Here is a 135,851-nt window from a genome sequence, read left to right as displayed (position 1 = left end):
CCTGGGTTCAAACCATTTACTGAATATTACGATATGTGACTCCGACTTGCGTCAAACAACTCTAAGATCACCGCGAGATCTCACTTAGTAATGTTGTTAAATATGTCGGATTCCCTGCAAAATATTTTGAGAGAAGCAGCGGATCGTCTGATTCAGAAGGCCGAACATTTGGGAAGAGTAGCTTCGATATCATTGACGAATTCTGCGGCTGGGATGACCCCAGGTTTGCCTGCAACAAGCTCTGTTGTCACTGCGAGTGGCAATAAAGAGCCTTTCCCAAGGGTTTTAGGGAACGCGGGAACAAGAGCATTTATTTTTAGGGAACAGGGGATATTGTCAAATTATTTTCAGAGAACAAGGGAACTCCTGATTAGATTGCTGGGATCAAGGGAATACTAAAATCTACTTTCAATTATATATTTTTTTAAACTTTCCCAACCCCTACTAATAGAGGCCCTGTTAGAGGTTTTAGGGTGAGGGGATAACTGGCAAAATAATTATTTTTACAATAACTGTCTAATTTCTCGCGCACTGATTTGCTAATTTTTATCATCAGTAAGAGTACAGACGGATAAAATTTTAATTAACGCAAACTTTCAAGTCAACTTTCAGCTGTCAAACTGTCAACTTTTTAACCAATGAGATTTTATGGACTTTTTTAAGTAGCCAGTCAAAAAGCGAGAAAAGCTATTGACAATGTTAGCGTCATTTTGAACAAAATTCACTTATCTTTGTTTACGGCAAGCTTACGGCGTCTTTTCCCCCCATTTATTCCCGGCATTTGACCATTTTGGGGTCTTGTTATTGTAAACAACAAATTGACGTCAGTTTTTTATGCCTCTGTCCTCTTATTGATGATAAATTGCGTCATAACATTGTCAAAGTTTACTGCGGAACCACCCCACTGCGGCTCGTGGTTCCACAGCCACTTTGACAATGTTATGACACAATTTATCATCAATAAGAGGACAGACGCATAAAAAATTGACGGGATAAGGGATAACTGAGATAGTTTTAGGGATAACAAAAAATAGCTTTGATTTCTCAATTGTCACACGTTTGGTCATTTTTACCGAGTATTTGCATCACCGGCGACCGGTAACGAACAGTAACGGGTCACTAATTTATCAGTTCAAATTCAAGCGAGATGGGTCAGATGTCCAAGATTTGCTCCCAGGCTCAGCATCAGTCAATATCAATAATCAATCAATCAATCAATGAATCAATATATTTAACGTGGTCGGTACGCTTAGCTAAAAAGCTAGTTTACAGGTACGCCACGAAAAAATAAAGAGAAAAAGAAATTATAAGAGCCTCTTGAAGGTATATAAATTTAAATAAATTAAGATTAAGAACTAGCTAATATTAAAATGTAAGAATTAACAATGTATTCACAAGTAAAATATATAAGAAAATATGAACATTAAAAGCAGTAAAATTGATTAAGGATAGATCCACTTCGCACTCAGAGTCCCGTGAGATCTAATGTTTTTAAGTTGTTTTTAAAAGTAGTGTACGTTTGTATCTTTCGAGATTCGTCCGGTATAGCGTTCCACAATTTCGATGCAGCGTATCTCCATGATCTTAAGCCGAAAGTTGTTGATTGTACTATTGGAAGGTCCAGTATTGTGGTGCCCCTAAGGTTATAAGTGGAGCACCTTACTGTTATAAGATCACGTAAACTTGCTAGTCCTGCATCGCTGGCCAGTATCTTGAAAACAGTGGACAATATTTTTGCTAATCGCTGTTCACGAAGACTTGAGAGACCGATACGCTTACAAAGTTCCTCATAAGGCGAGGACTTATCTCAAAAAACAAAACGGAGCGCTCGTTTGTTCACCATGTCTAAGTTGTCAGCTGACTTCTTATTACAGAAGTGCCACGTTTCGGAGCAGTAATTAAAGTGTGGTAGAATAAAAGCTTTGTAAAGATCCCTTCTAGTCTCAAAAGGCAACAGTTCCTGCATCCTTTTTAATACAACGATCTGTTGACTGACTTTTCTACATATTTTAGCGATGCGCTTTTCAAAATTTAATTTCTCATCAATTGTCACGCCAAGAAGTTCCATTGTGTTGGATATGGGAAGTTGTGACTCTTCAAACTTGAAAACTCACGCCTGGATCATCAGTTCCTTCATTTTTTGATCTGCATATTTTTCCAAACACAGCTTCTCAAAACGTCTGCGTATAGCTTTTCTTCTCATGCTAACTACTTTGTTGCGCACTAGACGGTAGCTCTCCCAGTCACTTTGGTTTCGTGATCTACTAGATTTTTTCTTTAGCCGATTTCGTTCCGCCATCTCTCTCCGAATTTCAGGAGTGATAAACTTCGATTCTACTGAAGATCGTCGTTTGAAAGATCGCATTGGTGCGTGGTCGTCTAACACCTGATTGTATAACTTCTCCCAGCACCAGTAGACATCGTCCATATGATCAAAGACGTATGCAGCATGAAAAGGAATTCGACTCAAGTTTTTCTGAAAATCATCTCGGTTAAAGGTCTTAAATGTCCGTTTCCTGGTGACTACAGCGTTAGCATGTAACATTTTAGTTTTGAGAACCGTGTAAACTAGCAGATGATCACTGATTCCTGTTTCGATAACGCCAGACGTTCTCATAAACATGGGCACATTTGAAAGGATGACGTCCAGGCAAGAAGCTCTAGTTGTTGATATTCTTGTCTGTTCTTGAATTAATGTGTCGAGGTCATAAATGTCGCATATATCCAAAAGGTATTTACCCTGATTGGCATGACCACTAAGGATTCTGCTGGAACGTTGCCTGTGAACTGTTACGAAACCAAGGCGGGCGATCCAAAGCCGGTTGATCATTTTGCGAGACTTGCACAGACAGAGCAAGAGATTTCGTCTGACCAATCCAGCGCGCCAGAGGTCTTTTTTTTTTACCTCATAAATTTTAATTTCTGAAGGTACCATTGTTTGTGTAAGGAAGGGTAGCCAGGTTCCAATGCAGCCATCACCTTTCTATCTGGCCAGACTCAACGAGACCATGTATGCTGTTGAGAACCCCGCAGTGAAGGCTACTTATTATGCACAAGATCCTCTTTTACCCTTTCAATTTGTCGAAACAACTACAACTGGTCAACTCAACACAACCAGTGAACTCTGTTGCAAACTATAAGAAAGATGACGATACAATTGTTCTTGACGATAATGGTTACTTCTGACTCCTAGTGGAGTCCCTTGACAGTGGTGACACTAGGACTACGGAGGAAGAAGGAGCAAAGAACGATGAGATTCAACTAGAGGATGACACTCCGCAAGTTCAACTAGAAGAGAAAGGCGATCAGCTAGAAACAAAAATTCCGACTTCGTCGGGAATGGTCACCGACATTCAGTACAAACGCGAAAGCCTGTTACCACACTATTATCAATGACAGCGAGTGCAGAGAATTAAGTGAACTTATCTGATCTCTTGGCAAGTGTACATGTGTGTAGTTTGTTTTTGGTATTCAAATGCAAGGTAAATTATGGCAGTTCGTATAGTGTGATCGTCCGGGTGAGTGTAGTTCTGAAAAGAACTGTTGTTGGTGACTGACGTTTCGACAACCTGAGCGGAAGTGATCTTCAGAGTCAAGTGAATAGTGTTTGTCAGTCGATGACTTATAACATCATCGACTGACAAACACTATTCACTTGACTCTGAAGATGACTTCCGCTCAGGTTGTCGAAACGTCAGTCACCAACAACAGTTCTTTTCAGAACTACACTCACCCGGACGATCACACTATACGAACTACTGATACCACAGGGTTCAAACCATTTACTATGTAAATTATGGCACTTACAAATAATAGCGAGAGATACTCGATAATAGCGAGAGATATTGATAATAGCGAGAGATACTCAACAGACGGAGCTACTAATTAACAACAGTAAAATTGATATCACCGATGCATTTAAGCTGTTGGGCGTGATAATTGACAAGGATCTTAACTTTACGGAACATATATCGCAGGTTTGCTTGAAGACTAGAAAAATGATTGGCGTCCTACGAAGGCTGAAAAATCTCATCCCTATACATGCAAAATTACCGATCTGTAAGACTGCAATCTTACCTCATCTAACATACTGTAGCTTGGTGTGGCATTTCTGCAGCGAGAGCGACACTAGGAAACTGGAGAGGATCAATGAGAGAGGACTCCGTACAGTATTCTGCGATCGGGTCTCCTCCTATAGTGACCTTCTAATACGCTCGGGGATGACAAGCTTGTACAACAAACGATTGCAAGAGATCGCAATTTTCATGTTTAAAGTGAAACATAGATTACTGCCTAGCAAGGTACTAGAGCTTTTTCCTAGATCACCCTCAAGCTACAGCTTAAGGAACTCAGATTTTTACGTACCGAGAGTAAGAACTGTTAAGTACAGGAAACATTCCATTCGCTTCCTTGGGCCATTGATGTGGTCGAAGTTAGACAATAGGGACAAGAAAGAAACGTCTTTGCAGCGATTTAAGGCGAACATCAGGGGAAGGGACCTCAGTGGACTTGTCGGAGGCGACACATGCAAAGGGTGTCACCTTTGCAACTCTTGAGCCGTTAACACTAGTTATAAGTATTATAAATATAGGTCCGATATTCCGTATTCTAAAGTACTATCTTAACTGTAGGAATTAGATGTAAATACAAAGAGTGTGTGAAAATGTAGTATAATTTAATGTAAATAGACAGGAATCGTTTTTATACTTATATTTTAATGTGTCCCCGATTAGTAAGCTTAAGGCTAGCTAGAAGACTAGACACTCAAATAAAGTTATTATTATTATTATTATTATTATTATTATTATTATTATTATTATAAACCAAACGAGAATCATTTTTTGACTCAGTCTCGCTTGAAAACCGCTGAAAAAAAATTGTTAATCACTCTCCAAGTGCGGCGGGCTGAATCACAGAGAAGACTGGGCCCCGAAAATAAACTGTAAACTTATGACTGTGCTTACAATGTGACTCTCACGTCGACGACGAGGAGGTAAACTTTGTGTTCTGCGAGTTGATTGTCCTCCAAAGTAATTCCGCCGAACCAAGCGTTTTCTAAGTGTCTACCAGGATTGTCTGGTACTCTTCCAGGATTGTGAGGTATGTAAGTAATTAGTTACAGAGGGGAGAATATTTTAAGGTAACGTCAGGTCAAACTGTAGAGTTTTCGTATAATTATGCAGTACAGTCGAAGCTCTCGTAAGCGGGAGATAATCTAATCGGCGCGTGTCGCGGGTCGCGGGTAAATTGTTGCGGGTCCAGAATAACAGTAACAACTGATAACAATAGCTATAAAAACATTTAAAAATATATATATTTCGTATTTTCAATATCTTGAAAATAAGCGGATGACAAATTTTAAAATTTTAGTTTATGTGCGCCCTTTTCCGCGCGGTGGGTTTTTGAGTGGGGAAGTCTTCTGAAGTCCTCTGAAATGGCTGGAAATGAATCTAAAATTAACAAACGTAATAATAATTTTGATAATAATTTTAATTGCTCCTTGCTTCTGATATCTATGTATTCGTCATATCATAAAAAAGAAACCAGCACGAATATCTGAGACTAAATCGCGAAAGACATAATTTGAATCTCGTGAAAAGGGGCGCAAAAGCCCTCCCAACCCTTTCCCCCGCGCGGTGGCTGCCTTTTACCCTGTACTGGACATACGTCAGTCTGTCACTCTGCGACAGATGCCACTGATACGTTTCAGTGTTGAAGAGTTCAATTTTTAGAACTCTGCTCTAATATATCAGCTTCTCGAGAACATGATACGCTTGGAAGCCCCAATCCCTATGATCGTCACAATGCTAGTGTCAGTCAAACGACAAAGTCTGCCAGAAAACGAGAAGGACGATACCGACCTACTCGTAGTAAAACCTTTATCGATAGGCTACAAACAGCAAAACGAGAGAAGAAAGAGCTCAAGATAAAATCAATGGACTTCTCCACAGCCCACAAAAAAGCCTACATCGTAGGCTCTCAGTAGTTAGGGACGAGCGAAAACGAACGAGAGAAAAAACGAGGGAGGACGAGGCCTCCCTTGTTTTTCTCTCGCCCTTTTTTTTTCGCTCGTCCCCTACTACCAAGAGCCTGGAAAAGGCTAACATCGTAGAAAACTGAGAAAAAATTCTAATCATAAAGTAGAAATAGGAAAAAGTCCCTCTCGTGGTTGTGCAGGTTTCGTGAATAATTCTGGAAAAGAATTATGTAAACATATAGTAAAATTATGGACATTACTTAACATATGTCGACTGCCGGAGAACAGTAATCTGTTGCATTAGCTGTTTTTAACTGATAACGAGGCCTTGCAGTTGTTGGAAATTCCTACTCAGTTATTCCACAAACCCCGATGTATAAAAAGGGCACCAACAAAACTAGAAAAGAAATAATACAGGAACGTCTTTCAAATGACCCTCGGAGTAAAAACCAACAAGTCTGGACTCTAGAAAAAGAAAAAGAAAAGTGGACCAGCACCAAGATGCCGGGCTTGTAGAAGATTACAAAATAAAAATGAATTAGCCGTCAACGTTAAAGGGCTCTATGTCCTTTATGAACAGAATTTCGTAACAGAAACAATCTTTTATTTTTGTCCCAAACAACAATGCATAAACAGTATTCCGCATTGGACTAATTTAAAACCACCGGATAGAATCAGAGCGGACAGATCAATTAGTGACGTCACAATAGCAGCTTTGAAAGATAATGGTTTGCCTTTGCAATACTGTAAACTGATTACAAATTTTAGGGATTGATGCGTTTGAACTTCGTGGGTTCGTTGTTTGTCTAGCTGAAGGGATGTGTTTGAATTTTGAGAGTTTGTCTGTTTTGCTCCCTACTTCTTGCAAATAATAGTAAGCCAAAATTTTAAAATTTGTAATCTGCTAATTTTAAAGCTATTGTTATTGCTATTGTTTTTGGAAAACTAGGAAACGATAAAAGTTCAATTTTTCGGACCCGCGACACGCGCCGATTAGATTATCTCTGTAAGCGGACACCCTCGCGACGCGAAAACAGTGTCCGTAACTGGAGCTGGCCGCTTACGAGAATGGTTCTCGAAAGCGGCCATTAGAGGTGTAGAGGATAGATGGCCGCTTACGGGAGCTTGCCCAGCTTACAATAAATACAGTACCGTATTGGAAATACCAAAAAAAATACCGCCGTATTACATGACATTTTTGTTTTATTGCGCCCTGTACTGTACAACCCTACGAAAAAATGACGATAACTGAACAGTATTACAGTGTATACTTCAGTACTAGGACTTTCCCTTGATGATTTTTAAAAACGACAAATTATAATTGCCACCAACGTTAACATATTCAACATTAACAGCCTCAAAGAAAAGTAGAAATACAGTTTCGAATGCTAACGACCTGTGTGTCTTTCGGTCAGTCTGGTTAGTTACGATAGGCAACTGCGGATGGAAGACTGCTTCAAAGATTTAGGTCGCAAGTCCGTAAAGGCATCTTTTACGCGAGTGATGGCTTGCGACAGTTTTCGTTTCCCTTCAAGTCAGAGAAAACCAACAACTTCTTTGGGATAAATACTCGGACAAATTCCTTTGATGTCGGTGCTTGCTAGCAAGTTTTTAAAGCGGGGAACAAACAAAGGAAAGACTGCTGTAAGGGGAAAGCGAGTAAACAGAGGAGCCGGATACTGCTTACAAATTCCTTGCCAGTGTATTTTTTATGGGGACACTCACATGTTTCTGCCTTGGCTAAAATCGAAACTTGAGTGCCTTGGCTACAGTAGGGACTTTAAGCGGCGGGAACGCGGATGGCAACGGGGACCCCGAAACCTGTGAGAAGACTGGGGGAGAGAACACCATTGTGGCGGGAATTCTTAAGCAATCAAGCAGCGCTGTCACAACGCGCGGTTTCTGCACTGTCAAGTTTATTGACGTTATTGATATTCGTCCCTTGTTTATCAGGATGACTTCATTGACAGAAGTTCGAGATCAACTCTTGATAAGCCACGATGAAGGTGTGCTAAACGATGACGAACGTCTACTCTTGTATGATTTAAACCAGTCAAATAATCTCGACCTCCCTTACGATTCATATCCTGATTTTAATTTCGATGATTTCGAAGACGACGAGTGCCTGTCCGAATTTCGCTCCCACAAACGCGATTTGCCCCTTCTCGCTGACGTATTGGAGATCCACGAAACGGTGGAGTGCTATCAAAGAAGCATCTGTAGTGGATTGGAGGCTCTTTATATTTTGCTCAAGAGAAAGAGCTATCCTTGCAGATACTCCGACATGGTAGCTCGATTTGCCAAGCCTGTACCAATGTTATGCACGATAAACAACTACATGATCCACTACATCTACCAGTCACACAGTCACCGAATTTTGGAGTGGAATGATAGCATACTCGACCCCTACTTACTGCAAAGATATAGCCGTGCCATAACAGCCAAAGGATCTCCCTTGGACAACTGTTTTGGTGTTATTGATGGAACAGTGAGACCAATAAGTATGCCTGGTGAAAATCAAAGAATCGTATATAATGGCCACAAAAGGGTTCATGGGATAACATTTCAGTCCGTGGCACTTCCAAACGGCCTTATTGCGACCATGTATGGACCAGTAGGTAAGGGAAATTACCTACTAAATGAAAGTTTGGTAAAATTCCCAATCCTAATATTTGTTTTCTTTGTTTTATTTTATCTAGAGGGCAAGCGACATGATGCTGGCATGCTAGCAGACTCGAATCTTCTTCAAGACATGCAACGTTATGCTTTTACACCCGCGCCTGTGCATCATCGGCTGTGTGTTTTTGAGTGTGTGTAAAACGAGGAACCCACCCGGAATCTACTGGAACCTGCCGGAACCACCAGGAACGACCCCGAACTAGCCGGAAACCCCCGGAACCTACCTGAAACCCACCCGGAAGCCCCGGAACCTTGACAAAAAACCGAAAAAAATAAAAATAATACAAATCACATAAAAACAGTACAAATAATACAAATCAAATAAAAATAATAAAGATCAAATAAAATAATAAAAATAAGTAGTTTTCACCTCAAAAATACGGGAACAGGACGGCACTTGACTAACGGAGTGTTTGCCATACCAAAGGTCAAAATACAAAGTATTTTTTAGGACTCGAAACCCCGTGCGTTGTGCAAGTCAGCGAGAGAACTTCCACATTTTTTTATTAATAAGACCATGAGTGAGGCGAAAGAGACTATCATCATAGAAGATGAATCTGAAGGTGACGATACTGAAGAACTATATCGGTCGGTTTTCATCAAAACCGAGGAAACGTGTCCTATTGCCAGGTAACATTTCCTTCGTACAAACAGAAATATGAATGTTTCCTGAGTTACGTAAGCTTAAAAGCTGATCGCTTTCCTAAAAATCTTCTCACAAGTTTACACGGTTTCGTTTCATTTCAAAAGTGTTGTAAAGACTGAATGAAACGATCATGACGAGCTAATTGAAATCATTTCCTCGCCTGAAACAAGTCCAGAAAAGAAGAGGTAAGCGCAGGTTCATTAACTTTTCGTGGAGGCGCAGCGAATTGCATTTAAAAAACAACCAGAACTAAACGAAGTCACTCAGCGATTGTTTTTTTTCCAAGGAAGTTCGTTTTCATTAAATGATGATAAAACTGCCTTATGTTTACATATCAGACGAGGCCGGTTGAACTGGGTCAGGGTGTGTGTCTGTGTATTATAAAACTAATTGCGATTTCTAGACGGCTGGTTGGGGAAAAAATAATTCCCCCAAACCTAACACCATTTTTGTATCTTTGTCACAAGGACTGAATCAATAACCTATGAATTATGAAGCTCAGGATAAAATCAATGGACTTCTCCACAGCCCATCAAAGAGCCTACATCGTAGTAGCCTGTTCCACGCTCTCGAGAGTTGGGGACGAGCGAACACGAGCGAACACGAGCGAACACGAGCGAACACGAGCGAACACGAGCGAACACGAGCGAGAGAAAAAACGAGGGAGGCCTAGGCCTGCCAAGAGCCTGGAACAGGCTAACATCGTAGAAACCTACGAAAAAAATTCTAATCATTAAGTAGAAATAGGAAAAAGTTTTAATACTTCAATACTTCGTTTAGTTCTGGTTGTTTTTTTTTAATACAATTTGTTACGCCTCCGTGAAAAGTTAATGAACCCGCCCTTACTTCTTCTTTTCCGTACCTGTTTTCTGATTAGCTCGTCACTCCTTTAGTCAGGTGTCGTCCTGTTCCCGTCTTTTTCAGGTGAAAACTACTAATTTTTATTATTTCTAGCGTTTTATTCTTATTTTTGTTTGACTTTTGTTATTTTGTATTATTTATTATTTTTATTTTGGTTTTTTATTTTTATTTTATTTTTATTATTTTGGTTGCTTGCCAATTTCCGGGGGGTTCCGGATGGTTCTGGCAGGTTCCGCGTTTTGTTTATGGAGACCCGGCTTATCCAATCAGGGTACACCTTCAGGCCCCTATTAGACGCATGGTACTCACTCCACAAATGGTAAATTTCAATAAGGTCATGAGCTCTATTAAATAGAGTCTCTGTGGAATGGTTATTTGGAGATATAGTTGAATAGTTTAAGTTTGTCCATTTCAAAAAAAACCTCAAGATCGGCTTGTCTAGTGTAGGAAAGATGCTTATTGTCTGTGCTCTACTAAGAAATGCATTAAATGCTTATATGGCAATACAACCACCGATTTTTTTGAACTGGATCCTCCCACATTAGAGGAGTAATAAAGTGTATTACCGTTTGTCTCACGATGTAGTCACTTGAGATGTAGATTGCGACGTTTCGACTGCTTACTGCTAGTCTTCTTCAGGCGATAAGGTCGACTGATTGCACGGTATCATTTATATCACAAAGGTCGGCTCTGATTAGTGCATTTCGATCCTCCTATTGTTCCATTGTTCCGGCGCGTAGCTGCTCCCCCAATGGTCCGCTGTTGTACCGTTCTGCTGTTGTTGTGTTTTTTGATCGTGGGCATCCATGCTCCAGGAATTTCAATTCCAACTGTTGATGTTATTAAGGTGAAGTCTTATGTGAATAGCTTCCTTGACCCTACGTGTGTACCAGTGAGGATCTCGATCAATAAACTTGACCTCATTCCAGATAGGATAGTGGCCGGTACACACGCAGGGTCAAGGAAGCTATTCACATAAGACTTCACCCTAATAACATCAACAGGGATAATGGAATTGAAATTCCTGAAGCATGGATAACACGATGAAAAAACACAACAAGAGCAGAACGGTACAACAGCGGACCACTGAGGGAACAGCTTCTCGCCGGAACAATGGAACATTAGAAGGATCGAAATGCACCAATCACAGCCGACCTTTGTGATATAAATGATACCGTGCAGTCAGTCGACCTTATCGCCTGAAGAAGACTAGCAGTAAGTAGTCGAAACGTCGCGATCTACATCTCAAGTGACTACATCGTGAGACAAACGATAATACACTTTATTATTGCATCTACCACAATGAATAACAAACTTTTCCTCGACATTAAAGTACTTTGCTTCGTCAACCGATAAGAACATTATATTATGTGTAAGAGAAATACAGAGAAAATGTGCAAGAGCATTTTTGAACCCAAGAAACCCTTTGCTCTTAACCATCACTGTTATACCAAGTACCCCTCCGCCTAGTAGAGGTGTTTGTGGCCCCTTTATCCAGCACCCATGGCCAGCCCCAATGTAATTACCCCTTTCAGGTAGCTATGGTCATGCAAGGAAACAGATTAGTTAGTCATCTCAGTTTATGCAATAAATCTGACTTAAACAAAATACAATGTATTATGAAGTAGTGTGCATTTTCCTTCAAAGAGACTATTTCCTATCTTTAAAAATGAAGTACCCTAGAGAACATGGCTAAATCTAGAGACTTACAGCAGGCACGTGCCATGGTCATTACCAACAATTATTTTTAACATCAATATCTGTAATAACTACGTCAAAGGAAGAAGAACAAACTTTGGTTGTTTTCTATGCAAAACTAAATGTTTAGCATACCAATATGAACCCAACAGTAAAGTTTCTATGTCCCAGTCATTTGAGCCACACCCCCTCCATTGGGGAATACCAAGTGCAAAGCAGGGGTTTTCACCTCATTTTCACTGGATTTAAGGTCATTCCACTGAAATAGAACCCCCTGCACTGAGATTTTTGTGAAACTTTGCCTATTGATTGTTTATATTATAGGAACTTAAATTTTGAAATACAAATGAGGGGTCCCCATGTTCGTTTAGGAACAACAGCACATTGTTTATACCCATATAAATCCTTATAATAGCACCACGATTGTAGTCACGATTGCTTGCTAAATTCACGTTTCCGACGATTGCTTTTTGTTCTACACTGAGAATTGGTCCATATTTATTTCACCCAGAGAAATTTATTACTCAATTCAAAACAAAAAAAAAACTGATAGGTCACCATACTCGTTTGCGAGAAAATGACGATTTACCTCTATGGTGAGATCCAGCTGTAAAGAAAAAGCCGCCATTTTTTAATGCGCGCGCGCTAATCACGCGTGAAATTATGCGCAGTATACATTCTTAAAAAGCTCAAAGAGCAAAGATTATGAAAAAAATATTTGTGTACCCTATAACTGTATTGTAACCTGACGCCGGCTGATTAAATCTGCCACCTGCTGGGGAATGCCAGGGCGTACTTGAGAAAAGATAACTCCTACTAGAACTGATCAAATGGAATAATTTTTACATTTTACAAAAGAAGACAAACAGCTTGCTGGGATAAGCATAGAGATTTTTGAAAAGTTAAAAGCACGTGAAATGATGACCAGTTGAATCTCAAACAGAAAAACTAGCATACGTTTCAATACATAACTTTCACAGAATCCACTGGATAGAAACGTTTTAGCTCAATTGAATAAATCCTTCTCAATATATCTTTTCTAGAAGGCGAAAATAACTCGTTTTGAGAAAACGAGCTTTAAACTTACAGTAACAGTACTTGTCAAAATAAAACTTCAATACCTTAAGATTCGAGTTCCGTAAAAAACAAAACTTCGAATTTCTTTCAGAATTTTAGGTTAAGTCCCGCCTTAAGTTCCTCGGTATTCAGGAAATGCACTGCTGAGCAGGAGTTTGGTGGGGATTTCACTCGTGGAGAAAAAAATAAGTAACCTTGAACCTTGACTTCAGTGCTATAAAAAAATCCTGTGAAAACTTCAGTTGTTAAAAATTATAATCTATTTAATGAATTGTGCTTGATGTTTAGAGGGTGGGGGAGTTCACTCTGAATTTTGTCCCTGCAAGACAGGGCTTTCACTGCATTTCACTGACAAAAGTGAATGCGCCAGGTATCTCCCAACGGGGGGCAGGAGTTCAAATGACTGGTGCATTTTTCTGGAGCTTCAGTGTACTTCTTCTCGGCAAACTCCTGCAGTACTGCTATGAGAGCCTGACTTTGCTGCTGTTGTTGTTCCATTGCCTGATTTTAGGTTGAAAAGGACTAGGTACAAGTCTACAAATTATGGAATTAGCAGCTATTGATCCACATAGTCATAAAGTGCACACCAAGCTATACAAAATCCCCAAGTTTGGTGCAAATAGACCCAATAGTAAGCAAGATATAACCATTTGAAAATGTCAAAATTTACAAACAAATGTATGGCCATCCGGACGCTGTGTCCGGATGACCAAATATTTCTGTGTAATTTTGTCATTTTTAAATGGCTGTAACTCAGTCAAAACTAGCCTGATTAACACTAAACTTAAGGATTTTGGGAATATCGGTCTGCTCTGCCTGACTATGTGGATCAATAGTTGCTAATCCCATAATTAACAGACTGGTACCTAGGCCTTTTCAGCTTGAAACCAGGCAATCATAGCCATTTGCATCTGGCTTAATTGTTGTAGCTGCTGATTTTGCTACTGTGGTAGGTTAGCAAACATATCTTGCTGACACTCTTGTTGTTGGATCAGTTGCTGTGTCATTTGCTCTTAACGCTTTGCTTGGGTACACTGCTCCTTTTTTCTTATTTGTAATTCTTCCTGTCTGATTTGGAATTCCTTTGCAGATTTCTCCTTAAGACAAGCTATGGTCTCTGTTCCAGACCTGGCTCTTTTTTCTTTTCTTTTTTTTTCAGGCTCTCCACTACCATTATCACTAACTGCCACTCTTTTTTTGTATCTCCTACTTTCTCCAACGCCTTAGCTCGCATATCTTCCGCCTGCTTTTTCTCTTTCTCTAAGCTGGCTTTTCTTTCCTCAGAGATAACTTGCTGATCCCTCTCAGCAGCCTCAGCCTTCTCACATATTTCATCCATGCCTAACTCAAACTCTGAGGGCTCATCAGGGGTTATGCCACTGGTCTTGTTTTCTTTGGCAACCTTTTGTGTTTCTTCATTAGGACCAGGTTTACTCGGTCCCTTACAGATGTCACAGTAACTGAAAATCGAGGAGCTGAAACTGAATTTAGGCTCATGGCGATTTCTTCCCACAATTTAGCTCTCTCCCTACTTCCCTTCGACTGGCTATAGGGATCAAGAGCCAACACTCCTCTTATTAAGAGAAGATCGTGATCTTTCGTCCAGTACATATGAGTGGTCCTTGAAAATAGCATAAGATAGATTTCAGTTAATTCACAGTGTAACAACAAAAGGGTCACCTTCCAAGGCTTACTTAAATGAAGCAACTTCCAAACACTCTCGACAATACAGGGGTACCCTTCAGAGTTAAAAGATGTGAGCCCAATGAGTTCGTTTAATTCCCAAATCAAAAAAGCCACAAAACCCTACAGTTTCCGAGCTTAACGTGGCTTAATTAAATTAATTAAATAAGGAAATGCTCTGTCTCAGCTGTTTGAAATTCCCTTTTGTATAAATAGAACCAAACTGACTAAACAAACCAGAACACCTCATAAAAAGTGGATGGTCCCTTAGTTCTCACTCTGATATGTAATTTAGAAAATACATTTTGTATGTGTTTTAACAGTCATTTTTTTTCCTGTTATTTTGCATTATACAGATGACAAGGGCAGGACACTACCCTATACATTCATCCAATACTTGTTCAAGGGTGAAAAACACGAACTACATCTAATTCGTCCACACGGAAACTCAAAGAAGAAAGTATCTTACAGGCGTGTACTATCAAGCACACAAGACAAGCTAGAAAAGTCAGCATTTATCAAAAGTAGAACCGCTAGAAAATCTCTGAACAAGGTATATCATTGTGACCAATGCCAGATCTGTTGGACAACTCCCTCAAGGGCCTGGTGACTTATACAATGCTCGTCATTCTGCCAAGAAATTGGTCACTGAAATCTGTGCGGATGGCGTTGCAAAGGAAATTAACAATGACTGCGTTAGCTTGGACAATGTTTGGACACTTTGAGAGCAGGCCAAGCAGGAAGAAGAAACATCAAGCAACGCCGTGTTCATTCGTAAATGCACGATTCACCTGGACTTGGTTGTTGTTTTGGCTAACGACAGACAATTACAACAAGCTAAGTAGGCCGGTTTTGCACAAACCCCAATGAGTTCTGTGTCTTTGGCGTCAATCCGACTTTCAATATGTTCCACAAGAACATCAGTCTCACTATGACCACCTACCAAAACCTGAGGTTAGTCAACAAAACCACCTGTAAGCTTCCAGTCTTCATCAGTCCACTCTTGATGCACCAGCACAAAGACTGGAAAACGTATTCGAAGTTTTCCTGCACATTAACTACTGAAAAGCCCAAACTGGAAGGCATATTGGCTTGTGGTACCGATGGGAAATGAGCATTGATGGCTGGCTTCAAAAGATATCTTCAATTTGCAGTCTTCTTAAGGTGTTTCCTTCACTTTAAAGACAACATCAAACAAGAACTTGCCAATTGGGACTTGGAGGAACACATCAGACACTGGTTTATACAGGAGATATTTGGCAAGCACGAAGGAACGGTTAAATATTACGGACTGGTCGATTGCGATAGTGAAGAGTACATGTAATTCAAGACAAAACTAGATGACTTGAAAGAGAAATGGGACGAAAGGGAGAGAACCTGTGGTTTAACAGGCAGCTCAAAGATGTCATTCTATGATTGCTTTCAAAAAGGTACGAAGTTCAATTGAATCCCACGAAAACGTCACTACCCAAATACCAAAAAATATGCCAGATTTTTGGGTAGACATGCATCTTGTCCTAGTTGTTTTCAGCAATACATCGTATTGTAAGTTGGAGTTACCGTATTTAAGACCTCCGCCTTGACACTTGGCTACAATTATGGACAAACGCAGTTGAGATAAACGAATATAACACACTTTTCATGAATAAATTGGCATACAAGTACGTAAAGAAAATGAAATCCCTTCTTTCCCTGCTAAGTGTAGTTTATTGGAGTTTGCAATTCACCCAATTTTGTTTTGAAATGGGGTCCCTTAGGGGAAGGTTAAAAAATTAGATATGGTACTCTAAATAAGTGGTACTGTGGTTAAATGCCTCAACAATTTTGTAAACGATTGTAGTTTTATTCTCGGTCATCCCGAGTTCAACTCTTCACACTTTACAAAGATAAGGGCTCAAAAGAGCACAGTGCAAAGCTCCAGATGTTGCAGAGTGGCCTTTATCTCATTAAACACAGAATGTTCAGATCAGCTTACATGAGATGAGTTCAGACGAACCACCTAGTTTGTCACCTGACCGTAGACATTTGTAACCCAGTTATAAGGCGGTCCTTTACAAGTAATAATTCATCGCTAAGATATGTTTCAAACCAACAAGCTCTGTTGAATTGAAAAGTTCTCCACATAATTAGTTAAAACCAAAGCCATGCTTAGCAAGTTTCATGACAGAGAAAATATTTGATAAATTTACTGTGAGAGTAAACTTTTAGCTTTTGTGTTTGTAAATATTTCATTATATCTTCTTCTATTTTTAAGCATAATTGTCAGCCCAAATGACAACACCCAGTAGTTAGTTACTACAGTTACAACAAAAACACCCCCCAAAAATAACCAATCCCTTAATCAAATTATCCATTTTTCCTCAGGCTGATGAAATGAAGGAATCCATGTTAAAGGCTGTTAGAGTTGATGCCGGACTGGGAATCCCCCATTAGACTACATTAACAACGACCCAAAGGCAGCAAATTTTATGATTAAACATGGCCTCCTTTCTCAACTCAACAACTCAACAAAACTCAACAACAAAACGAAGACTGTGCTGTTTTTGGCAAAGGTCCCTACTAAATTTGAGACGGGTTTGGTCATCTCATTGTAGATGACATCATGTTTGGTCAGCTGACCCACACACAACATTTGAGACAATTGTCCTCATTCCTGGCAGCAGAAGTGGACTATAGAAACGATCCCCTCCGAGATCTAGGAGAAACAGTGGTGGCAACAACTCTGTTATTGCTGGCCTTCACTGCAGAAGAAAGCGGTATAACTAATATACCCACTGCCATCCTCAAAGTGATGTTTGGCAAAGCCACCAATTTGATAGCTGCCCCAGGAAATATCATCCAGAAACCTGGTGTGAATGATGGATAATTTCTGGTTGCTGGAGTGTACAACAAGATACACATTGTGACTCCAGGCACAGGTGTTTCTTTGACCTGCAACCGTTCTCGTGTAAACCACTCCTCCGGGCTGTGTGAACACATCCTTGCTGTAGCCCAAGTCAACAACAAGTTGGAAGAATTAGTAGCCTGGTGCAAGCGTTCAAAAAGGGGTCCAAAGGCGGTAGATATGGCCCTGAGTGGCGGTCCAAAGAATGAGGGGAAAAAGCCTAGTAACCGGAAGAGATCTAATGGAAGATCTTAGCCTGTCCTCGAGACCATCAATTTGCTGCAAGATTCCTGTTCACAGTTCGCTAAACAGAGGAAAGAAGATCCTTCTTTACCTCCAGACCAGAGCCCCACAATGGCAGTTCTCTCAAGGCAGATACCTTATGCCCATGATAGGAGCCCAACAGCAAGTCATGTTAGTCAGAACCTGGTATCCAGCTTTAACCAAATTCTCGTGCAGTCGTCTGCTGATCCCAACAGTTTTAACGAGTTTTTCAACCCAGCTATTGGTTTGTCAAACAGTGGATTTCTGCTGAAACAAAGTCACAATGTGGAAGCCATATCTTATTTTCAGCAGAGGGACATCTTGCCAAACCAGATAGGAGTTCTGAACTGTAAAATCGTGATGCCACAGCAACAATCCTATGGGGGTTGGGAAGCTGGAATGCCCAATACAGGATCGACCAACTCTTTTCTGCTTAAGTGGCTAGTTGGTACCAACATTTCCAGATGCTATGGTTGCGGTGGTGCCATTCCAAACCCTCACCAGGATGTGCCAGACGATTCAGTCATAGTCTACAGGGACTTTAGACGTTATCGTGACCGACAAACTGGCCATCTCCAATGCACAGGTGCACCACAAAATGTGCGGTCTCATCTAGTAGTGCTCGTGTCCGGGCAAGATACCCCTTTTATGGGAAGTTTGCTCATTGTGCCAATGGAATTTACAGTATGCTTTTGTGTGGAACACATTAGTAAGCTTCTGTCCAAATTTGGGTGGACCCCTAGTGCTGCTAATTCTTAACTAAAATGGGAAATGCTTTCATGCCAGTCTAGCTTATCAATGATATGTTCTTTGTCGTTGTTGTTGTAAAGGTGTCTACTTTGCACCCTTAATTTTTTAATTTCTTCGAAATTCAAAAAGATCAAAGTGATAAGGAATGAATAATTGTTAGATACTTAAAAAATATATGCTTTGAGAGCATCACATTATCTGAAATCGAAGCTACAGATGACTATTACTGTTATTGTTTACGCCATATTTAGAGTTCATTAGTTGCCTTTGTTTGTAAAAACATTAATATCATATGTGAAGGTGAATTAATCAACATGACACAAGTGTGGGACAAAGAAAAATTCTGAGTCCCCAACAGGAATCAAACCCATGACCTCCCGAACACCGGGTGGGCGCTCTATCCACTGAGCTACGAGAACTCATGGAGAGCAAGGTCATTTAACTGAGTTCATATATGATAGGTGTCCTGCATACTGCTAGGATCAATGCTATTGAATTCATCGTGAGTAGTGATAAGGTAATAAAGATGGTGAATTTTAAGCTCGGTAATGAAATGTGAAGGTGAATTAATCAACATGACACGAGCATGGGACAAAGAAAAATTCTGAGTCCCCGACAGGAATCGAACCCATGACCTCCTGAACACCGGGCAGGTGCTCTATCCACTGAGCTACGAGAACTCATGGAGAGCAAGGTCATTTAACTGAGTTCATATATGATAGGTGTCCTGCATACTGCTAGGATCAACGCTATCGAATTCATCGTGAGTAGTGATAAGTTAACAAAGACAGTGAATTTTAAGCTCGGCAATGAAATGTGAATGACCATGACCTTCCGAACACCGGGTGGGCACTCTATCCACTGAGCTACGAGAACTCATAAAATTCACCATCTTTATTAACTTATCACTACTCACAATGAATTCGATAGCGTTGATCCTAGCAGTATGCAGGACACCTATCATATCTGAACTCAGTTAAATGACCTTGCTCTCCATGAGTTCTTGTAGCTCAGTGGATAGAGCACCTGCCCGGTGTTCGGGAGGTCATGGGTTCAATTCCTGTCGAGGACTCAGGATTTTTCTTTGTCCCACGCTCGTGTCATGTTGATTAATTCACCTTCACATTTCATTACCAAGCTTAAAATTCACCATCTTTATTAACTTATCATTAATATCTTACTATATCTGAAGGGAGACAGTTTACCTGATGTTTTCTTTTTTGCAGACACATTACTTGTTTTTTTTTATTTGCCACTCATCTATTACAACAGTGTGATATATAATAAATAACATTTTAGAGTAGCAGGAGATCCCAGCAAGCTCATACAAGCTTTTCTAAGGAGATCCCCCAATTATATAACATAACTCAACAATAACATTTCATAATATTTGGTGGCCATATAAATCTGTGTCCACAAAACAGCAATAATAAAGATAATGATTTAAATTTATCTAATAATCAATATTTTGATTAAGCACGGAAGTTTTCAATTTCTTTCTAAACATCTGCAAAGACCTTATATTCTTTAAAACATCTGGGAAAGTATTCCAAATCATAGGACCTTTATATTTTATAGAGAATCTTCCATAATTTGTTCTTTTGAATTTCATATGAAATTTTCCAGAAGACCTGGTATAATGTTGATGAATAGTATTATTCAGCGAGAAATAGTTTGAGAAAGCACTAGGCAAGCTTCCCTTGGTGTATGAATACATGAATCAGCCTATTTGGTAAGAGTTTAACTCATATATGTTTAACAATTGGAGCAAAATCTAAATGATCATACGCATGATTGTGATCAATTGCAGAGAAAATGTTATTTGAATAATTTGATTGGCTTGTTTATTTGTTATTATCTTAACAAATGAAGACATTTTCAAGTTATTGACCTGATTCCACATTTTAAAGATTCCTCGTTTTAAAGATTCCCTGTCTTAAAGATTTGCGCTTTTAAAGATTCCCCTTTTAAAGATTCATGCTTTTAAAGATCTCCCCTTTTAAAGATTCCCCTTCTTAAAGATTTTTCACTTTTAAAGATTCCCCCTTTTAAAGACTCCCCATTTTAAAGATTCCCGGTTTTAAAGATTCCTGTTGTTAGAGATTCCCCGTTTTAAAGATTCCCACTTCTACAGATTCCCTGTTCTAAAGATTCCCGCTTTTAAAGAGTCCCGCTTTTAAAGATTCCCCGTTTTAAAGATTCCCACTTTTACAGATTCCCCGTTCTAAACACTCCTACTTTTAAAGATTCCCTGTTTTAAAGATTCCCCATTTTAAAGATTCCCGCTTTTAAAGATTCCCCCTTTTGAAGATTTCCCGTTTTAAAGATTCCCCTTTTTAAAGATTCCCGCTTTTAAAGATTCCTCATTTTAAAGATTCCCACTTTCAAAGATTCCCCGTTCTAAAGATTCCCGCTTTTAAAGATTCCCCATTTTAAAGATTCCCACTTTTAAAGATTACCCATTTTAAAGATTCCTGTTTTTAAAGATCCCCCATTTTAAAGATTCCCGCTTTAGAAGATTCCCTGTTTTAAAGATTCCCGTTTTTAAATATTCCCTGTTTTAAAGATTCCTGCTTTTAAAGATTCCCGCTTTTAACAATTCCCCATTTTAAAGATTTCCCGTTTTAAAGATTCCCGCTTTTAAAGATTCCCGCTTTTAAAGATTCCCGCTTTTAAAGATTCCCGCTTTTAAAGATTCCCGCTTTTAAAGATTCCCCGTTTTAAAGATTCTCCATTTAAGATTCCCACTTTTAAAGATTCCCCATTTAAAAGATTCCTCATTTTAAAGATTCTTCATTTTAAAGATTCTTCCTTTTAAAGATTCCCTGCTTTAAAGATACCCCTTTTTAAAGATTCCCGCTTTTAAAGATTCCCTATTTTAAAGATTCCCCCTTTTAAAGAGTCCCCATTTTAAAGATTCCTGCTTTTAAAGATTCCCAATTTTAAAGATTCCCGAACCCATTCCTCAATTTCCCATTACCCGTTTTAAAAATAGCCCTTACATATCGGTGTCTTTGCATCTGTTCGTCACCCAATCTGCTTTGGACAATCTCAACAAGCTTTTGTCATGCATTGGGTACTCCCACGGTTTTATTACCTACAACATGAACGATGTTGTGAACAAAACACAACAAACCTAAGGACCCTATCACTACTGTCCCTAAAAAAGAAATTTTCATAGTTTTACCTTATCTAGGGATTTAAAGTAAAATTGTCACACAACAGCTCAAATCATGTATCTACTGGTTCTATGGTTGTTTCAGTCTTAAAATTATATTCCGAAACACTAGTCGAATTAAGTCTTTTTTCCCCTACAAGGACAGACTCAGCCATTCCCTGTGTACAAGGCTGGTTGTTGGGATTGTAATGCCAATAACAAGAATAATACTAATTTAACTGGTTGAAAAGTAAATGTATGCACCATGCAAGCTTGTCCCTTGTGGTCAGGACTACGAAGTAAATGCTGTAATGAGATTTTATTTACTAGAATCAGTCATGACTATTTATAATTTCAACAGTAAGAGACGTCAGATTTTACGCATTTGTCTTTGTGTAGAGAACTAAAGTAGAAGTTCCTCCTCCTCTGACAAAGAAGATATAATTTCAGACATTACAGTCGCAAAGCTCCCAGGTACATGTACTTATAATATTTTAGTCTGTCAGGGGTGAACTCGAAAAGGTGCAGGGGGTAGCAAACTCGAAATAGAAAGTTTACATTGAGTTTAGAAGGGTGTGAACTCAGTAGGTGCAAACTTGATTGGGTGCTAAAAAGGGCATAATTCTTGCTCTCTGCTGTTCTCTTCCACATTCTGCATCGGTTTAACACTACCTTAAAACTGTAAAATCAATTCTTTGATCATTTGTTGAGATAACAATAGAATGAATTTTCTTTTGTAAACTTCTGTTTTTGGGAGCAGCCTTTTGGCTAAAAAAGTTCTCCCTTTCAAACTGGTTATTAAATGCAATTTTTATACTATTTTCAGCCAGAAATATGTTACTGCCTAAAAGAGCAGTATTATCTGTGTGCAATTTCCCTCCAGGAAAAGATCTGTGGCATTCCTGTAGCTCCCCTGTTCGGGTTACCTCAAGACTCCCCACCTCCTTCCTGAGAGTCTGTAGAGACAGATGCTCACTCGCTTACTTGTATGGTGATGTCATGACAAAAATTTCTTGGCTTGATGGTTTTCAAACCGAAACCATTTACCCATGGTGCTCTGCTGATACACTTTACACATGGAGCTGCACTATAACATTGTATGTCACTGGTGCAGGCTTGTTCCTTGTTGTCATGTAGATCTATGAGAAAAAAAGATTTTTTTAAGTGTTTTGCAGCTTACCAGAGTGAAAGTCCTTTTCTTGTGATGGAGATGTTACAAGCAATCTACCAGGTACACTGTACTTGCAGAAAACTTGTGAGAAAGTAGATGGGGGGAGTGTCATATTTTTTTTAGCCCCTCAAAAAGTTGGTTCATGAAAAACTAGGCAGTGAAGAAAAGGGAGGGTCACAAGTTTCTGCACACATAATTATAACAGGCATTTTTTTTAATATTACAATATGGCACGAATGGCAAACCCATATAGAAATTCATCATGCTGCACTTGCAAAATAGTTGAATTTCTTGTTCTTTTTACAGCTGGCACGTGTTAATTTGCTTGTAAATAACTTGCTTCAGTCTCTAATGCTTGATGTCTTGTATTGCTTGTAGGCTTGCTGCTGTTTGCTAGCATTATTCTTCTCAGTTTTGCTAAAATTTTAAAAGCAATCAGCATTCATGGGCCTGGTAAAATTTCCATTTGATAGATCACCATAGGAGAACTCCAGAAACAAAGAATCAAAATCAAAATAACTGTAATTTAAATGGGTGAAGATTAAATGTATACACTGGACTGTTTTTTTGTAGGCTTGAGTAACCAGAAGTATGACAGTGATGAGGTAAATTAAGGCATTTTATTGTAATCAAAGAAAATTTTAAATATAGGAAAAAGTAAAGAAAGCACAGTATTTCTTTTTCAACAGAACACACAGTATTGTAGTTGAAAATGAAATACCATTTAAAATGGTTTTAACCTACTAGCTTTGTCCTCAATGTCCTTTGTCTCCAGGCCTTAATTATTCATAACAATAAATCATGTGCCTATCCCCTCTACCCTGGAGCATTTGTAAGGTTGATAATTCTTACTGTGGGACATTTATTACCTTCAATCTTGCTGGGATTTGTTACTGTACGAGTTTTTACTCCTTTTTCTATGGAATATTACTGTATTATTTGTGTACCACGGATGTAAAAGAAGAACAAATGAAGTGTACATATACTCCCTCCAAACTCTCACGAGTCTTGTGGCTTTGTTTCCCTCTTGGCAAATCCTAGTTCCAGAGTTTTCACATATCTAAAAAAATAGGGAAAGGAGGGAAAAATCCATATGTTATTGATGCCTGAGCCCAACTCTTAAGAAAATACTGACTGAAGCAAAGGGTATCATTGTCTTTTTCAGAATCTCAGTGGAAGTCCACACTGTTCCATTCAGTAATTTGCTTATTTGCACATTCTTGTGATTTTTACTTTTGCTTAAGATAATATAATGACTTGACCGCAGGATTGGGAATTTGTGCATTTTCTTTAATTTTGGCCTGTCAAAAGGGGGCTCTTGTATAAATCAGGTGGTCCTTTCCGGGGACATTTGCTCTTTTCCAAATGACAAATTGACAACTGTCTGGGGATATGACATCTTGTCAGAAGTGTGGTATTGACCTGATTTAGTGCTGTAGAATTTAGGGATTAAATAAATGATGTATGGTTACTGGTGAATATTTTACTATGAAGTAATTTAATGAATAAATAATATAAACAATAAAGTTGAAACAATAAACAAATTGAACTAATGTCAAAGGTCTGCACACTGTTCTTAATCAAAAAGCAAAAAGTATGGGGAATGTCCCCACAATCTAAACAGTCCCCACAGTGCTTATGTGTGTTCATATTTTTGTCCCTGTAAGTGTTCAATCACAATAGATGTTTAATTTACTATCTTTTGTTAACGTGGCATTGTTGTACAGTAGGAAACTTTAATTGGTATTCTACAGTATTTAAAAATCACATTTTAGCGGCCGTTTCTTTAAGAAATTCCAAGATTGGATTCTCAAATCAGAAAGAATCCGAAAATGGATTTTGCATTTCTTTACTAAACAGATAAATCCAAGATTTCTCAGATCCTGGTGCATCAAAGGAACCAAAGAATCCACTCCGGGCAAGGATTCTTCCATCCCTTTAATACACCATAATCCGAGAGATCTTGGATTGATCTGCTTAGTAATGAAATGCAAAATCCGTTTTCTGATTCTTGCAGATTCAAGAATCCAATCTTGGATTTTCTAAATGAAACACACCCTTAGTGGCCTTAGTGTGATCATGTGAAAAACAACTCCTTGTATAGGCTACTATGCCTGGTGAAAAGATACCTCTGGTTTTGATTTAGGACTACATTTGAGAGAGGATGAGGAAGGTGAATATGAAGATGGTGGAATTCAGATAACCTTCTGTAAGCTAATAATGACGTTTGTTGTTTTCAACAGAGGTAGGCTGTTCAAAATCCTCTATTTCCTTACCTGTCAATCAATCAATCAACAACTTTATTAGCCTGTCTAAGGTAAAATAGGGGAGGGTGAAACCCTCTACTAATTGGGGACACCTAAAAGGTTAGATTAAGAAACTATTTACAGCATTAAGATCTATTTCCAACTTCGTCTAGCAGTTATAACAAAAGATTAATACTTCTCCCAGCTTAAGATTTTACCCATGCTAGAAGAATCGTAACTATTAGAAACTTAGTATTTGACTTATTCAGAAACATCAATTTAATACATAGTACATTTTGTGTGTATTTGCAGCTAACAAGCAGTAACATGTCAAAAGAAAAAAGTTGTTTTCCAGTTCCTCTTCCTCTGACCAAGATAAAAGTACAACGAGACTATTAGGTACACATAATAGTTTATAAATATCCTGTGTTAAGCCAGATGTTGAACAACTCAACTAATTGGTGTATTTCGACTAAGCATTAATGCAAGCCTGTCCCTTGTGGTCAGGTCTATGAAAGTAATGCTGTAATAAAAGTCTATTTACAAGTATCAGTCAGGACTGTTTAAAATTTAAACAGTAAGAAACATCAGTTTTTATGGATTTGAGAGATATTACTATTGTCATTATTGTTATCATTATCGTTATCCCTATTGTTGTCATTATCATTAGAATTATTGTTGCAGTATAATTGCTCAGGGGTAATCCATAACAGTCACAAAAAATTCCCCCTCTCAATTCTTTGTGAAGTAAAATGCAACCCAGTGCAATCCAGGCTTCTCACTAGTATCCACATTGGCAATTAACAAGGCTGGGAAGAATGAAACACTTGTGGGTAGTTTATCCAAAGGGTACACTCCTTGAAACACAGCACATGTATTTTTATCTTTCTTGAAAATAATCGCCAGCTGACTGGTATTCATTCTAGTTTGTGTAGTCGTACAGAATGTTTTGACTCGCATCAATATTGATCTCGTTTTGAAACTCGGCATAAGTGATGAGGTTAACTGGTTGGTGAGTGCTTCTCCAAAACGAAGTTAGGTATGAAGGCTTCCTTGTTTTGTAAGTTCAAAAATTTCATGATTATCCAAGCAGTGGTCTGGGGATAAGTCAAAACCGAACACTGTGTAACCAGAACCATAATCACTTCTATTTATTTGATTGCCCGCATCCTAGGAAAACTTCTCTGTTCCAGAAAAAAGGCTTTGAAATCCGGCTAAGAAATTTTGACTGCCAGTCTCAATAAATTTGAGAAACAAGGGTTTCCGATTTATTTGAGAAAGTGGTGTATCTTAGAGAAAGTGGTGTATAGTCAACTGGTGTCCTATCTTGAAAGTAATAACCTCCTTCCTGATAATCAATTTGGTTTTCGTTCTAAACGCTCTACTGAACTGGCTGTTACATACTTCACAGACATAGTAAGGAAAGAAGCTGATGATGGCAAGGTATCAGGAGCAGTTTTTATTGATCTGTCTAAAGCTTTTGATACCATTAGTCATTCAGGCCTGCTAAACAAACTGCCCTTTTATGGGATTTGTGACAATGAGCTGAAGTGGTTCACAGATTACCTGTTTTTACGAAAGCAGACTGTGCAATACAACGGTGTTCTTTCAGAACCTAATCCCGTTTTTACTGGGGTTCCACAAGGAAGCATTCTTGGGCCGCTGCTATTCAATATATATTTTGCTGATGTTCACAAACCTCTTCAATCATCCAGAATCATCATGTATGCCGACGACACGGTAATCTTTACTTCTTCAAGCAATTTTGATGTTATCAAAAGGAATCTAAATGATGACATCAACAATCTGGCAACTTGGTTTTGCAAGAATGAACTGATCATAAATCTCAAAAAAGGGAAGTCAGAGGCGATGATCTTCGGAGCTGCACAAAGGTTGAGTTGTCTCCAAGGTAAACAGCTCAATCTGACAGTAAATGGATTACCTATAAACAGCACAACAACCTACAAGTACTTGGGTGTCCATTTAGATCCTACATTGAGTTTTGAAACCCATTTCAACAAAATCTACAAGAAAGCGACCGGGAGAGTCACTCTACCGCAGAAAATTCGTTCTTCCATCACTTGTGCAGCTGCAGAAAGCATTTACAGGGCTATGATTATGCCTGTTTTTACCTATTGTAGTCTAATCACACTAAGCTATTCAAATACGCGCAGGCAACTAATTCGCAACCTCGAACATCGTGGACTAAGCTGCATTTCCTCAGGACTGCAAAACAAGACTGACATTCATATTCCATCAGTTGACAGTTATTTGAAAAGAAAAGTCTGTCTGTATGTTTTTGATTGTCTAATTGGAAATGTATGTATGCCTTTTAAGAACTATTTTACAAGGGTAAGTCACAATGTCAACACAAGAAATAGATTTTCCTTGATCGAACTGCTGAAAATGTACTTGGAGTTTGGCCATCGGAGTTTTTCGTTTTTAAGGGCTTCAATTTTTAACAGTTTACCAGCGGACATAAGAACTCTGAACTCTAGGCTCTTATTTAGGCAAAAGGCCAACAAACATTTTTACTTGTAATTTTTAATCGTGAGTTTTTATATGTTTTCCAATGTATGTAGTTTTGCCTTTTTAACTTTTTACCTTTTTTAAATTTTTAAATTTTTAAATCTTACAGGACCCCTTTGGTAACAGTATTTTATAGTACTGATGGGTTAATCCTGTCTAAAGATTCGTTTATTATTATTACTATTATTATTATTATTATTATTATTATTATTATTATTTGTTCCCCATCCATGTAAACACCCACTTGGGTTAGATTGTAATGGTTAAAGTTATATGGGCTGGAGGAATATGTACCATTAAAAGCCTCTGTATCCACCAGAACTAATACCAAGCGCTTTGGAATGTGAACCAGGAAAAGGTTGCCCGGTGTAAAGCTACTGAATCTGGTTGGGATGGAGAGAACTTTGCAATCCACTCGACGGATAGGGTACGTGGTAGTAGTTTGCTTTTAGAGCAGCTGCGTGCCCCAGAGTAATAGAGGAAGCCACTTTGACTTTTCGAACGTATAGAATTGCTTCTGTGATAGCCACCTTAAAATTTGCTCCAGGGACTGATGGGACTAAGCAGAAAGAGCTTTTAGCTCTGTTGAGCTTGAGTCTTAGATTAACTCTAGTCAAAATTAAACAGTCTTGGAAGAAAATATCACTGTGGACGGGACCCATAATGTCCACCGTGTTTTGTGAATGCATATCAAGCATTTAAACCCTTATTAGCATCATCACGTTCAGTCACAGGATCCACGAAATCCATCTTTCCAGGGTTATCTTTGTGAAACATAGCCATAGACAGTTGACTTGATTTAGCGTCTTCCCCGTAGTTAACAACGTTTCAATCATGGCATGATATGGGTAAGTATTGGTCGGTGGGGAGATTAGTTGCTCATTCAAAGAAACATCCACTTGTGAAAGCAGGGAATGGAAAAATAAGTTCATGGGCCCTACTTTTGTCACATCTAAAGCGGTGCCTTTTGCTTCAGTGATCTTGACTTTAACAAACAGCTGGGTTTTTGCCAAATCTAAATATTCTTCTCCAGATCCAGATATGTTAAACTTAGTCGGGCCACTATCAGTGATATTACTAAGGGGGTGATACTCAATCCCTTGACCCTTGGTGATAGATGTTTGTGCAGCAATTGTAAAGAGATTGTAATTTTTACTTTAAGAAAGAAAAGTTCTCTTCGGGTTTCTTCTGCTGTGGAGATGTTTTTATGTTTTTTTGCCTGGAGGCAAATTGTTTTTCCTTGGTTGCGCTTTCCTTTTTGTAGCTTTCTGATCAGTGCCTCACTGCGATGAATTTTGGAAAGACATGTCACCGAGGGCTAGTTTTACAAGTTCTGTTGTTGCTGTTTTAAGGTTTTCTCCTGCCAACATATCTTGTGCAACACTGGCACCGGTCTGTAAAGCTTTTTTTCCCAGTGCTTTGGAACCTTGTTTCAGGTGTGGTGTCGTTCAACAGAAAAAACCCTTGATAAGGAACCTAATCCGTATCCTCATTGTGAGCGAGCACCGTGGAAAGCAGGTAGACTTCCTCCCATTTGCTTCACTTGATTGAGGTAGGACTGTTCATACGATTTATGATTTGGAGTGTGAATTTTCCTCATTTCACCAGTGGACATCTACTGAATCAAGCTATGCTCGCTCAAGGGAGACTATGAGATGGAAGCAGACGTTACTTAAGTGGAGAAGCCTAACCTCATGATGTTAAAGAACCCCCATTACAAAAACCTTTTAGCGAAATATCCCAAAATGAAGGGCGTGACCATGGATGACACAGATGATAAAGCCCACCTACCAGTTCACCTTATCCTTAATGACAGTAAATGCCCCAGAATAAGCACCACCTGGCCTCATTGTGTGGGAAGAGAATGGGATCCAGTTGCAAGTTACACTAAGTTTGGTTGGACCATCACTTCCCGGGCCATGAACTAGACACGACCAACATGCTTCTCACACAAATCTCTATAGTGGACTACAAAACACTGAGTAAACTGGACATTCTTGGTTTAGCAGATACCCCTACAGGCGATCAGAGTGTAGTGTATGAAGAGTTCAAGGAGCAGCTGCTTAGGAGGGAAGAAGGATGGTATAAAACCGGTCTACCATGGAAGGGAAATCATCCCCCTTGCCAAACAATAAGGAAGCCTGGGCAGATTGGCTAGTCTGGTACAGAAATTAGAGAAGATGACGTCCAGTGGTGACTACAATCCCATAATTAAAGAACAGTTGGCTGATGGAATAGTGGAGCCCACCCCAAACACCGTTGAAGGTTGGGAATTCTATATTCTTCAGAGAGTGGTGTGTGAAACTGCTGTCAAAGGACCAAGTTGAGGCTAGTGTACAACGCCTCCACAAGGGCCGGGACGATGCACCATCTCTAAATGAATGTCTGAACAATGGTCCACTGTTACAAAACCAGCTATGGAGTGTGTTGGTTTGAGGGCAGTTCAATCCAGTTGCCATTACTGGTGATATCAAGAAAGCCTTTCTACAGGTCAGAATCCCACCAGAAGAAAGAGACGCTCTCAGGTTCCACTGGCTGAAAAATGTGGAGTCTAATTTTGCACTGACCTTTTCCATTAGTGGGAAATTCGGGAAAGAACTGAAAGCTACAACCATTAAGATGGAATGTCCACAAAGACCGAGCCATATCGAAAATGTGGCACATGATGAAAAATCAAAATTTTTCATATTCCTCCCAGGGATAGCCTATGGTAAGCTTAGAAATGTGGAGGGTTTATTTTCTTTAAATAGTTTTTAAACCTGCCAAAATATCACAAATTCATCATGGCCGCATTTCTGGTCAAAAACATGCAAAATTTAGTGACTCATATCTTATCATAAATTTTGTCCTATTCAATTGTCATCACAATAACACTCCAGCTTAAACCTGGAAACCTCTTGTTGAGGAGTTAACAAGTCTTTTGAGGCCAATTATACTTCTGTGGGTTAATTTTCAAGGTCACAGTGAGCCACTTAAACACTAAAATTTGCTTCCTCAAAATTCTTTATTATGCACACTTTTTCAATCAGCAAATTTGCTACCTGTAAGACACTGAAACGTTAAGAATTCTGACATCTTGAAAGAGGAAATTTCAATGTAAAACCTGGTATAAACATTATTTTTGGGCTTTTCTTAAGTGCTGAGTACTAACGCTCTTATAATCGTGATAATCACAACACTATTTGCTAGAAACGAAAACAATAGGCAAGTCCTTGTGATCAGATAATCAAGAAGAACGTGATAATGTCTTCTTCTCACCTTCGGTTAGATATTACATTCAAATATTACGTGCTGGTGTACTCAGAATCCTACACAATAACCATTGTGATGCGTGAAGTTCAGCAAAGTACATCATCTTCTTGTTCTTAAACAGCAATCCAGAAAAGTAGTGAAGCCTTCCAGCATCAGTCTCTTGCTTGCTCAAGCGAAATGCTTATGTTCTGTCCTCCTCGCTCATGCTGCACGCTGAAAAGTAAATATGGTGTCTGATTTCAACTAATTTGCTGTCACACTATGGTCACTTGATAGGATTTTGCATGGCTAAAAACTACAGCGAAAGATTTAATAAGACGTTCAAAGCAAACAATTTTTATTTTAAAGATATGAGAACATACCTCGGCGACCCTTCATGGGAAAAGCGATGAGGAAAATTTTAAAAGAATCCAAAGTGACCAATAAAATATCGCAGCGACAGAAACCACGTAAAAACTGCACAGATTGAATAGTTGTCTAACAAAGATATTGCACAATTCAATCATAGGCGATGCAAATAGGTCAAACAATAGAAAACATTTTCTGATAAGTGCCTATACAGCCACAATAATGTTAAATTTTATTCCATCTGCAACACAACGTGCACAGAAGTTTCCCCATCAATGATTTTAACAAGAGAAACAAAAAGGGTTCCCATTTGTTTAAACAAGTCCACTTTCCACTAATATATAGATTTAGCCAAGCCTAAAAGCAGAGCTCCTGATTGCAATAATTGACGATAAAGGAAAGAGAGAATTATTTTTTCTTGGATCAGAAACTCAAAATATGATCATTTGTGAGCATGTAATTGTTCAGCGTGTGGTTTTGCTATTTTTTCCAGTTAACTTTTAACAAACTACGCCCAACAATCCTAACCAAGATTGGAGAAATTACGTATGCAATATATCAGGGACTTTCCAAGAGATGATTGTATAAGGAATATGTCAAAAGAAAAGTCAACAACGTGTCAGGGGTTAATTTGCACCAAAATTTTGCCTTTGCGAGTACTCCTTCTTTCTCCACCAGAGAATAAAACGTGACTTGAGCCTGTGATCCTATCGGTAAACCAGTAACTGGTCAGTGGTCAACTTTTAAAACGCACACAACCTCAATGAGCTCTAAACCTGAGCCCGCAATATAGTCATGTGATACTGGTCAGTGGATAGCTTGTTGTGACAGCTGTCAATAAACAATAGCGTGGACGCCCAAAATAAAAAATGTAGCTATGGTAATGGTGCTACTCTTAGTTTTCAAGGTATTAGTGTACAGACGGACATACGTATGTACGGACAGTCACATGACAACCAAAATTTTTCAGATCAATGGGTTACCAAATTTTCTACGGTATGGGGCTGTGCTCGCGTGCCTTTGGTGCGGAGGGGCTCTGCTACAGTCGTGCGTTTTGCAATGCATATCACACTTTTTGCTACAAATTGTTTCTTTACATTTCCAGTAATTGTTTTACATTATTTTGTGGTCTTACATTTCAGTGCCAGAGTTCTGCAAAAAAACCTTTCATGTAATGATTTCAAACAGAAAAAAAGACTAATGTGAATGATGTAATCCATATGCTACAACTACTCACCATGGATACATTTCTCTCAGTACATAACCTAATTCTTGAAACGTAGCAGTGTAAAGCAAGCTATCGAGTACGTGCTTTGTGTCTCGTGCCACGCAAGAAGTGATAAGACTGATAAAATTGTCATGTGTTGAGTGTACAAAGAACCAACAAGTATTTCTCTTTTTACGTCGTTTCATTGTTAAAAAATATATCTACAAGATGGAGACATTTCATGGTGTGAATTTAATCTTTCAGCTTTTAAGACTATTTTTTCCCTATAATGAGATGAATTCCACAGTGGAATGGTTTGTTTTCATATGGTACTTATGTAGCTCATAATGCCGGTTTTGCAGCATTTTTCAAAATTTCTCCATTGATGGATCAAGATTAGCTTTTGGTTAAAAAGTAAAGTTAAGTCTGAATTCCAACCTAGTGGCTCATCAGGTCAGAGCTTATCCCGATTTCTGTAGCATGAAGCGACTCAGGGTATTTCTACTCCCCTCTGGATGGGATGCCAGTCCATCGCAGGGTTACCCCCAGCATAAAGTTTGCCGGTACCCATTTATCTACCTGGGTGGAGGGAGACACTCTGAGAGTAAAGTGTCCTGCCCAAGAACACAAAACAATGTCACTGGCCTGGGCTCAGACCCGGACTGCTCGATCTGGCATGTGGCCATTTGCTTCCCCTCGATGGTACAATAATTGAATCAAACAATCACCCAAAACATTAATGAGCAAGAGGTGGCCATTTTCGTGACGCAAATGATTACTTTTGAAAAAGAATAACCCATTTGAAACACCCTTAATTTTAGATTAATGGGTTTGTAATTCAAAAAAAATGCTGTAACTCTTTTTTTAATCGAATGCTAATCGGCAAGTCAAGTTTTAAGTTTTCGGTAAGTGTAAAAAATGGTGGAAGAAGATTCATGACCACCTCAAATTTTTTGGAAAGTTTAAGGTGGCTGTGAATCCACTCTGAAAATCTTTATCAACTCTGGCAGTGAGATCACTTCCATCGTGAAACTTTTTTTTCTCAAGACCTGAAGTACTGGTCAAGCAGAGTTGCTAGTAGATGTAAGGACTGGCGATGGCCTGCATTCACGTTGGTCGAGATCACTATTTACAGGCAAGTCTGCAGAAATTTTTATTTCTTTGGCCTCTCATTGGCAGGCCACACAATTTGATCGCACGTCATTTGTTACAGGACTGCAGCTAGCTTGCAGTAGCAAGTAAACATGAAGTTCTTTTCCCCTTTTAACGCATCTCTGTATGCAAGTGTAACTTTCAATTACTTGAGACAACTTTCGCCTAAAATGGCCTAGGTGTTGCACTTCTGTAGCTCGTTACTATTTTCTGATAGTAATAAACTTGCCGAGAATTTCATTAGTTATAAATGTTTTGATTCTATAACAAAATAGGTACATATCATGACAGTATAAGATACATCATTCAGCATGGATCTCTCACATAACATAGTTAGATACAAGGCGTCACACAACTCCAAAACCCCCTCCCCAGAGGTGAGGGAAATCTATACCCAATTTTAAGACCTCTAAATTAGTAAGCGGCTCTAATATGACTGCTCCAAACCAGAAAAAAGCCCCATCTGTGTAAACATTCAAGAAAGGCTACAAATTTGCCAATGTTAATGCAGATTAATTGGTTCCTTGTAAACAAAATACTCAAGGCCAAGCTGGAGTGAAAACCACACCCTATTTCATACCAATGTGCTCAAAATCTACACCTTTTTCAGACATAAACAGCTCAAAAACCATACCCATTTGGGCCGCACATACCTCTGATAGCCCATACAGGTAATCCCAACCCCTCCCCCTCCGAGCCCAAAACATAAAATCGTAGTTTCTCTGCCAGGGAAATTTTTGCGCGATATTTTACGGATCACGTTTGGATCCTTTTAGCTTTAAAATAAAAACTGTTTGCTTTGAATGTCTCATGAAATCTTTCTATTCATTATTCTTTTATTCATTTTTGGTAACGTGTGACAAAATCATATGGAGTGACCATTGCGTGACAGAAAACATCGGATGCCATATTTAGCATGCAGCATGAGCGAGGAGAACAGCACACAACTATTTCGCTTTAGCAAGCAAGGGACTGACACTGGAAGGCTTTGCTACTTTTACAAATTGCTGTTTAAGAACAAGAGATGGGAATGTGGTGGATTATCTCAGAGTCACTGACTGGATGTCCATAAGAAGATGATGTATGTTGCTGAACTCCATGCATTGCAATGGTCATTGTATGGGATTCTGAATACACCGGTATGTTATATCTTACAATTTTTATACCAGGTTTTACACCAACATTTCTTCTTTCAAGATGTCTGAATGTAGGTGTGTTGGTGTTTTAACGGGTAGTGAATTTGCCGATTAAAAAGGTGTGCATAATTGAAAATTTTGAGAAATTTTGAAAAATTTTGGTGATTTTAAGTGGCTCATCATGACCTTGAAAATTAACCAACAGAAGTATAATTGGCCTCAAAAGATTTTTTAATCCCTCAACAATACCTTTTCAGGCTTATCATTTTACAATATTGAAAATTGTCTTCAGATGAATTGAAACTTCAAAATACACACATACATACACACAAATACGTACATATTTTATTGAAGCTCCTGGAAATAAGACTTTTCAGCAAGAATAATTAATTGCCAAGGAAAAAATGATAACAATGAGTTATGATGCATTATTACTCTAAGGAAATTTACTGGTAATTTGAATTGATTAGAAATCATAACTATTGTTTTTTCTTTAAATTGTATCAACAGAAAGGCGAGCTGTACCAATCTCTGAAAGTTTTTTGAATGAACTGGGATTGTGAACTATGCAGCAAAGAGCACCATGCCATTCTCAAAAGTATGCGTTCAAGATTAAAGTTCTTACAATGGGTATGAATTGTGTGTACTGGTGGCTAAGTTGTAAGATAACTGAAGGAGGAAAAAAATTAGAACCATGTGACAAATGGATGCACAAGTACGACAGCATGGTGTGTTACAATATTGCTTGTTCTTAAAACAATAAAAACAACAGCTGGAACAACATTGATAGCAGGCTCACTTTAGCAATTGTGTCTCTAGGACTGAACGTTTTTACCAATTATGTTATCAGTTACTTGAATTATGATTTGCGACTGAAACGAAATCAAATGCATTTATAAAGTAAAGAAAGTGGAAAGCAGGTTTTTGTTTCTAGCGTCGTTTAGCTGATTATAGATTGATACCTATCTAGCAAAATGTTTTAAATACTGCAAACAATCTCTCTGATGCCCCACTCTCTGGTAAGTGGCCTCTAGATATTTCCTGCTGTATTTAACTTGCTGGCAAATACTGGAGTGTTTTGTTTCAACATATGACACAGGGAACCCATACAACCATCTTAATATCGTAAACGTTTATTGAGTAATATCTATGTTAAAGCTCAAAATAAACGTAAACCTACCTCAGTTGTTGTGTATTGTCATTTCTGCGGCTCAAAATGGTGAATTTGAGCGATTTGGTGGGTTTTGCGCTGACTGAACACAAAACCCACCAAAAAATACAAGATGAAATTAAATGTGAATATTCTATTTGATATGCACTATATCAAGCCTATTGGTGTTATGGTGGAATGCACAGTGAGAAGGTTGAGTGGATGGTGATAAATATACATGTACACTGATATACCTGACCATTTACTTAATATATTCTGTGGCAGATATATGGGGAGTTCGGGGGGTTCAATCGAACCCCCTAAATCAAAACAGCTAATGTCAAAAACTTGTAAAAATATTAAATAAATACAGTCAATCTTAAATGTAAAAAGTTCATAACCAGGTTAAACCTCTGCTTCTCAATAAAAGAAGTCTAATGACATCATCAAAGTGTACAACGTCATAGCAGAGACAGAAAAAGAGGCAAATGAGAAACAATGCTGACACCATGTTTAAGGCATGGTATGCAAATGCAGTAGCCCTTGCCTCAGACCTTGGCACCGACCCAAGCGTCCCAAGAATGGCCTCGAGACAGTGACGTAGAGAGAACACCCCTCATACCCAAACTTCACCTAAAATTCCTCAAATGTAATTGATCCGATGCCCAGAGTTCATATCGAGGCAAAAAATCTCAGTCACGGCCATGACCTGTCACACCTTACTAAATTCAGGGGTCACAGAATGTTTGTGACCTGACTTCACTACAAATCCTCCAAGGCAAACGAACATTAATCTGAACAATCGGGTAGCTTGAGAAACAAGGGAAAATTTTGCTCAATTTAGCCAGTTACAGTTAATAATGGCAACACTTTTGTCGCACCCCCACCTCAAACCCAACCCCTCACCCCGTCAATCCCATTTTTGTCCTCACTGTGTAAATAGATTCGGTTATGTGAGTTGTGAAAACTTCGACACAGTTGAGGAGAGTAATTGTCACAAGAATGAATTTTCCAAAAGCTCCCTGAACTTTGCACAATTGTTATATAAAGGGCTGAAATGTGCTCAGAAGTCATTTATCAATTTATGAAATACAAAGACGATGGATTCCGTTCCAAGTTTGAGTAATGACGAGACAGACGTTTCTATAGTATCAAACGTGAACAACCTAATGTACAGATTTGATGTTTAAGACTGACAGAAATATTTCTCTGATGGGGTTCCCATGGCAAGCTCAGTAGAAAGAGGGTGTAAAAAGACTAATCCTAAACACAAGAAGACTCACATTTCCAAACAGAAGAAAACTTTTACGGAAAGAAAAAACAGAGCTCAAGGAGACATTGCAAAAATGTGTTTGCTTTGTTTGTGCGAGCAAGACTGCCTGATGAAACACGGTCAGCCACCTGAAACCCCTTTCATGATACAGCAGCTGACAAAAAGATTATTTCAAAAAGACTACAACAAGCAAAACTACATACCTGCAAGGCAAATAGAGTTTAAGTTTGCCCCAGTGGTGTGAGGAGGATTACCTACAAGATACCATGTTTCAGAAAAGTTTGTCGAGGCGCTTTTCAAAAATGTTATGGAATTTCCAAGGACAAAATCAGTTATTCTCAAGAAAATGGACGTTGATGGTGTCCCCATTCAGCCTGATATGAGAGGAAGGCATGAGCACAGAACGACCAAACTTTTACCAGAGGTGCGAAATATGGTAATTGACTATATTTGTTCTTAAAAGGCCAGTGAATCACACTACAGACGAGTGAAAACCAGCAAAAAGTACTTTGATTGTAATGTATCTATGAAGAGGATGTGACAAGATTTTTGTAAAATAATCCTCATTTTAAAGCCAACTGCTCAAAGATAAGGAACAAAGGCCCTGTAATAAGCTTTTCAACTTTTAGGAACATATTTCAGTAAAACTTACGACACACTTTAAGCTTTCGTAAAGCTAGGATTCAAAGTTGTCAATACTGTGACAGAACTCAAAATGTTATCACCCAGATCAGTTTCGAGATTAAGGGAGGGAATTTAAGGCGGGCCGGAGAAATGGAGCGATTAAAGGCAGAACTTGAACTTCATCTTAAAGAAAGTGAAGTCAGATTTTCCTCCTTGAAATATAACATGCTTGTCCTTTCAAGGAAAGATTGATTTTCTGTCCTGAGTTGACTGAGTTACCTCATAATTACTCTGTTACATTTATTGCTGAATTGTAATAAACTCAGTTCAATATACTTGTGTGGTTTACGCTCAGTTTTATCATGTAAGGTTACTGGAGAAGACGACTGAAAATGCATGTCCAGTGAATATACCAACCCGACCTTTACATAACTCTTGTTTGGTTATGATCAGTTGTTGACATGAAGTGTAAACCTGTAGCGCGATTACCGATTAGACCCGATCATGAGTGATTTGGAAACTTCCCTTAATTGCTGATACAGGGGTTTTCAATTGAGTGTTGTAACAACAAAACCAAACCAATCACTTACCAATCAGACTGACACAGCCAATCTCAAACCGTCGTAAAACCAAAACCAAAGCAATTGCTTGATTGCTTTTTGACACTCAATTGAAAACCGCTGTAAACATTGAAGCCATTACCATGAAAATGTAGTTCCTTTCAACATGATATAAAGGCCATAGCTAGACTTTTTTGCTAACTTTTAGCACCCTACCTCCACCCAAGCTAGAGAATCTGCAAATTATGCTCCGCAACGTTATTTCCCAGTTTTCCGTTAAAGGTTTTACTTTGTTTGAAAGTTAATGTAGCCTATAATTGAGTTACAGCCTAAATCCTATTTGAGAATAACACTATAAATCACTAGTAGTTGTGGATTTATACACTAATGCTCAAGACGAAGTTTTCCTGTGGTTTCCCGTCATAGAACATATGTCCAAGATAACAAAGATTTACCTGGGTGTGGCACAACATTTTACGGTCTGCTAGCACAGCCAACAATAATTTTCTATTCCTTTATTTTCTGTTTACAGTTTGTCAGATTGTAAGCACCGGTGATGCCTGTCCATTTATGTCTATATCATAGTGATAGCAACAGAAGCTAATGGATTTTCCTTCCAAAAAATCCCCCCAACTCTACCCACCCTATGCTCATGCAAATTCTCATCAAAGTAGCATCTCTCTATTTTCACTCAACTTAATTTCCGAAAACTGCTAGTAGGGCAATAGTCAAATGTATATTTCTGGATGTGGTTCTAAAAAGTGCACTCAACACAAAATCACTACCTATATGTTCAACCTGGTTGCAAAACTGAAAAAAAGGTGGACCTGGTAACAGCTTTATCTTGAAGGAAAGTTCCAGGTATTTTTAAATATAGTGTGGGAACTATCTAAGCGGTCTGATAGAATATCAGATAGGCACACATTTAACCAGTGAAGCTCAACATTTTCATGCTGTATGTCTTTGCACGGTCACTGAAATCATAAGTTTCAAGTTCTTTTAGGATCGGGGATTCCATCACCATTTCACTCGGCCTACGAAAAAATGCCAGTTTGTAAATGTTAGGTGCATTATGCTTGGTCACAAGCAAGCAACAAAGAGTCCTTTGCTGCACAAATTCATAAACCAATGTGTGGAACAAGCAAGAAACAATTTTGTTAGTAGTAGGAACGTTTTTAATGACTACAAGCATGCTGTGGAATTGTGGACAGGAGATAACCAGGCGAAAATTCTGACGAAGGAAAAATCCTTTCAGTGAGTAAGTTTGTGTTTAGTTTCCGTATATGTTCTAAAGTAGTGAATATTGAATTTTTTTCTGTGATTTGAAAAAACACAGGAACAAAGTATTCAAAGTTACATTGGTCGCGGCTGCATTTCAGAGAAAACTGGATTAGTTTTTCATAACATTAGGTTATATTAAGAAATTTTTCACTCTTAATTTTCGAAATTTTGGAGAATTTGTTAAAATTTTATTTGTGAAAAGCCCACTTTTGTCTTTACCACGTGAAAGTTTCGTGACCTAAAGTCAGAGGGGTTAGATAACGTAGCTTCGAAGTCCGGTACAAATGACACAGTCCGTGCTTATTGTCTGGCAATATCTGCAATGTTCTGTAATTTTTGTTTTTCATTGTACATGTTTTCAAAGAATGAAGGGCAACTTGGGCAACAAATTAAGGGAATTAATTAATGATGAACACAAGTGCAGTTAAATCTAATTTAAGCGTGACCCAGGCCATGAAAATAATGGCACATTGAACTTAAGGTTTGCTTTTTCACTATTAAAGAGGGAGGACTCGGGCTATATACACCAAACTATTCTTTATTGACAATTGCGCGGGAAGGCCATACTAGTATGCACATATTACTATTGGAGTTGGACAATCTGCCTGTACCAATGTTCAAGAAAGTGACATTGTTGATAAACACCAGCTGTTATCGAATGCATTTAATTGAAACCTGCTTTTAAGGCAACGTTGCTCATTAACTAATTATACTCAACAGCAATTCAAGAAAGTAATTCTTCATAAACTGGATTGGAGTGTAGACTGGCAAGTTCAGAGGGGGCAGTGAGAATTTCAAGGAATCAAGATTAAAAGGCCCAGCCGAGCTCCTAGATTCAAAGTGGATGGACCAGGAACTGCACATGCCATCCAGAATTTCATTGAAAATCCTCCCAGTCATCCTTCCATTGAGGTGATCCAACTAAATTAAAATGGAAGAGTGTTCAGTACATGTTAAGAGGAATAAATCACTGGGATACAAAAACATTACTGCGAATGTAGATCGGTGAATGTTCACTTATTATGATCACTTGATTTTCACTTGCCAGTAAACATCATGACTGATGAGACAGTGTTAAAGCTCTGTGGCCAAAATGGCTTGAGTGAATTGGAAGAAACCCCCATGACCCCGGTAATGTACAACCAGTCAGAAGTCAAACCCTTGGGCAAGAAGCGATTCAAAGTCGTCAACCCCAAGAACAATAAGAAATACAGCATTGAGTTTCATCTTGTTCATGGTGATTGTAAATCCATTTTGGGCTTGAGGGCCAGTGAACACCTTCAGCTGCTAACAGTCAACAGCCAGAATATCCTTTCTGTGGAGTCAAGCGGTGCGGAGGAGAAAAGTCCCAAGGTGGAAGACTACATTTCGCAGTACACCGATGTGTTCACTGGAGAAGGCAAACTAGAAGGGCTACTCCACCTGGAGATAGACAAGAATGTCCAGCCAGTCCAGTTACCTCCACGGAAAGTCCCCATTGCCCTCAGAGAGCCTCTAAAACAAGAACTGGACAGATTGTCAAATATTGGAGTGATTCGGAAGGTCGATACACCTACGAACTGGATTTCAACACTTGTGGTCACAACAAAGAAAAATGGCAAAGTTAGACTGTGTATTGACCCAAAACCATTGAATGAAGCTTTACAAAGAAATCATTACCCCTTACCTACAATAGATGATGTGCTGCCTCTGTTATCAAAGGCCTGTGTGTTCACGGTATTGGATGCAAAAAATGGGTTCTGGCACATACAGCTGGACGAGCCAAGTAGCTTTGCTACTACTTTTGGAACACCCTGGGGATGCTTTCGGTGGCTTCGCTTGCCGTTTGGTGTATCCCCAGCTCCAGAGGAGTTTCAGAGGAGAATTGATATTGCACTTGAAGGCCTACCAGGGCAGAAGGCTATAGCAGATGACATCCTGGTGTTTGGAGCAGGAGACACTGATGAGGAAGCACTCAAAGATCATGACCGAAACCTGCGAGAAGTGTTCACCATTGTCGGCAGAAGGGCATCAAGCTCAACTCAGAGAAGATACAGTTCAGACAGAAGCAAGTCAGCTACATGGGTCACATCATATCGTCGGAGGGTCTCCGGGCTGATCCGAACAAGCTGAAAGCCATCAATGAAATGCCGCCTCCTATGGACAAGGAAGGTGTCCAAAGAGTACTAGGCATGATAAATTACGTGCAGAAGTTTGCTCCCAACCAAGGAGATTTGGCCAAACCACTGAGAGCTTGTCAAGAAGGACGATGAGTTTGTCTGGGACAAAGAGGTTCATGGCCAGTGTCTAGATCAAGTGAAGCAGGTTCTAACCCTGGCACCTGTGCTCAAGTTCTTTGACCCCCAAAAGAAGACTGTACTCCAGTGCGACGCCTCTATGTGTGGTCTTGGAGCATGCTTGGTGCAGGATGGAAAAGGAACTATTAGCAATTGTCTTTGGAGTTGAGCGATTTGAGGGCTATGTCTATGGTAGAAAGACCTTTATTGACACTGATCACAAAGCCCTGGAGTCTATTATGAAGAAAAGTCTACTGAGTGCACCAAAGTGATTGCAGAGAATGCTGTTGTGTCTACAGAAATTTGATTTAGAGGTTTCCTACAGAAAGGGTACAGAGATGCACATGGCTGATCCATTAAGCCGAGCTTACCTTCCCCTGGTTACAAAAGACACAGTTGACACCCAGGAAGTATGGAATGTTGCTGACACAAGATCACCAACAGAAGTTGAGGCTGAGTATATAGACATGGCAGAGTCTGTGCCCATTTGGAAACTAACCTTGCAGGAAATCAAAAGTGCCACTGAAGTTGATGCAGAGCTCCAGGCATTAACTCCTATTATCACACAAGGCTGGCCAGAGAGAAGGGCTGACATACCCTCTCAGTTGCAGGTCTATTTTCCCTTCAGAGAAGAGTTGTCAATACAAGATGGTGTTGTGTTCAATGCTGAGCACATTATAGTACCATCTAGCCTCAGGCAATGCATGATGGATAAAGTACATGCCAGTCACCTGGGCATTCAGGGGTGCCTCAGGAGAGCCAAAGAAGCCTTCTACTGGCCAGGCATCTACAAGCAAATCACAGAATTCATCTCAAGGTGCAGCATTTGCAACAGCTACAAACCAGAGCAGCAGAAAGAACCTCTGAAATGTCACGAAATACCTACAAGACCATGGCAGAGCATCTCAGCAGACCTGTTTGAGCTCAATGGCACCCAGTACTTGATTACAACTGACCGTTATTCTAATTTCTTCGAGTTGGATATACTGACGTCTACGACAGCCAGAGCGGTCATTAACAAGCTGAAACCTCATCTGGCAAGATATGGTCTCCCAGACCGACTCACCACAGACAACGGCCCACAGTTCGACGGTGCTGAGTTTCAGAAGTTTGCAGCCAAGTACCAGTTTGAACATGTTAAAACGTCTCCACGGTATCCTCAATCCAATGGGAAGGCTGAGAATAGTGTCAAAACAGCAAAAAATATCTTGAAAAAAGCTGATGTCAGCCATGATCCACACTTGTCTCTACTGGACTTCTGGAATACACCATCAGAAGGAATGGACAGCACCCCTGCACAGCGTCTCTTCTCGCATAGAACCCGTACCGCACTACCCATGGCTAGCCACCTGCTTCAGCCAAAAGTCATTCCCGATGTACACCTGAGCTTGCAACAGAGACAAAACAAGCAAGCGCTCTCCTTCAACAGAGGTGCTAAAGAGTTGCAACTGTTAAAAGATGGCGATGTGGTGCGGGTCTGACCATTACCAGGTCATTCAAAGTGGTTTAAAGCACAAGTGAGTAGTCAGGAAGCTCCACATTCCTATCAAGTCCGCACAGAGGATGGTAGGCTCTACTGCCGAAACCGTTCACATCTATACAGTTCCTGAGAACTTTCGAGCGATGCCAGACGGAGACATAGGAGAATTGAAGGTCAATGCTCAAACTCTACTCCCCACCAGGAAACCTACAGAGGAGACACTCCAGGTGCCCCCTGAACCTTCTGCGTTGCAGTTACCAGATGTCTCGCAGCCAGATTTACAGCCAGCTTCGCCAAGTTTTCCCACTCCTGTCTCTACTAGAAGAGGCAGGATTGTTAGGAGACCCATTTACCTCAGGGATTTCACCACCTAGGAATCCAGTGTACAGGCTTTTCGAACAGTTCTGAACAGTGAACAGTGTTAGATTTGTTTTGTTTAATCACTTGTCCTTTCGTCCATTACCTACCTTACCATCCCTTCATTTCTTTGTTTTGCTCGTTCAAGAACGGAGATGTAATGATGTTATGATGTCATAGGCCCTTCGGGCTTGTGCAGTAGAATGAGATGTATCCCGGATGTAGTTGTTGTATTACGGCTAGTAATGGCGGGCTTTTATGAGCTTCATTAAAACTGTTGTGTTAGCATCGTTTAGTCTCGTTTAGACTACGTTACACCACCTGGCCTAAAATTGTCACCAATACACTATTGCATCTGGCACGTTACAAATGTCTCAGTAAAGCAAACATAGAAAACAGAGATCAATAATATAAATATATTGCCTTACTTATTTGGAATAGATTTTTGCGAACAAACTTATGGTTAACTTAGCTAAGAATATTTCACAGTTTAGGAACCTGGAGTCTAGATCTCCATAGACCATGATCGCAATGACTAAAAATGTGTTGCCATTTAAACATGACAAATTGATGTTCCAAGAAACTCAGTATGGTTCTGAGAGACAAAACAAAAACAACTAACGATTCTCCTTGACAAAAATGTCCCCAATTGATTAGCATGGTGGCTCTTGACAAATGATCACTGTAGCTATTATGGTAAACAAAGGGTCTCTCAGTTGTCACAGACTGCTTATTTATTGGTTGGGATTACCGAAACTGGTCAATAATTTGTTGGGTCATTTCGCTTTCCAGAATTTTCATACAGTGGAGTACCGGAGCTGATTTCCACTATTTGGGAAAAAGTTATCAACTCAACTCTACTCAACTCAATTTTGTTAAGTCAGCAGTTTGGGTCGGCAGAATTATTTTTATTTGGAGTTATAAAGAAATCCTGTGAGGGTTCACAACGTGTGTCTTTCTGCCAATGGTATACTTCATAATTTCACATGTCATCAAAGAAGGGTAATTAAGTAACTGTCATCGATTTACTCTGGCTGATTCATTAGTGTCTAGCCGAATGAAGTCAGTCGTGTATCCTATCAAGGATTGTGACAACAATGGAACTAAAATTGATAAATGTTTTAATTATCCTCAAAATCACAATCAGGGAAATAAATTAATCACATATTTATATTTCAAAGTGTCTCTCCTTGCTTCTTTTATGATGACTAGGGGTGAATTTTCTTTCAGTGTACTACATGACTTATATCAGTACCAAAATGTTCTTACTTTTTCAACACTGTGTGTTACTGACGCTAATGTTATTTTATCCTCAATAGATGGTGTCACTAGCACAATGAATAGTTTTGTTGTTTGCACAGTAAATACCCATCTGATGTGTTTTAAGTTTCAGTTTGTAATATGAATCTTGCGCACTGACTTTAGGTGTTTTGAGTGACTTGACAAAATCCATCTGTAAGGTTAACATCTTTGGAAATATCTCTGCTTGTGCACACGTCAGAACAGATCGGTTTCAGACATTCCTTGCACCCAGGAGTGGAAATAAGAAAACTTCAGATCTGTTCAGAAGTACAACTAAACCCTAAGTGTTTTGAGAAAAAAAGTTTGATTTCCGTTTAAGAATACGTAACTGTAAATACAAGCTTCTACCTGAAAAAGTAAATAAACTGGCATCTTTTCATTACAAAGGCTTGCTAAAGTGAAGCCACGTTGTGATTACAGTGCGTGTAACCGGCCAGCTAGAAAACTCTAAACGTAAACTGAGAACAGTGAGATGGTAGCTTCTCCTGACGGAATGTAACGGTCTGTTTGACGTAAGGACATAAACACTATCGACTCCTCTCCATTCTCAACGCTCTTAGAGATTCAGTCTTTGACAGCGAATTACAATAATAATTATTATTATTTTCGCTGGAAAAATTTAGCTTGAATACTCACTTTGAGACAAATGAACCAAAACTGTTACAAAGCGTACAAAATTTACGGATGGAAACTAACCAATCAATAAATTGCAAAGTTCCTGATGGGTTAGAAATACTTTGCACTTTGTTGTATTTTCAAATTTGTTAAGAACTGTGTTCATGTTTTTCAATGTTATTGGTTTATTTGAGGATAAAAAAGCGCTATCCTTAATTCTTAAGTATTAACTCTTCGCTTTTTCAAGTGCTCTGGTTCGAGTAGTCACACTGTAAATATATTTTTGTTTTGTTCATTGTTTGCTCAACACTTGGCCCAACTTTTTTGTAAAAACATTTTTTTTTCTCTCACAAATGAGCAGGTTGCAAGTTCCATTGCCCAAATGCGAGCGATATAATTAAATCAAGATTGTTCGACTATCAAATAAATGAGGGATAAATTGATCTGCTACCATCCAGTCAGAAGCGAGTATTTACAGTAGCAGTATTATTAGCCAAAAAAATCTTTATAAAATCGAGTACAGATACGAGCAAGCTAGCGGAGATTGTGATGCATACGCACAAGATCAGTTAAACAACTTGCAGAAGCAGCAAAGCTATGGCTTTTGCAGCCAAACACTGAAATTAACTAAAAGGGGGCATAATGCATGTGCACAAGATCAGTTAAACAATTCACAGAAGCAGCGAAGCTATGGCTTCTGCAGCCAAACACTGAAATTAACTAAAAGGGGGCATATGTACATTTTGTCTGCCGTTGAATGGAAACATTAAATTTCATTTATCATGTCCATGGCTTATCCAAAACCTACTAAAAGGCATGACAGCACTGACAGGTGCTATCATGCTATCAGGTGGTCTGCCTAGTATGGGAACTTTGTCTCTTTTGCTGACCATCCTTATGGCTATTTTATTCTTTTTCTTTGAAAGGTTTTGCTGTGATAGTCACTGAACTAATTGAGTACATTTATTGCCTTTGAGGTCAGTTTACAATTGTAACCGATACTATCTTTCCCTTAGTGAACACCATTATTGGGGGAGGTGGGGGGGAGGGAGGCGGTGTTTCATGTTTCTTTGTTTGCCAAACGTTTTCATTCTACAAATGACAACTACTTCTACTGCACAGGATGATAATTTGTATTCTATTCAAGCAACCGTCGAGGAAGTGTTAAAAGCACTGAAAAACATTGATCCATCAAAGGCGTGTGGCCCTGATCGAATACCGGGCAGAGTATTATGGGACTGTTCATCTCAAATTGCACCTTCTCTGACACGCTTAATTAATATTCTTTAAGTGTTGGCTGTGTCCCACAGGATTGGAAACGTGAAAATATCGTTCCTGTCTTTAAAAGAGGTGACAACGAAGACGTATGTAGCTATAGAGCAATTTCACTGCTAAGCCTTACATCCAAGATTGCTGAGCGTGTTGTTTTTGATCGTTTCTCTGACTTTATTGCTGACAAAATCTATCCCATGCAGCATGGTTTCATCAAAGGATGCTCTACGGTCACTCAGCTCCTGGATACGGTACATCTTATGGTCAGAACAATCGACCATGGTGAACAAACTGATGTCGCTTTCTTGGGTTTTTCAAAAGTATTCAGTATCTCATGCAAACCTGATCAGAAAACTGGACCACTCTGGAATTAAGGGACCTTTGTTACATTGGTTCATAAGTTATCTTGGCAATAGGCTGCAGCGTGTGGTAATAGATGGCGAGAGTTCGGATTGGTTAACTGTTACCTCAGGAGTCCCACAGTGTTCTCTCCTTGGACCTGCTTTATTTGTGTCATATATTAATGATATACCAAGTGTGTTATCCCGCTCAAGTACATTGGCTTTATTTGCTGATGATGCTAAGTGCTTCTGTGCTATAAGATCTCACACTGACTGTGCCTTGCTACAAGACAACATTGACAAGGTTGACTGGAGTGAAAACTGGAAGATGGCCTCCAATATTGACAAATGTTCTCTCTGCACAGTAACAAGGAAGTGCAACCCCGTAATTTGTAACTACAAAATGGGAGGGACGATTCTTAACAGGGTGGGAGCCCAGCGTGATCTTGGGGTTCTTGTCAGGTACAGCCAGCTTCAGTGATCACATCCACATCCAGGTGAATAAGGCTAACAAAATGCTAGGTTTCATCCGTCACACTATCAGCAGGAGAAAAAATTTTATTACCAACTCATAGGTCCATTTATGTGTCTCTCATACGTTCTCATCTCAAGTACACCTCTGAAACCTGGAGCCCAAAATCAGTTACTATGACAAAAAATATAGAAGGGGTACAACGACATGCGATTCGGCTTATGTTACCTGATTTTAGCTATAATGAGCACCTAAAACATCTCAACCTGCTGCCACTGGTTTACCGCAGAAAGGTCAAGGACCTCTCAACCTTTTATAAAGTGAAGAACAGCCATTTTAACTCTTCATTTAATTCATATTTTTAATTTTGTTCTGATGTGAGACTAAGATCACACTCTAGTAATAAACTGAAAATTAATAGAGTAAGGACGGAACTTTTTCAGGGAACTTTTTTTTAACAGGATTCCATATTCATGGAACAATTTACCCGATGAATTGAAGACTGCCAACTCTAGTGTTTCTTTTATGAGATTATGTACTATTTTTTATAAAGATAAGGTTTTTGACCCTGAGCACCCCTATACCACCTGGGCTAATATCAGCAGTTAGTTAGTAAGGATGTTACTTAGCTAGTTAGTTAGTTAGATTGTTATTTAGCTAGTTGGTTGTGTAGTTGGTAGATAGTTAAAAAATTGCTTGTTAAATGATTAAGCTTTTATATATTCGTACATTTTATTTTCATAATGGGTTGACTAGCACATATGGTTAATCAATTCCCTTCTAGTCTTCCTCACTGCCATTCTATTGGCTTGATTCTGCTTTGGCAGATGAGTTTTGTTGCAATTTCAACTTCAATTTCTGCCAATTTCTTCGCACGTGTTTCAGGCAAAAGTTCCCATGAGAAATATGTTGTTATCAAAAGAGTTTCATTGCGTGTTTTACACTATGTTTTGGCAAGAATAACTATTTCCTTTTTGGTAACCCACAACGCGGTTCAGGAGATCGATTAACCTTTGAACACTGGAAAACAGGTGACCAAAATGATCAAAGGAGCCTGGGGCAGCATCTGACCCATGGGGTTAACTTGCCAAGGTTGTGCATCTAGAAACATTGCTGAGAATATGTGTTGATCAGTTTTAGTAATTCATAAGAATATTGGTTGATTAGGGTTAGTAATTTAGCAATGTCAGCTTTCTCAGAGTTAGTACGTGCACGTATGATTTAGGGACTGCGGAAACCGCGATTCCCATGACCATACGTGATCGAGATAATTCTCAATATCTTTTGGCCAAGCCCAAAGCGCCGTTTAGTGCAGGCATTGTTTCTTTATTCTTTGTCTTATTTCGAAAACACCGTATTAGCCAATCACTGTACAGCTTGCTAATGCATAGCTATATGATCGCGAGTTTTAGTTTGTAAAGAGAGAGAGTCCAGAAGAGAAAAGAGTTTGTAGTTGGATGTATCGCAGAGTACGCTAACAGCTCCACCCCAGCATTGAAAAAATCTGTTTGGTAACAGATTTCTGGTGGAGAATCTGGGTAATCCACGGTACAATGCAGCCAAGACGTGAAGAAGAACCAGTGACTATGCCAAGAGAAAACTGTAAGTCATGCTTAAGCTAAGGAAAACCAAGCCTTAGGCCTAGCAAAAAAAACAAAAACAAAAACAACAACAACAACAACAACAAAAAACGAGACAGAATGGAAAAAGGCATGTGGTCTTGTAATGGTAAATAACGTACAATTTTAATTAAGTTTTGACCATCTTAGTATTTTTTTTTCACAGACTGATTTTATTTTGTTTCTTGGATGTTCACGCCTATCCTTGAATTCGATTTTTTTGGATCCGTCCACGTTGTTATCTCTTTTAATGTGGTATCGCTAGTGGAACGTCTTGTTTCTTGGTGGAAGAACAGAATTCCTTTTCTTTGATTCAGGCACACAAGTTAAACTTTTTTCACGCTGCTTACTCATGGCAAGGCAAAATCGGCTTCTACGCCTAGGCCCGCCAGTAATAAAAGTTCTAGTCCGCTTTCGAACGGAAGGAAGAGAAAATTATCTTCAAAATTACCCAGAACCTCGACTAAACAACCCAAAACCGGGAGAAAACCAGCATCAGCAAAACTGGTGCAATCATGTGCGCAAGGCTCAGATACTCTAGCGGATGGGCACAAAAGTGGAGAAGAGCTGCCTATTGTAGTCGAAGCATCTGGCACTTCCAATGAAGGCCAGCAAAATTAACACATAAATATGAACGCAGAAGAACTTATAAAGGTCCTTAAGGACCACACCAAGGATCTATCGACCCATCGGGATAAGCAATTGTCAGCACTCACAAAAGCGGTAGAAACAAACCACCTAATGCCCACTTTTCCAAGTGGAAGTAGTGTGCCTCTGCCAAAATTCTCTGGCAACTGTGACGAAGACGTTGACGAGTTTTTGGCAAACTTTAACAGAATGGCTCGTTTTTATAAATTTAGTGAGGATTGCAACGCGGAGATTTTGCCCCTTTATCTTACAGGGAATGCGAGTATCTGGTATAACACCACACCAGGTCTGTCAGGAAAAAATTTCGACACGCTTACCGAGGCGCTAAGAAAACATTTTCATTCCGACTCCAACATTTGGTTGTTAAGGCAAAAACTTAATGAACAAAAACAGTTAGCAACCGAGTCTGTTAGCGAATTTGCCGCTGGTATCCTACATTTGGGCCAGCGAATTAACTTGCCACGCTCGGAATGTATTAACTATTTTATTCTAGGCTTGAAACCCGAGCTTAAAAGCTTCGTAATTTTACAGTGTCCGACATCTTTCGAAGAAGCTGAAATGCATGCGAAACTTAAGGAATCCGTCCCCGAACCTAAACTGGTTGACCGAGCCGATTAAATTTTGAAAGCACTCGTGCATATGCAGCAAACAGCTACTACGAAGGAAAATTCAAACATTCCTGCATTTGATCGCTACAAAAACACACACTTGAAACCTGCTCCTAAGGAGCACCACCCCGTGACAAGAGATGACATCGCCAGAATTGTACAACAACACATTCGACAGGAAATGCGGCGTAACCCTCGACTTAGCGGTCAAAATACGCGAGGCCGGCGCACATTTGGCGGCTGCCCAATTAGTGATTTTTGCAATAAACCGGGGCACATAATTGCAACTTGTCACCAGCGACAAAATCAGGGTAGGGACCCAAGAATCCCAAATTCAAATGCACCACGTGGGCCACCCCAGAGTTGGGGATGCCCGCAATATTCGACTCACACAGGAGATCAAAATTTAAACTAGCAGCGATCTCTTGCGCACAGGAATGACAAGAGATCGGAAAAGAAAAGAAATTTATGCACTCTTATATGAATTTTGATAACCACGCGCAACCCAATTACCCAAGTTACAATGACGCCTATTGTTTGCATGTAACACATGAGCAGGATGATCAGAACCACAGGAATGTCACTTATCAACCTACAAATTGTGACCTTTTGTTATGCGAACTGCAACAAAGTAGCTCAATTAGAAAAGCAGCTTCCGTACAGGAAGAATGTAGTCGAGTGACTGCTGAATTTCAAGCGTGTGAGGCTACATTCCTGAGTAGAGCAGAAACCACAATGAACTCTGACACAACACCACAAATACGCACCTTTCACGCGCTGCGATCGAAACAAATGTCAGAGAGATTACACAAAGAAGAACAAGGTCAAAATCTTACCGCAGAGATGACTGAAGACCTTGAAAACAAACAACAGGGGTCAATTTGTTATCCGGGTGACGAGTCCAAAACGCAAGGGATTTCTAAACCACGGGATAACAAGATTGTGACATCTAAACCACCCAACTTTGGAGAAGTGAATAAAATAGCTGTTTTGGATAACGTTGATAACCTGTCATGCCCACAGGATGAGTCTATTTCTGAGCCATGCCAAAGTTTATGAGAATCTTTGAGGAGTGAAGAAGTAGTCCAAACCACAAATAAAGAGAACGAAATACAATGTTACAGTTGCAAAGAAAACTTAGTTGTTCAAGTAGAAGAAATTTTTTCAGATGTTCATTTAGAAGACGTTTTTCCCGTCCCGAGTATCAGTATTTCGAAACACGTCATGGAAGATAAACAAAATATTCAACATGGGAGTATTAGCTCAGAAATAAGTACGGCCATAGAGCCAGTTTGTACAAGAAACAAAACAGATGCACAGGAATTTGTTGTATTTAACTTGATAGAACCGGAAATTATTTTCAAAATCGTAGAGTCACAGGATAACAGGATTGCGGTGGTTAATAGTCATTTTGCATTTCAAGAACCCATAGTTTCATATCACTTGTCGAATATAGAAAGTTGCTCAAATTGCCAAAAGGGTCGGAAACAAACTGTACAGCGACCCACAAGTGGCGCAGTTTCAATACACACGGAATGTCTTTGAGCACATCAGTACATCGAAGATTAGGTGCGCGATGATATATTTTCTTGCAGGAATGATGTTTACATTTGTCTATTACGTAACAGAGCCTTTTAAATTAATGTGTTGGTCTATCTTCAAATGTTTCGACGCCTTTATGGTTCAAATGATCAAAGTCTGTCCTCTCTCAACCGATTGTCCTGAGTGAAGCCATAGTCAGAATATAGGCTCGGAAACAAATAGAAAGAGTAAGGCGAAACTGGTAGAGACAGCACAAGAAATAACCATTGTGGAAAGTTTAGCGGATTGTTCCGATGCCAATGGTGATTTGCTATACCAGTCCATAGACCCAGACGCCTGTTCTATTGATTCTTGTGAAATAAATGAACAGCTTATTGCTCTTCTGACACAAGATCCCGTGCCGCTTTCACAAAACACAACAAATATTTCCATTGAAGCAAATATTTACGGCAAAAAGTTTTCCTTTCTTGTAGACACCAGGCCTAGTGTGACCGCTATTAAAGCCGATGTTTGGAGACAACTTCCAGCTCTTTCAAAACATCCTACTGGGACGACAATTCGTTCGATCAAATCTGTCAGCGGAGAAACAATCCCAATATTAGGTCGAGTTGAAGTGCCTTTCCACATCAATCTTAAGAGTTATCCTTTTAACGCTCTAATCATTGATGCCATGGCATATGATGCAATACTGGGTTGCGATTTCCTTGAATTCTATAAGGCTAAAATTGACCTTGAACATCATACTCTCGCATTGGAAACCGAACCATTCCTGTTTGAGAATTTCGTTCCAGATATGCCCGTGGGAAGTTGCAAACCTTTCAGTTGCGTGGTACACGCGGAGTCTTCATTTATAATTCCACCACAGTCTGAGATTTTAGTCCCAGGCACTTTAGGGAGCCCATGTCCAGTAGATTCGTCAGGACTCATAGACACTAGGGTAGAATTAGCAGATTGGTATCACATATTAGGAGCAGCTCAATTAGTGAAGGTCTCAGATAGTCAAACTGTACCAATTTGGCTGTTAAACCCTACAAACCAGCTGGTTCGTATCTACCGTAGGACCCTGCTGGCTCAATTCTCAGTGGCAGACCCAGAAATCGCAACATTTGACTTGGTCCAGTCAGACTTAGAGGCTGAAGCGGGATGAGAAGTGCCGACGCCATCAGACACTGAACCTCGAGTACCACTTGATGTAAATGACACTGACTTGTCCCAAGAAGAACAGGTGTGCGTGCATCAATTATTAGAAAAATACCTAGGTGTTTTTGCATATACCCCAGACCAGTTGGGCAGGTGCACGGTTGTGAAGCACACAATTGATACAGGACAACATCCACCAGTTCGACTCAGGTCATATCATACCTCCCCAGCAAACCGAAAAGAAATCAAGAAACAGGTTAGTGAGATGCTAGAAAATGACATTATATTGCCTTCGGTCCCCCCTTGGAGTTCCCCTGTAGTTTTAGTTAAAAAATCAGATGGTACAATGAGATTTTGTGTAGATTACAGAAAATTGAACCAAATTACCAGAAAGGATTGCCATCCGTTCCCCGCTAATTACAGAGGCCTTCGACTCGATGGGTGGGGCGCGATTTTTCTCGACTCTCGATCTCCGGTCTGGGTACTGGCAGCTGCAAATGGAGGAGAGTTCTAAGGAGAAAACAGCCTTTATTACACACAACGGTCTGTATGAGTTTAACGTGCTTCCTTTTGGACTCTGTAATAGTCCAGCAACATTTCAAAGGACTATGACACATATTTTAAGGGGCCTAGAATGGGATGTTTGCCTTGTGTACATAGATGACCTTATAATTTTCTCCTGGACCTACGACAAACACTTGCGTCACCTTGAGCAGGTCTTCAAATGCCTCAGAGAGGCTAACGTGCGCTTAAAGCCAAGTAAATGTCATTTTGTTCAGCCCGAAGTTGAGTATTTAGGTCATGTAGTATCATCGAAGGGGTTAAAACCAAATCCTGCTAAAATACAAGCTCTTCAAGAATTTCCCGTACCAGCAAATGTTTCAGGAGTGAAAGCTTTTCTGGGATTGTGTAATTATTACTGTCGTTTTATTAAAGGATTTGCACAAATTGCCTCGCCGTTAAACAGGCTCACTAGCAAAAACATGGAATTTGAATGGACACCAGACTGTCGGAAGGCTTTTGAAACGCTGAAGAGCGCTCTAGTTTTGGCCCCAGTCCTCTCGTACCCCAACTTCAAACTGCCATTCCATTTGTATGTTGACGCCAGTCAAACAGGAATTGGTCTCACTTTAGGGCAAATTGTCGATGGAAAAGAGGTCGTTATAGCTTACGCAGGACGAGACTTAAATCATGTGGAACGCAATTACAGCACTACTGAGCGGGAAGCGCTGGCTGTCATTGATGGCATGAAACGATTTCAACCATATTTGTATGGACACAAATTTACTATTCACACAGACCATAGAGCTTTAAAATGGTTAATGTCGATGCAAGACCCCACAGGCCGTTTAGCTAGATGGTCTCTCCTGATTCAGCAGTTTGATTTTGACATAGTATACAGGCCTGGCAAAACTAACGGCAATGCAGATGCTCTGTCAAGGCGACATTACGGTACTTGTAACCTGAATGCCCTTGACGTCCCAGGTCTACAAACACAGCACCTATTCAATTTTCAGCACAACGATCCAGACCTTAGTAAAATTATCAAGTACCTAGAAAGCGACCATTTACCGTCTAACAATGTTAGAGCAAAACGAATTCTATTGTCCGAAGATGTTTATTTCCTAGATGAATATAATCTCTTACACCACTTGGGAGGCATGGTGGCCTCATGGTTGGTGCGCTCGTCTCCGGATTGAGTGGTCCAGGTTCGAGCCCTGGCCGGGGACATTGTGTTGTGTTCTTGGGCAAGACACTACTCTCACAGTGCCTCTCTCCACCCAGGTGTATAAATGGGTACCGGTGAACTTAATGCTGGGGGTAACCCTGCGATGGACTAACATCCCATCCAGGGGGGAGTAGAAATACTTCTAGTTGTTTCATGCTACAGAAACCGGGATAAGCTCTGGCCTGATGGGCCACCTGGCTCGTATGTAGACTTTACCTACCATACCACTTAGACCTCACTGATAAACGAGGGTGCAAAGGTCGCCACACTCAGCTTGTGCTTCCAGCCTTGTTACGCTATGAAATTCTTGTCAATGCGCACAACAATTTGTCGGGAGGACACTTAGGAGTATCTAAAACTTACGAGAAACTTCACGACCGATACTATTGGAAAGGCATGTACAAAGATGTTGAGCATTGGGTGCACTCTTGTCAAGATTGTTCGATGCATAAGAAGCCTAGAAACAAATATTGCGCACCATTATTACCTGTTCCAGTTTCTGCAGCCTTTGAGCGGCTAGCGGTTGATGTGCTCGGTCCTCTACCAACCACTTGGTCCGGTAATCGCTACATTGTCTGTTTTATTGAATATCTCACTAAATGGCCTGACATATTTGCAGTTCCCAACATTGAGGCTGTAACGATTGTGTGATTAATTACAGATGAAATAATACCGCGACATGGCGCCCCTAGGACCTTGCTTTCCAACAGAGGGACAAATTTTCTTTCTACCTTAGTACGTGAAGTTTGCAACTTGTATAGCATCAAGAAATTAAACACAAGCACGTACAATCTGAAATGTGACGGCCCTGTTGAGCGACTGAACTCGTCATTATGTCAAACCTTACCCATGTTTGTAAGAATCAAAATGATTGGGATGTTTTCATTCCGGTGGCTCTGCTCGCATTTCGCACCTCTCTTTCGGAGACCACAGGGGAAAGTCCCTTGTATTTACTTTATGGGAGAGAACCTCTCCTTCCCATGGATGTCAGTCTATTACCAACTACTGACCCAGCTAGCTCTATTGCTGAACATCGCCATAGAATTATCAAACAGATTGAATTGGCTCAACAAATTGTTAAGGCAAACATCATGCAGACACAACAAAAAATGAAGGCTTATTACGACAGATGTGCGGCTGAACTGGATTTTGTAGAAGGCCAAAAGGTCTAGGTATTTACCCCCAAAACAAAGAAAGGTCTTTCTAAGAAATTACTGCACAACTATCACGGTCCATATAGGATTGTAGAGAAGCTTAGCCTAGTACATTACCGCTTGTGTACGTGTGGCAACAACCCAGTTAGTTCAATAGTTCATACCAATTGTATGAAACCTTTCTTTGATCCGAATGAGTGCCCCATTGAACCTCCAATTTCCGATCCCATAGACGAACCCTATCTCGCCGAAGATGATTTGCCAGAGAATAGTTTTGAAAAACCTCCACCGCATGTAACTGAACCGGCGTCAGGCGAAGAAATTGTTCCACGGAGTCCAAACAAGCCTCCCGGCACTGACCCAAACACAGAGTCAGAGGTCTTAATCGACAATCAAACGGTGTTTAATGCCGAGCAAATTCTCAATCAACGAAAGGTAAACGGTGAAACACAATATTTGGTGAAATGGGTAAATTACCCCGTGAACAAAGCTACATGGGAGCCTGCTGGCAACATTTTAGATCCCCGGTTGTTAGAAGATTTTCTTTCTCAGAAATCCAAAACCCCCTAGCAACCTATTTATTTGTGTTTCTTCTTTTCTCTCTTAGAAATTTTGTCTTTCATAATGCAATCACTGCCACAGCCCTCTGTATTGGTGCTTGGTCATTCCTTCGTCTGGCATCTGGATAAATTCATCACTGAATCGTCCCTTTCCTGTGTAACAACGAACTTTCAACTACCACTGTCTCCAAAAGTGCAGTTTTCTGGTATTGGGGGTAGAACAGTCAAGAAACTCCAAAAATTCGACTTGCCTGTTGTTAAACGATTCCAGCCTACCATTATTTTGGAAATTGGTTCTAACGACCTTTGTATTCCAAATTGTAACGTTAATGACCTCGCGACTACTATCTTCCATTTAGTTCAGCGGCTCCATTTTGATTATCATTGAAATGACTTGTTTATGAACCCAAGGGTTGGCGTAGAACAATCAGGAAGCTACCCAGAAGTTTAAGTATTTGCATGTTTGATATCAACTACAAATAACAGACCGAAATTTAGTGTTACTAATAGATCCAAGTATGGTTACGTGATACAGCAAATCTCTACCGTATTTACCCGTGTATAATGCGCACTTTTTTCCAAAATTTATAGTTCGAAATTTGCACTGCGCATTATATGCGGAACCTTTTGTTTGTTGATTACACCGCTCCACTCATTTGCATGAATACACGAAAGAACAATAAACTTGGTTTTAATAGGCTGTGATTAAGACTTTTGTTATAATAAAAACATAACTAACCAATAACAGCTGTTTAAATATGATAGATTAAAACAAATTGTTTTGAAGCATCTTTATTGGAATAATTGTAAACTTACGGGCAATCATGGCAGCAGAAAACACGAAGCGACAAAGTTACACCACAGCAAAGTTGAAAGTTATACAATTTGCAGAGCAGCATGGAAATCGTTCAGCCCAGCGACAGTTTGGAATTGCCGAGAGCAATATCCGCCTTTGGCGAAGAAGCAAGGAAAACCTAGAGAAAATGCCGCGACTTCAACGTGCGAATCGTGGAAGGAAAGCGGCTTGGCCTTGCCTTGAGCAAGATCTGATGGCTTGGATCACAGAAAAGCGAAACAACGGACTGGCGATTTTACCGGCCATGATCAGGCTAAAAGCGATGGAACTTTCTAAACATCCGCAGTATGACATTGCTGCTGGCGAGTTTAAGGCTTCCAACCACTGGTGCCAAAAATTCATGAAGAGGAATGGTTTGTCGTTGCGACAGAAAACCACGTTCGCCCAACGTCTTCCACGGGACTACGAAGAGAAAATCGTGCAGTTTCACCAGTTTGTTATCAGGCAGCGAAGAGCCCACAACTATCCTCTTCATCTTGTGGCAAACATGGATGAGAGTCCAATTCAATTTGACATGCCATCAAATCGAACTGTCAGCACAATCGGCGATAAAACAGTGAAGATTCAAACCACAGGAAATGAAAAGAACCGCCTGACTGTCGTTTTGGCATGCACAGGAGATGGCTCCAAACTGAAACCGCTGGTCATTTTCAAGCGCAAGACCATGCCAAAGATCCAAAACAAACATGGCGTCGTAGTTGCTGTCCAAGAAAAGGGCTGGATGGACAGTGAAATCATGAAAATTTGGATTGAAAAAGTTTGGCGTTGTCGAATTGGAGGTCTAAGTCGGCGAAGAAGTCTACTTGTGTTGGATTCCTTTGAAGCACACAAGACGGAGCAAGTGAAACGTTTGCTGAAATCGGAGAACACGGATTTGGCCATAATTCCTGGCGGGCTCACCTCAGTACTGCAGCCTCTAGATGTCTGTTTAAACAAACCTTTTAAGGACAGAGTCAGGCAAAGGTGGATGGCATGGATGGCTGAGGGAATCCATGAACTGACAGCAACTGGAAGACAAAAGAAACCATCCGAAGAACTCATGTGCCAGTGGATCGGCGAAGCATGGCGTGATATTCCATGAGAAATGGTCGCGAGATCTTTTTTAAAGTGTGGAATCACAAATGCTCTGGATGGTTCCGAGGATGATTGTGTTTTCGACAGTTCTTCAGATGATGAATCTATTTTAGAAGATGAGGTTGTAGACGAGCTCTTCGCATCTGACTCAGAGTCAGAGGATTTTTACGGATTTTGAGGTACTGTTAACAATCTTAAAATTATCGCTCACTTCGAAACTGTTGTAAAAAACTGCTTTGTGATTCAGGAAAGTTTACCGGCAGGTCAACACAAATTACCTGAGTATTGTAAGCTTAAAAGTTCATGTTATTAAACTGTTGCAATGGAATATACTCATTGTAATGTTTGTCTTTTGTTGAACAACGATTTTTTTGTTTTTTCAAAAATTGTCCGGAAAATCAGGGTGCGCATTATACAGGGTAAATACGGTACTTTGTATGTTGGCTTGGTTTTTCTTACTTAACTTATGACACCACTTACAAATGACTCCCGACTACCCAAAATTACATGTGCTTCAAGGATTCCAAGATCTTCGTGGCAACATACACCTGGCATCTGAGGCCAACTTCTCCAACATTTAATACTCAAGTTATCTTCTGCACCTGGCATTGGTGATTGTCCCAAACTTTTGATCTTATACATGGCAATTTGCTTAATGAAATAGGATAGTGGTAGCATGTTTATATCCGTCACTACACTGGATTGTTCCACAAGCAAAACAATTCAGAAGAGAGTCACACTAAACACAACATTGGTGGGCTGCTGACCTGCTTGAAAGACATGATGAAAACGCTCATATTGCGATAAGCAACAAAGTATCTCCATTTGCTACAAGTCTTTATTATTAGAAGTCCTCATGGAGCAGTACTGGCCCCACACATTACACTTGACGCTCCAGCTAGCACGAATCTCCACTGATGTTACACAAGACCTCTTCTGCTACCTATCAACCCTTTGACCGATGCCACGCTCAATGTGCGTGACACAAAACACTGTTTCGCCACACAGTCCTTTTGGGACCTTATCTGTGTGCCTTTTCGATGGAACACTGATTGAACACTCACATAAACATGGAACACTGACATTTGTTGTTACGCGAAGAACTCTTGATGTTATTAGTATTTCTCAATTGTAGCTAACTTGATAGGCTTAAAAATGACTTTAAAGATTTCCGGATTGGTATGCGTAGCTTTCAACGGTTCTTGATATGCTATGATATTATTAGCGTTACGTCAGTCGGCACTTATTAGTTAAAAAAAACACAAAAACAAACAAACACAATCAAACACACAATAACAACAACAATAGCTATCTTAAGAATTATATACTAAGGTTTGCTTTGCTGTTCTGTTTTTGCATAATGGCACAATTTTTTTGTCCTTCACTATTTCTCTTGTCACCGGGAGGTGATTATCTAAAGGGGGGAATAATATGTTAATGAATATTTTATGAAATTCTAGTCTTCATATGAGTAACGCAAACAAGCGTTACAGAAAGCCGAACAAACAACCTTGTCACGTTAATCTTTGCACGTGTTTCGGGCAAAAGTTCCCACGAGAAAAATGTTGTTATCAAGTTTCCTTGCGTGTTTTACGCTATGTTTTGGCAAGAATAACTATTTCCTTTTTGGTAACCCACAACGCGGTTCAGGAGATTGATTAACCTTTGAACACTGGAAAACAGGTGACCAAAATGATCAAAGGAGCCCGGGGTGGCATCTGACCCGCGGGGTTAACTCGCCAAGGTTGTGCCTCTAGAAACATTGCTGAGAATATGTGTTGATCAGCTCTAGTAATTCATAAGAATATTGGTTGATTAGGGTTAGTAATTTAATAATGTCAGCTTTCTCAGAGTTAGTACATGCACATATGATTTAGGGACTGCGGAAACTGCGATTCCCATGACCATACGTGATCAAGATAATTCTCACTATCTTTTGGCCAAGCCCAAAACGCCGTTTACCACAGGCATCGTTGTTTCTTTATTCTTTGTCTTATTTCGGAAACACCGTATTGGCGAATTACTGTACAGCTTGCTAATGCATAGCTATATAATTGTGAGTTTTAGTTTGTAAAGAGAGGGAGTCCAGAAGAGAAAAGAGTTTGTAGTTGGATGTACCGCAGAGTACGCTAACAGCTCCACCCCAGCATTAAAAAAATCTGTTTGCTAACAATTTAGACGATTTTGTTCTTCAGGAAACCGGCCCGTTTCTTCGAAAATCGGATGTCACGAATCGTGCATGTACTTAGTTAGGGGGGAGTAGGGATATTTCAAACAAAATTACCCTTTAGCAGTAGCATTCATTTAGATTCACAATCAAGCCAACTTGTAACTTTCATATGCTTTGTTTTAAGACGATGGCACAAGGCCTTATCTTCCTTTGGCCAAAGCCTTGCACTCGTTGATGTGTGGACGACAGGTAATTGCCAAAGAAGATTGCAACAAAAGATCACGATGGATTTACATCAAAATGCAGCTGAGAAAACTCTTGAAACAGTCGAGGGAGACTGCCCTGAGTTCAATGAACAAGCATAACATCACAACGGAAAGTAATTAGCAGATAAATAACTGGAGTGTCTAGATTGGCTCAGTTGGAAAATCTCACTGTAGTAAGAATTTTATCCCACGGAAAGAAAATTCCTTTTCTATCCATAGTTAAAGCCAATCTCAAACTGTTGTTATTTCACAAATTTGACCATTGTTATTTTGGTTTTAGAGCTATTTTGTGTGAGTGGAGTGTGTACGAATCTGTGATGTCTTAATTCTTCTGGTTAGTTTTCCCTCTTATCCTTTTGACAAATCTTTTTTTCCTCTTTTAATTATGTTTTGGTTAGGGAGAGTGCCAAGCTTTTGTTTGGGAATGCAGAGGATACCCAAGCAAAGGCAACTAGAGGTTCAATGGTAAAGGTAAAGAATGCGATCCCACCGATGCGTCGGCTGACACATCACCGACGCGTTGGTCGACACACCACCGACACATCACCGACGCGTTGGTCGGCACATTGTCGATGCGTCGGCCGACACTACCAATGCGTTGGTCGAAATATTTTCCCTTTTTAACTATTATTGTGTTATTTCTTTCAGTTGGAAGCAAGAACAACTTCATAAGAAAGGACGAAAACGTGATAGCTAAATAGCCGCCATTTTTAAAATGAAACACTAGCACCGAGGTCTTCTCGATGTTTTGTCAAGGGTCGGTTACCAAAGGGAGTTTATTAGCAAGTCGCCCGACATATTGATCTCACCGACATGTTTATTTTTGGTTCATTCGGAAGTTTATACTCTTTATTGATCATTGACTTTTTAATATGTGGTGGCTCCTAAAGGAGCCGTTTTTAATTGCAATTTTACTGCAGTGGAAACTGTTCAGCGATGTCTTCCAGCAACTGCTCAAATGCTCGGTCTTTCCCGAAGTTCCGGAACCAAGTGAACTCATCCAAGTAGCTGGGTATGTATTGATACAGGGTACCACACATCCACTTCAACTTCTTTTTGACCAAAGCCCACACGCCTTCAATGGTATTGGTGTGTGCACCACTGTCGGGGTCAACAAAGTTTTTGGAGTGATTCACTGATAGATGGATGTATCCTAGCTGGTTGAGTGGTATGTACGGAGTGAATTGATCTGAGTAGATGACAGTTCCCGGTCGGATATGTAGTGATGAGATGATGAACAAGTGTCTCTCTTGTTCGGTCGGGAACACGGAAGAGCAGCACTTTCTGCGATCCTCGCTCCACTACTCCAAACACCCACGGACCTTCCGAGACTCTCCCTCTCTTATACTTTCTCTTGGCACCAAACTTCGACTCGTCTATTTCCACGGTCTTCCCTAAGCCTCCAAGCTTAATTCCAGCATTCAGGACTTTGTTGCAACAGATTGTTCTCAGCTCACTCAGTGCACGGATCACAGTAGGCTTTGAAAGGCTGGTAAGTTGAGCGATTTTGCTTCCCGAAATCTGCATAGCCCAGAGGAACATTAGATGCAGCCAGGTACTTAACGGGATATTAGATCCCTCGAAGAACGAGCCCAACCTTATTGAAAGCCACGTTCGACATCACTTATTCATACAACGCCACATGTATCCGTCGTTTACCCGTGTTGTCTCTGTTAGTTGCATATTGGAACTACATCGAGAACACTGCTGACAGCTCGCTAAAAGCTTCTTACTCACAAAGAAATTAAAAACATTCTGGAAACTTCCCAGTATAACAAAAAGATCACGGAACTCCATGTTTCATAAAGTCGTGATCAAATGCTAGATCATAATGAAATTAGGATCAAGTGTAGATTTAGTTAGGATCAAGTTAGGATCGAATTAAACCAATCACCGTTGCGGAAAAACAGCGAATCATGACGCTTCTTATTAAACCAATCAAATACAAGGAAAAACGGTAATTAATGCGGATCAAGTTAGGATCGAATTAAACCAATCACTGTTGCGGAAAAACAGCGAATCACGACGCTTCTTATTAAACCAATGATATGAAAGGAACATGTTATTTAATGTGACAACTCAATTCACTTAACACCATTAGCATCTATTTGCAACTACGCTCTCTATACTCAACTATGTCTCAACGTGTAACTAAGTGTACTGTCTGCGGACAATCTGGTCATACAAGAATCCACTGTTTAGTGATGTGCGGTTCTTGTAGTGACGACAGTCGCAAATGTGACTGTGAGCAGCCACCAGCGAAAAAACAGAAGACCAAGAGGGGAAGGAGGGCAGCAGAAAAGGAGCAGCCGCAGGTAGCCGCAGCCCCAGGGTCTCCAGAAGCTGAGCCTAACTACAGATCCATTTGTCGACAGCTGCAGCAGAAAAATCAACAACTTGGCAAGGCCTACCAAGATCTGAAGGCCCAATTCGACGAGCTCGAAGACAGTTGCCAAGAGAGGGAGGAGCAGGTAGCTCAGGCTCAACAGGACGCTGACAAGATGGCAGACTTGGTCTGGCAGAATGAAGAGCGTATTGCCGCCTACAAAGAGGAGTTGAAAGAAAGAGATGACCGTATTAAGGCCCTGGAGCAGCAGCTACGAACTTTGCAGAACTCCTCAGAGCCATCAACTGGAACTAATTGTGAAGCTGCTGCGAAGGTCAACCGGAACGACCTTGCGGAAATCCATTGACGATACGTGGCAGTGCTCTCAGCCCTGAACGATAAGAAATCTAGCCTGAACAATGCTTACAGACTCGCACGCACAGCACGATTAGAGACTTCCTCGGCATAGCGGAGCTGCGAATTGTCAACGAAGTGACGTACCAAAGCACCTTGGAGAGGCTGGGAGACCCGAAACTTTCAGTGAAAAGGATCGAGCAGGAGTGTTGAAGGCAGCTGGGTGATCTGTTGCCGTTGGTGAAGCGACTTCGCGTAACGAAGAAGCTGTTACCGCTGGCGTTGGAGGATGCCTTCTATTCCTAGAGGGCTCTGTCAACAACAACAAAAAAACGGCTCCTTTAGGAGCCACCAAGTTTGAAAAAGTCAATGACCAACTCAATAAAGTTTAGCTTAATAAATAAAGATAAAGTCTCCACTGATGCGTCGCTCGACAGTCGGCCGACGCGTTGCCCGACAATCAGCTAACGTGTTTGCCGAAGTGAGAACTAGGTTCTAATAACAGTTGTCGTAATGGGAACTGGGTTCTAAGAGCACGAAAAACAAGATGGCGGTCAAAAGTAAACTTCTTATTTTCATATCGTAGTGAAAGTTTTCCATCGAAGGCATTTCAGTTCAGTTTGGAAAAGGTACGTTTAGCCTTGCAATAATTCAAAAAGGCTCAAATGAGTCACCTACACGCCACCGACGCACCACCGACGCAGCTTGAACGTTACAAGGTTAAAAAGTGGCCGACGCGTCGGCCAACTGTCGACTGACAGTCAGCCGACAGTCGACGGACGTGTCGGCCAACACATCAGCCGACGCGTTGGTAGGATCGGATTCTTTACATTTACCGGTTCAATGATAGCCGAAAGCAGAATTATCTCGGCAGATATAAAATAGACTCTATTAGCTCATAACACCTTTCGTTTACATTCCTTCTTACTTAAGAAATTCTCTATTACTTTCTGGAATGAGATGGATAGGACAGGAGAAAGGAATCACTTTCGTCACTTTTTTTACCGATATTCGAAAAGTAACTCGATGATGGTTTTGCCATCTTGAGGTACCAAGCAGTAAAATATAAACAATAAATATAAAAAATGCAAGATCACCACATGTATACAAGTTTTGTTCGACTACAGATATGCCACCTCTTTTTAAAAGGTTTGTGACTAATTAAGTGAACCACTACTTGTATCCAGTAAACACCTCAACTGACCTGGTACGCAGTGAATGAATGGTTGAAAGTCTACATGTCAGGTATACATGTAGAACCTACCATTGTTCTTGGAATTAACAGTGCACAAACTAATTGATTGCTGACAACAGCGAGTTATCAGGGTAGACGTTGCTTGGTGAACAGGCATTGCGAGAAAAGAGCAACACTCTAGCTCTCACACTACTTACTCTGCCCTGCTAAATAGCTTCTTCTGTACCCTAACACAGTAGCAACATGTAGTTAAAGTGCACCTAAACTCATTTTTTTTTTCCGCTAAAACAAATCCACCTGTTATTCAAAGCATTTGGGCAGAAAGATTTTTGAATTTGGTTGAATCCTCGATTTTCTATGCCCTTTCAAAGTTGCTCCTGAAGTGTTACACGACTGCATTTTAGGGAGTCTGGGGCAGCGGTTGCTGATAATGTCTACCCAGGAACCAAACACAATAGCACCTCAGTAAGCTCTCTGTATTTGCTCAAGAAAATGGAAAACGAAACTAATCATTCCAATATATTTTGGACTAAAGCATCCAAGTTTTGTTTCAGAATCATTTATTTTTCATCACTGGAGTCAGAGTTGGGTTTTGATTCAGAAAAAACCGAAATAAACTTTGATCAAGCACATTCAACAACTGTGAACTCACTGCTTAGAGCTTTGAGAACAATTTGTAATATTTCAAGCAACGACCAGGAAGACTTCTTTGCAGACAAGCTGCTTGTATATTAGGAATGGAAAGCTAGATAAGAAGTGGAGGACTAGGCAAACGAAAAGCAGGAGAGAAAACTCAAGAACTGCTTTGGATGGTAATTTTGTCACCTAAACACAAGACTCCTGTAGAATTGTTTAGACTGTGTTTTTGAAGCCGCGGAAAGCAGCGGAAGGAAACATTTCATACAATTACCAATTTCACATTGTCACGTTTTAAGTCGTAGCTCCAAAAAACCAGTGTAAATTTTTTTCATAGTTTCCAGTGAAATTCGTCAGATAAGCAACAAGGATGTATTCCCTAAGCAGCCCGCAAATAATAATGTTACGTTAAGACTTTTGCCACTGTTGCATAGAATGTTTGTCACACTGCTTATTTCCAAACCATAGAAAAACTCTGTGAGTGTAAGGATTTTGTTATCATGTAATTCTAAAGGATTGTTCTTCAACTTTTATCTAAATCGAAAGAGAAATAAGCATTGGTTGGCGGCTTACAGTTGCGACCTATTTACATATCACTATACTTGGTAGTAACACTTCTTGATTGATCACAACCTTACCGGCGATGTTATAAACACTGTGGGATGGAAGATATAGGTACTCTGTAGTATTTCAACAAATTGCTGGTTGGCTTTAGGCAGAAAATTTTGAAAATAGCGTTCAAAAGTCTGTGGAACAAATTCCAGTGAGACTCCTTCAATGGTTCTCAGACTCAGTTCGCTTGTTTCGGTTTCACAAAATTAACCATCATTTACGTCTTTATTGTACCTTTGACCAACCATCACCAGTAAATTGTACAGTATATCTTTTTTTAGATCTGGGATAATGCTGCAACAGCCAATAGCACTTCTCAAAGGCATTTCTGCGCACTTTTCAAATCTGTATTGTACCACCCTGAAGGAAAGGAGAGGATGTGAGATATTCAACCTTCCTGGGTAGATGTCACAACAGCCACTGGACCCATTCTCCTTAAACTTGCTGATGAAACAAAATGGCAGTGTTTTGGGGCTATTTTCAAGATTTCGTCAGGACACAGAAAATCAAGGATTTAACCAAATCCAAAATTTGTTCGCAGAAGTATTTCAAATAACAAGTACATTCGTTTTAGTAAAAAAAAAATTGGGGGGTTAGGTGCACTTTAAAGTTTGGCAGTTTTTTCTTATCTGATAAATTTCAAAATTACTCTACAGATAGATTCTACTGTTGCTGCTCGCATATGGCTCATATTATTGATTAAAAGAAGAGATAAGAACACATTTAACTAATAGCCCTTTTTACAGTTCCCGACGCCATGTTGGAATAGTAACCGTGTAAAGATGATAGCAAGGTTGCCGGTGACCCGCGAAATACAAATACAGTGTATACAGCTGATCAGGGAAGGCTTTCCACATTTAATCACTTCAAAAATGGTTCTAGTTCACAAGGATGTGCAGATTTTAGCACTAGAGGATATCCAGAAGTTAAAAGCAAAGGATTTGAAAGAGATTTTGCATTCAAATTCGGAAACGACGGGCGGTACGAAAGTGGACTTGGTGTTAAAAGTCTACGCAATACTCATGCAAAATGTATTACCACCGGCCGCGAATCAACAGCAAAATGCCAATAATAGTGCTCAGAATGACCAGGATTCTAGAGGTGACTTCGAGTACAATGAAACTTTATGACGAATCTATGCTCTTGGATGGTCCACTGATTTGCGACAGCTTCCTAAACTAAATTTTATACAACTTTACGATTACCTTGTTGTGTCAACTTGCAAGTACTGCCACATTGTGCTGAAGGGAACAAATGAGGGGTTCAAAACCATATCAGGCTAACCCACAAAAATTTCATATTCGATGTTATTGTTGTTTTCAATCTAAATTTGGACCATCTTTTTGGTGGGAAAGTGGTGTAACCCTGAAAGGAAATGGCAGATTCTTTAGTCCCCTCTGAACATTGGACCACAGTGACTTTCGTCAGAGCTCTTTGTGAGACAATGGGCTAAGCCTTATACTGCTGACCATTTCTCGTTTGCTCAGACTTAGGCAGTACCATGTGCTATCAACAAAATGGCGGACAGAAGTGAGCAATCATCGAGCGGCAATTCCCGCAAGAGAAAACGAAATCCTGAAGACTGGAAGAAAAACAAACGGAAAAGTCTTCGTAACAGAGGTAAGGAATATGAAACAGTATCAAAGTCAGGCGAGAAATGTACATTTGCAGCAAAACAACTGGGTAAAGACTGTCGCTGCCCACTGAAATGCTTTGAAAGAGTAACACAAGAACGACATGAAAATGTTTTCGAAGGTTTTTGGGAGCTTGGAGATTGGACTGCACAGAATGCCTTCTTATGTGAAAGTGTAAAAGTCACGTCTGTAAAGCGAAGGTATGCAAAGAAAGGCTAGACTTCTTTGAACTCACGAAGAAATTACTCTCGTCAATATCACATAAACGACAATGGAATGTCTACTTGGGTATGCAAAAAGGCTTTCTTGGCCATTTATGCTATATCTAATGGCAGGCTTTCTCGTGCTGTATCGAAAATGCAAAGTGTGGGATCTCCACAAACAGATCAAAGGGGTAGACATCAGCCTAAAAACAAAACCCCTGAAGAGGATGTGCAGTTTGTGCGAGTTGACATTCAGAGCTTCCCAACTGAGTCAAGTCATTATTGTCGTAAAGATAATCCCAACCGAAGATATCTTTCATCAGATCTCACCATAAAGAAAATGTATGATTTGTACATGGAGAAATGCAAATCAGAATCACGAACCCCAGTGAAGGAAAATGTCTATCGTGAAATATTTAACACAAAATTCAATCTATCATTTGGAAGCCCCAAGAGTGATACCTGTAACAGGTGTGACCCATTACAGACAAGCCTAAAAACTGAAACTGATGAGCAAAAGCATAGGGAACTGACTGTTCAGCTTGCTTTGCACCCGCGTAAAGCTGAATCCGGGTACAACCTGAAATCAGACAAAGAACTTGCAACACAAGACCCAAGTATCTCTTTAATTTCCTTTCATTTGCAACAAGTGTTGCCAATGTGACGTTGTGTACTTGACGTAATCAAAATCACGCAATGTGATATGAGAGGACCTGGGAACGAGGTTGCAACCTCATGCAAATTTTGTAGTTTTCGGTCGATCTATTCAGAGTGTTTGTGATCGGTTATTTCTCCTACAAGACAGCCAAATAAAGGACATTAATGGATTGACTTGTTATTCTTCTGCCTGGGAACATTTGGCGACCGCGCCAGGATCGATGTTCAACCGATGTTTGCGTTTGTTTTGTGTGGAGACCGTGATCGAAGCGAAGGAATTGAGGGAATGCTGATCGCAGAAATGGTGGTAACTTGTGGTTTGCATATCCTTTAGAACATTAAGCTTATGTGGTAACAAGAAGAAAGACGATGGATTCAGAGCTCGAAGAACTGCAACTTCAAGTTGAGGGAGGAATTTGTAAGCTCCCGATCGTGGAAATGGAGTAGTTAGCGGCGCATGTGGGTCTTGAATCAAAGGAATACAAAGGAAAGAGTAAGCTTGCCATGTCGCGGATCGTTTGTGCAAAAGTTGAAGTTGAACTTGGACAAATGGAAAGTAAAGTGGAATATCTTACGGAACTTCAGAATTTTATTGCTGGAACGCCACCACCACTCAAAGAACAAGATCTTTTAGATCTTATAACCGCGCTTTTAAAATTAAAGTGTTTTCTTAGCACTACAGTCGTAATGCAGTGTGAGAGTCCCCTTTTCTGCCTTTTGAAATCTCTGTGCACTTCATGCTTGGAATGTGGTGGTGCCCTTTGTTATTATAAAAGTCTATCGAAAGTCATTTTATTTACGCTAGATGATATAAAACGATGTTTAAAAAGAACTTTGAAGCGTAATTTCTGTAATATTTCTTAAGGACATGCACAATATGGTGACAGCAACAACGGATAGAAATTTAATGCTAAATCGCTACAATACATAGAAGGTAGTATTGTCACTTACATGGATCGCAAACTGTACCTCAGTCAGATCTTTTTTGCTTAATTACTGGGTTCCCAACAAAATATAGATATATGTTGTTTGTTTTTGACGTGACATACGTGTGTCTTGAATAATGAAATCACTTATGTCATTTTTCAATGCATTCTTTCAATTTTCTTACCTTTTGTTCCTTTTATAAAGAACTTTTAGAAATGGCGGATGGGTTTCTTCTGAAGCTTTCATGGAAGCCCACAACGAGGCAGTCCAGATGAATCAGATTACAATGTAATGCTTTCTGTTTTCAAACTGAGGTAATACGGAAAACTGTTGCCTAAAAACAACAGGAAAAAAGAAAAAAAACAATCGTTCATGTTTAATCTCTTCTATTGAATTTGTTTTGTTCCTTTTTCAAGGAAACTTAAAATTTTACTCTCTCAAGTATGTAGGCGCAGTTAATTAGCTTTCTTTTTACTTCCATTTTTTTCACAGATCAGTGCAGGAAATTCATGGAAAGGATCAGTCGCAAAAGAATTTCGGATGCTTTTTATCAACATGAAATTGAGTTAGTATTGCGTGATCGTTATCTTTCTTGGGCTTTCCACGGAAATGAAGATGAGTTTCGCAGAATTGTTTTGATTAAGCTTAACGAGCTGCGCAGTTGGGAAATCTACAGCGGTAATTGATTTGACTTGCATGTGAGGCTGATACCACGATTGACAAAAAGTTATGATGAAGAGACTTTTTTAGCATTGTCCGTTTTTTTCTGATGTCACTGCAGGGCATGAATTTGAGGAACTAAGTGAGGATGAGGTGGCATTTGTCGGAATGAAAACTCGCCAGATTAGAAGAGATGCGATTAGTCAATCATTAGTAGCAAAACAGCAAGGTTGTACAGAGTGGTACAGGATTTATTCGTTGGTTGAAATAATCCTTGTATATTGTTTTCTTTACGTAGTCTCTGTGCTGTTTTCGATTTCAATACCTTTGTTCTTCATCAACCAACAGTAACAAAAGTTTTTGCGATCTGTTTTTATATATAACAACTAGGCACTGCTGCATTTATCAATAATAACAAAGAACTTCTCATATGTAACTCTACAAGCGAGGCAGTTTCTGATGATGTATGCAATAAGGACACTGGAGGCAATCAGAAATGCTTCCAGAAATGGTCACGTGGTTTGCTGTATTTCGTGCACGGCAGTGGGCATATCTAAAGTCGGTCTGCTCTTTACTCATGAGTTTCAGTGTCAGCGAAATACATTGTTAGGCAGGGTTTCTCTCTTTTGTAAGGGAACAAATTCTAATTTGCAACATTATCCCTAGCCTGTTCATATTGATGCCGTAATAATGAAAAATCTGCACAACATCATATCAACGCAAGCATATTTCTTCATAAAATCCCTTTTGCATGTTTTTAGTTTAGTTTCACAGATAGAAAACAACAGCAGTATCAGCTGCAAGCCATGCAAATTATTGTTTACGATGCAAATTGTACCGCATGGATTGTTTTGTTATCGTTTGTGTTTAATTCCTTCCATTGCATTTTTTCAGGGCAGAGTCAGCGGGTCAGGTCTTCCTTCTTGGAACCATTACCTGTACGGAATACTAAAGAACATTCCGGACGAAGAATGGGAGAATTTTATGCTATCTTAAGAGAATATGTGTAATGTATGCAAAATGGTCTGTGTCCAAAAAATACTGCCTCTAGAACTTCCTTCTGACAAAACGTGGTTAAGAATTACTAAGGTGATCGATAGATTACATCTAGATAATCATAAAAACAAGCTTTGTCATGAGATATATTTTTCGGAGCCGCTAAAGGAAAAGTATGCAAACTTGAAGACGCCAGTCGCTGAGCAGGTCTTCATCTGGTCTGCGAGATTTAAAAAATTCTATGCGCCATGTCCCAAGAAAGGGATTTTATTTGTTACTATAGAATGGTGGTGAGAGGGAACAGGTACACTTCTAAAAGTCACCGTGAGTCACGTGATCCTGTGTTGCCGAAGGTTCTGTCACAGTTCATTACTTGATTAATACTCCAGCTCGAGAGTAGAACTTTTGTTAGTTTTACGAAGAAGGATGAAATCATTTTTCGTTGCAAGTTTAACTAGTGTCTTTATACATAATCTATATATCTTGTTGGTTTTGCTTCTTTGTCCTTTAATAAACTGGTTTCATTGAGACGTATGTTTCATTTGTTTTTTTTTCTTTGTCTTTGCGATGTGGTATGCTATGAATGACTCTCCAAAGTCATGTTTGGGTCGTGCATATAGTTGCATCAGTTTGTCCAAAAGCCATTCATCTGTAAAAAGGAAAGCAAAAGTGTTGTCATGAGTACAACTTCATTTCAATGGCTATTAATAAAGAAAATTAATTTTTGCTCGACATGTTGTGAACATCTTCGAGATACAATAAGTTACCCTAGCAGCCGCACGAGCAGCAAAAAACACCCTTAATTTCAGCGCTTATTGCTAAAAAAAACAGCATTGTGAAATGTTTTTGGGAAATTGTAGAAAGCACTAAACGATGCAAGGTTTGGCTATATTATAAAAAAAACTGCACAGAGGTACTGAGTTACATGAATTTTAACTTTTTAATTCCATAAAGCTGTGATTAAGCATGTTTTAGCAGGTAATATTGTGACTATCGCCAACTACGGAAACCTATTGTGTCACGAGAATTACTAGAACGTGTTTACCTATGATTTGGAATCGTTTTGATACGCTGATTTAAGTGAAGGAAAGTGTGTTGAGATTCCTTCAAGGTTAACGCTTTGTATATGGGAATGATAAGTTCACACATCATATTGAGATGGCCAGAAATAAAATGTCTCTTCCGGTTTTAAGTATCATTTCGTGAAGGTTTTTAGTGGGACATGTTTGTGACTATTAATTTTGAGACTGCCAAAAAAAAACACCGTGTGTCCATGGCTTAACTCTTGGATAAGTTAATTGGCTTTTTTTTTGGCCCATGTGTTGCTCAATCAAATAGTTACTAAGAGACAGGTAACAGGAGAACCCCGCAGGCACGTTATACGTTTGACCGTCGTGTTAGGTTTGATGGAATGGGAAGGAGTTTTCTAGTTAAGATATGGTTTGAAGTTTTTGAAACAAAAAGGACATTTTTGTTGTGCTTGGAAAAGTTTGCACGAAACTAACAGCCACCCCAGGTGTTAAGGAATTGAAATAAGTGTTGGAAGGGCAATTTTTTTCCCAAATGCATAGATTGAGGATGACAATGCTATTCAAAGCTGGTTGTACTTTCAAATCAAGGTAAGATTTACGGAAGTTTTGAGCACATCGTGAGTATCTATACACCATTGCATAGAGTATTGCATACGTTTATGTAGTCTGTACAGTGGACATATTTAAAGTTACATTACCATTATAGGATCGGAGAAATTTATTTACTATTCGAATAATAAGGAAAGATGGCCGGTAAGGGGAATGGGGGTTGGGGGGGGGGGGGTTGGGGGATACCGTACAATTGTGGATAGCTGTGTTGCTTCAAGCGTGTGAATTCCTTACCCGATTTAACGGAAAAGGAAATAACAAATTTACACTCATTTGATGGGAAGAGAACATTAAAAAGGAGTGCTTTTGGACTACATGTTCCTGTTATAACAGTAGATTATATGAACACATACATTTTATTTCACGTATTAAAATCTTTCACTCAGGGGTTTCTCTAAAACGAATACCCTAAGACCGCCATAAGTCGAAAAGACAGACCCAGCATTTATGTAAGGCATTTCTAAGATTATTGAAGTTTTGCTTTTTCCTCTAAGGCAAAGGAACATTGGATATGAACACGGTATTTATTTTGTAATCACCATATTGAACTGAGCAACTAAGCTTTTACACTTTGCCGGAAGTGGGGCGATGTAAGCAGTTTTTTTTTGTCCTTGGTATCAGTGGAAATAAAGTCTGCTTTCTATTGTACTATGTTTTTGCTAGAAAACTATTAGATTATGAGTTCAGGATTTCAACTTTGCGATAGTTGACCAGGTTGCAGCTTAAGTTAACTATCCCGCACAGAGATTGAGAGTGAACAATCTAATTGTTTTAGTAGAAATCTGCTAGTCCTTCAAAACTTTATCGAAATCCTCATTACAGACAGTGTGGGAATGCAAAGAAAATTCCCTTATTTTGTTCGCGAGGGCCCACTGCTATGCTACTCAATATCCATCACAGAATAGATATTGGGTTGTATGGTCAATTAGAGAAAAGCAATGGTGATAGTATGCTAGTAGATTTTCCAGTACTTAATATGTTATCATAAAATATATATTTGGATGTTAGGAAGATATTAAGAACTGGAGTCACCCATTGCCCCCATTATATTAAAGAGGATTAAGCCAAGGACTAACACACGAACAAATATTTCAGAATATGTGCCACTTAGATCTAAAAGTCAAGATTACAATATCATTGGTTTTTGGTTTGTGGCTTGCAAATACTACATGTATTCAGCACTCTCTAAAGTATGTTGGGACTTATGTATCTATTTTGATGAAATTGCTTTGTCAATCTATGTGGGTAGGAACACTAAGAATATTGGAAAATAATTAGCAGAACATAATATTGCATTTTACCAATTGTATGTCTTTGCCCTCCTGATTCCACAATATTTTTGTAAAATACAAGGTTACACTGATTTGGCCCTATTAGCAACATTAGTTCTGGTCAAGTACGAGAGACTCATTTACAGCTCAAGCTGGAGGTTTGAGAAGGGACATCAAATTGAAATTAGGAGGATGAAGTTGGGACAGAACTTCATGGAGGGTAAGGGGATATTTAGCTGGTAGTGAATAATCCACATCAAAGATAGAATCAATTAAAGTCAATTCTGGTTATTGAATGAGGTACTCAGCTTTACAGAACATATCTTAATATCTGTAAGGGTAGGTAACTAAAGTTGGGAAAATCATGCTGCTATAGCTTTATAAAACATGGTGTCTTGGAGAGACATTTGAGCATTGTTTACCAAATTTTCATCTTCGTTATTCATCAAGCACAATCTGGTAATGACAATAACAACTTTTGGCTACATGTGATGCATTAAACCTAGTATCAAAATTAAAGGTCATTGTAAGGATGACAATAACTGAATCTTGGATAAAGACAATAACTGCATTCAATGTTTTAAAATTACATGGACATTAAGGTCAAGGATTGAGTCTTTTCTGGTCACTATGCACCTTTCAGTGCGACACGTTATATTGAACATACAAACAAGTCTGTGGTGCTTAAAATTCACCTGTGGCGTCGATTTTTTTTATACAAACCAGTTTGATTTTTAAGTATTGCATTTTTATAACAAAGCACCCCTGCCTTCATAGAGAAATTTTTAGATGGATGGAATTGATCAATAATGGCAATAACTTATACTTTACCAAGTAAAAATAAATTCTTGACCAAGGCAACTTAATATAGCACTGTTTCATCCCAATCTAGAGTAGAAATAAGTATGAACAGGTAAGGTGAAGTATGCATAATAAGCAACTGGCAATGTAGGAAGCAGCTTATTTTGTTGTCATTATCATAAAGTTAATACAATAGAACTATAAGGATAAGTATCGCAGCATGAACGATATCAGAGGATGGAAGGGTCATTGCCAGCATAAACTTTGTGAGGAAGCACTTAACACACAGGGGTTGAGAGGTGCAAAGCGAAAATAGGGTAAAGAGTCTTGCTAAAATACAATAGGCAATGTGCTTAGGTGGTTGAAATGCCTTTTCCTTGACCTTTTATTAGGCTGTGTAGAGTTACCGAAAAACCTGAAGGGAGGGGATGCTGTTCACAGGCCACTTTAACATACTTGCCTAGAACAGTAATTATAAAGAGTCTTTCACCCCTTTACATAGTCAACGTGAGGGGATGGTGTTCACAGGCCACTTTAACATACTTGCCTAGAAAAGTAATTATAAAGAGTCTTTCATCTCTTGACATAGTCAAGGTAATAATAAATATAACTGGGTAATTAACTAAGAAAATCTTTACTTTTCACAAATTTTGCATTTTGTTGAGTTCATTTCAAACGGAAAATGTAACACCTGAAATTAAAATGCATTGGAAATTAGAGACACAGTAAGTTGCAAATTAATGTACAGGTACAAAGGTAGACATTGGGTAATAGAAAAATTGGTTGACAGACAACTTAAGTGCAGAGAATCTCACTTTCTGTATTTTTGTCCATGTTTTTCGTGATAAATGTAATAAATTGGTATTCTTCTTTGTATCCACAGAGAAAGTGTTACACAGATCTCATCAATATAAGGGAGCACACAAATTACCAACCAGCTTAAGAAAGATGAGCAAAATTTCAAGAAACATGCCAATGAAGGTATTTACTTTATTCGTAGTAGTGTTTACTCTAACGGGGAACGAAGACCAAGGTATTGGAGGATGAATTAAAGAGGCTGGCCTAACATTAAGCAACTATGAAATACATTTAGGGGACAGATTACATGTTGTGCTGAAAGCATGACCTACAAGTGAGATTGTAAATTCCCTTTCCATGTAGAAATGTTTCAATCAGAAAGCTTCAAGGGTATTATTACATTCTTCTGTTTCAGTTCTCGACAATTTTGGATTTCAAAACACGCGTTCATACACCAAAGAAAAATATCAGTAACAGGAAAAGAAAAAATGAAGCAGTGACAAAATTTTAGACCTAAACCGTTTGCAATAAAATAGCAACGAAATATTCAGAAACATGCATTAGCTTTGAGAACATCTATGGGGTCAATGAAGTATCCAAAAATGTCCTTCACACCTTGAAAGCTTAGTTGTCTAAAAAAACACTATTGGAAGCAAAAAACTCTTTGTTTGGTCTAAGATAAGCGTTAGAATTACAACAAAACGACATAAAATTTGTCGAGGGAAATTTGGGTTTAAGCAAGGTTTCAGAAATACGGTCATTGTACACAGTATTTAACAGTCAATTAGATTTGCAATTGACTCAAAAAGTCTTAAACGCAATTGCAACAAATAACAACAAAATGAGCACGCAAAAAATTTGTAGTTCGCGCAAAATCCGCGCGGAAGTATTATTCTACTAGAACTGGATACTCTCGGTTTGCTCGCAGAGCAGAAAGCAATAAGACAATGCATAATTGTTCGTGCGCAATAATTATCTTTTCGGAATTCACACTCTCGCAGAAGCAATATTTTAAAAGTCAGGTAGCATATAAATGGTTTTCTAAAGAAGGCAAGCGAGGATAGGTGATTTTGTTTAGAGTAAACAAACGCGTGAGGAACGACAGCTTAAGATACAATATATGTATTCTCAATCTTCTAATAATACAGAAATCGGTATTTCATGGAGCTTACCTTTGTCAGTCAATCTTTGTTCAGTTTGCCACTTTTAAACGGCAGCGTTTGAGGACAATATGTGTACAAGCTCGAGGAATCTGCGGTGAAAGGAATTGAGACAATTCTGAATTGAGGCGGACCGAAAGATGCCATGCCGTTCGATTTATCCGCAAATATAAATAGAACGCCCCATAACGTTTAGACCAGCCAATCGAGCACTTGTAGAATGAATTTTCCATGTATCATAGATGACATTGTAAGCTTATAAACGTGTAGTTTTGCCTTTAGGCAACCTTCAAACCCAGTGTTATGAGTGAAGACAGTGAAGTGTAGACAATAAAGACAGTGAACCACACCCCCTACAGTGAAAAGACAACACCGAGTAGGACTGGCTGCGTAATAACATCAACTGAACAATTGTGACCATAGCAATACAGATTAATGGATTACAACGGAATGCAAACAGCTGGTTTGGAGATGAAGATTGCAGTTGAGACACCCCTTAAAGAGTATTCTAATTAGCACGATGTTGATAAGACAAGTGCGCTGTCGGTGTGGAGTGAACAAATTCCGACTGAAATGTTACGAGTGAAGACGGTGAAGTGTAGACAATAAAGACAGTGAACCACACCCCCTACAGTGAAAAGACAACACCGAGTAGGACTGGCTGCGTAATAACATCAACTGAACAATTGTGACCATAGCAATACAGGTTAATGGATTACAACGGAATGCAAACAGCTGGTTTGGAGATGAAGATTGCAGTTGAGACACCCCTTAAAGAGTATTCTAATTAGCACGAGGGTGATAAGACAAGTGCGCCGTCGGTGTGGAGTGAACAAATTCTGACTGAAATGTTACGAGTGAAGACAGTGAAGTGTAGACAATAAAGACAGTGAACCACACCCCCTACAGTGAAAAGACAACACTGAGTAGGACCGGCTGCGTAATAACATCAACTGAACAATTGTGACCATAGCAATACAGGTTAATGGATTACAATGGAATGCAGACAGCTGCTTTGGAGATGAAGATTGCAGTTGAGACACCCCTTAGAGAGTATTCTAATTAGCACGATGGTGATAAGGCAAGTGCGCCGTCGGTGTGGGGTGAACAAATTCCGACTGAAATTTAAAGATAATTGCAGGCAGGAGCGCAAAGAAGTGATAAGGTCTGCAACTCACGTTAAGTTGCAGAGGATTTCGAAGTGTTTTATTATGTCATAGAAGCTGCTACTGAAAATGGATTCAATCTGGAAGACACTTGAAATAGCAAATGCGTAAAGAGGAGTTCTAGCGCGCTTTCGAGATTACTTGTGTATCGCGCAAAGATCTAGGGTGATAGAATTCACTGATTTGGTGAATTATTGCTTAAAAGATTTCACCGGGCTTCAAAACAAATTGTAATGAAACTTTGTCCAAACAGTTGAGATATGGATTTCTAATGCTGCTTTGTTTAAGTTTGTCACCCTTCCGTGTAGGTTAAGATACACTACTTGAAAAGCGGGGAAACTCCAGGGGTGGGCCTTGAAACTATGTACTTCTGTGTTTCTTTACATATTAATCTAACCATCAGCACTAGTCAGAACACCCGCTCGCCACAGTATCATTTGGTCATTATGTGCAGATAATTATAGCTTAATCCTTTTAATCGGCTGGTGTTAAATAGGGACTTTAGGTGATTTTATTTTTGGGATAATTTGCACAACGAATAGTAGATCTAAACTTCAAGGGATTGTTGTCCAAATCAGAAAGCTTATTAACACTTTCTCGAATTGAATTAGTGGTCCTGTTTTCAACTTATTTTTAAGATGTTCCATTAACTGTCAATTTAATTTTAAAAGAATGAACAACATTTCTCCTGTTAGACATATCTTCAGGCAGTTGACTTTGAAGACAAGTTCTAATGAGGCGTAAACCGAAAAATCTGATATGAAATTGATCCCTGTCAATAACAGCTTGGAAAGATGTAATTGTAAAATAGCTTTGCTGTGTGTAGGGTGTTAACGATGGATGTTGTTATCGAAAGGTGAGTTGTTAGTGTGCAGTTTATAAAATATTGTGCAGTTTTCATTAGGGCGAACAGGACATATATTGCATGATGGAAAATAGCTGAATTGATTGTTATGAGCTAGTACAAGTAGTGTGGAAAGCCTCAGCAATTATTTCAGATCGCGATGAAAGTCGATTGATAATCACACTGTGCGATGCTCACCGGTAAACCGCTTTTAGCCGATTTCAGTTAGATTTCAATGAAATCAAATAAGTAGAGCGGACTTACAAAAAGGGTAACAATGCCGATGATCTAAACAGTGCAATGACAAAGTGTTACGCAAAGGAGCGCTCGATTTGTTGAGATGATAAATAAAGGCTGCACTGAACAGGGATTTCTTCACAGAAAACGTGTTGTAGTTATAAGCGGTATTAATGAGCATTTTGTAATAGAAGTTGTAGGTTTTTTCAGGGATGATCAGTATTGCATGTTTGTAATAATGCACTTAACTTTGAATCGAAGACGCAAATTGTGATATGACATTATGAATGTGCTACATTACCAAATTATGGATCTTTAGGAACATGCTATTTTCAAGAAAGTATGGGGTAAGGGGTGGAATGCAAAAACAAAACTTAAAAGTGTAAATTTCTCAATCTTTGTTCTGTTTTTGTATGTCATTTATCGTTTTCTTTTATAAGTGTAAGAATTGGCAGGAAAAATTCAGGTCACGTGACCCTCGTGACCCCTAGAAAAATAGAAGAACTTTCAGGTATATGGACAGTAAGAGTTTAGGTATATTAGAGCTGTATTGTTAATGCTGTTATTTAAAATGTGGAAGTAGTCCATGGAACTAAACCATTAAACTTCCTATAAGGTTGGATGGATGCTCCGCCCAACTAGTATTGTTTTTTTCAGACTCTGGCGGATGGGGTTGGTAAAAAATGCGGACCCCTTAATCTGGAGTCCGTACTGGACAGCGTTCTGGCCCTCCTTATTTTTTCTTATCGAAAATACGGGCTCTATTTAGTGAGTGGTCAGAATGCGAAGAAACAGTGAATTCACGCAGTGTTGTGAGTGATATTATGGAATAATGAGAAGTTTGCCTATTATTTCATTTATCATTAAACAAAAAGTCTCCAACAGTGTTCACGGATTCATTCATTGATCTGCATGTCTTGTTACTTTAACGAATTGCCACTTCCCTTTGATATACACTTCTGTGCTTTGCGGAGGTCGATAAAAATTTTTCCTTGTAAGCTGAACGAGCGCTTCCCGTTAAGGTTATGGTTGAGGCATCAATTCATTTTTTGCAAGCTTCACTGATATGGTATAGGAGAAGGATATTAGGAAAAAGTGGAAATAAGCTGTGGTAATAAAACTGTATGGAACTGTATTTACAATTCACAATTTTAAGTAGAAGATTATGCACTTGTTTGAGCCGGTCTAGGTTCAAGGACATGCGGACTATAGCTGCCACTAACTTTTTTCCGGTAATCTCGTTAATGGTAATTGATAACTTAGAAGTAAGTTGGTGACTGGTAACTCTATTTGTCAATGTTTTGTTAACTTAAAAGCTAATGTTTAAACAATTGTCAATTGAGTTTAGTTTTCGTACATAGCTATCCGAACAACCCCTCAATACTTCCAATCTTTGCGCTGTCTGCGCTGATCGTACAAAGAAAGAATTTCGTTTATGAGAAGTTTTGGTTTTTTCAGCAGAGAAAGAAAAATGATCTTCAGATAAAAATGTTTGGTTTGTGGGATATTGCTAACTATGCTAAAAGTGTTGCACAGAAATACTAAACGCGATAGAGTGCTGTTACAGTAAAGTCCTAGTAGCGGGTGTCTGGAAAAGGCGAATAGCGAATAGTTTGAAATACCGAACAGCAAACCGAACAGCGAATAGTCTCGAATAGCGAATAGTGCGAATAATTGCAAGCAGTCTCTAATAGTAGTGTATTGTGGCAAACAGTGGCAAATATTGGCATATAGTAACAAATAGGGTACCCAGTATCTCGCTGCTAACCTTGTAGCGACTTAGGATGGGTTTTTTTTCCGCTAAAAAGCACAGATGCTTATAGTCAGTATTTGGTACTTTTGGCGACTGTTCGCCACTATTGGCACTATTTGAGAGTATTGGTACTATTCGGAACTATTCGCTATTCGCTACTATTTGCTTTGCTATTTGGGTTTTCAAGACACCCTTTGAGTAGGCGTTCACAAAAAGGACTCCAGTTAGCAGAATAAAGGGAAAGGGATACTAGGCGATGAGTAACTAAATTATAATTAATAACTAAGTGGAATGGGGAACTAAAGCAAACATTCTTTTTCAGAATGGAGAGTTTGACTTTGAATGATGACCAGGTGGAGGAGTAAGTGGTAATTCTTGTTAACAATGATGAACGTGCCCTGGCAAACTAACCTTGAGAAAAGGCCAAAAAGATGTGATTCTATACAGGGTGAAATAGAACAGAAACATAGAACAGAAAATAAAAAGTGCTTGTATTCCAATTTATTGAGAAACGTTTTCTTAATACTGTTTGAATGAAATGAATAACACTCTAGTAAAAGCAAGGGATTAATGTTTTGTAGAAGTACTAAGTGTAGCACTATATTACAACCAGCAAAGGGCAAGAACAGTACATGCTAGTTATCTACAATTAGGGGATGAGTAGCTAAATAACTTAGTAACTGCACTGAAGAACTAAAACAAAGATTTCTTTTCAGGATGGAATGGGAGGCAACGGATATGCAAGAAGTTAGTAAAAATTGAGTTGCACCATATTTCCCTACAAGAGGCAGTTGTTCCCATTATGTGCTACGAGGAGATGTTGTGAGCTGTTAGAAAAAGGAGCTTGGAAAGAGCGGTTTCTTTAAGATCTTTAGGCAATATATTGTCTTAATTAAACAAATAGTGAAATTTTCCTCCAACTTCGGGCTTTACTTATTTTGGAAGCAAAGGAGGGGGAGTGTTGGTAGTAGTTATTTTTGAATCTTTACATTTTATCTACACTTTGTCCGTGATTGCACCTAGGTCTGCCTATGGGGATGTGTTAGCGATTAAAAAGGCGCTGTATGAAATTGTAGTCGTTGTGTTTGGGACAGTTGATAACCTTGTGAGGAGTGTAAAAGTTTATGGAGATTGACCAATTTGTTTGGGTGTAAATTGTGGGTTTTAAGATGCTAGAGAAAGAAATGTAATGGGCAATATACAGCGCATGGTCTCCATTTCCGTTATGAAAATTATAAATAACTTAAAAATTGTGACAATCTCAGGGCAGGATAGGGAGTAGACTTGGCAGGGAGGAGGGGTAAGAGTTGGGGTGGGGGGGTGGAACGGTGAGATATGTTTCAGTCTGCCTTAACGAACTCTTTAACAGAACAACTCATCCAATCCTTTCCTTAGCTCTTTATCTTGTTTTTATCGACTCAATTCCCGTGCCCCACCAATTGCAATGAGTTCGATGGGTTTGGCGGAACATGAGCCGAGTAAACAAGAAATATCTTAAAGACTAATTTTTGTACTGATGTACTTGTATTTTAATTTTTTTACCGTTTATCCCCAGGACGCCAATGACGGTTTGCGGCCTGCCTTACCCAAGGTAATTGCCTCGTTGAGGGTAATTAAGATTACTTGCGAAAAAGTGGGCGAGTCTTGGCTGTGTCTACTGAGATGATGAAGCAATTCTTTTCTCTCTTTTCACCTCTTTCAATTAATAATTTGCTTCAAAATTTAAGAGTTCTGGACACAGTCCTGTCATTTTGTGTTTATTAAGTAAGTGTACTAACAATCTTGATTGATCTGTATGTTTGCGTTTACAATATTTCTGTAGTCACTTGTATGGGTTAGTGAAATTAGCAATTTTTTTCTGTGTCGTTTGATGGTAAATTTGCGTACTTTAAAAGTAAAGTTGTAGAAGGATGTTTTTATTTGAGTATTTCACTGATATTTTTTGGTTAAATTACCTACAGCTCTTATGGTATCCTGTACCATTTGTCTCGTTGAATTTGGGGAAGGAGAAGAGGTCAATGAACTACCTTGTGGTCATCCATTTCACAACGAGTGCATCAGCACATGGTTGAAAATGGTAAATGCAATAATATTTGCGTAATTAACAGACAGACAGGCAGATTGACAAACAGACAGGCAATTTATTTCAACACGGTATGTCTTCAATAGCAAAGAATTAAATTATAAAGATAATTATTAATCCGAAGAGTTGTTACAGTAAAGTTTTTAATTGTAACATTTCCTGACTGACTGACTGACCGTGAGCCATTAAGTTAGTTTTATTTGTAGCCTTAAACTTTTTTCTTGATAGGAAAATACAGTCTATTTTGTGCATTCTCGTGTAAACAAATGAGGCGAAATACAACCCTTTGGCAGATAATCAACAGACTATTAGAACGTAGTTTGAGTTTCCTTGGCACTGAGCGAGGATTCATGCGAAGAAAGTAGTTTTGATAAGGCACACTGAAGGGGGGAGGCTGAACTTTGTGGCAACTAAAAGTTGATTAAACTCTTTGGACTTTTGTTGTCAATACAGTATATGTTGTCTCGCTGATCTAGCGGGAGCATGTTTTCTTAAAATTCCTGATAGAGGCCTTTTTTTGTGCAATGTAGTGGAAAAAAAGTTGAAGTACTAGACAGGGTAAAATTTCTGATTGCTGCAAATTCAATATCTATAAGGGGGAGAGTTGTATTTAAGATTAAAGATACTTTCTTTTCTTTGTAGCATGCCACTTGTCCAATGTGCTGCGACGAATTGCCGCAATAAAGAAATAGTGAAATTATTGTAAATAATTATTGTAAATAATTATTGTAAATAATGTTAGTATTGCAAGTTTTGTTAGTATAGTTAAATTGTAAGTTATGTTAACATTGTAAGTACTAGGTAATTTTTGTATGTAATGTAATGTAAGTTATTGCATTAATCACAAAAAAAAACTGTACATTTAATTTCAACTGTAGTTTAGGAAGTTAGTTAAAAATGAAAGTATTAGAGGTAAAGTGCTATTTTTTTCAGCCATCACTTTTTTTGACTGTTAGATGGTGTCGCTTTCACTTGTATACGTAGCAGCTGCCTAAGAAGTGAAAAGAAGTTACATTATGGTTTGTTCAAACTCAAATAGTAGAAAAGTGTTTTATACTGAATGAACAAAATGGTATAAATTTTAGTTGCAGATGAGATCTTAAAGATGCCATTTTTTTGGAAAGTCTGTTGAATTCAAAAATCAAATTATTATATTTATTAGCATTTCTTGTTTGCCATCTTCTTTGTTATCATCAGCAGAGATTGTTACTGATCTTTTTTTAAAACTTTACGGTGCCCATTACATTTTTTTGTGTCACCTCCCCACTAGGTAAAACAATTGCATATTTCGCACTTGTTTTGGTTGCACACTATGCCATCTGCAGGTATATGTTTACAGTTGAATTTTAGGATAATTTTCAACAGATAACAGCAAGTCAGCCTAGTGATATGCTACTATTTTGGAATTCCTGGTTTAAGTACAAGTTCATTAAACTTGATTTGCTCAAAGTATGAAAATTTTGCTTTCAATTTAGTCGTGTACTAGGTAGCATAGTTGATTGCTTCACTGTTCACCGTAGCGTATGTGTGGTGCTTAAACCATACCTTGCCTGATGTGCAGAACATGTGCGTACTAACGAAAGTACACATTGTCTTTAAAAGCATCATAGTTATGAAAAAAGATAATTTAATCTAATATACTAGTACATTTACCTTATCCCAGTACAGATGGTGGTTTTTGATCTTTTGATAGAGTTTCTTAATGGCCTATAGATAATAGATAAAATATAGTGCATGTTTACTAGAGAGCTGATATATGCTAAATTAATGTATCAATATTGTTTGATATTGAAAAATATAAAATATATAATGTGCAGTGTTTTTCATTTTGAGTTGATATGTATCTAATACTTGAAGTAAATGGATTGAATTAAACAAATTAATGTTCTTACCTTTTTGCATTCTCCAGATATAATTTTATTCTGTACAGGATCATCGGTTGAAGTCTGTTGTATAACAGTATCAAACTGTTAATTAAAAGTGATGATTATTTGGGTATGGCATGGTATAGAAAAAAGAAAATGATTACATTGAAAGTATTTACTAAAAAGTTTTTTTTAATATTTACCATTTTCCACAAGGGTTCCATGGAATCAAATATGTTTGTGATATTGACTACATGATTTTTTGCCCATGTATAATCGGCTGCTATGATGTTATCTAAAAAATAAATGTTGACATCATTTAGCTGTAAGTGTCAGTAAGCTACTATTAATTGTTGCATCTACTTAGCAGATGGTAAATGGTATATATTGAGAACTTTGCAGTTTTGGAAAATATATAGAAGTTAACATATTTCATTAATGAAGTAAGTTAATTTTGCAGACGTTATTTTCACATCTAGTCCTTTTGATATTTCATCTGTGTTTGTGTGGTGGAGTTGAGAATAGTTAATTTGTCAACTTATGGCAAGTGCACAGTAATGTATTCTATGTCTATTACTGTTCTGACTGTTTGAAATGCCTGAAATGTAGCCAATAATTATTTTTGTCAAATATGACAGTTTAGATGTAGTGCTAATTTTGTTACTTTGATTTTTTTTTTTTTCACAAAATGTACTCATGGAAAATATTAGACTTGAGCTTAAAGCTACTTCATGGTTGTTGAATTATTTCATTGGTAACTATCAATAGTTAGTGTTTTAATGTTTAATTACCTCGTAACACCTTGTGTGAGATGTAATCTAAAACAAATTCAAAGTAAAGTTAATTTTCTTACAGTTCTGAGTTTATAGTACTGCTAGTCACAAGAAACTTTACTATCGATTAGAATTTATCATTTTGCAATTAAAAATTGTTAAAAGTTATAGTCATAGATTTTATACTTACAAGGTTTTGACATGTGCCTTGGAGTGTTACGTTTTTGGTGTCTGTACTGTTTTTCTGAAATAAAGTTAATGTTGATATTAGTAAATTTGTGCACTTTTGTGCTACAGTTCTGATTAGTCATGGTTTATATACTTGCAGGGAATTTTTTAATAAAAGATGATATATTTCTATTCTTTAGTGTTTGGCAAAGCTGAGCTTATGCATTTTGTAAATCTTTCCAGTTTAACATAGTAGTTTGGAGAGCCATTCCTTCATGACTTTTCAATGGCCTTCCCTGGGGTTACAGTGACAATGGGTACTATGTGGAATTGTGCAGTGTGTTGTTCCAGGAATGTCCATATTTGTGCCACAGAAGGGATTTGAAATTCTTGGCGCAAGGAGGTTTCTTGAGGGGTACAGAGTTTAAGAAAATTTATGAAGCATAATTGAAAGTATTACAATGTTGGGCTTGGGTTGTGATGAAACATTTCTTTCATGGGAGGTGTATTGATAATATACAGAACTATATACAGTAATGTTTAGAAGCCAATTTTCAACATGTAAAGTTGAAAAATATCTGTATTATTTGATTTCTGTAGATTTTATTGAAAACAACAGATGTACTTACGCTGGTGTCGTGTTGTCATCTGGGCATCATGATCTAAAACAAGATCAGTAATTTATGCTGCTGTTACTTGTACTTAAAATTGTAGGTTGTGCAATAGTCCGTATTTGTGCCACAGAAGGGATTTGAAATTCTTGGTGCAAGGAGGGTTCTTGAGGGGTACAGAGTTTAAGAAAATTTATGAAGCATAATTGAAAGTATTACAATGTTGGGCTTGGGTTGTGATGAAACATTTCTTTCATGGGAGGTGTATTGATAATATACAGAACTATATACAGTAATGTTTAGAAGCCAATTTTCAACATGTAAAGTTGAAAAATATCTGTATTATTTGATTTCGGTAGATTTTATTGAAAACAACAGATGTACTTACGCTGGTGTCGTGTTGTCATCTGGGCATCATGATCTAAAACAAGATCAGTAATTTATGCTGCTGTTACTTGTACTTAAAATTGTAGGTTGTGCAATAGTCCGTATTTGTGCCACAGAAGGGATTTGAAATTCTTGGTGCAAGGAGGGTTCTTGAGGGGTACAGAGTTTAAGAAAATTTATGAAGCATAATTGAAAGTATTACAATGTTGGGCTTGGGTTGTGATGAAACATTTCTTTCATGGGAGGTGTATTGATAATATACAGAACTATATACAGTAATGTTTAGAAGCCAATTTTCAACATGTAAAGTTGAAAAATATCTGTATTATTTGATTTCGGTAGATTTTATTGAAAACAACAGATGTACTTACGCTGGTGTCGTGTTGTCATCTGGGCATCATGATCTAAAACAAGATCAGTAATTTATGCTGCTGTTACTTGTACTTAAAATTGTAGGTTGTGCAATGTTGAGTTTTAGATATAGTTTAACAAAATGGTCAAAATTAATTACAAAAATTGATACATATTTTAATTGAAGGTTTTGTCTGTTTTGTCATATTAGAAATGATGTTGCAGGTATTCTTGCACTTTAATATATTAGGTATTGATTTTCTCTTGTGGTTCTGAGTTGCAAATTAGTCTCACTTTACATTTATGGAGGTGAAAATGGGTATTATTGTGAACTATGATGAATCCTTTGTATTACTTGTGAAATGTGAAATCGCTATATTTTTCTTTTAGAATTGTTATTTGTATATTAGCTATTAATTGTTATTTTCTAAAATGCATTGTTTTGTTTTGCACGAAGCTTGAAGTGCCAATATTATTTTTTTTGTGAATTGTTTATGTGTCCTTTTTTGTAAAATTTGATCTATAGCTTGCTCCCTGAAAAGGCCTACTGTGGAACCTTAAGTCGGCATAACTTAAGGCGTCTTTGGGCGATTTAAGGCACCTTTAGGCTCTCAGGCAAAATTGGCAAGAAAAGCATTGCGACTTTAGGCAACTTAAGGTAATTTTAGGCAACTTAAGGCGAGTTAAGGCAACTTACTTGAGGAGACCTTATTTCACTTGGGTGATATAAATTTAAACTTAGCAACAGTCTTTCCATATATCTTTTCCAATAACCCAGTATTGTACCAATACTGGTATATAATTAAGTCACCACAGTCTCAAATATCCAAGGTCGGGTTGTTCAAAGCCTAATTAAACTAACCCAGGATTAGAGAGAATTTTTATTACTTTCAGTTTTGTAACTTTTTGTTCTAGTTTTCTGTTTATGTAGTTTGTCTTTTAGTTTTGAGTTGATTCATTTTAAAACTACACAACTATAAAGAGTGAAAGATATTTCTGCACACACAAAAAATATTATCTGAGTTAGCGCTACCCAGCTTTTGAACAACCCGGGCCAGATTTCAAACCATTAAAAAATAAATACTATTAAAGAAAGAATTACCACAACACTGGTTAGCTCAGTTGGTAGAGCTTCGGACTACCGTGCGAGAGTTCTCAGGTTCGAGTCCCAGACCGGACCAACACTCAGGGTTTTAAAATAACTGAGGAAAATATGCTGTGTTTGCAATGACATCTGCAAATGGTTAGATATTCTAGTCTTCTCGGATAAGGACGATAAACCGTAGCCCCGTCTCCTGCATCTTCACTGTTATGGTCAGCAGGGGACATTAAAGAACCCACACACTCATCGTAAAGAGCAGGTCACGAAGTTCCCGGTGTTTGTGGTGTGGTCTTTGCCCATTGTGCTGCTGAAATGCTCGGAGACATTAGCTGTTAAAGCTACTCTACAATGCGAGGGTAAATAAAGTATACATACTACTACTTATTTGATATTTCTTGCATCTCCAGTGTAAATTTTAGTCCTTTTTGGGGACCCAATCGATTTGATGCTCTCTTGCCTCACTGAGTCAAAATATTCCAATACCATAGTGAGTACCGCATGCTAAGTTGTTTCGTAAGGACACTTCTTGTCAAATTTCACTAACTACTTGTGAAGTTCCAGAAAACTTTGATGACCCTGGCAGTTTACACCGTGAATCAAATCTTTTTAGAAGGTTTTGTTGATCAGACCAGCAGGAAATACATCTTCCAAGTTTCACTAGTTTCCATGTGACAAATTACAAATGCTCAGAACTTTGAACATTTTCACAATTAAACACTAGAAATTGTTACATCGATACTAGGCACAGTGGTTTCCGCCATTTTGATTTTCCCAGTAACCCTTGTGCCGATAACTGGTTTCCATACTCCAAAGAGACGAGACATCTGTGCCACGAAAATATGAATTTTCTTGCTAAGTGTTCGGGTGATTTCAAATCACCTGATAATAAATTTCTGTATTCAAATTTTGGAGAGTATTAGTTTGGCGATTTGTTTTCTTTCTGGTTTTTTGTTAGTCGCGTGAGAACGAGTAGCTCACATGAGGTCGTGTAGACTTTAGTCACGGGGCCAAACTAAGGCACGTGTTCCAAACAGTAGTCTGGCGGCCATGTTTACTGAGAGTTGATCGCAAGGGTTATGTTAGATTTCGATAGTAACAGTAGTAACAGTAAGCGTAGTCCATGTAAAGTGTATAAGATAATGTGAATAGCTGGCTTTATCAAATGTACGAAAAGGATAGATAAACTTTACTTTGCAAGTTGGTTCTTCAATTACAAAATTCACAAGTTCACAGTTGGTTTGAGTTGGTCGAATGTGGAATCAAATGCAAATAATGATTTTTGCTGGAGAAATGGGCCACTTTTGTCACTTTTTTACACTGGGTAAGTAAAGTATTTAAAGTGTAGACTCAGTTTGGTTCAATTGAATTTGGATGACAATATTTTTACTGCTCAGTGTAAAAGTGACTAGAAAGAATTAAGCCTTAACCCAGAAATATCTTTCTATTTTTTGCTTTTCTCGTTAATGATTTGGAACACCTCTCACTGTTGTTGTTTATTAATTATAGACTGTAAGTCTTTGGAAGATTGGATTCAATAATATTGTGCAAAAATTAATAAGCTTAAATGAAATTATTGCAGTATAGTTATTTGTTGTATCTTTCCATATTTAATATATTTTGTGATGATAACACAGAGTGTCATCTTGTTTATTAATTCTTTCACAACGAAATACACGAAAAAAAAATAAAACTTAATAGAAATAAAAAGGCATCTGTGAAATAGTATAGATGAGATTGTCATTCCTATTTAATTATTGTCCACATGTAGAAATTATTCCTGCTAACATTAGGGGCTAGAGAGGTGCAGGACTATAATAATATTAGATTTTTTATGTATAAGGCAACTACGACTATGAGGCATAATACAGTAATTGTTGGGTTCTTGTCCTCTTAAAGGACCCTAGTCAGCCCTTGCTATTTTTGAGGCCATCAATATTATTGATGTTACAGGTGAAGTCTTGTTGCTTTACTGTAAGTTGTGTCCCTGATAGTATGTCCCTTTATCTTTAGTAGTTTCACAGTGATTTTCTTTACTTTAACATGCTATGAATAAAACATAAAAGCCAACCTCTTGAGGCAAACCTATTGAAGTTACCTCTGGTGCACCCTGCACCCTGCCTCCCCTGTTCTGTAACCATCACGCATTTTTACATCTGGGTGAGGAGAGACACTATAAGAGTGCAAACACAATGCCGTATTTCCTTTCAAGGAGTTGTTTATGCACTTGTTCAAATGTGTCGCCTACATATTCTGTTTCTCCATTGCATCTTCACCTGTCTCCATTTCTATCTAAAAATTTTGCTATGTTCTTATGTGCAATCAAGGACTGTTCCAACAGAACTCTAGTTTTTTTATACTCAAGCTTTATTTCGTTATTTTGAGACAGATGTACTTTGCTATGAAATAGGAGGATTTACAAAATCTCCCCTGTTGATACCATCTCGTTTCAAATGGGACGAGTTGTTATCAGGCAAACTGACCACTTTCACATAGCTAGAATTATTCATTTTCAAAATAAGTGGACTTTTTAACAACTTTGAAAGTCCAATTATATGTAGAAAAGTCTGTTTTTCTGTGGGGACTATAACGAAAGCTGTCCACATGTTTTTATGATGTTGATTTATAAGTCTTTTTACCCAGGCAGTGAGGCCTGGGTTTAAATTTCAGCTCCGTTTTTTTTTTTCTTTTCCACATTCAGTCACAAATTGCTGTCTGGTCTCTAAGGCGCATGTGTCACCTGTGCATGCGTACAGCACGTGGAATTTACAGAAGTTGTCGACGTGAAAAGTTAGCACGGATGCCATGATTTCTAGGGTGATGAAATCACATGGAAACAAACATACCGTTCAAGGTAGACCAACACTATAGGACGTTAAGTGTTTTTGGAACGGGTCAGTCTGCAAGCCTTATATGAGATCAATTTACAAGCGAACATTTTGAGTGAATTTATCAAGAATCATGAAGCTATCAACCAGGGCTATCAACTCTTCAACCTGATAAAAAGCATCCTAGATGCGTCATCGTATTTTTAGATGTGGTCGTGAACCAAGTAGAATCCCAGTGTGGACTCAAGAACTTCTGAGCAACAAGAGCAGAGAGGTTAGAGAATTTGTTTGCGAATGTATCTGTTCAATTACACCTGGGTAAAACTTTCTGAGAAACTTCGTTAAGTATAATAGAGTTAAAATCTCAAACTCAACAATATTCTCTCGTTATTTTCTTGTAACAGTTATGTGTCTTTACAAGAATGAAACCCATGTAACAAATTATTGTACATTTAAGCTGAAAGAAACTAATGTATGTTGACCCCAGCAAAACAATTCTCGGCTTGCACTGTCACGCAATCCTGATGCAATAAAAAAATTATTTGAAATCCATTTAGTGGATAAAGTCAAGAAGTTCTGATGTTATAGGAGATTAATAAAGTGACACTTATGTAATTTTTAAGTCTGTGCGTTTTCCCAAACCTCAGATATTCGTCGAAATATTTTGCACACATTTACAGAGCCCAGTATGGAGCCGCTATGTTGGTGTATCTCCACGGTAAACCAACATTGCAGCCGGAAAATAGTGTAAACATCTGGAACTTACTTTGGCTATCCAGGCGACTGATTATCTGTATTGAGCAAACAAACATTTACATAAGCACTTTTCCTAATACTTTAACTTTTGAATGGGCTAAAAGTCACGAGATAACTATATGTTTTTTGACAAACACATTCGTAACTCAATGTCATGCACCGCCATAAATCTGAAATTCCAAATGTCTCGCTCGCTTGGTAAATGCAAAAACAACAACAACAACAACAGCAACAACGACAAAGGGTAAGGAAAATAGACTGAAACGTTCATAGGCTGATATGAAGACCTTGACTCATTTCACTCCCTGAAGACCTGCAAACTAGTAATAAGCTATTGATTGATTCCATGAAGTGCAATCAAAGGCAGAATAGCTTGAGCACATTGATTCGATTGAATTTCGTACGACTTCAAATGCAGAACATTAAGCTCAATTGCAATATAGCTAGTGCTTCTCAGTATAATGACTGCCTGGGTACACGCAGCAAGTGTCTAGTTTATTTCTTTGTTCTCTGGGACAATGACTTTATGCATACTTTTTTAAAGAGCGCATTTTGAAAAGAAAGAATATTTTGTGACATACCTTTTTCAGTTATTGTTGCAATTGTATATCGGCTATTGTCCAAACAATTATTCCTTATCTCTATATCACTGAAGTGTGGCTAGAACTGTTGACCCATCAATTTTCCCAATTGATCACACAGGAACTTTTTGTTCTTATTGGGGTCCCTTTATTTGACAGTACAATAGGAACATTTGCAAGAAAAAAATTAAATCAGTTGAAAGCAAGGAAGATAACAAAAGTTAAATAAACCATCATGTATGTTAGTTGTCAGGCAGGCTTCATTTCTCAGATGGCCAAGACTCTGTCATCTTTGGACTCATTTCCGGCATGTAGCCCCTGTCGTCGGCAGCCAACAGTAGCCACTACTGACTATAATATGTAGGATGCTAATCCTATTCCCAGGGTCGAAGGTGGTTATCTATAATTTAATAATTAAACGAGACTTACCTGTGAGGTGAAGTTTGATTGGAATTCTATCTCATCACCAGTCAGGAACGAAGGAGTCACATGAGAGAGCATGTGCATGCGATCAGTCAGTCTTAAACATGCGTGGCTGCAGGACAAAGGAAGGAAGGAGACGTGATAGGACAAGGGCACGTGAATAATGTCCTTACAGGGGGGGCATGTGACTCCTTCGTTCCTGACTGGTGACGAGATATAATTCCAATCAAACTTCACCTTACAGGTAAGTCTTGGTTAATTATTAAATTCTATTTTGTCCCCAGTCTTAGTCACTCCGTAGTCACATGAGACTTTAAAGCCCTGCAGTCACAAGTAATTTTGCAAACGTGGAGGCATTGCTTCAACCAGCAGCTTTAAGTACGTTCGCTAGGCTGATACCAGCTTTATGAACGGAATATGAAGTCGAAGCAGCCCATGTTCTGTGTGTCGTTAAGGTAGTCACATTTGTGCCAGGGTTGGCAAGAGTTGATTTGACCCACCTAGTGACCGTGTCTTTGCTAACAGCTCTATGTGGCTTACAAAAGCTTATTAAGAGTTTTGGTTCTGCATTATCGCGGAATGATTCTGTTATGGATATGTATTGTTTCATGGTCTCTACAACACAAAGGCGTTTGTCTTGATATGCTACAAGTTCAATAGGTTCTTGATGTTTCCCCGGTTTAATATGTTTGAGTTTCTCTCCTATGGCAAAAATATACCTGTCTGGTAATTTCTGCATAAGATTAAAGTCAAACTTGTGGATCGTTTGGCATCGTTGTCCTGTGAGAATTGCAGGTAGTGTCACCAGTTTAAAAGACAGGTGTTTCAGGTCCAGAGAAGTGACTGGAGCTAGGGTCTGCAAGTGAGACGGCACTTTGTCAAATCCCATATGTGGGTGTACTCGGGAAGTGCTGGTTTGAGTTGAAAAACACCTTTTATAAATCTACAGACCAGTGGGTATTCTCCGAAACTAATGTTGTCAGTAATTGTCATTACCGCTGATAGTGCTGATCTTGCTGTGTTGATGGCACTATAACTGAGGCCTGAATTAAACAAGGAGGTGAGGAATTCTATTCAATCTTCGACAGTAGCTTGTGGCGGGGAAGTTTTGTTGTTTTCACAGAAACGTTCCCATTTTGCGAGGAAGGTTTTACACTGCATAGGCGTACCTTGTCGCCAGGATGCCATAATTACATCCTGTGCTGCTACAGATACTCCAGTGTTGGTTAATTGTTTCCGGATAAGTTGCACACTAGTAATCAGAGGCGAGTGTGTAGTGGATGGCATGAGCTGGGATCGCTGGGGAGAGTCAGCAGGTCCTTTCGTGGTTTGAGTTCTATTGGTGCTTGAAGGAGCATTTTCATAACCTTGGGGTACCATGATTGAGTTGGCCAGTTGGGTAGTATAGATATCCCTTCCCCTTTGTCTGATGCTATTTTCTTGAGTACTGCAGGCACAATGCTAAAAGGTGGAAAGGCATAAAATTTTAAGTTATGCCAGTTGACTGCGAATGCGTCAATCGCTTCTGCAGTGGGGTCAGGCTTGAACGAGCAATAACGTGGGAACTGACAGTTAACCCTGGAAGCAAACAAGTCAATTTCTGGGTGAAATTGCAATTGCTTTAGGGCAGTTTCGAGGGAAGTTGGGTCAAGTTTCCATTCACTGGGCCCCACAGTTTTGTAGGATTCATAATCAGCGACAGTATTCTCTTTCCCTGGGATGTGTGCCGCACTAATCCAAATGCCCCGTGGTATACACCATGCGCAAATTTCCTTGGTGAGTTCATGACATGAGTGAGTGGCTAATGCCCATATGGTTGATAACAGAGACAGCTGTAGTGTTATCGATCATGAGCCTCACATGTTCATCCATTGAGTTTTTTGCAAATATTTTCAGGGCAAAAAAGGCGGCTAGTAGTTCTAGACAGTTTATGTGACACTGGGTTTCCTTAGCCGACCAGGTCCCCCTGGTTGAGGTGTTGCCGCAAGTGGCTTCCCAGCCCACATGGGAAGCATCACTGGTTATGATTAACAAGGGTGATGGGTGTGAAACTCAATTGAATGCTGATAAGATATCATTTACCCACCACCTCAGTTCATTTTTGGCAGACTCAGAAAGCGTCATAGGTCTGTCAAAATTGCTTTTATTTTCCTTAAGGGCGACCAATTTATCTTTCTCAAGGGCTCTGTACAACAGAGGTCCATGCGTTACTCCGGGAAATGTAGCAACTATTTTCCCAGTCACCTGAGCAACATCTCTGATACTGGGTTTCTGCCTTTCTAATAGGGTTCGGCAGGTCTGCTGAACTGATGTAGCTTTTTCAGCAGTCAAGTAAATTGTCATTGTGACTGTGTTTATAATGAATCCTAAAATGACCAATACCTGAGTAGGGATAAATACTGACTTATCGGGGTGAATAACAAACCCTAATGGGTCTAATTGAGAGACAGTATCAATAACATTGTGTACACAATCAGTGTACGTTCTGCCTGGGAGGATGGGATCATCGATGTAATTAGATGATATGTGACCCAATCTGTGAAGGGCTGTCATTGGTGGTTTCATTAATTTAGTGAATTTTCTAGGGCAACATGACAGTCCATTAGGCAAGCAAGTGAACTGAAAAAGCTGACCCCACCACAGGAATCTCAGATATTTCTGATGATCTCGTGCTACTGGGATGGAATAGTGTCTTTTAAGTCCAAGGAGGCTAGGAAAGAATCTTTCTCAATAAGATTGATTATACTTTTGAGCGTGTCCATCTTAAAATGTTGGTATGGAATCCACTTATTAAATTGTTTAAGATTCAGTATGATCCGATAGCTGCCATCTTTTTTCGGGCAAGTAAAGATGCTGGATAAGATCTCATCCTTGCAAGAGATAGCGGGTTCAATTATCCCCTTTGAAAGCATTTTACTTATTTCGGTATCAATAGCAGGAATGTGAAGAATGTTATTTTTGAGGCCAGCTAAGTGTTGCTCAGGTCGATAAGTGCAAGGTATGTGGACACCCGAGATGTCCCTCAAGATTTCTTGATTGGAGGTTTATTGCTTCCAAGCCTCCATGGAATTTCCAAGCCCACCGGCTTGGTAAAGTTCGCAACACCAGAGATAATATGCTCTTAAGCTTGGTACAAAATCTTCAAATTTGCTTACCATTTGTTTGATTCTCTCAAACTCGGCTAGCACTTGTCATTGTCTTTCGAAGGCCAGGTGTGTTGTTTTTTCTGGTGAAATGGCCGTTGGCCCTTCCCTAAAAAAGGGCGCGAATTGTCCCTTTCACGTGTGGAGTCAAATTTTTGGCCAAAGCAGCCCGTAGCTCTGGGTTGCAATTTAGTTGTCGAACCTAGCTTGTTTGCCAGTTTGCTTGTATCCTGAACATCATGAGCTCGTTTAGCTAGGTCATCCCCAAACAGTAACTTGGCGTTTGGAATCTCAGCTTACAAAGAAGATAATATTCTGGTTTTAGGGTCGGTTTGATCTGTTTCCTGCGTAAAAGGAAAAGTTCATTTGCAGCATGACCCAGCAACGCTACGGTGTCAATGCTATACGTAGCTAGTCGTCATGCGTGTAGAGGTTCCACTTTTGAAAAAATCCTGTTTGTTTGTATGCTGTGTTGCCAAAACTGCTTAAGACGTTTTTAAGAAGGCTCGGGGAGAAAATCATAACTTTGCTTGCATTTAAGATAAGCGACTAGTTTTTAGTTCTATGAAAAGAACAAAGAATTATCTAGTAATTCTGAAAACAATATGTCGTTTTGTTAAATGTGTGAGTTTTTAGCAAGTATCGCGTGACCACCAAAATTTGAGGTTTCAGTTTTCGGTTTTGGGTGGTTTTTGGACTGCCTTTAAAAAATTTGTCAAAAAATAAAGAAAGCGAATCTGGCAAAATAAAGGCCATTCATTGCATATGTAGCTCAACTTGTGTAGAAAAAATGAGCGCAATCCATTTACCACCAAAATTTGAGTGGTCGATTCTCACATGGACACGCTCTTAATTGCTGAACTATAGCTGCTTCAGCCTGTAATAAGTCTTCATCTTCAACATCTTGGTCTGGGGGCAATGGTTTGAAGTAAAGAGCGTTGATGTCAAAGGATTCCACAGCTTCCGAGTATTCTCTCTTTGTCATCTCCCACATTTCTCTCTTTTCTCTTTTTCTGGCTATAAAGGAGGTCCACCATTCCATGTCAGCCCCAGTTAAACGAGACCTCAGGTGATCCAATGCCCTTTCCATGGTCTTGGGCATTGCATTTTTGGTGTCTTCTGGTCTGAGGAAGGAAGGATATCTAGGAGGCATATCTTTCATAATGACAAATGGTTCTTCCCTGGGTAACAGGGTTCAACACTGCGACTGTATCAGCTGCATTTGCGATTAAAACTTCAGCAGTCACACCTTTGCAACCAGTCATCACCTAAATTAATAAAGAAATACAAATTTGAGAATTTTGTCCCACTTGTGGAGATTTGAAAATGTAAAGGCAAAATCCTGCTCAAGTTCCAAACAACACAACTTAAAAAAAACACAATTTACTCGATGAGATGCCAGTATAGCCTTTCTGTTATAAACAAGTAGGTACTTCATGTATGGGGACTGATTTCTACCACAAAAAACTGAATGTCATTTCCAATAGCCCTTTTCATGGTTAATTTTTCTCATTTGCATAACAATGTAATCCAACGTGGATGCAAGGCAATTTCAGGCTAAAACTACAAAATAGCCCAAAATTGCCTCATACATGCTAGATTTTATTGTAATGCAAATGAGCAAAGGTAACCGTGGAAAGTGCTATTTTTGCAGCCTCTAAATTCCTGGGAATTTGACAGGAATTATGCAAAAATGGGCAACTTTTTTTAGGAAAGCATTATAACAATAGTACTGTGCAACAAAATTGCAAGCCTGGAAACTAGATAGATAACAATTATAAAGAGTTCCAGAAATTAAGATGTTTGGCAGTTTGGCTGGAACTGTGCACGCACACCACATTTGATCGCTGTGAAGATTTCCACTATTTCGAAATTTCTTCCTGTTTGCCTGTATTTTCTGTGTTGTCTAGCTTGCCTACGTCGGCGGTTTATTTGGGTAGTGCACACAATCGATCAAACATGAACCCATGCCTCCAGTGCTAACCCTGAAAACAAGCATGGCAGCTTTTCAGTGGCACATGAGTTTGTTCCAAGATTCTGATATCTTTCTGTTTTGGCTTGATTTCGACTTCTTTAAAGATATTTCTCACAGTCAAACATAGACTTTGCTGTTTTGAGGTACAAGTGGAACAGAAAGGTAAATGTATCGAAAATGTCAATGTATGTTTACTAATTAAGAGCTTGGTGTATTTAGCGAGGGAAAATGTCACAGGGATTTCCCATCATTAAGAGACAATTAATGATTGTTTTTCATTTATTGAATTTTAACTTGAGTACAAATTATCATTTAACAGGATTATTTGTGTGGATTGCATGTTTTTGAATTCGATCTAAAGTTGTAATTTACGATCTTGATTGTGTCGTCAAAGTAATTCAGAAACTGTTTTTCAGACATTAGCATGAAGAAAAGCTGCTGAAAGGTGATAAAATCAAAGAGTTATTAATTACTTAATAATTAACTTATGCTTTGCAACTAAATTTTTATAATTTGCAACTATTTTTTCTTAACTGGACGCTAAAATGTAGCTTTACTTTTTTACATTTTAAGTCCTGGGTAACCATTCCTTGTGCTCCCCGCCAGACAGAAGATGGTATACCATTTCCACCTCACCTGTCCCATTTTTTGTAAAACAAAAAATGTGACTGGTGCCATGATGTTGAAAGGTAGAGATGTATGGGCGTATCTACGACTTCAGGTTGTAAATGTTGTCCACGTACACTGTTGATGGTTTTGGGGTGTAACTGGATGGTAAGAGCCTGATATGTATTTCTTAATAAATTGCTTGTCAACTCTATTTTTAAAAGCACGCGCTATATATTGAGCCTTACAGCTGGTCCGGAATTTATCTCCACTAATAATCCGGAGTTTTTATAGCTACAATGATGTACCTTTTGCACCATCTGCCTGCTGTTTTAGTTACAACTTTACCTCTAAGTTTATGTTGCTGTGGGCAGGCTCCACCAAATCAGTTTCAGCCAAGTAGTCTTGAAGTTAACCGACTGCTGAGCATGGCTGAAAATGATGGAGATGTTGTTGCGTGCTGCATCGCCAGGCTCAAAAATATGGAGGGGGAATTGGGACAAAAATGCCATTGAATCACATTTCATGCCATTGGATCATCGATGCTATGTCATTGGATCAAACATCGTTCTATCCAACAATATTTTTCATGTCATTGGATCGTATGTCATTCTATCGGACCATATTTTTCATGTCATTGGATTGAACCTCATGCCATTGGATCAGACTTCATGCCATTGGATCGGACTTCATGTCATTGGATCAAACTTCATGTCATTGGGTCGAACTTCATGCCATTGGATCAAACTTCATGTCATTGGATCGAACTTCATGTCATTGGATCGAACTTCATGTCATTGGATCAAACTTCATGTCATTGGATCGAACTTCATGTCATTGGATCAAACTTCATGTCATTGGATCGGACTTCATGCCATTGGATCGCATTTCATGTCATTGGATCGAACTTCATGTCATTGGATCAAACTTCATGTCATTGGATCAAACTTCATGTCATTGGATTGGACTTCATGCCATTGGATCGGACTTCATGTTATTGGATCGAACTTCATGTCATTGGATCGAACTTCATGCCATTGGATCGGACTTCATGCCATTGGATCAGACTTTATGTTATTGGATCATGCATCATTCTAATGGACGCTGTGGGTGCTGTCCTTTACGTCACTTAATCGGAATTTATGTAATCGGATCAGAATTCATGTCTTTGGATCATACATCATTCTATCAGACCATAATACCTCCTGTGTCACAATATCTTTGTTTCATTTGATCTTACATTATTTAAGCGCCCAAATCCTCATGTCGGCAAGTGCATTATAATACGGTACTTTATAAATATCATACAAGAAGTACCTGCCTAAAAATTGTCTCCCAGGGTGCTTTTCAGGCATAATTTTTAAAAATGGCGGCCACTGAGGAGGGTCAGCATCAAACGGTACGAGAACTGATAGTAAACAACGTGAAAACCGTTCTTGTCGATGTTATAAATCGGCTCAATTTGAATACAGGTCTTGATTATAGCTTATATAAGGTTGAATGGCTATGTTCACTGATTTTGAGACTGGGTGGAATGTTTGAAGAAAAATTGCTCCCAAACTTGCTTCAAGCTCGCCACCTAATATTACAGATGGTGAATGAGGATTCCTTCGACGACTACAATACTACGAGAGCAGTGATAGCAACTGGAAGTAAAGGAAGGCCGAAACTCGACATCAGCCGAAACCAGCTAGAGTATTATCTTGAGAAAGGTTTTAAGGGTGCTGACATAGCCAAGATGCTTAGAGTCAGTGATAAAACAGTGTACAGAAGACTCCATGAACTTGGAATCTCGGTTCGTGCAAGTTATTCAAGTATGAGTGAAGCAGAATTAGATGCTGTCATCCAGGATATACTTCATAATTTCCCAAATTGTGGGTACAAGTCCGTGCATGACCATCTCCTGTCCAAGGGCCACAAAATTCAAGAAGAAAGAATCAGAGAAGCAATGAGAAGAGTTGACCCTCAAGGTAATATATCAATGTCAAGACAGTAAGAGAAGAGGTGGGAGGTGGGTCATTAATACAGAAGAACCCCAATTAAGCAGCCACCCTCCGGGAAAGGACAAGTGGCTTAAAAATGTTGCATGTATTTTCAATCAAGTTGTTAACAATTAGAAGGTTTCACACCTTTTCCTTTGGGTTGCTTGTCATCATGTTGTTGGCACTGCTGTCAGAGGTCTCCAGATTCGTGTGACACACAGAAGATCTTACAATGTAAGGGCCCCTTTAGCCCTTTGGCACATGGATGGTCACCATAAACTGGTGAGGTATGTGTATTTGCCAAAATTGAAAAACAATATTTCACCATGAAAACAGCTCGTGTTTCTTTCAAGGGTGAATTAATGAATTAATGAATTCGTTTCCGGAAATTTGATTATATTCATTGCTTTAATATTCCATTCTTGAAGTGAATATTTCAACATTGAATGGCGACTTGATTGTTGATTGGATTGTTGTCTGGCTTCACGCAATAAGCATGTGGGAATTTGGCCACAATTTGGATAATTTTGACTGCAACTGGTAAACTGTCATATGTCACACACTGTTTTCTCATCATTTTGTTTGTCACTTGCTTTTCTTAACCCTCTCATGATAAAAAACAGAGAGGCAGAGATTTTAGTGCACTCAAAAGGCTCAAACTGCTGCTGGCAGAAGAGAAAGTGGGGAAAATGTTACCCAGTTTTTGTTTTTATGGAAATTAGGGATATTTTGTTGCACTAAGTCAGGCATCATGAAATCAACATTTTTGTTTTGAATCAAGTTGCCATTTCAACATTGAAATATTCCTTTCAAAAATAGAATACCGTAAATGAATTCATTAATTCACCATTGATAGGAACACTTGAGGTGTTTTGTTTATTTGCTATTTTCTCCTTTTGTACATCATGTCCATGTTGCTTTTTAGGTGGAAATTTGTCATACATGGGTGTATTGATGGATTTTCTAGAAATATCGTTTCTTCGATGCAATGGAAACAATCAGGCTGACACTGTCCTTGACTTGTTCTTGGAAGCCGTCAATGTCCATGGTCTGCCATCACAAGTAAGATCAGATCATGGAGTGGAAAATGTGAATGTTGTTGGTACATGCTTACTCACCCAACAAGAGGACCAGGAAGGGGGAGTATAATCACTGGGCCAAGTGTACACAATCAATGGATAGAACGATTGTGGAGAGACTTGTTTGCAAGCTGTATCTACATTTATTATTCAGTATTCTACTTTCTTGAGGAATCTGGGCATTTCGAGTTGTCCTACAACATCCACGTGTTCTGTTTGCATTACACATTTCTACCAAGAATAAATCAGCACCTCCATGATTTTGCAAGTTCCTGGAATGATCACCCAATCAGAACTGCAAGAAACAAAACACCAAACCAGCTTTGGATAATTGGTTTAATTGACAATGAAAGAGTCATGGAAGTTTCTATGGAGCAACAGGTGGGAGAGCTTTCTTATCTTATTTCCCTCAACATTTGTAGGCCAATGACAATCTCTTTGAAATGGCTTAAGGATGTTCAGCGTTAAAATATTATATACCTCCCCATCTTCAGAATTCTATACAGGAATTCTAGTACACAGCTTCGTTGATGAATAACTTTTGTATGTATAAATTTACTAGCATTCTTCGTGAATGCTGTTCACTGATTGGCTTTGCTACTATCTATTGTTGTTGATTGTAAGTAGCAGTTATCGAGAAAATGGCACCTGCTTCTTCCTGTTTGCAAAATGTTTTTAGTGACTGTAAAGATTTGGATAGTCTTGTTGTTAGTTTTGAGCATCTAGTTGCTTTATACCAAAACAATAAGATTATTCACTTGATTATTAGATCCTGTTATAGTTGACTTGGGCTTTGCCCTCATCAACTATCACACAAAAGAAATCTCATGCTCATAATCTAATTGTTAAGTAGAATTTAGAAAGATTATCAAAGAAAACAAATTGAGATTGCTTTACACGTCTCTTAAAAATTCAGTCCCATCAAAGTGAAAGCTACCCAATTTCTAATCCATTGTGGCCAATAATTATTTTAAAATTATTTAGTGGAAGATTTTCTCTTTGGGATGTTTTTGTGTATCTAGACAACAGACAGGTTTATTATAATAATTTCATCGGTTATTGTGGCATATTTTTGTGCTAATGGAGAATTCAGCAGGCTAAAATATATTTTATCTCACTGCCGTGGACCAATCAGAAACAAGAAAGTAACAAAGCTAGCCAATCAGAGCTGCAAATGAGGGCAATCTATGAAGACTATCACCCATCTGTAATTTCCTGTTCTTTTCATTCATTTTGTATAAATCTTGCCTTAGCAGAATTGGGATGACTATGGCATAGACTGTGATGGGCCCCTTCCAGAGAGTTGTCGAGATGAAGGAGGCTGTGATCATCCCGAATATTCCGAACCCACTAACAGACAGTGATTATCATGACCTGATCCATGCCATAAATCCAATGCAGAATGACAATAGTTATGGGATTGATGTGTACTTGAGTGCTTGCAACTTTGTTGCGGAGAGACTCTCATTGCAGTGAACAGTCAATCTCTGGCCATGACTGGCAGGAGGTGTTAGGAGTCTAAATTTGTGATTCAGAAGTTTAGTCAGAGAACAAATTTGAGAGAAAATAACCCTCTAAAACCAAATCCTGGGAATATTGTGTTCTGGCATGCCAGTTCCAGCACTAAACCAGAGCAATGATAACTGTGTTTACTGTTATCTCAGTGCTAATCAAGATACAGTTTAGCAAATACTTGTTTCTCTTTTATTGATGACAAATCAACTCATTATCAACTCATTGCACTAGGCACCTACTGGTATCTGTGTGTTTCTAACAAAGAAGTAATGTTGTGTAAATCCTATTTTATCTGGTATAAATGACCTACTGGGTACTTCCCACCAATTTAACTACATGTATGTATCCCATGTCATTTTAATCACATGATTCATATTTGAATGCCAATGTGGCTTTTTACATAAAAAAGCTCTAATAAAACTGGAACCTAAAAATTTATAACTTGAAAATCTCTGAACAACAAGAAAACAACTAAAATTTACCATTTCAACTGAAATGCAATAACACAGGCCTTTTACATGCAATTAAAACCATCATATGATATCCTTATATTTCTGAATTTCAACATTGCAAAAACAAACACAACAGTGAAAATTGTACCCTTGTATGATAAAGACACATTCATGCAAATGAAAATCCTTTTGACCCATATCGGATTGCAGTGTCCATGCAATTCATGAACTCCTGATATGTATTATGGCCAATGGGAAGCAATAAAGACATGAAACAACACTCTGATGTTGGTAACTTGCTGCTCTCATTTGTATTAAACTTAACCACCAAGATCTCTTTTCGTGGAGGTAGGAAATCCCATCCAGTCCAGAAGCAGCACAAGTCATTCAGTTGTGTCTCACCTGCAAGTTTAAGGGAAACATCCATGACCAAATTATTTTTTAGTGTAATGATTATTGTTAGTGGACACTGGTTGTGTTCTATTGCAGTTTTATGAATGTGTTTGGTTCCCTCATAATTGACATTGAAGTCTATTTTTGTTAAATTTTACAGTTATGTTGCAGACCATTAATGGACACAGACCTTGATGAACAACACTTCCTTTAACCCTGCCCCAGAGAGTCTAAGACCAACATGTTATTGCCATCATCACTCTAACACCTATTATCTTTTTTGAAGAAGGTGAAACCAAATGAAAAAAAAACTTCCAATGTGAAGTTATTTTTTAATGTACCCACTTTGATATCAGATAAATACCTTCCTTTCTTTGGGTAATTTCCTGCACATATTGCTCAAACAATTCTTGCCTGGACTTCTTTCTTTCCACTTTCATTGTCATGGGTAACTTTAGCCAGGAATTCTGTAGCAGATATGTGCTTTGCAGCATGAGGCGGAAAAACAATCTCTACCAGTGATAGCTACTGGGTTAGGAAGCTTTGCAACGTCACCTCATTCATTCCTGCTACAATTTGAATAATAATAATAATAATGATAATAATGATGATAATAATAATAATTAATAACATTACTAAATAATAATAATTTTAATTTCAATAATAATAAAAGAGTTAAATGTAGGAATCATTACATTTAAACACATGCAGACTGCTACTGGTATTCCATTTTCCAGGATTCAAAAACCTTCAAAAACCAGCACATCAAAGGTGTACTATACATGTAATCTTGCAACAAATTTTAGCCCTGTTTCTTGGCATCTTCAGGACAATGTTCATTCAATCACAAGCTACAAAAGCATGACAACTCAGTGTCTTATCTGGGCCACATTCTGAAAGTACATGTGTAAAACATTCAATATGCTAATAAATACACCGCAGATAAAATAATCTTGTCATTACCGGTATTACCTTTAGACATGTCATCCAGCTCACGTTTTCTCTTATCAATTACAAAGTACCAAAGCAGTCCTTGAATTAGGACATCTCTACCACTGCAGAGAAGTTCAGGTTCCAAACCAGCCTCCATCATGTAGGTAGCTAGGTTTGCTCTTATTTCATCTGAAATCTTTTCATCAGCATTCCACTGTTGTAACTGTTGTATCCAAACAAAGATCTGTTACATCCAAGCTTTAATTTAAAGTCAAAATATCTGTTTAAAATAAATTTGTCTTTTTGCATGCACTTAAAAAACATGACCATCCCAACTGTGCTTTGAAGTGTAAAATCTGTCATTACTTAATTCCTCATTGACATAATCCTCTAGCAATGTCTTAAAAAAATAAAAGGAACAAAACCTCAATATTATTTCTCAGTCCTTATACATGTACTCTGATATGGTGGCATGTCATGTCACCCTCTTGGATACCCTAGATTATTGTCCCAAAGGCTTGGGTTCTTGTATGCTGTCTTCAGCAAGATGTCCATGATCACATTCAGAGTAAGAAAACATGGAAATTGAGGTGTTATCCATTGATGAATAGGGAAGAAAACTATATGGGTAGCTTAAAAGATAGATGACTTTAGTGTACACGTAACCTGCACTAGCTTTCACTGTATTAAGCTTTAGAAAAAATAATTAGCAACTATTCCATGAGTGCAAATGCTTGTTTTGTTAAAAAACACCCAAGGAATTGCGATATTTGAGTTCCCTGCCTGTTCTTCGCTGACACTTATACCTAAGGTACCATATTTGTGTTTCATGGTATATTAGCCCATTTCCCACAATGGCTAAGCCAATTAAAACTCTGGAATTGCGTTAACCAATAATCCAGTTTTAAATATAATTATTATAAAAGAAAATTATTTCAAACCCTAACAAACCTCTTGTCTGGTCTCCCACAGGATAAGATCAGGAAGATCCTCCAGTACTATTGGGGGAGGATTCTTTGCTAGGTCATCATGAGACCAGTAGTGCTTTGCCACGGGAGAGAGTCCATAAACACCAGGCCCTCCATGTAATATGGAGTGACCAATTATCTTGCCAATGGTGGTATATGCTCCCATCTGCTGCTCAATCTGGTTGTGTATGGGAAGTAAATGGTCAAGCTCTCCTTCAAAGAACAAAATGGGTCTCCCTTCACCATGAATTCCTTCTTGTAGAATCTTCATGGCACAGACAAGAAAACTCCCTAACTGGCCCTGCACCAACTCCTTCACCTTCAAACCGCACCCTGGGTGGTACTCTCAAGTTCTTTCGGGGGTCTTTATACAAACCCAAAATATCATTTTTGAGCTCTTCATTTCCTTCCATTCTGCTGACAAAGAAATGCTCTCTTGGTTTATCCCTTTGCATGTTGCTTCTCTGAAAATCTTCTTAGGCATCCATGGGACTTTAAGTCTGGGTATAAGTTCTCATCTTTTCTGGTGTTGTTTTTGATGTGAATGCTGGGGTTAAAAGATCAACGTTGCTGTTGTGGTCCTCATAACCTAAAAAATTGTAATACAGCAAGAGAGGTAAAAATTACTATAATGAAAACAGTCATCACGACAATGAGTGATCTTGTCTAAGCTGGCTGCCTACTGTGAATTTTGACTTCAAAAAATTAGGTATTTTGGTCCAAATGGCCCTTTATAGAAGGGGTTGCTAACCAAATTTGCTTGCTCAGGTGGGTTCAGCTGTATGTAAATAAGTTTTCCTGTAGCTGGATAAATCTCAATACTCGCTATTAGGGATTATTTTCTGTTCCTTTTTTCTTAATTTTCTAAAAGAAATTTTGTAAAGACCGAGCCGGAAGTTATGTTACACGTAAGAGTGAACCAGAAGTTATGTTACACGTAAGAGTGAACCAGAAGTTATGTTACATGTAAGAGTGAACCAGAAGTTATGTTACACGTGCAGGGCGATTGACAGTTCAAAAATAAAAGTCCCTGGATTTTGGGGAGAAGCGCTTATGCCATCAGAAAAAAAAAATTGTGTGGATGTTTTGCACTTTTTACGGGAATTTCGTTTAAAATCTTGACTTTGTTGGAATTAATTTGGAGTGGAAAATTTATGAACCTAAGGAGAAACACTCACCGTTTACCATGTCTGGTATTTCAAGAAATAATCCTAACAACTCCTGTGCAGCAAGGTTGACATCTCCATTGTTATTGAACAATGATTGAGAGATCTGCTGCAAAGTTGCATCTGGACATAACTCCCTCAACATGTCAGTACTGCTGCCTACATTGCCAGTTGATAATGCAGAAATGGTGGATGGACACTGAGTCAGACCATATTTACAATCTCGTCATTCTAATGATTGGCACAGGAAGAAATTAAGTCAACATTAACAAATATTGTCTATAATAGCTGCAAGATACTTTCCCATCATTTTCCAGCCCTTTATACCTAGATGCGTCAGTACTACCACTCTTTATTGGTTGCTGATACAATAATAGTATGAAACAAATACCCAATCAAGGATAACCAACTTGTGATCATTTTCAGATAAGAGGTCACCATAACAACAGCTGAGTTATGATAGGTTATTGAGTTATTATCAGCATGCCATGTTACAACTTTTTAGCAACGTATCAAAAATTCTTTCAGATTGAGGACATTCCCAGAGCTTTCAATAATTTCATTTACTTTTCAGCCACAGACCTTTTTACCTTTTTTTACTTAATGAAAATTATATGGCAGCTTTTGATAAATGGGTTCATGAGCCCATGTTAACTATAATATTAATTTCTTTCAATCACACCTTTCCTCTTCAGATTGATCTCTGCATCTATCTACTGCTGGACCTTCAAATACTACTGGTGCCTAATAAAATAATGCAAATAATAACAATGACAAAAACCATAACAATTATGACAATAAGTAAATTGATTCAAACAGTTGATTAATAACTATAGTATCAGTACTGAAACAAATACACCAACCAAAATAAATAAAAAGAATAACAATTTTTTTATACACTGAAACCTGTGATCAGTGATTGAGTCATTGCTTAAGGAAATCCCTGAGCTTATTTAGAATCACCTTTCTCAAAGTAGGGAGTGCTGATGTTCCATCTCTGGAAGAAAAGTATACGTCATGAATGTTACACTTTGAAATCTAGCATACACTGCAGGTGCTATATAACTATGCTGTAAAACGTAAGTACAGCTGGCTACTTTTTGACTATTTGAGGATAATCACTTAAGCTGGAATAATTAACTTTCTGCATCAGAGCATCAACATAGTTTGGAGAATTCAGTTCTCAAATAATGAATTAATTATCAACTAATGCTCCAGTTAAGTTAATGTTTTGTGCCAAATTCAGTTTACCAAATCAGCCTTAAAAAAAAAGTACTGAAATAATATATGTTGGAAAAATAAAGAAGTATATTAAATATTGTTCAAATATTGGGATTGAAGCTGAAGATTAATACATAATTTATATCAAGTCAAAAGGATGCACATTGACTTTTTCTCTGTACTTTACCTTGATAAAGCCAGTGGGGTCATTTTGGATTCACATACATCAACCTAAAATGTACAAGTGAAGTCATTAAAAAGTACGTCATTTAGCACACAAACTCTGATGTGTGATCAAGTTCCATTGTCAATGGCACTTATTACAGTATTCACATTGTAATACTCAAAATCAACACTAACATTTAGTTCATCAACAATCTATGTAAGGTGTACAGACTAATTCAACTGTTTTTAATTGTCATTGATACAATGGGATGATACCTTTTCATCAATCACATCTCTGCAAAACAAAACAAAACAAAAAATACTGAGAACCCAGTCCCGTGTTTGTTTTTTAAGTTAATGTATTTTACATAGGTGTCCCCCTTTACAGACATTCTGATCACTGAAGCTGAAAAAAATGTCACATTTTTTAAATACTGACAATGATTAATATCATCAGGCAACCTTTTGGCTTCACATAATTTATTGTGTGATCCAAAAGTTTGTTTATACTCTTTAACACCAAATGACTTCCATTCTACCCCCTATGGATAGATTCATTTACCTTGAGAATCCGCCTCCTCAGACCTGTTGGTGTTCTCTCACCTGGGCCATAGCAATCATCAAATTACAGTTCAAAACTTAACCTTTGGAGAAAGCGCAGCCTAAAAAAAGATATATACTACTGTTAATTTAACACCACGTAACACTTAAAATATTTTCCCCATCATTCATAAATGTTACCTCAGGCACATCTGGCTCCTCATCTAGGTCAGCTTGGAGAGGATGAATGTAGGCAACAGCCTGCCCTAACCTGTCCTTAAGATGTGGGGCTGTGTAGCCAAAGGCCCCTGGATATACCAAACGTAGCTGCCTCTGACCACCACCTCCTCCTTCTGCATGGAGGACTTCAAACCCACCTCCACTTTTCAGTTTTGGAAAGCGCTCCTCTAATGCACAGGCCAACTCCTCATGACTTGCATTTTTCTTAATCGACAAGTGGGCTTTGCCCAAACCTGCATCTAACAGCTTATTTAGCCTCTCCCTTGATGGAGTGATATTTTCTTGCAGGCCAAGCAAACAGAAATCATGTGTCCAAGTCTCCTTGGGCACAAACATTTTCTTGGCTGGGATATACCCAGCCATCTTTTGTTTTTTAAGGAGTGGCTGACCTCTGCTTGTACGGGATGAACACAATCCTGGAAATCTCCTGAAAAGCAATAAAACTTTTGGTTTCCAAAGCAGAGTATAATGCTTGTTAGTATATACCACACAAGTGAATAGTGCTTTCCGCACAGGCTGATTGGTTAACTCGGAGTGATTAGCAAAGCACTATCTGAGAAGCCGAAGAGAAACAAAATGGCTTTGCCCGTCACTTTGTGTACCGAAAGTAATGTTTTGGTTCACTAGTTATTCAACTTCTGTGGTATATACTAAAACAATTAGTCACCTCAGTGTTGGTGAAAGTGGTGAATATTTACCGAGCCGCAAAGTGGAGAGGTAAATATCCACCACTATTCACCTCCACTTTGGTGAATACTTGTTTATTATAATACAATAAACAGGATATTTCTTTCAACCATGCTGAAGAAAATAACAGATAATGCAAATTAAAAAATTGCTCCCTCTTATTGGCACCCCTTCAGAATTTCAATGCTAGAAAGGACTGGGTTAGGATATAAATATAAGGGGTATAGAAACAAATATAAGTTTGTGGTACAAAAAGTGTAAATTCCAAAAGTACTTTTTACACCAGTTAATTTTGAGCTTTTGATCACTTGCTGGGCTCGAGATCGTCGTGCCATTTTATCAAATGCAAATCGTCAAAACTTGGTGTGTTTCTGGGTAAGAATTCTACACCAGAAGAATTCTGATCTACTTTGTCCGTAAAAAGTACTTTTTACATGTAAACATACAAGCTGTTTGCATTGCTTTACATTAGGCATTTCTTACCTTACTTCCCTTAAGACCTTACTGCAACGAGCAGCTAACGGTGGCAAGAGCGGGAAGAAACACTCCCAGCAGGGATGAAAAAGGCCGGGATATAAGCACCCTGGTCCCAGACTGCTAGCAGCCAAAGTCTCCCGTACTCTGTCACGCAACGTTACTCGCGGCGTTGCGTGACAGAGACGGCCAGAACAGGATTGATTGCTTGAAGTGCTTACGTAAGTAAGTAAGTAAGTAAGTAACTTTATTTAATGAGGGTAAAAACACTTTACAGTCATTGACTGATAAACTCGTGGCCCTCCCTTAAACAATTAAAATATAAATCACAATGATTTTAAAAATATCTAACTGTGAATAATAATAAGTATAAAACGGGTAACATTACTAACATCAATAAAATGGACTAAAATCTTGTTGGTGCATGCAATACAAAGAGTTAGAGGACACTAAGAAATTGTGAAATGTTCAATATTTGCATACCCCTTCTTTATAAGCTTGATGCATTTCTCTTTAAAAACATTAATGCTATCACAGGATCTTATGCTAGGAGGTAGGGAATTCCATAGTGAAGTTGATGTAGAAGCAAAAGTTTTTCCTCCTTCTGTTGCTCTGTTGCTCTTAGGGCATCGTAGCGTGATGTGACTATAACGCGAGGATCTTACCAATATGTCACTCACACGTATCAACTTACTAGATATGTATTCTGGGCATTGACCATGTAGACATTTAAAGATGAGGCATAGCTTATTAACATTGATTTCTTCATAGAAGGGTAACCAGTCCAACTTGTTAAATAAGTCAACAGTTCGTTCATCCCTTGCTGTTTTAATATCCAATATTACCCTGGCCGCTCTCTTTTGTAGTCGAAAGACTCATCTGATATTTGCTTTAGATGTTATACTCCAGACTGCTCCGCCATACAGAAAAAGGGGCTTAATGGTTGCATTGTAGAAGAGTATACGCTCATTTCAAGGTAAATAATGCCTAATTGATCTCAAGATACCGATGCGCTTAGTAAGTTTCTTACATAAATGTTCAACATGCTCGTTAAAAGAAAGGTCCAGGTCAATATATACTCCAAGTAGTTTATAGCTTGTAGTAGTTTCCAATACATCTCCTGTGCTGGAACAGATTTCCATCTGGTCGCAGCGGTCCATCTTTGCACGCAGTCTAGTACCGGTTACGAACACGGATTTTGTTTTGGCCATGTTCAGCTTAAACCGGTTATTGCCTGTCCATTTTTCCAGTTCTACAGTACTTTGACATAGTCTGGAACAAAGATTCCTGTGGTACTCCGTGCATCAAAGCCTGAGGCGAGGATTGTGCACTATGGATAACCGTGCGCTGTGTTCAGTTTTGAAGGAATGAACACACAAGGACCAGGCTGTTGTCCTCTAGACCATAAATGCGCAGTTTTTCAATCAATATCTCATGGTTAACAAGATCGAAGGCCTTCTGGAAGTCGGTGAAAACTAAACCATTTATCCGGTTGTCATCAAGATTTAACAGCATTCGGTCGACAATGTCTATTAAGACTGTCTCAGTCAAGTGGTGTTTCCTAAAGGCAGATTGCAATGAATATAGGAGATTATTGTCCTTGAGAAAAGTAGATAGAGAGTTGTGTAAATGTCTCTCGAATATTTTTGAAAGTGCAGGAAGGACTGAGATCGGCCTGTAGCTGTTTTTGTCAGACTTGCTCTTCTGCTTGTGTATTGGCATCACCTTAGCCTGTTTCCATGCTGTCGGAAAAGTGCCACTAGTGATACAGATGTTTATGAGTTTGGCCAGTGATGGTGCTATTGCCGTAGCTGCTATCTTTGATATGCGGGCACTCTCGCCATCCACACCAGTCGCTTTGCTTGAAGGGATAGCTTCAATAAGTCGTTTGGTCTGGTTCGGCATGATAGGAGGAAAAGCATGCATGGTATTTGAGGTCTTGCGTTTGTTGACAAAAGATATCAGGGTCGCTGGGTTAAACTCAGCGGCAGTTTTGTCTCAGAGACTTTCAGCTAAGCCCGTAAAATGTTTGTTTAGCACTTCGGGAATCAAGTCTTCATTGTTGATTTGCGTGGTCTTGTTCTCTTCTAAATAGGTCACACCTCTAGTGTTTCGTTGTCCGGAAAGATCCTTGAGCGTGGACCAGATTTTCTTTGGATTGTTTTGGTGTTCCCTGAATGATTCATGGAAGAAATTTCTCTTGGCAGCTCTAATTGCCTCGGTGACTTTGTTTTTGGCGCTCCTCAAGGCTAACCAGTCATCAGGAACGTTTGAGTGTTTGGCTTTTTTGAGGAGACGATCACGTTTTTTCATCAGCTTTAGGATCTCAGGTGATAACCATTTCGGTTTTGTTTTGTGTCGGATACATTTTCGTTTGAGCAGCGCATTTGCATCAATGGCTTTATTAAGAAGAGAATACCAGCCATTTACCATGTCATCTACTTCATCAAAAACAAAGATTATGTCCCATGGGGTCTCATATAATGTCTTGATAAACCTTTCATGGTCTAAGGATTTGAGATTCTGATAGGTGATATATTTATGGTTCTTTGTGTTGTCAGGAGAATAATGGTTGTACAAACGCACAGCCAAGACCGGAAGGTGATCACAAATGCAAATATCCGGACATTTGATGTTTACAATCCGGTCTGGTTTGTTGCTCCAGATATGATCAAGGCATGTATTACTGATGGGACGCGTAACAGCCAATACAAGTTGTGTAAATTTAGAATCTTTCAACCCCTTGGCCAGTCGATGGCTATTAAACTCTTTTTGGAGGTAATCCAAGTTCATGTCTCCTAGCAGAATTGTCTCCATATTTAGTGAACAAGCGTGTTCGATGTTTTCGGCGAGTCTATGGTCAAGATCGGCCTTCGCGTTAGGGGGACGATAAATACCTGCCATAAGTAACGGCCGTTAAGATTTGAAGGGACAGACTTGGAACCAAAGAACTTCTAGGTCAATTTCTTCAAGGTCAGTACGATGTGAAATATTTAGCTCAGTGTTGATGTAGACAGCGATGCCTCCACTGGAGCCTGTTTGACGGTCTTTTCTTAGCAGATCAAAGCCAGGAATGTATAATTCCTCCGGTGTCTTTTTGCAGAAAAACGTCTTGGTGATCACCAGGATGTCAAGGTTTTTCCAACCGTCCGAGCCCAATATATGCATTTTAATGTCTTCAAGCTTGATCTTTGTCAGATAATTTACATTCCATTGACCAAATCGAAGGCCTTTGGCGGGAAGCTTGAAAGCGTTGTGTTCGTTCTGATTGCCTATTGTTGGGCCTGGATTTGTCGCAATATCACCACAGGCGAGTAAGCCAAGGGAAATGTTTAATTCTGCAATCAGTGTCAGCTTCAGGTACTTGAGTAGGACTCTCAGTGGCTTTGTTTTCGAAACCTCGGCCATCTTGGTCTTGGGAGAGCTGTTCATGTTTGGAACCAACACATTGTAATTTGCCACGGATGCCATGATACTGGCATAAAAAGCTTTTACATCGGTCGGTTACCTTCGTTACCTTCTTTTGGTGATTTTGTGTCCTCCTGCTTTAACGAAGCCTGCTCCATTTTCTTCTCTTATGACTCCATCATTTCCTTGAATTGTTTACATAGCGCTTCGTATTCCATTTTCGGTTTTACCGGTTCTTCTTCGTTTTGTCCTGTTTAACCGCGCAGCCATGGGCCGAGCGCGGTTCATGGTTTACCCGTGGTTTTTTTTTTTGACTTGTGTGCGAGCAGACCCAAGCTTCTACTCAGCCAAATTTTGAGTCACGCAACCTGTGAGGTTTACTCTCCAAGAGCTGTTGAAACATTAACAAATCTCATCTGCGATACTGACTTTCGCGGGAAAAAAATTAAAAACCCAGCGTTCTTCGAAAATTATATCTTTTCAGCAGAAATTTCACTCGGAACATATACATATTTATATTCGTTTGAATCATCGATGAAATGACCTTTTTCGGATATTTTTTCCTTTGGGGTTACAAAATCACGCCGAACCCACATGTTGCAAAAAATCTCTTGAAAACCCTGATTTCGAAGCGATATATCACTTAAGCATTAATAGCTACCACACATTGGCAGGCGGTAAATCTATTCCTTAACAATCGAGCTTTATCGTGATAAAATTTCAACGAAATCGAACAAAACCAGAATTAATTAGAATTTTTTTGTGACTTCACTCCCCAGACTTGACCTAACAAAGGAAGCCACGGTCGCCCATAGCAACCGAAAAACACGAACATAACAAAGCAGACGTTTCGGCGAAAAACTCCAGAATTATTGCCTGAGAGCTTAAACTTGAATGGGAACATCTTTTTCGAACTTTTTTCAACTGATTTAGACGAAAGACTGGCCTCGGCAGACTACAAAAAAGACCAAGAGAAAAGACAGAACAAGACAGCAGAACAAGCCGATAATATTAATTCATCACGTGGCTTTCGGCACGAAAACGAAAATACAGCTTACTTCTGGATAAATTCAGCCTTAGAAGCCAGCAAGTGGTCCCAAATTACTATCTGTATCCTTACAAATGTCTTGACTCCCATCTCCGAAAGATTTGGCTGCAATTTTTGAGCAAATAACGGCTGCGAAGGAGACTACGCCAGAAGTGACGGTGATTAATTTATTTGCAATTTTGGGAGTATTTCTTGTCGGTTGAAGCAAATGAAGCGAATTCTTTGGCTGTTTCGTGGCAGCGAGTTCAGTGGTGGGAGAATATTAAATATTTGCAAGCTAAGTGAAGGTGTCAGAATGTGCAAGAATTACATCTTTTGTAGGGAAAGACGGAGTTCTTGAATTATGTGACTCGTGTAACTACTTTGCTAGCCTTTTACTCATGGAAAAAAACCAATTAAATTCGATCATGATTTTTAAGAAAGCAAGCTGTTGTTATTAGTGTTATTATCGTATTGTTCTGGCCTACATATCCCGAATAAAGTTCCAAATTAAGACAATTACGTCATCGGAGATTTCAGAACGGGTTCGACTGATGGTGCAATAAGAGGCTTAAACAGTACGTGTGTAGCGGTTGATATCAGTTGTTGTGTCACACATTGATCAAGTGATTTTTTGTTTATAGCCATCAGTTAATCAAGAAGGACTGCTAGTAGACAAGAAACGTGAAGGTAGATGTTCGGGTGATTGTTTTGGAAGCGCTTGGTTTTGTAGTATTGCTGCTTTTAGCATGCTTTTTGCCGTGAATGTTTGATTGCAAGATATTTAAACAGGTCATGCAAATCTTAAAGGTTGGACAATAGGAAAAACGCTCGTTCGCGGAGGCAAATTGTGGCGCGGCGAAAACTCTAAATTGTTAAATAGTTCTTGTGTAGTCTTTGTTTTCAGTTGTTGTGCTACATATTGAGGAAACGATTTTGTTTGTTCCGTAATCAGTGAATCAACAAAGACCGCTTGGAGACAAGAAACATGAAGGTAGATGTTATCCTGTTTATTGTGCAAAATGCTTGTACGAAGAGAATTTGAGACTAGATGGGAATGTGGAATGTGGACGTTAAAACGCTTTTTGAGTATCTTTATGGTATAGTTATGGAATGCTTTTCGTCATGAATTTTTGATTGATCTCAAGATATTTAATAAGTCATGCAAAGCCTAAATGTTCGTCCAGAAGGGAAACGTTTGGTCATAGAAGCAAAATTCTGGTGGTGGGTTGGAAGAGGGGGAATAACAGAGAAACGGTTTATCGTATCGTTCCCAAGTCTGTGTAAGCGTGCCATTTGTTAGGTTTCTATGCCTGAAATATTGTCACCTGTTCCAGTACGTACGGAAACGTACAGTAAGAAATAAAACGAAATTCCTTCAGATGGCTTTGGTTTTAATTGTTTTGTCCTTTTGTTTCTTTAGGTTCCAAGATTCCGTAATCAGTGAATCAACAAGGACCGCTTACAGACAAGAAACGTGAAGGTAGATGCTATGGTGTTTATTTCGGAAAATGCTTGTACGAAGAGAATTTGAGATTAGATCGGAATGTAGCCGATAAAATGTGGAATATTGCCGATAAAACGCGTTTTGAGTATCTTTATGGTATAGTTGTGGAATGGTTTTCGCTATGAATTTTTGATTGATCGCAAGATATTTAGTAAATCATGCAAAGCCTAAATGTTCAGCAAGAAGAGAAACGTTTGGTCATACAAGCAAAATTCTGGTGGTGGGGTAGGGGAGGGAGAATAACAGAGAAACGGTTTATCGTATCGCTTCCAAGTCTGTGTAAGCGTGCTGTTTCGTAGGGTTCTATGCCTGAAATATTGTCACCTGTCCCAGTACGTGCGGAAACGTACAGTGAGAAATAAAACGAAATTGCTCTCCGATGGCTTTGGTTTAATTGTTTTGTCCTTTTGTTTCTTTAGGGTCCAAGATTCCGTAGGTGATCTATGAGTTTATGGGTGACGAGTTACCCTGTTCGTCCTAACATAAAAAACGACTGAAGTGGAAACAAAGAAAAACAAAATCAAACAAAGCTCAACAAAAGAAACTGAAATTGTGACAAAAATGAAATACAGTGAACAGTATTGAAGTAAATAGTGCATCAGAGGGTGCTCAGTGAGGACGTGAAGTTATCAAACGCAGATAGTATGGTGGAGATAATAAAATAAACTTGTTGTCGATTTCGGTTTGCATTGTTTATTAGTAGTGTCAACAGCCGAAGGAAGAGTAAAGGACAACGCTGTACAGAACCGAGTAGGCTGCCTGTAAAACAGATGAAACGGTTTTTGAAAAAGAGAAAACTAAGGAAAAGAATTCGAAATTACGTATTAAAAAATGTTTTCAAGTCGTCAAAAGTTTATCAAATTATCTGAGCTCCCTTCCCTGGCGAAACACTTGTCTTTGCTAATTGTGAACGTATATATAATAGAAGCCAATGAGTTTAGGATTACTAAGAAATACCCCTTGAGAAATAGTTGTAAAATGTTGTCATTAGGGAGTAAAATGGTGTACAAGAGCTTAAATCACAAAATGAACAACATTGCCAGTAAGCTCTCAGGGGATATAGAAACAAATCCAGGTCCGTTTGTTGTTGATCCTTCCAAAACCATTCGTGCTCCATATAGTCAAGGAAATAGTGTAGTTTTCGGTTCAAATGCGGGAAAACAATGTGTGGCAATGAGCTTGATAGCAATGCTATTTGACTTTACCTGTTCAATAAGATCATCCGCAGATCTTAAAGAAATAATGAATGTTGGTAATGAGTTATACACAGGGCTATCACAGTCTGCAGGACAGGATTTCTTAATGTTGATGGAGTTACCTGAAGTATTGTTTCTAAGAGATACTATGTATAGATTAAAATACAGTGACAGCTACTTTAGAAACGTGTACAATTTTAATGACTGTACAATAGAAGCTCATTGTCTACCCTTAATTGAAGCGTTTGAATTATTGCTGAGAGAAAATTTTACATCGTTTATTCTCACGATAACGACTTGTACAGTAGCCATTCTAGTAAAAAGTAGTGGCACATTTAAAGTGTTTGACTCACATAGCCGTGATTCTGAAGGAATGTTTGATCCCTGTGGAACCTGTGTGCTAGTAGAGATACCTTCTCTTGATGCACTAGTACAGTATTTTCAAAACTTATACGTTGGAATTATAGATGCAGTTTATGAATTAAGAGGCGTTCAGATATCAACAGATGTGACTGGAAGGTTTGGTCTAACGACAACCGAAATTTCTCCACCAGTAAATATTGAGAATTTAAATAGAAATGAACTAATTTCAGATAGTTCACTAGAAAGTGATACGTTGTTTTGCTCGTGTACACGGTGTTGTTTTATTTGTTTCTATGCAATTTGTTTCTCAATCTTAAAGGAAATTCGTTATTGGAATGAAAATACATTGGACGCCATAATTGAGAAAAGTAACCAGCTACACGAGAATATGATGTTGAAAGAACATTGCACGGTCTCTGATCTTCCAAATTCTGTTGCAATAGACGTTGCTACCATTGAAGTACGTTTCAATGTAGTATACAAAGGAACACAAAAAGAGCAAGAATCGTTATTTGTCTTACAAGAAATGAAGAAAGTTATAACAGAAAATCTAGAACACAATACTGGTTTTTTGATGTCCATGTCCCAGTCAAAGTGCTATGTTTGCTGCATTTTTAAAAGAGGAAATATGGGGAGAAAAAGTTATGCTGTATTTGGACTTGACAATAAAGACTCGAAAGGTTATGTTTATGAAATTGTCCAAAGTGTAACCAGTGCAATGGTACTTCTCCTCAGAATGCTAACAGATAAAACAACATTAGAGGCAAAAACGTATGAAATGCAGTTTATCAAATGCAGTTGTGACCTGTTAGAAAAAGATCGCCAGAAAATTATAAGAAGACACATGTCAGTAAAGCAGAAGCAGAAACTTGTTAAACAACGAAGAGAAAACTATGCTGCAATGGAACCAGCGAAAAAACGAGCTTTGTTAGATAACTGCGCTGCAAAGTATGCCAACATGGAATTCTGTCAAAAGAAAGCATTAAGGATTGGAAAGGCCGAAAAATACCGACTTATGGAGCCGACTAAAAAGCAAAAATTGAGTGTTCAAAATGCTGAGAAATACAGACTTATGGAACCGAATAAAAAGGAGAAATTGAGAGTTCAAAATGCTGAGAAATAGACTTATGGAGCCATATAAAAAGCAAAAATTGTCTCTTCAAAATGCTGAGAAATACAGAAGAATGGAATCTGGGGAAAAGAAGGACCTAATAAAACGAATAGTAACTAAGGGTAAAGAATTAAAGGAGGAAAAATGCTTCTCTACACATTCACTGGACTATTATATCCAGCAATTCAATCGAGATATAAGGGAAGGTCCTTATTATATCTGTGTAGTGTGCAATAGACTTCTGTATAGAAAAACCGTATTGCAATTTAAGAAGGACAAATACAACTCCAGTTCTTGTTTGTTTACAAGTGTCACGTCATTTAACGGAAACATGTACATTTGTAACACTTGTCAGGTCACAATCAAGAAGAAAAACAAAACTCCGTGTCAAGCTGTGTACAACAATCTCGCGGTTGATGACGTGCCACCAGAACTTGCAAGTTTAGAAAAACTTGAACAAATATTAGTTTCTCAACGAATCGTATTTCAGAAAATTGTTGTGATGCCAAAAGGCCAGCAAAGGAAAATTAGGGGAGCAATCTGTAATGTGCCAGTGTGTTGTGAAGAAACATGTCATGTTTTACCAAGGCCACCTGATAGTTCTGGAATTATTATGTTAAAATTAAAAAGAAAATTGCAATTTAGAGGTCATGTTTATTTTCAGGCAGTGCGTCCAGAGGTAGTGCTACATGCTCTCCAGTGGCTTCAACGGAATAATGAATTATATGAAAATGTAGCCATTAACCTTGAAAACATTGATTGTGAACTGTCGAGTCTTTGTGATCATGAACAAGAAACCAAATCGGGCATCGCAAGCTGTTCTCAGACTGGAATTTTAGTTGGTGATTGTGATGGCAATGATGGCGACTATATGAAGGAACAGGGAGATAACGAACAAGGTGGAAAAGACAAGGGACATAGTTCTGAGGGTGGAAACTTAAATAGTGATACTTCTGGAGATTATGATGACGATTGTGAGAGGGAAGACCCACTTAATGAACACAGAGCAGCGACTTGTGAAACGTGTTTACAGTCCATTATCCCAGATTACCCTATAATATCTGATGAAGAGGGAAGGGAGAGATCTGCAGGAAATGAAATATTCAGTGTTGCTCCTGGAGAAAATAAACATCCTGTGTCTATGATGACTGACAGATATTGTGAGGAATTAGCCTTTCCAGTTCTTTTTCCTAAAGGTAGATTTGGGTATAAAATGGACAGAAAGGAGAAATTAACACCTGTCAAGTACTTTAATGCTCATTTACTTCATCATAGCGGGAGATTTGCTACGAATCCCGAATATCTTTTCTTTGCTCAATTTATGATTGAACAGAAAAAAGTTTCGGATAGCATAAACATTGCTCTAAAAAAGCTGCATGGGCAGCCCCTAACAGCATCACAATTTAGATCGAATGAACAATGTGTGAAAAATCTTATCTTCAAGGACCAGGCATATCTTTTTCTGAGAGGTATCCCAGGTAGTCCACCGTATTGGCAAAAGTTTATGTACGAGGTAATAGCAATGGTACAACAACTTGGAATCCCAACGTGGTTCATGACTTTATCATGCGCTGACCTTCGATGGCATGAACTTTTTCACATACTGTCTCGTGTGAGAGGAGAAAATATGACGGATGAGGAAATAGATAATTTGTCATATAGAGAAATGTTCTTTGCTTAACTTAAATCCTGTAATTGTTGCTAAGCACTTCCAACACAGAGTAGAGACATTTTTCAAGGATGTATTATTGAGCAACGCAAAACCTATCGGAAAGATTGTGTATTATGCGCTTAGGATTGAATTTCAAATGCGAGGCTCTCCACATTTGCACTCATTGATATGGACTTCAGATTGTCCTGAGCTGAAAGATGGTAGCGAAGAAGCTTACATGAGGTACATTGATGAACATGTACAAGGAAGTCTTCCAAATAGGGAAAATGACTGCGAATTTCATGACTTGGTAAGCATGTACCAAAAACATACGCATTCTAGAAGTTGCAAAAAGTATAGGAATATTCCATGCAGATTTAACTTTGGGCAATTTTTCACTAACCAAACAGTTGTTTCCAAGCCACTACCGGATGACATGCCTGATGAACAAAAAGTAGCAGTCTTGAAAAGGCGCAATGAAATCTTATGTTTCGTAAAAGAGAAAATTAACGAAAAGTTAGATCCAAGTAAACCTGATTATGATTCAAGCACAAGTGCAGAAGACGTGTTGGCTATGTGTAAAGTTTCCAAAGACGAGTATAATTGGGCTTTATCTATTTCTGCTGATTCCGATTTTGAGCTGCACCTTAAAAGAGCAGTTGACAGTTGCTTCATCAATAACTACTTCGAAGCAGGTATAAAAGGTTTCAGAGCTAATGTGGATTTGCAGCCTGTTTTTAATCATTACAAATGTATAACGTACGTGTGCTCGTATTTCTCAAAAGACGAGACCGAATGTTCTCAAGCAATAATGAACGCAGCAAGGGAAGCTAAAGACAATAACCTGAACATCAGAGAAAGCTTGAGAAAGGTTGGTACAGCATTTTTGTCTTGTAGAGAAGTTAGCGCTCAAGAATGCGTTTACAGGTGTATGCCTGAGCTTTGGTTACGAAAGACCTTTCCTTGCGTAGTATTTGTAAATACTGGTTTACCGGAAGAAAGATGCCGAGTGGCAAAATCTCAAGAGGAAATTGAAGCTTTGGATGTCGACAGTACTGACATTTTCATGTCAAATATAATCGAACGGTACAGTGATCGACCAAATATTGTTGAGGAGTTATGCTTAGCGGAATTTGCAGCTTATTACTATAAAGACTACAAAAAAGACTCTGATGAATTCAATGATGTTCAACCTAATGTACTTTCTGACGATTTAGTAGAATCGAACCATATCTGTAAATGTGAATCAGTTCTTCCACCACTTACAATTAAGCTCAATAACGGACAAGAAACAATGAAGCGTCGTAAGATTAAGGCTGTAATAAGATTCCACACACCCATTAAGGCAAAAGAGCCTGAAAAATTTTACCATCATTTACTAATGCTTTACTTTCCATGGCGAAAAGAGACTGATCTTCTTGGTGATGATCAATTATACTCAACAAAATTCCAGGAGCCTGAAGTTTGTAGTAAAGTAGAAACAAACAGGAGAACGTTTGAACCAAATGCCGAGGCTATTGACACCGCGTTACAGATGGTTAGGGAAAATGGAGTGAGAGATCTTCAATCATACGATCCTATTAATGATCAAGAAAACGACGACTTGTCAAGAGAGGGAATGAATAGCATAGATGATGAATGTGATGACGATATACCTGAGGAAGTGGTATCATTGCCACCTGAAACAAGCCAAATATTTGGAGGAATAGCTACTTATAACCAGCCATCTGCTATTACAGATGAGGAACTACGTGATGCTGTAAGATCTTTAAATGTAAAACGGCGTATTACGTATGATGTCGTGCTGTCTTGGTGTAGAAACTCGATTAAAAGTGTTAATTGCCTCATTAAGGAAACTACTGAGCCGATACATATATTTGTCACTGGTGGTGGTGGTGGTGGTAAGAGCCACTTAATCAAAACAATTTATCATACTGCAGTGAATATGTTTAAATACAGTGCAGTGAATCCATCTTTACCAACAGTTCTGCTAATGGCACCTACGGGTGTTGCAGCTGTCAATATTAGTGGCACGACTGTAAATACAGGTTTAGCTATTCCAAAACACGCTGGAATTAATTTACCTCCATTACCAGATCAAAAGAAAACGTTGTTAAGGCTCACTTTAAGTGAACTGAAGCTGTTGATTATTGATGAAATATCGATGGTTTCAAATAATAGGCTATTGCATATCCATCAAAGACTAAAGGAAATTTTTGGAACTCCAAGCTCAAAGATATTTGCTGGTATAAGCATTATTGCCGTGGGTGATTTACATCAACTACCACCTATCCAACAAAAACCTATTTTCTGTAGATATAGTAATGACGTATACAATTTGTCACATCCATGGCACGAATTCAAGATGATAGAACTGGTTGAAATCATGAGGCAAAAGGACGATCAACCTTTTATTGAGCTCTTAAACAGAGTGAGGGTTGCACAACACACAGAAGCTGACATACGCACTATTCAATCTAGGGCAGTTGATGTAGATGACAGAAATAATTATCCTTTGAATGAATTACATGTATGGGCTGAAAATAAACCTGTAATGGACTACAACAATCAACGACTTCAAGAAATTTTGATGCCTCTTCATGTTCTTCAAGCAGTGGACCAATATCCAAACAATGTATCAAGGCATGAAATTGAAAGAGTTCTTTCAAAAGGACGTTCCCACACGGGTGGTCTAGATTTGCAGGTATCTATTAAAGAAGGGGCTCGTGTCATGTTAACAAACAATGTTGATATCTCTGACAGACTCATAAATGGACAGTTAGGTACTGTGGCTCGAATCTTGGTGAATGAAGTGACTCAGAAGCCCACTATTGTGTATATTAAGTTTGATGATGAAGATGCGGGTAATTTGGTTATTGATAAATCTGCTGATACCTTTGCTATAGAAAACAAAGTTGTCCCAATTAAACCAATCTTAGCTCAAATAAAGTTGAATCCTGGGAAGCGTTCTTCACCAGAAATACAAAGATTGCAGTTTCCATTATCTTTGGCGTGGGCATGTACTGTTCATAAAGTTCAAGGACTAACTTTAAACAGAATTGTTATAAGTTTTGAGTTATTTAAACAAAGGTCATTTAATTATGGGCAAATTTATGTTGCCTTGAGCCGTCCAACTTCTCTTCAAGGTCTTTATGTTCTTGGAAAATTAGAACACAAGCATATTAAAGCAGATCCAAAAGTAATTGAGGAGTATGAAAGACTGCGAAGTACATCAGTGCTAGAAGAGAATGATAATATTCAAAAACAGGAAGATGATTCTGTCATACCTATTGCCCTGTTAAATATCAGATCACTACGAAAGCACAGTATTGACATAAAATTTGACACCAAAATTTTCAACTGTGATATGTTGCTTTTAACAGAGACTCAGCTTACACCATCTGATTCAAACAATGATATGCAAGATCATCTGTATCCTTTTATATTAAATAGACAAGATAATAGCGATAATAGATATTCCAGCCTAGCTTTCTGTAACAAAATAACAGTGTCCATAAAAGAGAAGCAGTACCTTCCGATCATCAATGCTTTGATGTTCACAGCAGTTTTTACTAGACGAGAAAATTGTGAAATAAGATTTTTGTTCCTTTACAGAAAACAAGGTTCTAATGTACATGATTTTGTTAACAATCGTAGTCATATCACAAATGCGTACACATTTGATGTAATTCTTGGAGATTTTAATATTAATTACTTTAATGAAAAAGAATCACACAATTTAAAGAATATATTGGAAAGTAGATTGGGTTATCAACAAATTGTGAGCAAACCAACATCTTTATCAGGAAGTCTTCTTGATCATGTTTACATCAGATCACATAAATTTAAAAGTGTTGATAATAGTGTGATTGGGGTTTACTATTCAGATCATGATGCAGTTAAAATCGTCATTCATTTATGATGTAAACAATAATTTGCAGCTGAAGAAACATGTAAGTGTTTTCTGAAGGCTTAAAATACATGTTGCATGCATTTTTGATTTTATGCAACAGTACGATTATTGTAATAGTATCATTTCATTTGAACAGAAAATTTAATGAATGAAGTGAATATGGTGATAAAGTGAGTATTACAGAGAAATTCTCTGTTTGAGTGCATAGCAGTCAATGTTCTACACAATGTGTAGAAACATGAAGCCTGGACCACCACCAAGGTAAGTTTCATAATTGTAAATTTATAGTTTAAAATTAAAATGTGATTTGGATTATTGAAACTACTGCATAGTTTCGAATTTTATTCATTTACTTGTGTGGCCATTTATGTTAAGCAACATGATGTTTGATTCAATGCACTTGTATTTGTATAAGATACTTTTTATTCATAGTAGTAGTCATATACGCTTATTTGGGCAGTAACCAATCAGGAGCCAGGGATGATACCACGTGACCACTATTTTCCCATACATTCTCTTAAATTTGTAAATCCAAGATGGCGATATTCGCAAAAACTGGCGCATGCGCAGATGGGACAACCTGAAATCGAGGTTGTGACGCGCATGTCCAAATAAGGCAATAGACAGGAAGTGAGTTTCAAAATTGATTTTTTATTGATTTACAGGAAGTAAAAATTACAATGGTGTGTATCCGTACGGAAACGACACGAAAGTGTTCGTGTCAACGACGCGTTTGTCGAAGACGAGTCCGTAGCGTTTAGTCCGTGTGATGACTCTGAGATGTTTGGTGGCTGGGTTTCTCCAGAAGAAGTTGGGGTTGACGACATTGATGTTGCGTCGTTGCTCTAGAGGTTGTGTGAGTTCGTCGAGTAGATTTTGTCGCATGACGTCATAATTGAGTTGGCGTGATCCTCGTACATTGAGTGAGAAGCCTCTGACTTTGCAGCAGACTTTCCCTTGGTGGGTTTTGTAACCGTAATTTTTGGGTCCAGCGGCGGTGAAATCGACGATGAAATCACCGTCGTCGAGTTCGTTGGTCATCTCTCCCAGGTAATCGCCTAACGGTACATCGGCTTGACCTGTTTTGTGTGAGTAGACGACGGAATCGGTGTCAAAGTAGAGAACTTGTTGCTTTAACAGTTCCAGGTAGCTGTATAATTTGAGCTGAGCCCAGCAGGTGGTGAAAGCGGCGACGAAGATGTTGATTCGTCCGTTATCGGGTTGGTTGTCTTTGAGTTCGGTGTGGACGACTTCTAGGGCTTCGTCGTTGGCGATTCTGACTTGTCGTATGTCGTTGAAGGGATTGGAAACGAGGTCAAAGAGTTGCGTTGCGTTGTAGACGACTTGGGTGGTGGGTTTGTGTAGGTTTTCACCGAACTTGCCCCAGAAGGAGTTGAGCATGAGTTTGGCGGTGGCTTTGCGTCCTGGATTTTTCTGGATCATGGTCGGATCGAGAAGGATGCCTTCTTTCTGGTGGTATTGTAGCCTGTACCGTGCCTTGTCTGTGGGGGTGTGACACCAGTTCGGGTAGCCAGCGGATTCCTGTTTGATTTTTAGCCAGGTGTTCACGTAATTGGCGAAGAGGCCTTTATGGCGTTGTTCTGGTGGGAAATGGTAGACTTCGTGGATCTTGACAAGCGTGTATCCCATGGCAACGGCTTTCTGGATTTCGGGTGTGCACCAGGTCCCTCTTAGCGTGCGTTGCTCGGCCGTGTGAGGGCAGCAATGCGATTTCTCTAGGAGGGGTTTGGTCATTTCGTGTTCTACGCACGATCGACAGAGTGGGAATGTGAGTTTACCCCCGTGCCGAAAAGGTAGAACGGGATGGTATAGTTCGTGAGGCGGCAGTATGTCCACTTTGGCCATGCCGAAGTACTGGTGTATGTCTTGATCTTGGGGGTTGACGATGACTTGCGGGTGTCCTACGGGGTATACGCATTCCTTGTTGACCCAGGGGTAGAGCGACGTCACATCGACGTACTTGGTTTGTTCTCCTTGGGTCATGTCGGTCACGTGATGCAGTTTGATGGCGTTCGTGTGCCCTCCGAAGAAGGCTTCTCTGGGATCGAGCGGGTGTACGATTTCGAACGTGTCTAGGAACTGGCGGAGATCAGGGTCGGTTTTGACTTCTAGGTCCCAGTCGCATTCCCACTTGACGCAGAGCTGGTAGCCTTGACGACTGAGAAGGTCGTGTTTGCGGAGTGTGGACTCGTAGACTTCATGTAGGGTGCGATCGGTGTGGTAGATGGGATATCTGTCTCGTTTTAGAGGGAAACATCGAGGACATCCGTGCCATAGACATCCGTGGAATTCGTAGACGGTTCGAGTGGTAGGATCGTACCCGTCGACCAGGTGATTGGCTAGTCGGATCTCGCCTCCGTTTCGCACGGTGCGGATACGATCGCCTTGACCCGTGTGTTGTAACGAGTGTTCTTGCCAGGCTAGCCATTTCAGGGCTTTGACGGACTGATTGGATCGGGCGCTGTGCCATCCTCGAGGGGGTCTGGAGGCGATGGTGTTGAGCGGGACGAGTTTCTTGCGCCAGAATCGGTTGCAGGCGGAGGCGATGGTGACGCATTTCTCCATGGGGTCAAAGTCCGCTTTTTGTTTGAATTCTTGCCGGAACTTTTGACAGCCTGCTTTGAGGAGTTTGACGTCCGACTCGCAGTAGGCTTCCATTTCTTGCCGTAAGACGAAATGGTAGTTGTCGTTGACTTTCTCTTGGTACCACTGTTCGAATTCGGCTTTCTTTTTGGCGGACATGCCATCGGGATCGTACATGTCTTGCGGTGGCATGGGTCCTTCGTACGCTTGATTTTCTAGGGTGTTGAATTTGTGAGGGAAGAATCCTTTACACAGTTCGTGGATTCCGAAGGTGGCTGGAAAGTTGGCCAGCGGGAATGGGAGAAAGCATAGGGAATCTTTGAAAGTCAGTCTGTCGGATTTTAGGGACAGTATCTTGGTGCCGACGGTGATTTGGTCTGTGACTTCTCGATGCGTGGCGTAACAGTGTTGTAAGATGAACATCCCGTCGTAGCCTTTGAGATTGTGAAAGAGGACGATGACGTCCCGATCGTCTCCGTCCACGTTGACGGCGAGGGATTCGAGGTGGTCGAACATGTCGGCGGTGCAGTTGGGACCGTAGAAGGAGCAGAATTGCTCCTCTTCATCGTCTTCTAGGCAGAGTAGAATGGGTGTCTGATTCCCTTCGGCGTCGGTGATGGCTTCGTAGTCGCAGTACACTTGAAGGGGCGGGTCTCTGGCTACCCAGACTCGCGTGTCTGGATCATTGGGTTCGGGTTCTTCGAAGGGTCGACCATTGACTTCGTCGCACGGCACGCGTTTCTTTTTGGGCTCGTCTTCGTCTTCGGGGATGCGTTGGATGTAACATCGGTGCGTCTGCAGAAAGACTTTCTTTTCGCAGATGCGGCATTCGCCCCATCCGCACTTGTGATCGGGGGTACGGCGGTCACCTCCTCGTCCAGTCCTGTGTTTAGGTTCGTAGACGTGGCAACAGTCTGGACACTTTTTGTAAGTGTCGCAGATGGATGGGATGCTGAGACTCCGCCGTTGCAAGTGGTAGTTGTAGCATTGGTCTCCGAAGAATTTTCTGTGACACAATCGGCATATGGAGGTGGGTTCGGGAAACTTGCCTCGCGCTAGGGGTCGTTTTTTTTCGATGAAATCAGGGCAGTCCTTTCGTTTGCAGGCGGGGCACCATTTACCGTAGCAGGAATGATTTTTGAAGTCATCGTGGTCGAATCCTCGATTGCATTCGTCGCAGAAGTAGGATTTGTTGAGGAATCCCTTGAACGAATTGCATCCGTCGTAGTGACTGTCTTCTTTGATGAGACGAATGATCTTGTCCGAGGGTTCGGGTCCCGCGTAGATGAGCATGTGGGGTGGGTCGATGGAAAGGACTTTGAGCTTGTAGCCATGTAACGCGGACTGAAACTGTTGCAGTTCGGGAATGCCGCAAGGTCCTTCGGGGACGTTGGCTAGACGGTGGAGTTCTTTGGCCAATCGCTCTTGGACGGGCAGCCCCTGTTTGAGGTTGTGGTAATCTTGGTCTCGCGTATTCATGTCGGCATCTACCAGGGCTTTCATGGTGACGATGGCGCGAGCGCAGCATAGATTGTCTTTGTTTTGGATGGTCACGCGCAACTTTTTGACGATTCCCCGCACGGCCGCACAACTCGGTTTGTATCGTTTTCCGTTCCCGCGCCCACGACCTGGGGTACGTATGAAAGTGGTTTCCATGGTAAACGTGTCGTCGGGGGTGAATTCTTCGTTGGAGTTGAGTTTGGCCGCGAGAGACTGGAGATAAGTGTCTAGTCTTTCACTCCCTTCTTCGAATTCTCGCACGGTGAAGGTGGTGGATTGAAAGGCGTGCGTGAAGGCACTGGACTGCATGGTGAAATGGACCGTGGAGTCTGGTGTCAGGGTAGGATCCTGAGCGATTTGTTGCTCGATGGACCGTTGAAGAGCCTGAGTCAATTCTTGGCCTAGATTGTCCCTGGGAGTCACATCTCTGTGTTGTCTGAGCGTGGCTTCGAATCGTTGTTTGTTGAGGACGTTTCACCAGTTATGTCGGGCACCTACGGGTCTTAATTCAAATTCTAGGAGGGGTCTTGTACCACCACCTCCGGTTTGGATCATCACTCGGTCGAGAGCCGGATCAAAGATCCAGTCGTCATCGTCATCATCGAAGGGGAAGGCTTCGTCGTGGGTCCGTCTGTTCTGTGAAGACAATGAACACAACGTTTTTTATTGGTTGATTTCTAATAACAATTTTAATAACAATTTTTTGTAGGGTATATTGATTATCGCGTTGTTAAAACTAAATCCTAAATAGACTCTCCTTTTCTCGTCACGAATGTTGACATAATGACCATATACAGTAGTGTGACGAGAGACTCTTTCATAACCTTGTTACAATTACACAAGTTTGCTCCACATTTACTCGTTCGTATTTCTATGCGACCGTACTGCCATTGTATTTTCACTATATCGTAATATACAATTTGTTCGTGAAGTTTATTCAATAGTTCATTGTTCCTGCGGTCGAATATGTGCTGCCAGGTTGCCAGGCAAAGTATGTGACACTGTATCTCTGTTGGTAGTCGGTCCCAGTAACTCTATGAAAAGAAGGTGACGAACAAGGCGTGAAAAATATGTCGTGAGAATTTGTAACCACAAAACACAACGAAACAAAATCTCAAGTCCAAACGGAGGTAGAACTCTAGGGTAAAGGAGGCCACGACGAGTCTCAGTTCCATGGTCAGTTGTCTAGGGAAGCAACGAACGTGGTTAGATAACACGGTGTGTGACAGATTTGACAGTGCAACTTCTCAGCGGTCACTCCCCTGTTCATCAACTGATCATCGAGTTCCCTGGCGAAGCAATCGAAATGCACGTAGTAACGACAGCACTTGGTACGAGCGCAGGTTTCGGTTCTAAGGATGACTTTCTTACATAGGGTGCATGTTATACTCACTGCTTCTTCTTCTTCATGTTGATCCATCTGTTGGTTCATCTCCTCGTCGGTCAGCTCTTGTGCCATGATTTTTTCCAGCGCTCGATACAAGTCAAAAACTCAGAGTGACTTGAACGGTTCGACTCGATTTTTTATACACACGGTATAATGGTGTCCAGTCTCCGACCGAGTGGGGGTATACCCCCCTATCCCCTGGGTCGGTGGTAACACGTGACTTGGTCTCGATCTGTGATTGGTTGGACGGATCTTCATAAGGCGAATCCGCGCCGTCCCCGATCTTCACTCTGAGTTTTTAACTTGTATGAGCGTCCATTACAGAAGACCATGCCTGCCCACTCCGCTGCAGCATTGAAACGAAAGAGAGTGAGAACAAGAGAGTACGTGCGAGAATGGAAAAAGAAAAATCCGGAGAAAGTTCGCGAGCAGAAAAGACGGTATCGTGCACGAAACCGGGACAAGATGCGTGACATGGTGCGCGACGCATTGAATCGTTGGAGAAGGAACAATCCAGAGCAGGTGAGGGTCCAAAAACGTCGTTATAGGGAGCGCAAACGTCGCTCCCTTTTACCTGGAACACGACGGAGGAAAGAGTACGAGTGTGAATATGATCCGGATGAAATTCTTCGGGGTTTGTTTGGAGTTCGGGTTGTGCTAACGGATTTCAGGGGAACACTACTGCCATCCAACACCACTACCACCGCCGCTAAGAGCACTACCACCACCATTACCACTGCAACACTACCGCCACTATCGACATTACCACAAAGAGCATTACCACTAAGAGCACTACCGCCATCCAACCCCACGACCACCGCCGATAAGAGCACTACCACCACCATTACCACTGCAACACTACCGCCACTATCGACATTACCACAAAGAGCATTACCACTAAGAGCACTACCGCCATCCAACACCACGACCACCGCCGATAAGAGCACTACCACCACCATTACCACTGCAACACTACCGCCACTATCGACATTACCACAAAGAGCATTACCACTAAGAGCACTACCGCCATCCAACACCACGACCACCGCCGCTAAGAGCACTACCACCACCATTACCACTGCAACACTACCGCCACTATCAACATTACCACAAAGAGCATTACCACTAAGAGCATTACCACTAAGAGCACTACCGCCATCCAACACCACGACCACCGCTGCTAAGAGCACTACCACCAATACCACTGCAGCACTACTGGCATTACCCCCACCGCAACGCCGTGGGAGGCGGTTGTCTTATTCCTCCTCTGACTCACTCTGAGCCTGAGGAAGGGTTGGTAGCAGAGTTAGAACGCATGTTAGCGGAACCCGAGGATCCTGTAAAACGGAGACTTGAAAAGATCAGGAAAAATAGGAAGGAAGCAGAAGAAAACAGAGTAAGACGAATGCAAGAAAGACGGGAAACAGAAAAAATGATAACTGAAATAGCTGCTGAGCTTGATAAGATGTCGTTTATGTTACACGACATGGGTAGATGGTTTCAACAATTTGAACGCGAGGATAAGGTAGAGCAGGCTACTCAGTTTGAATATTCACGCAATGTATACATTACCGCCGAACTTATGGATCAGTTGGAACACTATTTAATTTAGACTTGAAGAGACTCTTTTTTGAAAAACAACAAAGCGTGTGTAACTTTAATTACAACAACAATAAAAAGTTTTACAATTTCCAACGTTTCTTGGTCTGCATGATTTTCTTAACAATGCGTTCTGTCAGGGTTTTACGTCCGGGAGCTTGATAAGATGTCGTTTATGTTACACGACATGGGTAGATGGTTTCAACAATTTGAACGCGAGGATAAGGTAGAGCAGGCTACTCAGTTTGAATATTCGCGCAATGTATACATTACCGCCGAACTTATGGATCAGTTGGAACACTATTTAATTTAGACTTGAAGAGACTCTTTTTTGAAAAACAACAAAGCGTGTGTAACTTTAATTACAACAACAATAAAAAGTTTTACAATTTCCAACGTTTCTTGGTCTGCATGATTTTCTTAACAATGCGTTCTGTCATGGTTTTACGTCCGGGTAATTTGTCAATGGCCTGGATCATCTTGGTGTCGGCGTTCCATTTGTCCTGTAAGTTCTTGGCTCTGATATAGTCAATGTCGTGTTGTTTGGCCAGTTGGTCCAGACGGTTGATCCCGGGGTCTCCACGCGCCAGACGTTTCTTCAGTTTGGTACCAGGTCCCATGTACTGATAACCGGGCCAATGGAACTCGATCCCGGTCTTGCCCAACCATTTTTGGATGTCGAACCCATACCCTCGTTGACGTCGACGTCGGGTACTTCTCTTCAGGGGTGGAGGTGCCTTTTTCCTCTTCTTAATCCGAGTCATAGTCTAGTCCCCTTCTCCAGGGGTCTTCGAAATCTTCCCACCCTGCTTGTAACTTTTCTGCGGCTGACGGTTTGGCCTTCTTGTACTTCTTTGACTTGCCTTTGGGACTGTAACCACCGTCGTCGTAGTCGATACCGAGTGATTTCAGTACACGTCTGGCTCTATCGGAGATGGGTGCTTTTTTCTTGGACGATAGGGGAGTTTTACCTAGCGTGACCTGTTCGAATGGACTGAAGGGTTTGGGGGTTTTCTTCTCCTTTTTAAAACCTGACGTGGAGGGTATGGGGGTTTTCAGCTCCTTTTTCAGTCCTGTCGTAGAAAGGGGTTGTGGCGGGATCATCACGGGGGCTGTGGCTGGTTGGTTGACTCCCTTGAGGATCTGTTTCAACAGAGTTTCGACGGGTGCGTCGACCATGCCTTCGTGTTCTGTCGTTCCCTGGTACGAGATGGGACCGCTTTTACCCGTCCGTATACGTTTCACCAGTTTCCCTTCCTCGGAGGCGATGGGTTTGGTCATCTTGACGGCCATGCTGTCGGGGATGCGTTTGTCGTTCAGGATGAGATGTTCTTCGGCGGCCAGACGTCCGGCTTTGTTCAACAAGGCATTCTGGCTGATCTTACCCTTGTAATAATCTTGCAGACGATTGAATTCTTGAACGGGCACCATCATGACTTCGTTCATACCTTCTGACTCAAGGTCGTGTCAGGAAACTCGGACAATTCTCTCAAGGCCGTCTCGTAACAGTCTTGCCAGTACCGTATGGATTCGTCTTTCTTTTCCAACTCGAGTTCGAGACTTCGAACGGTTTCCTTGCCTTTACCGCACTCCCTGCACAACTCGATGCACCCACCGGGCGGCGTGGTATCTCGTTTCGTTTGACAGGTTTGGCAGAAGTCACTGAACTTTAAAGCCATGTATTCTTGATACAGGTCGTGGTACCTCTTGTTCAAGAACTCGTACGAGTCTTTCCATCGGGCTTCGCGACGATTGGCGTCTTGCAACAACTGCACGAGTTTAGGAATGGTATTGTTGGACTCGTCTTCTCTCGGTGGGAAATTGGGTATGACGTCGATCCCCTCCAGCAGGTAACCGTCCTCACTGCGTCCTTTCACCGTACACAACATGCTTTGAAACAACCGTGCAAACCGCTCCAGAACCCCGCTCCGTTTTGGGTGAGATGTTCTCTTCGACGCTTGAGAGAGTTTTTGCATCTACCCACTTCGCGCAGAACCCTTTTATGTCTTTTCAGTTTCCCATAAGTCGTTGCGTTGATGGGGATCCTCTTTTTCAGCAAATTGAGAACCATCTCGCTGATGGCGTTGATCTGATCTTTGTCGGCGATTTGTAACATCCGTTGACGTTTGTTCCGATTGGCTTCTTTCAGGACGCGCGTCAGGAAAGGACGTTGTCGTCGTAACCGCTTCATCGTGGCCTTATGCGCACGAGTGGATTGGTGTACTCCTTTTATCGCCTTTTACTTGCCGCTCTCTTGTAGACAGCACCCCATATGCCAAGTGATGGAACGATATCTCTGGAAAATTGTCGTTTTTCTCTTTGGTATTTTTTGTAACCTTTGGCTAGTTGTTTAAACCTTCTTTTCAGAATTGCGGCTTCCGACGGAGATATGCCTCCACCTCTTTGTTTCCTCTTTCTCCTCCTCCGTGCTCGCATGGTGACGAGTGAGGTGTACGATGGCTAGTCTCGTCCTTTTATTTCACATGATGGAGCATCGGAACGATTCGCCACCGCTATCCCACTTTTCGCCTCGTCTCATCCGTTCCAACATCCTTTTGGTATGTTTAGCTTCTTGTTTGGCTCTCAGGCTTCCGATGCCTTTGGTGATACCCCAAGCCGCCTTGGGTAAACCCGCCACCACAGTGCCGATCCCTTCTCCCCTTTGGTACCGTCTTCTTTTAGTGGTTTTACGTCTTTTCGAAGACATTTTCTTTCTCCTTGACCTCTTGGGCATGTTGGTTCTGAATGAAGAGGTTGGCCGCGATGTCATTTTTTATAGCGGCACGTGACGAAATCGTTTGGCGTAGTCTCGAACGTATCGGTCGTACGTGGGAGATGTAAAATCCGTCACCACGTCGTCCAACGTTTGCATCTTGGTTAAAAACCCATCCAATTCCTCCACGCCACCCAAAGCGTAGTTCCTCAGTTCAGTCAACGTCTTTTCGTACGTCGTGTAAGCGAATTGGGCCATGTCCATCTTGAACGAATACTTCTTGAAATCGTTCTATCCTTTCAGTAAGGTGGCAAAAGCCGTCAATCCTACCACCGTGTACCCATCTTTCCACACGGATCCCAAGACGATACTCACGGCCACCGTCAGTAAGGCCAGTCCGTTGAGAATGGCGTTGCACAATTTGTAGTAACCGAACATCTGCCTTCGACACCACCAATACTTGTGGTAGAAAGCGTACAAGACGTCCAAACGTTTCAGGGAATCCAAATCCACCACGGTGTTGAAAGGTTCATCCAATAAACAGACCGAAGTACTCATGACTCTTCTCTAACCAGTGCCAAACGTAGTCTGACTTTCTGTCGGGACGCTCGATCCTTTTAGCTTGTTGCTTGTATTCCCAGATCTCGTCCTTGAAGGCGGTTTCTACGGATTGGTTCAGGATGTCCTGGACTTGTTGGTAACTATCGCACTCGTCCGCGATACGTTTCATGTCTTTGTGATCCATGCTGGTCGCATCCCAGTAAGAGCGAGAGCATCGGCATAGATGCAAAAAGTAGGGGAACCACTCGACTTCACTCCTCAACATCTTGATTTGAATGGTTTTTCATCGACGAGGGGGTCGTCTTTTCTTAAGTCTCACAAGTCTTCGGATCCCGCGACCCACGCCCACTCCCACACCACCAATGGTAGCGGCGGTTCCAGCTCGGATGCCTGTTTTCACGGCGCGGTAACCCAACGCTTTGGCCAATCCCAAGGCGGCCCCCTTACCAATGGGTAACATCGCAGACAGGGCATTCGCAAGAGCACCGCCCCATTGCTTTCTCCTTTTCGGTCGACGACGGCGTCTTCTCATGGTTGTTGTTCTCAGTTACGCACACTGGTCGAATTGCGTGTGACGGTAGGACGTTGTCCGTTTTTATAGGTAGTCGTGATCGTGTTGGTGGTCGTGATGCCTGCGATTCGTCGACCCGCGGCCGTCTGTTGTTGTTGGCGCAAAATCTCTTCCAATTGTTGTTGCATCTGGGCTTGGTCGAGAACACGGTCTCCTCGCCTCCTTCTTCTTCCTCCGCGACCCGATCGAATCGACGAAGGCGGTGTGGAGTCACTACCACTTCCGCCTCCTCCACCTCCACCTCCGCCTCTGCCTCCACCTCTGCCTCCGCCTCTGCCTCTGCCTCTGCCTCTTCCACCGCTACCACTAGCGCTACTTTG

At 39.5% G+C, this 135,851-nt stretch overlaps 7 protein-coding genes and 2 pseudogenes across 14 annotated transcripts; 5 read left to right on the top strand and 4 right to left on the bottom strand.

Annotated features, from left to right (window-relative positions):
* Positions 1 to 7,727: 7,727 nt before the first annotated feature.
* LOC145501384 (uncharacterized) lies at positions 7,728 to 12,733 on the top strand (the record flags this gene model as incomplete). Its single annotated transcript, XM_081480873.1, has 2 exons — positions 7,728 to 8,787; positions 10,415 to 12,733. Coding segments are annotated over 2 exons (1,164 nt in total), but the record flags the coding sequence as incomplete, so codon positions are not given.
* Positions 12,734 to 60,128: 47,395 nt separating this feature from the next.
* LOC145501383 (uncharacterized) lies at positions 60,129 to 62,700 on the bottom strand (annotated as a pseudogene).
* On the top strand, positions 62,699 to 82,657 carry LOC145501365 (uncharacterized). 5 transcript variants are annotated; one of them, XM_081480857.1, is made up of 7 exons: positions 62,699 to 69,944; positions 70,123 to 72,905; positions 73,421 to 73,446; positions 74,280 to 74,417; positions 75,882 to 75,979; positions 81,279 to 81,317; positions 81,673 to 82,657. In XM_081480857.1, the coding sequence occupies exons 2-6, from the start codon at positions 72,850 to 72,852 to the stop codon at positions 81,300 to 81,302; spliced, it is 342 nt and encodes a 113-aa protein (XP_081336983.1). In that variant the 5' UTR covers positions 62,699 to 69,944; positions 70,123 to 72,849; the 3' UTR covers positions 81,303 to 81,317; positions 81,673 to 82,657. The 5 variants fall into 5 exon arrangements, 4 of the variants coding, with proteins under 4 accessions (XP_081336983.1, XP_081336982.1, XP_081336980.1 ...); XM_081480856.1 differs by lacking the exon at positions 81,673 to 82,657 and having other exon boundaries at positions 77,239 to 81,426; XM_081480854.1 differs by lacking the exon at positions 81,673 to 82,657 and having other exon boundaries at positions 75,882 to 81,426.
* A 121-nt stretch (positions 82,658 to 82,778) lies between these two features.
* Positions 82,779 to 90,753, bottom strand: LOC145501367 (uncharacterized). 3 transcript variants are annotated; one of them, XM_081480859.1, is made up of 9 exons: positions 87,215 to 90,753; positions 86,845 to 86,877; positions 86,475 to 86,507; positions 85,868 to 85,921; positions 85,696 to 85,722; positions 85,108 to 85,199; positions 84,932 to 84,985; positions 84,693 to 84,746; positions 82,779 to 84,030 (listed from the first exon to the last, which is right to left on the bottom strand). In XM_081480859.1, exons 1-9 carry the CDS (start codon positions 87,231 to 87,233, stop codon positions 83,992 to 83,994), a joined length of 405 nt encoding a protein of 134 aa, XP_081336985.1. In that variant the 5' UTR covers positions 87,234 to 90,753; the 3' UTR covers positions 82,779 to 83,991. The 3 variants fall into 3 exon arrangements, with proteins under 3 accessions (XP_081336985.1, XP_081336987.1, XP_081336986.1); XM_081480860.1 differs by having other exon boundaries at positions 82,791 to 84,030; positions 86,845 to 86,992; positions 87,215 to 87,251; XM_081480861.1 differs by lacking the exon at positions 86,845 to 86,877 and having other exon boundaries at positions 82,787 to 84,030; positions 87,215 to 90,752.
* Positions 90,754 to 99,971: 9,218 nt separating this feature from the next.
* Positions 99,972 to 104,599, top strand: LOC145501358 (uncharacterized). 2 transcript variants are annotated; one of them, XR_014051227.1, is made up of 3 exons: positions 99,972 to 100,575; positions 101,513 to 102,047; positions 102,923 to 104,599. XR_014051227.1 is itself a non-coding variant. In XM_081480846.1 (2 exons), exons 1-2 carry the CDS (start codon positions 99,972 to 99,974, stop codon positions 101,734 to 101,736), a joined length of 828 nt encoding a protein of 275 aa, XP_081336972.1. In that variant the 3' UTR covers positions 101,737 to 104,599. The 2 variants fall into 2 exon arrangements, 1 of the variants encoding a protein (XP_081336972.1); XM_081480846.1 differs by having other exon boundaries at positions 101,513 to 104,599.
* A 6,285-nt stretch (positions 104,600 to 110,884) lies between these two features.
* LOC145501382 (uncharacterized) lies at positions 110,885 to 114,349 on the bottom strand (annotated as a pseudogene).
* A 73-nt stretch (positions 114,350 to 114,422) lies between these two features.
* On the top strand, positions 114,423 to 120,715 carry LOC145501341 (uncharacterized). Its single transcript, XM_081480831.1, has 3 exons — positions 114,423 to 115,849; positions 116,279 to 116,338; positions 116,782 to 120,715. Exon 3 carries the CDS (start codon positions 119,031 to 119,033, stop codon positions 120,711 to 120,713), a length of 1,683 nt encoding a protein of 560 aa, XP_081336957.1. The 5' UTR covers positions 114,423 to 115,849; positions 116,279 to 116,338; positions 116,782 to 119,030; the 3' UTR covers positions 120,714 to 120,715.
* Positions 120,716 to 120,840: 125 nt separating this feature from the next.
* On the top strand, positions 120,841 to 125,023 carry LOC145501326 (uncharacterized). Its single transcript, XM_081480816.1, has one exon. It carries the CDS (start codon positions 120,841 to 120,843, stop codon positions 124,603 to 124,605), a length of 3,765 nt encoding a protein of 1,254 aa, XP_081336942.1. The 3' UTR covers positions 124,606 to 125,023.
* Positions 125,024 to 125,034: 11 nt separating this feature from the next.
* LOC145501327 (uncharacterized) lies at positions 125,035 to 129,347 on the bottom strand. Its single transcript, XM_081480817.1, has one exon. The coding sequence runs from the start codon at positions 129,007 to 129,009 to the stop codon at positions 125,272 to 125,274; it is 3,738 nt and encodes a 1,245-aa protein (XP_081336943.1). The 5' UTR covers positions 129,010 to 129,347; the 3' UTR covers positions 125,035 to 125,271.
* Positions 129,348 to 135,851: the final 6,504 nt, after the last annotated feature.

This window comes from Orbicella franksi, chromosome 10 (assembly GCF_964199315.1).
Source record: "Orbicella franksi chromosome 10, jaOrbFran1.1, whole genome shotgun sequence".
Taxonomy (NCBI): domain Eukaryota; kingdom Metazoa; phylum Cnidaria; class Anthozoa; order Scleractinia; family Merulinidae; genus Orbicella; species Orbicella franksi.
This window is presented reverse-complemented; position numbering and strand designations above follow the sequence as displayed.

Bases quoted from the DNA above. Each gene is read 5' to 3' on its own strand.
- LOC145501326 (XM_081480816.1), top strand. From the start codon at position 120,841: ATGCGAGGCTCTCCACATTTGCACTCATTGATATGGACTTCAGATTGT.
- LOC145501341 (XM_081480831.1), top strand. From the start codon at position 119,031: ATGCTGAGAAATAGACTTATGGAGCCATATAAAAAGCAAAAATTGTCT.
- LOC145501358 (XM_081480846.1), top strand. From the start codon at position 99,972: ATGGCGGCCACTGAGGAGGGTCAGCATCAAACGGTACGAGAACTGATA. The intron at 100,576-101,512 runs GTAATATATCAA...GTTGCTTTTTAG, and splicing joins GAGAAGAGTTGACCCTCAAG to GTGGAAATTTGTCATACATG.
- LOC145501367 (XM_081480859.1), bottom strand. The intron at 85,922-86,474 runs GTAAGTACATCT...ACTTTATTTCAG, and splicing joins GATGACAACACGACACCAGC to AAAAACAGTACAGACACCAA. The intron at 85,723-85,867 runs GTAAGTATAAAA...AATTTGTTTTAG, and splicing joins AAGGCACATGTCAAAACCTT to ATTACATCTCACACAAGGTG.
- LOC145501327 (XM_081480817.1), bottom strand. From the start codon at position 129,009: ATGCAGTCCAGTGCCTTCACGCACGCCTTTCAATCCACCACCTTCACC.
- LOC145501365 (XM_081480854.1), top strand. From the start codon at position 72,850: ATGCATAGATTGAGGATGACAATGCTATTCAAAGCTGGTTGTACTTTC. The intron at 72,906-73,420 runs GTAAGATTTACG...TTTTCCTCTAAG, and splicing joins GGTTGTACTTTCAAATCAAG to GCAAAGGAACATTGGATATG. The intron at 74,418-75,881 runs GTAAGGGGATAT...TTGTATCCACAG, and splicing joins GGGACAGAACTTCATGGAGG to AGAAAGTGTTACACAGATCT.